Raw genomic sequence first — 143,763 nt, forward strand, 5'->3', positions numbered from 1 at the left:
CCTCCATCTCCTCCTCTTCTCCACCAGCCCTGGTTTATTCTGTGCTGGGACCTCAGGGCTTTGCATGCACTAGGCAAGCTCACTACTGATGATTCCAGCCTCAGCAGATCTTTATGTTAATGAGAACCAGGCCGGCTAAAGCCTCCGAGTGGCTGTGAGAATGTTTCCATTCTTCTGGTTTTTTTTTCAGAACACGCGACCGTGTCATTTGAGAGTCCTGAGAGGTGCATCCTCCCTGCCGTGTGTGGCTCTGCCTCTCTAACCATTGGTCCTTTCACTCTGGCTGATATCTCTATGATAGATACGGTCTTAAATAGAAACAGTGATGATGAGCACCATTGACCGGCTCTTTAATTAATTAATTAGTTAATTAAGTCATGGCAACACCAGGGGTGGAGTCCAGAGCCCTGAGCTAGGCCAGTGCTGCGTCCCTGAGCTGTTCCCTCAGCCCTTGTTCTTGATTTTGTCATGAAATTCTCTTTTCTAAGAAAGCAGGAAAATTCTCTCTCTCTCCCTCCCTCCCTCCCTCTCTCTCTCTCTCTCTCTCTCTCTCTCTCTCTCTCTCTCTCCCCCTCCCTCTCTCCTCCCTCCCTCTCTCCCTCCCTCCCTCCGTCCTTCATCATGAATGGTGTCCTAGTCTGTTTTCTGCTGCTATAACAAAATACCTGGAGTTCAGTAATTTGTAAAGAAAACAGGTTTTGTTAACAGTTTTGGAGTCTGACGGTCCACAGCTGGATAGCTTTATAGACTGAGGTTCTGATAGGTTGTAGAAGATGGTATCACGGTTGTGGGGACATGTGCAGAGGGAGAGATCTCACGGGAGACAGAAAACTGGACACCAAGAAGGAAGAAGCTGTTCTTTCGTGTGTGTGTGTGTGTGTGTGTGTGTGTGTGTGTGTGTGTGTGTGTGTGTGCATGTGCATGTTTGTTTGTGCAGATCTATGCGTATGTGTGGTTTGAAAACATGTGCATACATGTGGAGGGTAAGGAGATCTCAGGTATCTGTCACCCTGTTTGTAGAGACAAGGTCTCTTACTGACCTGGACCTATCCCTAGGCAGTGAGCCTCAGGGATCTACTGTTTGTCTCCTCCATGCTGAGCTTACAAGTGTACACACCATGCTTGACTTTAAAAAAAAAATGTGTACGTATGTGATAGGGGAGTGGCTTCTGGTTAACGAAACTCAGGCCCTCATGTTTGTCTTTTTTTTTTTTTTTTTTAGTATTTCCTTTTTTTTTTTTTTCATCTTTATTAACTTGGGTATTTCTTATTTACATTTCAATTGTTACTCCTTTCCGGTTTCTGGGCCAACATCCCCCTAACCCCTACCCGTCCCCTTCTATATGGGTGTTCCCCTCCCCATCCTCCCCCCATTACCACCCTCCCCCCAGTAATCACGTTCACTGGGGGTTCAATCTTGGCAGGACCCAGGGCTTCCCCTTCCATTGGTGCTCTTACTAGGATATTCATTGCTACCTATGAGGTTGGAGTCCAGGGTCAGTCCATGTATAGTCTTTGGGTAGTGGCTTAGTCCCTGGAAGCTCTGGTTGCTTGGCATTGTTGTACATATGGGGTCTCAAGCCCCTTCAAGTTCTTCCAGTCCTTTCTCTGATTCCTTCAACGGGGGTCCCGTTCTCAGCTCAGTGGTTTGCTGCTGGCATTCACCTATGTATTTGCTGTATTCTGGTTGGGTCTCTCAGGAGAGATCTACATCCAACAGGAGTTGGCCTGTACTTCTTTGCTTCATCCATCTTATCTAATTGGGTGGCTGTATATGTATGGGCCACATGTGGGGCAGGCTCTGAATGGGTGTTCCTTCTGCCTCTGTTCTAAACTTTGCCTCCCTATTTCCTCCCAAGGGTATTCTGGTTCCTCTTTTAAAGAAGGAGTGAAACATTCTTATTATGGTCATCCTTCTTGAGTTTCATGTGTTCTGTGCATCTAGGGTAATTCGAGCAATTGAGGCCCTCATGTTTGTAAGGTGAGGGCTTTACCACTGTGCTGGGTAGTTTTGTGTCAACTTGACATAAGCTGGAGTCATCTGAGAGAATGAACCTCAACTGAGATACTGCCTCGGTATGATCAGGCTGTAGGCAAGCCTGCGTTTTCTTAATTAGTGATTGATGGGGGAGGGCCCAGCCCATTGTGGGTGGGGCCACCCCTAGGCTGGTGGTCCTAGGGTCTATAAGAAAGCAGGTTGAGCAAGCCATGGGGAGCATGCCAGTAAGCAGTATCCTTTCATGGCTTCTGCATCAGCTCCTGCCTGGTTTGGGTTTCTGTCTTGGCATCCCTCAGAGGACCGTGATCCAGGATATATACGCCAAATAAACCCTTTCCTCCTCAAGTTGCTTTTGGTCATGGCCTTTTTTTTGCAGCAATAGTAACCCTAACTAAGACACCAACAGAGCTGCCTCCTGGCCCTGGTGAGTTTTTGTTGGTTAGTTTTTATTTTCTGTCAACCAAATCTTGCAGGCTACTTATGTCTCTTGGGTCCTATCCCCGCCCGACCCCAACCCCTCGTAAGGGCAATGCTCAGTGATGACCTAGCCCCTTCCCCAACAGGCCTCACTCCTAAAGGGTCCCATCGCCTCTTAATAATGGCACATAGCAGACAGATTTCCAATGCATGACCTTGAAGAGACACATTTACACGACACCCAAACCATAGCAAATGGAGGATAAAGTTCATCATTTTCCTTTTTCTTGCTATAAAGATGTTCAAAAAAAAAAAAAGTTCCATGTGATGACTGTGGTTAGTGGTATTTATGGAATCTACATTAAGATGCGTTTGAATTCCTAGAATAAGCCAAAGGTAATCACATGGAAGGCCTTGGTAGTTTTAGGAGTGGAGTGCAATGTTCTTTCTTCATATATTGTCTTTTATTGTCCCCCAGAGTCTCTTAAAGTAAGTTGAGAATAGTTTGGTTTTTTAAAAACAAAAAATCTTTTTAGGAGTCTGGTGAGATGGCTCTGTGGTTACAAGCACCAGCTGCTCAGGACTGTCCGTAAGTCCCATTCCTGTGGAGCCAGAGTTCTCTTCTGGATTCTCCAAGCACACGTGGTTATAGCCTCATTCATTCTATCAGAATGGTGTTGGGTCCTCTGGAGCTGCAGTTGCAGGTGGCTGTGAGCCGCCTGACATATTTGCTGGGAACTGAACTCAGGACCTCTGGTAGAACAGTAGGTGCTCTTAACCACTGAGCCATCTCTCCAGACCTCGCATGTAATTGTTTATGGTTTCTTAAAAATTCTGTTTCATCTGTACTGTTGTCTCCTCTTAAATTTTCAATGGTTTATTTGAATTTTTGTCTTTCTAGTCATGATCAGCCTTATCAAAGATTCTTTTATTTGATTAGTCTAATTGAAAAAACGATTCTCAGGGTTGCTGCTTCCTTTACTGAGGTGTTTCTTGCTTCATGAATTCTGTTTATCCTTCAGTGTACTGTGGATTTTAAATTTTTCTTTATTATTTTACTTTTTTTGTGGTTTGGTTGTGGTTCCTGTCAAGAGTATTGATTTGCTTCTAATTAGTACTTTTGCTGCATCCTGAACTCTTTGGTAGAGGTATTTAATAATAATCCAATTAAAATTTTTTGAAAAGTTTCTATTACAGTTTTCTCTTTGATAAATGACCTAATTAGAAGTGAATATTTTAAATTTCAAATGTTTGGACATTTAAAATACCACATTGTTCTTGAATTCTAATGGTTTCTTTTTTTCATTGAATTTAGAGAATGTATTCTACATACTTATTTTTCTCTACTTGTTAAAATTTGCTTTATGGCCTATTCTTGGGAATAGAACTGTGACATTGAGTTCTATTGTTAAGCACGCAGATAATGTTGGATTTAGTACAGTGATGGCCTCGCTCTCCCTCCCTCGACCTTCCTGCCTCCTGGCTAACCTCGCTGGTTGCAGCCATTAACTTAACACAAGACAGAATCATCTTGGAAGAGGGGATCTCAATGAGCGATTGCCTTCCTCAGCTTGCCACAAGCAACTCTGTGCCTACGAAAGGGAGTGCCGTCTCTGGGCTACATAGGAAAGGAGCTGAGCAAGCCACGGGGAGCAAGCCAGTAAGCAGCACTCCTCCATGGCTCCTGCTTCAGTTCCTGCCTCCGGGTTCCTTCCTTGACTCCCTTCATAATGTGAGATGTAAGAAGGAATAAGCCCTCTTTTTTCTTCTTCTAGCTGCTTTTGGTCTTGGTATTTATCACAGAAATAGAAAAAGCAAGCTAAGATATATATATATATATATGTATATACATATATACATATATATATATAATCATTATATTATGCAGATGTGTCTATGTGAGTCCGTGTGTGTGAGTGCAGGCATCTGGGGAGGCTGGCAGGGGGCATTGTTGGAAACCCCTGGAGTGGATGTGAGTTGCCCAAAGTGTGTCCTCTGCAAGATCAGCGAGTGTTCCTAACCACTGAAAAGTCTTCCCAACCCCTCTTCATGTATTTTGGGGCAACATTATTTAATGAGTTCAATTATAAATATTTAAATATTTTAGCATTACATAATGACCCTCTCTACCCCAAATAATGCCTTCTGTCATAAAGTATACTTTAATGACAATCTAGCCACCCCTGTCTTAATGTTTCTTTCTTCCTGACACATTTTTTTCTACCATTACCTTTGGTCTTTAGGTATGCAGCTGTATACATGATTAATTCTATGCATAACTATATTAATAAAATCCAATCAGACAGACTCCATCCTTTTTGAAATAATAAAAATTTCTATTTTGTAGGAAAGTTTACTTAGTTTGAGAATTACCTTAAATTTCTTTCCTTTTAGAAAGCTTAATCTTCATATTGTATACTTTTCTTTGTTGCAAATATTTGATGTGTTTATTATTTGCTATTATTATTTTATGATATTATTATATCATTTTAATTAATTAAATTAATTGATTTAATTTCCCTCACCACTCTCCATCTTTTAAAACAGATTTTTGTTTATTCTTTCAGAATAAAGACTCCATTTTGTGTTTATTTATTTCATGCATGCGGATGATGTGTTTTGATCGAATTGGTCTCCGTTCCTTCCCCTTCGACTGCTCCAGGCCTGCCCTGTCATGTCTTCCTCACAACTTCACGATGTCTTTTGTTTAACCCACTGAGTCTAATTAGTGTTGTGAGCATCGCCTGGGTACAGGGTCACCCACTGGAGCAGGGCCCTGTGCCTAAAGAAAACTGACTCCCCCCCTGCACCAGCCACTGCCTGCCAACAGCAGCCGGGGAGTGGTCTCACAGCTACCCTCACAGCTCCTTGTCTCTTGAATGAAGAGCACAGTCTATCTGTGCTCATTGTGGTGATTGGCCATCCAGCCTTGGCTAATGTCAGAGGTCAACCTCAGGTGTCAGCCCCTATTTTCCATCTCATTTTGAGACCACCTTTTGTTTACTGCTGTGTACCCCAGGTTAGCTGGCTCTTGGACTTCCGGGAAGTCTCCTGTGTTTCTTCCCATCCCCTTTTGGCAGCCCCAGGATTACAGTCACCACATATCCTGCTTTTTATGTGAGTTCTGGGGATTCAAATTCAGGTCCTCCCACTGAAGGGTTGCTTTGGGCAGCCCCCTTTGCTATAAAACCTACAGTGGACACCTCCTGAGCTCCCCAGCTACAGTGGGGAGAGGGCCTAGGGAGGCTGGTTTAGTGTCCTGGCAGCACGGCTGTGCTGGAGAACAGGCTCTCAGATGCCAGGCCCCTGCTCCTTCTGTGAACAGAGAAGCTGTGCTCCTTTCTCTGCCTCAGGAGACACTGGTGTCTAGGCACGGGTTACTGCGTGTTAGAAAGACCCTGTCAGACTTGGAGACTCAGGGGAGTTAGAGATCTTAGTGGACACTGGTGAGTTTGCCTCAGTGCACATTGGCTTCCAGGGGTCCTGGGGATCGAACTTGGGTCTTCAGGCTTGGCAGCAAGCCCCTTTACTCACTGAGCCCCCTCATTGCTTGGAATTTCTTTGTTTCCTATTTCTTCTTCTTCAGCCACTCCTCTGGGCTCCTTGGCCTTTTCACCAAGCCTGTTTTTAGGGAAGGACTGTTGGGAGCCTCTTAACTTTCGTTTCCTGAAAATGCTCATGTCCCCTCATTTCTTTTCGACAAGGTCACATGCGTCCCAGGTTGGTTTTGGACTTGCGTGATCTGGAACTTCTGATTCTCCCCCTAAGCTCTGGGCTTGAAGGATCACACCCCCATGTCTGGTTTAAGCGATACTGGGGATCAAACCCCAGGCTTCATTCATGTCCTCCAAATCCTCGCTTGATCTGGACCAGGTGCATGCACTTTTAATCCCTACACTTGGGAAGCAGAGGCCGGTGGTTCTCTGTTCGTTCATGGCTAGCCTGGCCTATGTAGTTACAGGTTGGCCAAGACTACATGAGAAGAGCCTGTCTCACAACTTAGTAAATAAATAGTGTCTATGTAAATAAAGATGATCACCCTGTCTGTTAAGAGCTGTAGCCACTATTTTCTGATTCCCGCCGACACGTTAGGAACTCTCTTACCATCTACAATGGAAGTGACTTGTCTTTTTGTCTTGAGCACGACTTTCTTTTGCTTCTCTGCCTGCTGGTGAACCCTGTGCTTTCTGCTTCGGTTAGATCCCAGTCTTACTGGCTTTAGAAGACCTTGGTTTCCACCTCCTCACCATTTGCTTTCTCACAGTTCTTTCCTTGTGCAACTCCAATGAATGGTGTCATGAGAGTCTCTTTTTCTTTCTTACGCTTTTGTTTATTCTCTTTATGTGTATGAGTATTTGGCTGTATGCATGTATGTGCACTGCATGCACACCTGTTGGTCCCCTAGAGTGGGGGTTACAGAGGTTTGTGAGCCACTGTGTGGGTGCTGGGAATCAAACTGGGTTCGTACAAGAGTAACTACTATTAACCACTGAGCCATCTCTCCGGCCACTCCCCCTTTTTAAAGATGTTTTATTTGGAACATGTGAATATGTGTGTGTGTGTGTGTGTGTGTGTCTGTGTTTCTCTGTGTGTGTGTCTCTCTCTATATCTCTCTCTGTGTGTCTGTCTCTCTCTCTGCGTGTATCTGTCTCTCTGTCTCTGTGTGTGTGTGTCTGTGTTTCTCTGTGTGTATCTCTCTCTCTGTGTCTGTGTGTCTGTGTTTCTCTGTATCTCTTTCTCTCTGTGTCTCTGTGTATGTCTCTCTCTGTGTGTGTCTGTGTCTCTCTGTATCTCTTTCTCTCTGTGTCTTTGTGTATGTCTCTCTTTCTGTGTGTGTGTGTGTCTGTGTTTCTCTGTGTGTATCTCTTTCTGTGTCTCTGTGTATCTCTCTGTGTGTGTGTCTGTGTCTCTGTGTGTATCTGTCTCTCTGTCTCTGTGTGTGTATCTCTCTCTATCTCTCTCTGTGTCTGTGTCTCTCTGTATGTATGTCTCTCCATCTCTGTGTATGTCTCTGTGTGTGTGTGTGTCTGTGTTTCTGTGTATGTCTCTCTCTCTCTGTGTGTGTGTGTGTGTGTGTGTGTGTGTGTGTGTGTGTGTGTTTGATCCACATGTGGAGGTGCCTACTGAGGCCATATCCCTGGAAGTTGGATTTACAGGTACTGATGAGTCATCGGATTCAGACACTGAGAACTGAACTCTTGTCCTCTTCGAGAGCAGCAAATGCTCTTTACCTGATCCACAACTCCTGCCCCAGGGTCACTATTAGTCTTTTTAGTTTTAATTCCTTTTGCTTTGGAAAATAATAACTTTTATCCTGAGCTATCATATAGATGCCGGAAACTAAACTGAGTCCTAGCCTTCTGGAAGAGCAAGTGCTCTTAATTGAAAAGTCATCTCTAGAGAGAGACCTCTTTTAAAAATATGTTTACTTCTTGAGAATTTCATATTGCACGCAACGTATTTTGATCATATTTACCTCCATCTGCTTCCTCCAATGTCTCCCAATCATCTCCTACTTCCTGCTAACTTCGTGGTTTGGATGGTTGGTTGGTTGGTTGGTTGGTTGGTTGGATGGTTGGATGGTTGGTTGGTTGGTTGGATGGTTGGATGGTTGGTTGGTTGGTTGGTTGGTTGGATGGTTGGATGGTTGGTTGGTTGGTTGGTTGGTTGGTTGGTTGGTTGGTTGGTTGGTTGGTGCTCCTCATTCTTTTATTAACCCACCGAGTTCAATTGATGCTCTCTGTGTACTCATGGGACTGGGGCCATCCACTGGTACATGCTCAGCCTACCAGTGCCCACACCCTTAAAGAAAACTGACTCTCCATACTCCAAAAGCTACCAACTGTCCATAGCTGCTCAGCTAAAGGTGGAATGCACTCCATGCTGGAACACTGAGTGGCTCCATCTTGGTTCAGGCAGCCATAGCTGCTGTGGGTTCATGAGGGCGAGGGTTCTGTCATGTCTAGAAGACACCAGTTCTGCTCTTTAAGATCTTTGGGGATGGCCCTGTGCTGCCTGGCCTGTGCGTTGCTGATGGTGAATGCCTTGATACTAGTGAGCTGGTGTGAACAAGGTTGATTTCCACTAGGAAGCAGCCAGCAGCCAGGCAGCCCTTTGCACATCTGTAGGCCCCTGTGCCTTTTCAGCCCCACTAACTGCCTTGCTTCCTGAGAGGTCAGTGGAGCCTTAGAAGAATGTCTCAGGCTGAGATGGCTCAGTAAAGGCACTTGTTTCTAAGACCTGAGTTCTATCCATGGAGCCTACATGGAGGAAGCAAAACTTGACTCCTTCAAATTGTCCTCTCTCTCTCTCTCTCTCTCTCTCTCTCACACACACACACACACACACACACACACACACACACACACACACACACACCTTGCCCACACATAATGCAATAACAAAAATCAAACAAATAAAAAGTATATTTTCAGCACAGAGACTGGATTTAGCAGGACAGATTCCCCGGAGGTGGAAAGCCCGATGGGTGAGGACATATTTCACGATTGACTAAGTGTTTTGAAAATCAGGCTCTGCCCGCAATGGGAACTTGCAGAAACAAGCCAGGTTTCTGGTCCTGTAAAGGAACCCAGCGCTCGGTGAGCAGGACCTCATTATTCACCTCATGGGAGGGGAGGGGAGGTTCACATAGCCAGTGTGTCCAAGGGGAGGGTTGGAATGAAACGTCCAAGTCCCACTGTGTATGAAGCAGAAGCACGTGTGAACTGTTGGAGATCTAGTTCAGCAGAGATAAACTATCTGAACTTGTAGAAATCTGTGAGACCACCGCTGACAAACACCACTTTATAGGCTTTCCAGGAAATATGCAGTTTTGTGTGGATGTGTGTGCAGGGTGGCAGACAGCCTTGACTGTCACCCCTCAGGCGCCTTGTTTTTTACAACCTAGACCCTGTTGTGGGGACCTCTCCTGCTCCATCACTCCTCTGCACACCCGCCGTTCCTCAGTGGCACAGATTAATGTGTATGGCCGAGTGAGGACAGACTCCGGCCACCAAGGAACCATTGCCTATGTGATCCTGTTGCCGGAAAGCCTGGAGCTCACACGGTGGCTCTGGGCGGTCACTTCTGAGATGAAACAGGAACCGTGTCCACTGTAGAAAGACTTTGTGTGTCCACCCCAGCCTGTGGCATTTCATCCCTAGAGCACTGGGCTGAGGTACTCTGGGAGTTAGAGAGTGACCCGTCTCCTGGAAGCTGCTGACTGCCCGGGGAGATGGGAAGAATCAGGGACAGAAGAAAGATCAGGGATAAGAGCATGGCCCACCTGCCACCCATGAGCTGATTGACAGGAACCCACTTCCCATCCGGTAAGCAGCTGTGGCAGCAATAGGGCGAGGAAAGAAGTTATGCTATACCGCTGTGGGCACCTCTGTCACCGTGGGCACCTCTGCTACAAGGAGCCACCTCCCTCCAGAGAGAGATGGAGAAGGCAGTAGATCGCCACCAGCTGGGAACACTTGTGACATTCAGTGTTCTTCCTCCTCGCAGTCAGCAGGGAAGTCTTTGGCCCGTTATGCTGGAATTCTCTGCTTTGCCTCCAGTGGTCCTCTGAGGGTCATGGCTGGCGCCAGTTCAGGTCGTAGGTCCTGTTCCTAGAATGGAGTATTGGCTGCCCATACCTGCAAGCAGCAGCCAGACTCCCCAGCATGGCACCTCTGCTCAGTGTGGGCCCGACAAAAGGATTTTTGCACTGGGCTCTGCCCCCTTTTCACTTAGTGATGCCTGCCCGGTGGGAAGAGGGACATCTCGTCCTGTGTACTTTGGCTGATCCTTCTTCCTTCCCTGTGTCAAAAGATGCTTCCTGGCCCAGGGGAGCCACAGAATCTCTCTTACGTAATGATAGCTCTCTCAAGCTCCATGGGATTTGGAGGCCTGGCTGAGTAACTCTTTCCTCACAGATGGATGTCACAGGGCTGGGAGGATAGATGTGCTATGCCCTGGCTGTGGTCTGACCCTCCGTGTTTGGGGCGGTAAAGTTTGACACTTACAGCGTTGGCAGAAAAGCCCCTCCCAGTTGCTCTGAATTATACAGGAGTTTCTTCAGGATTCCTGAGACAGCAGATACCGAAACACATGTGCACACTTGCCTGAATGTTTACTCATGTGCGCACGCACACACACTCACACTCACACACACACACACACACACACACACACACACACACGAACATATGTTACATTTCTCCTATACACGCCCGTGGTTAGGTCTAACTAATAAACCAGGCACAGGAAAGCTTGGTAATAACAAAGGATGCGGTCTCTTTAAGAATTCAAAAAACAATATTTGCAGACTTTTATGGTTGATGGTAACTGGGAGGGAGGGAGGCAAAAGCATGGGAAAGGGGGCCGTGGGACCCCCCTGAAGGGCATGGGGCCACTGTGTTTCCTGGGTGCTCAGAAGGTAGGTTCTCTGCCTACAGGCAACAGGGATCCCTGTCATTCTCATTAGGGACCAATTTAATGAAGGCAGGCCTGGGAACGATGGTTATTCTCCCAATCTCTAATGCTTCCCTCCCCCCTGAATTGCCCCGACAAGAGTCCACTCCATGGAGATGTCCAAATTAGTGATGGGAAAGGCGAGAAGGCACAGTGGTTTAAAGAGGGTCACCACCAACTTAATGGAGGGGAAACAATTATACTTCTTCTGAAGATCAGGTTCGTTAATGGCTCTGGTGAGGTGGTGACTTCACACCTTCGCAGAAGGAGCAATTTGCAGGCTCCACGGTGACTCTGGACTTTCAGGGAGTGGGGAACAATCTCGGCTCAGCTAGGATCAGATGGGGCCACTTCAGACCGCTCCCGGAAGAAAGGACAGACCTGCGAAAGCTCCTGCACAGATTGCGGGGGATCCCGCTGAGCCTCCCCACGAGAGCCCAGGGAAGCGGGAGCAGGAGGGTCCAGACCTGGTCCCTCTGTTCATCAGAGGCTTGTTTCCTAGCCCTGGGATGGGGGAGGCTGCACCAGAGCCAGCTCTTGCCTCAGCTCTGCACCAACGTTAGGATGTGGCTAACAGGGAATGTAGAGAACAGGGATTAAAGGTAGAATCCAACAAAATACAGTCTCTCTCATACCAGAAGTGTCTGTCTGTCTCTGCAGATACCACAAGGGTGGGATCTGCTGTTTAATGTGTGGCATTTGCTCTGAAATGCTCAAGTTGAAATATAGGGACCCTGCATAAGTTGAAATATAAGGACCCACTATTTTTTTTAACTAAGTAAGAATAATAGTAAATCCTATTATATGAAATATATGTGAGTACTTATCGCATGTGTGGTACGCCATTCTGAGTATCTCGGCATACACCTGCATCCCAGAAATTCAGACCTCGGCCACCCACGCATATACCATCACAGAAAAGAGACCCGAACCCAGCCCAGGGCCCCCACAAGCTGTGCCTGTCTCCATTTCCAGGGCCTCACACGTGGCTTGTTTTCTCCCCCTGTGTGTGGCCAGCAGGCAGCATGAACTTGACAGCACCATCCCTCTCCCAGCCCCTGCGGATCTTGGCGAGTCTGTGGCTGAGGCAGGGCAGGAGGAAGAGACCCTTGGCCAGGATGATGACACAGGGCAGGAGCAGCGTGAGCGTGAATGTGGGCGGCAGGTAGAACTTGTAGTGGTTTTCCTCAAAGGCACGGGTCCAGCCATAGGTGAGGGTGTGCATTGTGCTCAGCATCAGGGCCACGAAGCCCAGCGTGGACTGTGGGAAGAGAGAAGGCAGGAATGAGAGGATGGCCACTGAGGCCAGGACACTGCCGGTTCAAATCCCAGCCAGTGCCAAGCTGAAGTCCCACGGATGAACTTGCCAGGTTTGACAGCGAGTTAGCTGGCCCTGGCCACCATCCCCTCCCCCACTTCTTTCTGACAGGGCTTCTTTCCTTCTGGTCTACTCTCAAACTCTGTATGTAGCTAAGGGTGACCTTGACCTCCTGATCTTCCCACCTCTAGCTCACAAATGCTCTGCTGGGGAGAGAATCCAGGGCTTCATGCACACAAGGCAAACCCTCTGCTCCTGAGCTGCAACCCCAGAGCCCTCCGCTCTTCTTCTGTACGATGCCGCTATTGCTTCCTAAACTATCTGTGCCTGCATCCCTGGCCAGAAACAGGAGCTGCACCCAGCTAAAGGCATATAAAGATTGACCTAGGGGTTGGGGATTTAGCTCAGTGGTAGAGCGCTTGCCTAGGGAAGCACAAGGCCCTGGTTCGGTCCCAGCTCCAAAAAAAGAAAAAAAAAAAAAAAAAAAAAAAGATTGACCTGGGCAGATCTGACAGACAACTGCACTTTCTGTCCTTTCTTTCACTTCTCCTTTTCTTTCAGCTATGTTGTTTGGTATTCCGAGGACTCCCAGCAAACTTTTAAATGGAATTACAGCAAGGGAGCTTAAGAAAAAAAAAAAAACACTCCACTGATTTTATTTACATTTTCATTTATATTAGAATAGAAGCAAAGGTCTGCTGGCTTAGCCAAACCAGATTTTTGCAGATAATACCAAGCTGATGTAAGGCTGGATTATAAAGGGAATTCATTATACAGTCTTAAGGAGAAGCACAAGGTAGCTAGGTACAGTGTCGAGCTCCAGACAGAGGGAGGGCATCATTCAGAAGGTCGTTCCTTGTGATGTTCCAGCTTAGCATTACGACAAGCATTTTCCAAGGGCTACACCCTGTCTTCACCTCCCCTCCGTGTGTGTGTGTGTGTGTGTGTGTGTGTGTGTGTGTGTGTGTACACATGCATGTGTGTGTATGTGTGTGTGTATATGTGTGTGCGAGTGCACGCGTGCGCACGGGCGCAGAGACTGACGTTGATGTCAGGAATCATCCTTGCTCACTCTTCCACCTTATTCATTGAGGCAGGGTCTCTCAGGCAAACCAGAGCTTGCCGATGAGCCTGGTCTCTCTAGACAGCTTGCTTAGGGAGCAAATCTCCACTTTCTGAGGTTGGAATTGCAGATAGGCCCCAGGCCTACTCAGCATTTATGTGGGCTCTGGAAACCAAAACTTATGTGGCAAGCATTTTAACCGATGGGCCATCTTCCAAGCTCTGCTCCCACTACGTTTTTTTAAAGTCCAAACAAAATACCCAAATGCAGCCAGTGGTGGTGCACACCTTTAATCCCAGGACTCAGGTGGCCGGCCTAGTCTACCTTTTGAGTTCCAGGACGGACGGCCAAGGCTACACAGAGAAGACAGGTCTAGAAAAGCCCCTCCCCCTCCAAAACTAAATGCAATGAGACCCCCTGTCTCTCTCCATCTGATTTTATTTTTGAAAATCGGTCAATCAGAGGCTGGTTTCGAACCAATGCTGCACATTAATATCAGCTGAGAGGCTTGGGGGAAACGAGAGTGTGTTAGCCCCATCCTCAGAAATTCAGATTCAACTGGTTTAGGGCGGAGCTCAGTCAGCTGTTGTTTTTCAGAGTTCAGCAGATGATACAAATGTGCCACCGGGACAAAGCTACTAATTTTGGAAACCCTCACACCCACATCCTTCTAGCTGGAGGTTGAGGGACCCACGCAGGGCCCCAGTGCCCAGGCTGCTTTATGGATGAGGGCAGAGCTCTCGTTCCTCTTCAAATAAAAAACCACTGGCCACATGTCAGGGTGGTGGTTCCTGCATAGACCGATGAAGCAGCCCTAAGGACCCACTCAGGCCTAGGACGTGACCTCCTGGGACACACCCTGAACCGCCAGTGTTGGATCCACGTGGGCCAGTGTCTTAAGCACTCCATGTGAAGACTGAGGGACGGACGAGCATGTTGGCCCAGCCTGGAGACCAGCCCAGGGTCCCGCTGCCACAGCCAGCCCCTCATGTATCCCTTCTTTGTTTTCTGAGTTCTGTGATACACGTGGCAGGAATCCTAACTTTGGGCTAGTAATTTCTAGCCAGGGCCGACAGCCAGAAAGCCTTTAGATTTTCCAATCCTGCTTGGAAGTCTGGATGTTTTCAGAGAATTTGCTTTCCCTAAAATTCTCTCTGTCCTTGGGAACAGTTTTTGAAATTTCTAGAGGACCAAAGGAAATTAGAAGGAAAAGAGTTGTCAAGGAGCCATTAATAACCCCAACCCCAGACACACACACACCAAGCTGGGGCCATTTTTATCACACAGAAGCTTGTTAGCGTGGCTCCTGCTGGCCCTCAATTACTACAGCATGAAGGGGCCTTGGTCATCGCTCACCAAGTGGGGGTCAGGCGGGTCCTTGTCCTTATTTCAGGCAGCGGCTGCGAGCAAGGTCAGAGGAAGAGCCTGTAACTCAGGGACAGAACTTGGGGTTTCAGGGCTGCACCCCGATTTCTTTGCAGATATGTTATGTCCTCCTGGGCACTACATTGTTAACAGGGAGTCTAACTGAACAGGACAAGCCTAATGCGGCTGACGCCAAATAAAAACAAAGAAAGAAAAGAAAGAAAGAAAGAAAGAAAGAAAGAAGGAAGGAAGGAAGGAAAGAGGGAGGGAGGGAGGGAAGAAGGTAGGAAGGAAGGAAGGAAGGAAGGAAGGAAGGAAGGAAGGAAGGAAGGAAGGAAGGAAACCCAAACCCAAACGGAAAACTTTGAAAACTGCTGTGGAGGGCTGGGGATGTAACTCAGGAGTAGAGTGCTTGCCTGGCATGTACGAGTTCCTGGGGTCCGTCCCCAGCACCTCATAAACAGGGCACCGTGTTGCACACCTGTGCTCTCAGCATTTGAGAGGCAACAGCAGGAGGGTCAGAAGTTCAAGGCCATCCTCAGCTATGTAGACAGTTTAAGGCTAGCCTGGGCTACATGGGATCCTGTCTCAAAGAGGAAATAAGCAAAGAAAAGAGCTGCAGGTATAACTCGGCTAGTCAAAGGCTTGCCTAGTGTGCATGGAGGCCCAGATTCCATCACAGTACCACAGAAATGTGTATGGTGGTCTATGCCACCCAGTCCCCCAAACTGAACTGAACCAAAGCAAACTAAAGTAAACCAAACCAAACCAAACCAAACAGCCACACCCAAATCACCTTGGGATCTTTTAATGGGATCAGTATTTCAGTGGCTCTTGGACCAGCTAAACAAAGCATGCCAGGCGCAGAGGTTGGTCCAGGGTCTTTGGAACACCAATCGGTTTTTAAACCAACAGCCCCTCACTGCATGTGAACTTGACAGGAGTCAAGAAGGCCAGACCTTCCCTTGAACCCCGACTCCCACCCCCGCAGGTGTCACTGGGCACAGAAAGCCCACCTTTTACATGTGTCCACTCATCGCCCGGGTGGGGACAGGGACAGGCGATGAGACAGAAGCTCCAAAGCACAGAGATGAGTGTCTGGTGGACAGGGTGGGGTGGGGGCTGAGTGTGTGGGGCACGGGTGCTTTGGAACTGATCCTGTGTTCCTGCCACTGGAGGGCAGCATGCGTGTCACCGGGTCACCTAGACTTCCAGGCTGTCCCGGAGCATCTGAGCAGGGAGGCCTGACATCTGTATCTCTCAGGAGGTGCTTTGTGGCATTAGAACCTTCCAGCAACTCCCGTTGTAAACATTGTTGATGGCAGCTGACAATAAGAAATGTATTATGTATTCCACACAGCCAGGCATAACAGAGAGAGAGAGAGAGAGAGAGAGAGAGAGAGAGAGAGAGAGACAGACAGAGAGACAGACAGAGAGAGACAGAGAGAGAGAGAGAGAGACAGAGAGAGAGAGAGAGAGAGAGAGACAGAGACAGAGACAGAGAGAGACAGAGAGACAGAGACAGAGAGAGAGAGACAGAGAGACAGAGAGAGAGAGAGACAGAGAGAGAGACAGAGAGAGAGACAGAGAGACAGAGAGAGACAGAGAGAGAGAGAGAGAGACAGAGAGAGAGACAGAGAAACACTGAGAGAGAGACAGAGAGAGAGACAGAGACAGAGACAGAGACAGAGAGAGAGACAGAGAAACAGAGAGAGAGAGAGAGAGTAGCGGTTGGGAGTCAGGTCTGCCGCATGCATCTGTGGTCCCAGTGAGGAGGATCTCGAGCCCAGGAGTTTGAGGCCAGCCTGTGTAACACAGTGAGACCCTGTTCCCAGTCAAGACAGAAACAGATGGCTGATGCTTTTCAGAGACAGTGGGTGTGTGACCAGATATCCCAAGAAGAGCAGCGAGGCGCTTTCCACTTCCTTCTTACCTGCCTCACAAACAATGTCTCACATTAATTTCGTTTTTCAGGAGTGTACATTGGGGGTTGGGGGACAGAGGCGTGGTCTGCCCACACCCACAGAGCAGGTGATGCCAGAACTGGTGTCTGGGGGCCCTGGCAGACCCTCCTCCATACTAGGTCCTCAGGAGAGGGAGCTGAGGTTTCTGAGGCTAGAGCACAGGCGTCAGACACCCCCAAATGAAACCTTGCCGCTTCAGTACGTAAAGCATGACTTCTGGAGCCCTAGCCAGCTTTTGCTAACAAAATCAAATCCATAGGCTTCCTCCAGCAGCCAGAGCCGGAGCATGTAATCTATAGCTGCTTAAGGAAAGAACTTTCTGGAAAGGGAAGCGACCCACAGCCTGTTTTAATTGTAGCCAAACCACATACCCAGAATACTTGAGGCGGGAAGAGAAAAATCCGAGATTTGGGTATGGGATTAGTCCCAGATCAAGAAAAGTCCTTTCCTCCCCACCCTCTTAGGCCAGCGTGCGTCAGCCCTGAGCCCTCCTCCAGGGGCCTTCTGGGAGAAGCAGAGCCCTTGAGATTCACAGCCATGGTTTAAAAACCAACCGCAACTGTTTGGTTCTAAGGTACGCTAAGGGTCCCTAGTCACAAAGAATTAATTTGGGTTACATAAGAGCAGCATTCTGTCACTGTCCCTCTGAGTCCTTGCTGAACAGAGAAACTACGACAGATTTTGGTTGACAGTTGGGGTGGATATGAGGCTGTTCTCTGCCCTGATACAACCGGCAGGAGCCATGCTGAGACAGCCTCATCCACCGGAGGGACGGGTTGGTCTGCAGGGGCTGACCCTTGTGTGCTTTATGAAGAATAGCGGAAGGTGCCCAGGGAATTCGAGACAAGTCCCCCAGGTGAGCGGTGTGTCCCTTACAAGGAGTGCATCCCAACTGCATCCCTGGCCTGGAGTGCGGCCTGGTGTGCGGTGTATGCTCAGAGTGGCCGCTGCCTTGAAGGATGCCGAGGAGACCCTTTCCCAGCAGCACTGGCTCCCTGAATGTCGACAGCTGTCATCTGAGAGACAGAGTCAACGTGGCAGTGTTCACAGATACCTGCCTATCAGAAGTCTGTGTGTATGAAGCACACTAGAATCTCCAGTGTGTCAATGTACACCGTGACTCTCTTTGGGGGAGTAAATCCATAATCTATTGGAGTACTATCATGTCTGTGTGTCCATCTGTCTGTCTGCCCATCACCATCAATTCACACATGCACTCATTCGTCTATCACCCATTCATACACGTATACCAACGTGAGTCCACTTACTGTCTATCTCATCTATCTCTGTCTATCTGCCTAGTTATCTATCATCTGTCTGTCTGTGTACGTACGTACCTACCTACCTATCTCCCCATCTATCTATCTATCTATCTATCTATCTATCTATCTATCTATCTATCTATCTATCTATCTACCATTGAGATTGAAGTATGAGCCTTTCACACGCTTGGCAGGTACTCTACTGGTAAGCACCATTTAGGAAACCCTGTTTGATCCCATCACACAGCAGGTCTCACACTTAGCTCCCACCTTCCCCACAGGAGGACAGAGCACAAATTGAGCTGAGGGTGTGAGCTGGCAGAGTTTCCAAGCCACGTCCCAGCTCACTGCTTCCTATGTACACCAGGATTCTGCAATGACTGTATGGGAGCACCGTGTCCCCTGAGTAGGTTCAGCCCAGGTTCGCGATCTGTCCTCCACTCTTGTCAGAGCCTCTACGTGACAGAGTCAGAAAGATTAACTTGTCCTGAGCAAGATGGAGCAAGACAGGAGGCTGGGGGACCCTGCAAGGTGGGAAGTTCTCAGCTCATGACCCAGTGCTCTGCTAATGACCAGGGCCAAGCTGCAGCTGGCTCTCAAGGGGAATCTGCTTTACCTGCACAAAGCTGAACTCCTTCCAGTTGAGTGAGTTTGCAATGGAAGGGAGCGAGGTGACCGCCAGCAGTGACAGCATGCCCAGAGCCAGCACACCCAGGGACAGGTATATCTCCATCCGCCAGACTTCTTCCTCAACCCAGAGGCGGCTCTTGTTGGCCAGGACCTGACAAGAGGAAAACCATGACTGCTGTAGCCAAGGCTGGCACCCTAGAACACGTGTGACTAAGCACCAAAGGACAGGAGAGCCACAGTTAGGTTCACGCTCTGCTGGATGGCTAACGTGTGCGAGGCACATGAAAGCCGTTCACCGTGGCCGCAGAGAAGGCTCAGCGGTTACAAGCATTCGCTGCTCTTGGGGAGGAGCCAGGTTTGGTTCTCAGCACCCAAGTCAGGCAGCTCGCTACCACCTACAACTTCCACTCCAGGGGCTCTGACCCGCCGCCCCCTTTGTTCTTCACGTGCACTTGCACTCATGTGCACATACTCATATACACACATACACAAGTAAATAAAAATAAATCTAAGCAGGGCGGTGGCAGTGCAGGTCTTCAGTCCCAGCTCTTGGAAGGCAGAGGCAGGCGGAGCTCTGTGACTTCGAGGCCAATCTGGTCTACAGAGTGAGTCTCAAGGCAGCCAGGACAGAGAGACAATAAACAAACAAACAAGCAAATAACCAATCTTTTAAAAGTTAGTAATCTCTGGAATACTCCTTAAGATAGAGAGCAATGTGTGCCCATTGTAGGGATCAAAGAAACAAGACAAAGGCCGTGTTGCTTTCTCAAGTCATGGCTCCCTTCCTGGCTGCTGGCCAACCATAAGGGTCACCCCGGGTAGGAGATCAGAGAGATTGACAGGATATACGGACCCTCAGCTGGGCCTGGTGGTCCGTGCCTATAATCCCAGCACTTGATATGCTGAATCGGGAGGATCATCAGTTCAAACCTAGCCTGGCCTACACATTGAGACTTTGACTCATATTTCAAACCCCACCAACCAAAGACATATTTGCTCCCTAAGTGCAGCCGTACCCCATTGTCTGCCAGCACCCATGGTTCAGGACAGTGGAAAGGTACTGTTTCCAGGCTGCATCCCTCTCCTTGGACCCACAGCTCTGCCTGCTGCCTCTCCTCCCAGCCTGTTTTAACCTGCTTCATTACTGGCTTGTGCTCAGGGCACAGTGACACTCAACGACATCCCCTCCCTGCCGCTGTCTCCAAACTCAAAACCCTCAGACCTCCTCCTTCCCACGTGTCCTTCTCTCTGAGGCACATAGTCAACCGTTGCCAGGTAACGGACTGACATCCCTTCGCCAGTTAGTTCAGCAAGCACTCAGGAAGTCCCTACTGTGTGCTAAGCATTAATGTTCAGCAAGCACTCAGGAAGTCCCTACTGTGTGCTGAGCCCCAGCTGCAAAGAACGGGAATGAACACCTTCTAAGTGGTGTCTCCCCTGAGCTGCAGCAACTCAGGTACTTCAGGAATGTCCTGCCAACCCTGAGGTCTCCCTCCTCAGCCCCTGGCACTCCCTGACCCAGCGCCCGATGGGGAAGAACTTAGATCAAGGTCCTTCCATTAGGACTGTCGCCATGGCTCACCTCAAACTGAATACTGGTGCTTTAATCTGCCATCGGAAAAGCAATAAAGCCTTTCCCCGAGAACAGAGCACTGAGCAGGCTGCCTCTCCTAACAGAGTGAGTCAGGTGTGTGTGTGTGTGTGTGACTACTTCAGTAGGGGAAAAAAAAACAAAACTCACATAAGCCCGTTACTGGCATAAAATATTAAAAACGAATCCAGGGGCTAAGCAAAAATGGCTGCAAAGCTTAGAAGCTAAATAAACCAAGAGAATGCCATCCCTGGCCTCTCTGCCTGGAGAGTGTAACCTGATGATGGCCTGGTTTCTTTGTTTTTTTTTTTTTTTTTTTTTTTTTTTGAGACAGGGTCTCATGTAGCTCAGGCTGGCCTCCAACTCACAGTGTAGCCAAGGATGACCTGGAACTCTGACCTCCTGCCTCCACTTTCCAAGCAAGTGCCATGGCCTGAAGCTCGCACCACACTGCCAGGTTGTAAGTGGTGCTGGGTGGAACCCGGGGCTTTGAGCGCAGTAAGCAAGCACTCCGCCCACTGAGCCGCACCACCAGTTCCCCCACTCCTCCACCCCCACTCCCCACTCTGTGTTATTTTGGGGTAGGCTTCTTCATATTGTTATCTGAAAACCACCAAAGGACCAGCTGGGAGACCTGCTTCTCTCCTGGCCGCTAGCCGTATGGGGCTTTGAAACACCATCTCTGGACCTGATTTTCTTGAGCCGACAGAGCCAAACAAGCCGGAATTTTGCCGGTAATCTCGATGTGGTAAAATCAGCCGGAGCAGCATTTGCTAGTGGGGAGAGACTGACCTGACCTTGCAGAGGGCACAGGTTCATGCTGTAGCAGCCCCCAGACAAGACTGACTCATGGCTGGTGGTGGCTAAGTGAGTCATCGCCACGTGGTCTGCTGTTCACTCATTACTCATCCGCTGGCTGAGCTCAGGTGGTTAATATCACAAGTCCGGCTTTGTATAACTGCAGTGTAGTCAACAGTGGCTTGCGAAACTGGCGGCCCCACCCCCTGCTCTGAAGTGATGAGCCGGGAAGTGCAGGGAACACGCCTGAGGGTCTGAGTGTTACTGAACGTGGAACTTGGCAAGTCGGCCAGGCTGCTGGTCAGAGAGCACAGGGATCTGTCTCTGAGGAGTTTCCTGTGCCTGTGTTCAGGCCCTACAGCAGCCAGTGTGAGCAGCGACCACAGGGAGGCCCTGTCTGAGGGAACCAGCAGCAGACAGAGTGACTGCTTCCAGTGGATAAGGCTTCAGGGACTGAATATAACATTCCCCAACAGAGTCCACGCCCGGGACCCAAAGGTGCAGCCGATCAGTGGCTCACCGGCCTAAACACATCCGGGTTGAATCAGCTCCTCACCGCTAGGCTTTGGTATGCGAAACCCCAACCTTGCTATGAGAGTCACCTCAGACAGGCTCCATCAGCCTTGGAGAATTTGGCAAAACAGCTGAAACCCCTTTTTAGGGGGTCAGACCATGTCCTGTAAGGGTGAGACCAATTTACCATCTGGACCGTGAAGTTGGCATGAGGGCAACAGTGGGTTAATACAACATCAAGGAGGATTGGGCCAGGCAGAGAATCGAGAGAATGGCATAAATTAAGAGGGAGGGGAGGAGGCTCAAGTCAATTTCATAAAGACCTGGGTCGGATCACTTGAACCTATGTAAAAAAAAAAAATAAATCTGGACATGACACATGCTTGTCACCCCAGCACTGGGAAAGCAGAGACACGTGGAGCCCTTAGTCTCCCTGGCCAGACAGCTTAATCCACTTAGCAAGTTTCAGGCAAGGGAGAGACCTTGTCTCAAAAAACAAAACGAGCTGGGGATTTAGCTCAGTGATAGAGCGCTTACCTAGGAAGCGCAAGGCCCTGGGTTCGGTCCCCAGCTCCAAAAAAAAAGAACAAAAAAAAAAAAAAAAAAAAAAAAACGAATTTCCCCAAACAGCAAGAACAACACCCAACACGGAGGGGTAGGGCGGGGACAGAACTTTGGTAAGGGGAGAGAGAGGAGAAAAGAGAAGAACCAAGATGGAGGGAAGCAGAGAAGGACAACCCAGATATGTGTGGCCTTAAATGGCCACAGGTAGTTATGAATATTTCTTAAGGGATGGATTTTTTTATAGGTCAATTTATCTTATGTAGGAGGGCGGTTTATATCATTATCAATTGGTTGTGTTTATTGTGCGAATGTTTTGTGGAGTGTAAATTTACTGAGATAAGTCTGATTGCTAAATTACAAACTTACTGAGTCTTGATTTTAACGGGTTGCTGGGAGTTGATACTATAACCATTAGGACGCTGGGAATGTGGGTAGAGTTTGGAGGCAGAGAGCCAGAGCGGCGGCCACCGCTGAGATGAATTTACCCCGCTAATGCCATATGGCTCCACGATGCCGGCTATTGAGGGTTTGTGGATATTTTTAATATTTACTGCAACAGGGTTGCCTAAGGGTTGACAACCGTGGTGGTTTGAATATGCTTGCCTATGGGAGGTGGCACTATCAGGAGGTGTGGCCTTGTTGGATGGGTGTGGCCTTGTTAGAGGAGGTTCATCACTGTGGGGGTGGGCTTTGAAGGCCCCTAGTGCTTGAGCTCTGCCTCCCGTGGACAGTCCTCTCCTGGCTGCCTTCATATCATGATGTAGAACTCTCAGTTTCTCCTCCATTATCATGCCTGCCTGCACCCTGCCATGTTTCTGACCATGATGAACCTGTAAACCAGCCCCAAGTAAATGTTGTCCTTTAAAAAAGTAACCTTGGTCATGGTGTCTCTTCACTGCAATAAAACCCAAACTAAGACAACAGCCTAGGCTCTGTCTCCACGTGCACAGGGACACAGTTATGTGCACACATATGCATGTGCACAGACACACAGTTATGTGCACACATATGCATGTGCATAGGCACACAGTTATGTGCACACATATGCATGTGCACAGACACACAGTTATGTGCACACATATGCATGTGCATAGGCACACAGTTATGTGCACACACATACACAGAGAACAGAAATTAGGCAGTTGGGACTGGGGGCAGTGGTTTCCTTTGTGCACTGGGAGCAGGTTGACTTTTCCTTCTTCCTCTCTAGCTGGACACAAGCTGACCTGGCAGAGAAGGCTGAACACCCAGGGCTTCAGCCCCTGCACCCACCATCTCCAGAGCAGGACACTCCGTCTGAAGCCCATTCAGTATACAGGGTCCCCACACCAGATGGTAGAGGTGTGTAAGCTCAACTACCTTAGGAAGCTGAGGCTGTAGGATTACAACTTCTGGACTTCAGAGTCCAGAGGATTCTGGTATCTTCAAGGATACCCCAAGCAACTTAGTGAGACCCCATCTCAATATTTTAAAAAGAATACCAAAACAAAGCAAAAGGAGGTTGGGATGTAACTCAGTGGTAGAGTACTTGTTTAGCTTATGGGAGATCCTGGATTTTATCCCTAGCATGATAAAACAACCATAAAACAACAACAACAACAACAGCAACAGCAACAACAGCAGGATGAACAACGGCAACGGTACAGAGCCATTAACACTAAGAAAGTTAATGAAAACCATTAACACTAAGAAAGACAAGGACTCACACATCAGGACCCCAGGACAAGAACCCCAGGACAAAAGAGGTTGGTACTTGTATTGATTGCTCTATTTGTATTGATTAGTTACACTATTTCATTATTTTGTTTTTAAGACAGGGTCCCATGTAGCTCAGGCTAGCCTCCAACTCAGTAAGTAGCCAAGGATAGCCTTCAACTTCTGATTCTCCTGCCTCCACCTCCTGAGTGCTGCTCTTACAAGCATTCACCGCCATCTCCAGTTTATGTGGGACTCAAAGCAGGGCTTCACACTCACGCAGGCACTGTCCTGGCTGAGTCACGCACCCCCTCCCAATCCAGTCTAGGTTCTAACCAGCGATGGAGGATGAGTCTGGTGCTCTGGCCTTCAGGTCTCTGTGCCATTGCATAATGACTGAAACCTCTTTCACTCATACCTGTGGCAACAGAGCCTTATAGAGCAAGTGCCTGGTGAATAAATGAATGAATGAATGAATGACTCAAATTCTAAGATCATTTACTCAGCTGTTAATTTGGTTCGTTTTTCTGCGGAAAGTAATATGGGCACCAGCATGGCTCTTGTCTAGAATGGCCAGTTCCGGTTCCCAACACTGCTGTGTGTCTTCAGTCTAATTACATAACCTCTCAGTGCCTTGGTTTTTCTCATCTGTAAAGATCAGTATAGAAGAGCACTTGCCTTAAGGAATGAATGGGGAAGGGGACAGAGGAATCCACCACGGGGTTGTGCAGCTCTTCTAGTGTGGCTGGAGCACAGTGAGCTCCTTTGGAAGAACTCGTGACTATTATTTTTTTCCCTTCTCAGTTACATATGCACACACACGCGCACACACACACACACACACACGCACACACAAACACACACACAAACACACACACATGCACACACAAACACACAAACACAAACACACACACATGCACACACAAATATGCATGCACACACACACACAAACACGCATGCACACGCACACACGCATGCACACACATTCATGTACACGTGTGTGCACTGATCTGGCCTTGCCTTGTTTAAGTCTGTGTGAGCGAGGACAGACACACTGGTTCCCAGCCAGCTCCCAGGGACATCAGGGGGTGGGGGAGTTGTACCTGCTTCACAGCCAGGTTGACCAGATCATAGCGGTTGGAGCGGCGCAGCGGCAGGCAGAAGCTGTAGAGAGCGTGCAGCATGGCGAAGAAGAAGCTGAGTAGCCCGATCTGCTTGCGGTGCTGCAGCCAGTGGTCCAGCCAGTCTGGGAAGCGCTGGTACTTGGTTCCCCTCCTCAGCTGAAGGGCAGCTGCCAGCACACCAGGCAGGTAAACCAGGGACAGCAGCACGTAAGCCACACAGGGTAGCGTGGTGTTGACCACAGACAGGGGCATCTTGTAGAACTTGTTCTCATCTTTCCGGATGTATGGCTGTAGAACGTCCCGGATGAAGTTGTAGGCATAGAAGCACACAAAGAGCCCCAGGGCCAGGAGGGTGGGCACCTTCCAGGATGGAAGGAGGCGCAGGGGTATGGCCTCTACCTCCCTCGCTGAGGCCAGGGATCCCATGTCCAGTGGGGTGAAACCCATGGCACGCGCCATCTCTGAGACGGTGTGCTTGGCTTCCAGCTGGTCACCGCAGATGAGCACCTGTAGGAGAGAAGGGGACAGTTGTCCCGAGTCACAGGTGTGGGCGAGGCTATGGTGACCACCAGGGTCGCACTCCTCAGTGAAGTGAAGAAACTGAGGCACAGAGGGACAGGTACCGGTTCCTGTGAGTGGAAGTTTAAGATGGGTCTGATGTTCCACCCATGGATGTCCCCAGAGTCCCTGTGGCCTCCCCTCGAGACTCACTGCTGGAAGAGACAAAGCTCTCCTGTGAGTGTCCTGCTGGCTCAACGGCATTGCTGTCATGCTAGATGGTCAGGCAGGCAGGCCCTGTCACCTCTGGGCAGCTGCTTCTGAGGGCTAAGTGCTAAGTGACCGCATCTTACATGTGGCCCCTGAATGTGTAGCAGCAGCTGCAGACGCATCCTTCAGTGCAGAGGTGTTCGCTATGAGGCTATCCCTTGGTTCCCCAGAGACCTCAGTCCCCAGCACTGCCTGCAATCTCAGCCGGTAAGTCCACTATGCTTCCTGAGCTCCAGTGGAAGTCACATTGGTGTCCTCAGGTCCCCAAGAACCCTGAGGGCCCTTGGTGACACAGCTGAGGTCCACCTAGTCTCAAATATTACCTGGGCAACTAGTCATCTACGTAGGATTATCAGTCTCCTGAACAGTCTGCAGGTCAGTACTATGACACCCATTTTTCAGATGAACAGACTGAGGTCTCAGAGCCTTGGGGTTTTGTTGTTGTTGTTGTTGGTGGTGGTGGTGGTGGTGTTTGTTTTTTGTTTTTTGTTTTTTTCTTTTTTCAGATTGTCTTCTCTACTTCCTGAGCCTGAGTCTAAGGGCATCTGAGGGTCTTAGATGTTTCAAGCAAATCTTCTTGCCCTGTCCCCTCCAAGCCCTCTGTCCTAGTCAACGTTAACTGTCAACATGGCCATTAAGTCACCTGAGGAGAGCCTCTATTTAGGAAATGTCCAGATCAGATTGTCCTGTGGGTATGTCTAGGGGGGAAATGCCTTGTTAATTGATGCAGGAGGGCGGAGCCCACCATGGGCGGCACCTTTCCTAGGTCCACAGGTCCTGAGCTGTTGTAAGAAAGCATGCTAACCATGAGCCTGAATGAACCAGCAAACAGCATTCCTCTGTGCTTTCTGCTGCCCTTCCTTGGCTGTGAGTGAGTTCTCTGCACAGAGGTGATGCTGGATGGAATGGCAGACAGGCCTGGGTCCTTACCCGACTTACTACGAGGACGGACTGGGACCTGTAAGCTGAAAGAAGCCTTTGCCTGCTAAGTTGCTTTCAGATGGAATGTTTCATCACAGCAACAGAAAGGAAATGAGAATAAGTTCTCTCATTCTATCCCCCTTTCTCTATATCCCACTGAACCTGAATCTCTCTGTTAGACTGATTGGCTACCAAGCTCCAGGGGCCCCTGTCTCTGCCCCCTCCACCCCCACCTCCCTAAGGCTGGAGTTACAGCCACTACATCCAGTTTCTATGTGGATGCTAGGGAGCTAAACTTGGGTTCTACTGGTTGCCTAGCATGTATTTTGCCCACTGTGTCCAGACCCAAAATATCTCCTTGACTTCCAAGTCAATAGTTATCATCTCTCCCTCCTGACTCTGAGGAAACCCAGTTCCCACCTCAAAAAAATTCATGGATCCCATCCTACTTATATAGTAGGGTTCAAATTCCAACTCACCAGCTCTGGGCTAAGATCATTAATGTCTCCAAGCTTCATCTTCCTGCTGCGTAAGAAAGGATTTTTAGGTTGGCGTGAGGGATGCTGGCTGCCATTCCCTGGTACCTACCTGCCTGTTCCCATCCCTTGGGCCAGCCTGTAGGGCCCATGCAGAGATGACGTTGAAGGCCTTGACCACAGTGCAGGCAGGGAAGAGGGAGGCCAGGTACTCAGCATTCGACTGGTGGTGCTGAAGACGCTCCTTCTCAGTGGGGTTGCTTACATCCACTAGGATCTTGCCAGCCAACTGGTCAGCAAGACTGCACAGTGAGGAGTAGTGCTCCCGGAACATGGCCACAAAGATGACCTCTGGAGAGCTCACGGCCTCCTCCTGGAAAGTCACTTGGGCTAAGGAGGGGAAGAGGCCAGCAGTGCGTTTGGGGTTACGGCTTCCCACCACCACACTGAAGCCAGAGCCCACCAGGCGTGTGGCCAGGGACCGGGCAAAATCCCCGCTGCCCAGGATGCCCACTTTGGGAGCCTCCTTGGGGACCTCAGCCAGACTGCCATCACTGTCCACCAGGCGGCGACTGATGAGCGGTTTGTCCATCTCCCCGGACATCACAGTGCCTGTAAGAGAATGCAGAGACTGGGTCACTGGAGGGCTCCCAGGGTAACTGGCCCTCTACTTCCCAACTTGTGTCAAAAAGGCTGATTAGGCCTTCATCCAGCACCCAGCAGTGAGAATTCCACTTACAAACACAGGGACTAGGGGAACAAGAGCAGCCCCTACCCAGATGAGGGCACGTGCACAGTATGTGGGACTCCTACCCGCTGATGAAGGCTGGGAAGACAGAAGACGAAGACTGGGAAAATGGCTTTGGAGGTAAAGCCACTGAGCACACAAGGACCAGAGTTTGGATCCCCAGCACCCACATAAGTGCCTGATGGGTATGAACTCAGGATCAGAGAGAGAGGGGGGATCTCTGGAGTAAGCTGATTAGTTAGACCGACAGTTGTATTGGGGATCTTTGGGTTCACCTTGAGACCCTGCCACATTGAATACGGTGGAGAACAACAGGCTTGTGCATGCGTACCACACACAGACACATGGGGGGATAAGTCAAGATGACTTGAGAGGATATAGGAAAGGAGAAGGAAATCTGGGCGAAGCCCCTCACCAGCTGAGAAGCAGGAATTCCAGCACAATGCACATCCGTCAATGCAAGCACAGACCATACTTGTTTTCTATGGAGAGGATTGTCAAAGCAAGGACCTGGGATGGGCGGCGGCTCAGTAGAGACAGCGCTCGACACACAAATGTATGAGGATCTAGGTTGGGATCTCCAGAATCCATGAACAAAAGCCAGGGGCGGTCGCATGTGCCTGTCTGTGCAGTCAGGCGGGGGGACCGCAGGCCTGCCAGTCTAGCTGAATTGGTTTCAGGTCCCAGTGAGAGATGCTGTCTCAAAAATAAGGTAGAGAGTGGCTGGGAAAGACATGTGATATTGCACTGGCACACACACACACACACACACACACACACACACACACACACACACAGAGAGAGAGAGAGAGAGAGAGAGAGAGAGAGAGAGAGAGAGAGAGAGAGACCTTATGAGCAATAAGTGGAACAGGACAGGAGGAGGGCTGGGCACATCTACACTCGCATGTGTCTTTAGTAAGCACTGGCTGCAGAAGCCCGCTCTCCATCGATGTCAGGCCCTAGGAATTAGAGAATCGGGCCACAGGGGAGTCAGGAGCAAGCTGGCAATGGAGACGCTCTGTCCAGCCGCCTGGAACCGGGGGCATCCTGCCTGCCTCTGCAAGGCTTCCAGACACATTTGCTACCATCTGTGTGGCCCCAGAAGCCTGGATGGACAGAAGTGTCTACTCTCAAACTGCTGAGGCAGGAGAGTGGGGCAGACGATAAGGCTGCAGAAGGTTTGTGCAAAACCTTACGGAATTAGCATATAAAAGCTGGCAAAGAAAGCTTGAGAACCCTGTGCCTCGGCTTTAAGTCAGGGCATTTAGTGTAGGTGCAGGTGTTTGTGTACTGATCACTCAGTGTGTGTGTGTGTGTGTGTGTGTGTGTGTGTGTGTGTGTGTGTGTGTGTGTGTACGAGTCTGGATTTGTTGTTTTCCTTCCCATACACTATGCTAGCTGGCCCACGAGCTTCTGTCTTCCCTTCCCGTCTCCCTGTAGGAATGCTGGGATTACAGATGCTTACTTACCATATCCAGCTTTTTCGTAGGTTCTAAGGATTTGAACTCAGATCCTCATGGTTGCACGGCAATTGCTTTTTACCCACTAAAGCATTTCCCCAGCCCCTGCATTCACACCCAAGGACAAGGCGTATCACTGGTCTAAAGGCCAAGGGGTGCAGAAGTCACCGCTGCCTGTGTGTTTGGTGGAGGTTAAGAGTTTGAGTCTGGCCTCTAGCCCTGCCTGAGATCTATTTATAGACTGAAAGCACAGAGGGAGAGAATATCCAATTGCGGCTGTTGGGCCTAGGTCTGTAGCCTGCCTACTCACCTCCCAGCCAAGCTACAGACAAAAGAGCACTGAGCCTGGGGTGATCCTGTCCCCTCTGGGTACCTATTAGGCTGCTTGTCCCTCTTACTTCCCAGCAGAGCCAAAATACAGGCTGCAATTCTGGCTCTGATGGACAGCCAACCTGCCAGCTCCTGCCAGCTCCTGCCAGCTCCTGCCAGCTCCTGCCAGCTCCAGGCAGCCCCTGGGTACGTAGGAATGAGGATAGTCATGTAGACAATAGCCCTAGCCTTTTCTCAGGAGTTGGGACAGTCCTTCAGATTCTAAGCAATCGGGGATGGCCTCCAGGAATCCTCGGGGTGCAGTTATCCTTCCAAGTTACAATACACACCAGAAGAAAAAGCAGATTCTCACCCAGAACCCAGGATCACGCCCAGCCTCCGGGGATGACCCTGGGTTATCTTTGGGTGTGTGTCCACATTCTAAGTCCAGGGCTTTGCACATCCTAAGGCTCGAATTCATTCAAGCTACATCCTCTGCCCACTTACTTAGGTTTTATCCTTCACGCTGGGGTAAGGGGATGCTGTAGGAGAGTCTTATGCTGTGGGTGGGGTGAGGAGAGGGTGTGTACATCGCCATAGGTCAGAGAACAACCTCGACATTGGTCCTCGCCAGCCGCCTTTTCTGAGGTGTTGCCGTGTGCAGCAGGCTTGGTGGCCTCCGAGCTGTCATTTCAGCCACTCATCTTGCCGTGGGAACACCGGGATTACACACACACACACACACACACACACACACACACACACACACACACACACACACATCTCTGGCTTTTATGTAGGTTCTGGGACTCTGAACTCAGTTCTCCATGCTGACACTCTAAGCTCTCTATCTGCTGAACCATCTCCCATTTTATCTTGTTTTAATTTTAAGAAAGGGTCTTAAGTAGCACAGGCTGTCCTCATTTTGTAGCTGAGGATGACTTATAACTCCTAATCCTCCTGCCTCTAATTCCTAAGTGCTGGGATTACAACTGTGCGCCATCACACTTGGTTTATGCAGTGATGGAGATTGAACCAATGATCCCTCATCCGAGTCAGGCAAGCACTGTATCAGACATCCACGGCCACATCTCCCAGAACCCGTGTTTGATAGGATATTTTTATCCATCCTCGGCCTTTATGGTCAGGACTGTGTCGAAGGTATCTGCCTCTGACAGTCCCTGCCTAGACCCAGGTCCTGCTAACCTGCTGCTCACAAGTCCCTCGTGTCCACCAACACACGAGTAAAATGCTGACCCACAAGAACACGAGAGGACCTTGATCTCGCCAGCCCAGAAATCAGAAGCTGACACACTGCGCAGATATGGAAAATGGTCGGGCCCCTGTGGAAGGAGGTCTGTCAGACGGGTCCTCAGAAAGTAAAGCAGAGAGTTTCTCACTGCCCCAGCCATTCTGCTCCGGGGATAAATGAAAACACGCCCATATGAAAGCACATATTAACGGTACTCATACTAGCGAAACGCGGGAATAACTCAAATGCCTATCTGTTAAACGAACAGAGGCTGTCCCTGGAGTACTGCTCAACTGTAAAGAGGAGCTATGCACTAATACCTGCTCCAACCTGATGGCCACAGAATGCTTGCTGTGGGAGCGCATGCCTACAATCCAAGCACTCGAAAGGCTTAAGCAGAAGAACTTTGAGTTCAAAGCCAGCCTGGGCTACTTGCTAAGACCTGGGTCAAACAAACCATCGAAAGCAATTGCTTTGGAGTCAGGCAGTGAGTGGGAAGAGCCATGCATCCTCTGGCTCCTTCAGTGGGAAGACGCCACAGGTCAGCAGGTCTGCAGATAGAAATCGGATTGGTGGTTGCAGGCAGAGGAGGCCAGTGGGAAGACGCCACAGATCAGCAGATCTGCAGATAGAAATCGGATTGGTGGTTGCAGGCAGAGGAGGCGGGGCTTCGGGGAAAGTGGGGAGTGAGCTCGCCAGCACAGGGTTTCTCTTCATGGTGACACGGATATTACAAAAATTGATTGTGGCGACAGCCACACAATTGAATATAGGCAAAAAAAAAGAAAAAAAAAAGAACATATGCAAATATGCAAATTGGGCATATGCAAAATATTTGCCGGAGTGGTGGCTCCGTGTTTTAGAGCATGCACTGTTTGGAAGGCTATAAGTTTGGTTCCTAGCACCCATAGTCCACGGCTCACAACCTGTAACTTCAGCTCCAAGAGCACCTGATGCCTCAGACCTGTACAGGCGCCGCACTGATATGCATGCACACAAACACAGACACTTAATTAAAAATAAAAATAAAAAAACAAATAGTTTGTTTTGCAAGATATCATGCATGCCTTGTTCAGCATATATGGAGGCCCGGGTTTAATCTAAGCATCACACACACTCGGTTTGTTTTTGTTTTTACAGAAGCTGGGCTTCCAAGGACTATTATTTCTGTAACTGAAGAGTAAACATGCTTCAGGGTTGAGCCTGGATTCTGTGACTCGCTTGACTCTGCACCCCTAGGCTGCTTCCCTGTTTTCTACATAGTGGAGCCCTCCAAGCCCCACGACCTGCAGAGAAGCCAAGCTTATGCAACAGCCACTGTTAACTGTTGGAGGGGAGCCGGGCCCTGGGGCTTGTTTCTACCTCTGCTGGCTCCGTCAATGGATAGATCTGTGTGTGAGTGATGAGGTCTGGGGTTACGTTAGGACAGTCGTGCTCCAGTTGGGAGGGACCACTCGCTCTTCACCGAAAGGTCTGCGGCTTAAATAAGGACATGCAGCTGGATAGGGCACACAGCTGCAAATCTTCCCGGAGGTGTGCTGCCTCTCATTCCTCCCGCTGCTGTGTATCCGGTTTGTCCCCTCTGAAGCTCACACTGAGATGTAGTCAGCTTGCAGAGGAGCGGCATTTAAGGGGGGGGGGGGCTTAGAGAAGTTGCAGGGGATGCTCAGTTAACGAAGGCCCTAAGTCTGATACCCAGCGCTCATGTAGAAAAGCCAGGCATGGTGCTGCTCACTTGTAACCCACAGCTGGGGAGGAGGATCTCTGGACTCCCTGGAGCACCTAACATAGCCACATCAGTAAGTCCCAGGCCAGTGAGACAGATATGGGGACCCGATGAGATGGCTCAGTCGTGTTAGATCTCAGGTAGTCTCTATGTCCAGAAATGACCTCAGGATGGACTCTAGAAGGATTTGTGACACTTAGATAAAAAAGCCAGCATTCCGTAGGAACTTGTAAACAGGTTCATGTTCTCCTAACAGGAGACATTCCCTTGCCTCTGGCAGGAACACGTGGCTCTCCATTGACATATACCTGTGACTGCATATCAAAACCCACGATGGCCTCTAGGTTCCCTCAGTCCCTAACCACAAGTACCCACTATACATTCCAAAGCTCCCATGCTAGCCTCCTGGCCTTTCTCACCTCCTCCCTGCCCTAAACTCTAGGGCCCCACTGCTCACGGGCCTCCTTCCCCGGGCTACTCATCCTCCTTATAAACCAAATGGTTTTCCTGCCCTGTGCTCTCTCGCAGACAGCCCTGGCCATGGCCAATCTGATTCTTTCTCTGCTCTGAACTCCTCCAGATGCCTCTGCATATTATCTCTCTTATTGACAACAAAACCTTCCCCTACAGTCCCAAAGACACCAAACAAGAAGGAAGGCCCACTCGAGGAAGCTTGAATCTCACTTAGAAGGGGGAATAAAATAGTCATAGGTGGCAGATGGAGGGAGGGAGCTGGGAGGAGGGGAGATGGGGAAAGGAATGGGGGGTGGGGGTTCAGGATCAGATGTCGGGAAGGGCAGGAGAGATGGTTATGAAAATTAATGGAAATCTGAAGTGATGGGGGTGGGAGGTGGAGGGCATCTCCAGGATGAGACGACCTGGGATAAAGGAGGCGCCCAAGAATCAATGGGGGTGGCCTTAGCTATGACTCACAACACCGGAGATATGGAACCTGAAGAGGCCACCTCCTGTAGTCAGGCAGGAGCCCCAGTGAAGCGATAGAGGCACCAACCCACCCACAAAGCTTTCAACCCAAAATTTACCCTGTCTACAAGAAATGCAGACATGGAGGATGGAGCAGAGACTGAAGGAACGGCCAACCAATAACCGGCCCAACTTGAGACCCACCCCATGGGCAAGCACCAATCCCGACACTTAATGATACTCAGTTGTGCTTGCAGATAGGAGCATGCTGTCCTCTGAGACGCTCCGCCCAGCAGCTGATTCATACAAATACAGACACCCACAGCCTTGGGGACTTATAGAAGAACAGAGGAAGGATTGCAGGCCGAAGGGGATAGGAACTCCACAGGAAGACCGACAGAGTCAATTAACCTGAACCCTTGGGGCTGTAAGAGACTGAACCACCAACCAAAGAACATACACAGGCTGGACCTAGGTCTCCCCAAAACATGTATAGTAAACGTGCAGCATGGTCTCCATGTGGGTCCTGAACCACTGGAGTGGGGGCTATCCCAAAAGTTGTTGCCTATCTGTGGGAAATCTTCTTCTGGCTGGACTGCCGGTGGGAGAAGAAGGGCCTAGGCTCACAGAGACTTGAAGTGCCAGGGTGAGAGGCCCACAGGAGAAGGGGAAAGGGAATGGGGGAAGGATTATGGAAGCTCACTTCATCTCAACCCAGCCTCTTCCCTTCAAGGGGCCATGGTACTTCACAGTAAAGGCTCAGCTCCGTGTGGTGCTGGCTGGCCATTAAAGAAATGCACTACAACGTCTAGTCTTTAGGATTCTTAAATTTACTATCTTCACCTCACTCCTCTGTGTAGGGCTTAAAAAAAAACAAACAACGACAAAACCCTCCATTTTGCCTCTTGTAAAGCAGAAATAGATTTCCAGATCAATATAGCACACTTTCCAAATATGTTCTCTGAGATAATGGCCTGAAGGTACGCATGCATTTCACCCCAAGCCAGCTTAATGGGGTGAGGAGTAGGGTGGGGCATGGCTGAGTCAGTAGAGAGCTCGCAAGGAGCCCTGGGTTTGACCCTCTGCCCCCTGCATTCGGTAAACTAGAAGTGGCGGTGCACGGGTGCACGCCTGTAATCCCAGAGGCAAGAGGACCAGGACCGTGAGGTCATCCTCACCTACACAGTAAGTGTGAGGTCAGCCTGGGTTACGAGACCCTGTCTAAAAGAAAATGGAGACAACCCAAAGGAAGCAGAGGCTGGGAGGAAGTGGTGCCTGGGGTGATGGCAGTAGGAAGATGGGCAGGACACCAGTTGGTTTAGAAGTGGGGCCTGGGGGGTTGCCAGCAACAGTCCTTAAGCCATGGCAGCCCCAGGCCACCCTTTCTGCCAGGATCCCCAGCTCCCAAATCAAACCCACAGCTGCTACGCCTGTGCCTCCCTGGCCCTGGAGGGCAACCTCGGCTCTGCTGTGCAGTATTTCCCCCACCTCTGCCTGGCTCCTCCCCAGCCGCCAAGCTCCTCCAAGGCAGGAACTCGGGACTGTTTGGTTTGGGGACTCCAGCATTTAGTGCAGTCCAGACACAGGAACTTCAGTGAAGTAACATTGGCATCTGCTGAAGCTGCAGAACCTGCTGCAGAGTTCCTGAAATTCCAGGGGTCACACTCTGTGCCACTGTGGTAGGCAGGGCCACTAGAGCTGGGGAAGGGCTGGGGAGTTCCCACTAAAGTACCGGCTAGGGCACTCAGTTCCTTTTCTGTTGCTGATTACTTTGACTTTACCATTCCACATCACATTCCATTACAGACAGAAGTCTGCACAAGGCAAGAGGAGCCTAAGCATAGGCCATAGAGGAACACTGCTTCCTGTTGCTCCTCCCCTGCTTTCTAGCACCCAGGAGCACCAGCCCAAGGGTGACACTGTCCCCAGTGGGGTGGACTTTTCCAGACCAATCAAGACCGTGGCCCACTCACTTGCCCACAGGCCAACTTGATGGAAGCATCTTCTCAATTGAGGCTTTCTCTTCCAAAAGGACTCTAGCTTGTGCCAAGTTGACCTAAGACTATTGAATAGACCTAGCACCCATGAAAACCACATATACCAGGTAAGATAATCCCAGCACTCTGAAGGTGGAGGCAGGGGGATCTCAGAAGTTCAAGTTCCCTGCCTTGGAGAAGCCTACTCAAATCTCCCTTCAGAGTGTTTGTTTAACTTTACCAAATAAACTTCTGCTTAAGCTGTCTTTTGACTGAATTCTTCCTTTCAAGAACCGGTGCTGTCAGGACTTTTGACAGGATCTAGAATCACTTAGGAGACAGACCTCTGGGTATGTGCAAAGGAGTTTGTAGATTAGACTGAAGGGGGATGACCCACCCTAAATGTGAAGGTCCAGGCACACGGGTTAGGCCCGGAATCAATTAAAAGAAAATGGGGTGTGCACCAGCACTCACATTTCTCTGCTTCCTCACCAGCTGCCTCACGCTCCTGCTACTGTGCCCTTCCTGCTCTGATGGACCGTGCACCCTCAGACTGTGAGCCAACGCAAGCCCTTCTCCCTGAAGTTGCTGTCTTCCCTTAGGTGTTTGTTGAGACAGTGAGCGAGGTCACTAATAACCATCCATATCAGGAGTAAGGAGAGGGAGTGGGGGATGAGGTGGTATTTCAGCCAAATCAAACCCAACGGCAGGTAAGTCACCAGGCCCACAGCAGGCTTGGGGACAAGTGTGAGGAGTGTGATATTGCAAAGTCACAAAATCTGGAAGACCAGGAGGTTAACACACAGCCTGGCTGGGAGGACGTTCTCGAAGGACTGAGCACTTTGGCTGAGGAGCACAGATGCCCACCTTTCATCCTTTCAGTTTCCCTTCTTCAACTGAGCAGTGAAAGTCAGAACGGCTGCTCTTCAGGGCCGCTCAGTTCAACTCACGGCCATTAGACTCAGCACGAGGGTCAGTGCTGGATAGGAGAGAGGAGAGGGAAGCCCTGCTGTCAACACCAAGGTTGAGGCCTGAGACAACCCCTGCATCTTCTAATTTTCCTTACACAGCATCATTAACACAGTAATTCATGTGCAGAGCGCCCCACTCAGTCCTGCCATGCCTCCTCAGAGGAATCCCCTCAGATAGTCTTTGAATCCTCACTGTGTGCGCAGGGGAAGCAAGACACCAGGCCCAAGAGATTTTAGGAGATGGGCTGACTCTACGATACAGCTGGAAGCAGAAACAAAACAAAACGAAAAAAAAACCCAAAACAAAAAACCTCTCTGTATTAGTTTCTTTTCTTGTTTCTGTGATAAAATATCCTGACAAAAGAAACTTACAGGAGGATTTATTATGGCTTACGGTTCAGGGGTACAGTCCACCATAGCATGGTAGGGGTGGTGGTAGCAAGAGAGGAGAGTGGTCACATGGCACCCACAGTCAGGAGAGAGAGGATTGCTGGTGCCCAGTCCACTTTCTCCTTTTTTTAGGACTGGATCTTCCCATCTTAATTAACAGAATCTAGCTCCTCAGAGGTAGGCCCAGAGGCTAAGATAATATCATAGGTATGTCCAGAGTCTTGTCTTGTAGGTGATTCTACACCCTATCAAGTTCATAGTCCGTATTCCACCATCACAGACTTCAATGAGAGCCTAGCCAGGCACCAGGAGAGCCAGGGAGGGCCAGCTTAGCTGTGGACAGAGAACTACAGGAGGTGGGCTGTGAGTCAGCTCTCAGATGGCTGTTCTGGTCAGGTTGGAGGTCATGGAAAAACCACACCTGAGCCTAGATCCTCAGCACCCGAAGTGAGGTAGCCCGTTGTTTCCTGGGAGACTGGAGCTGCAGAGCCTGGAGCCCGTGCATCCTGAAAGCCGAGGCTGCCCTCCTCTTGCCATGGGCAGGGAGTTGAAGAATCAGAAAACAGAACAAAACAAAAAAGTTTGGCCCAGCCTTACTCCTGGGCTGGGAAGTGTGGGGGTACAGAAAAGGCAGAGGTAGCCAAGATACACCAAGACAGCTCCAGGCCTTCCTCCTGGGACTCAAGCTTGATGACATCACTTCCTCCCGCTCTGTCTAGTTAGGAGTTTCTTTTCCAGAAAGCCTTTGGAGGAACCTCTCTCTGCCTGCCACTTCCTCTGGACTCTTAAGGACACTGAACTTGGTCTCCACACCCTCACCAGCTGTTCGGGAGGACCAGATCATAGAGCTGCTCCCCTTGGTCTCTGTGACTTGCTCTGCCCACTTCACCCATTGGCTCACTTGACATTCCCTGAGTGAGGCAGAGGTTACCTTTAACTCATACATGCGTCTCCATCACTCGGCCGAGAGCCTGGCATCCAGTAGGTGCTCAATTACTATTTGTTTGAATAATGTAACTTCTGGTTTCCTGCCAAGGTCAGGGTGTGCTTGTGTGTCTTAGCTGTTCTCCTAGAACCTAGCTGGGGCCCTGCATCCCATTGGCGACGAGATAACATAAGTCTCAATCTCTCTCCTCTCCTTCCCTCCCTCTCACTCTCCCTCTCTCTCCCATCCCCTCCCTCTCCTCCCCTTCTTCTCTCTCAAGGATCATATTTGGTTTTCTGAATTAATTTTTTTTGCCTGCAAATCTTCCTCCCTCCATCTAACAAAACTCAAGGTCTGTTCTAGTTTGTTTTCTCTTGCTGTAAAGCTCATTGGCTTGGTTCCCCTGCGCCATGGCCCAGGAGGAACCTGGGGTCAGCCTTCTGATTCCTGTGAAAGAGCCTGCTCTGGCATGGCAGGACTTGGGGAGCGGCTCTATGATCTGGTCCTCCCAGGACAGCTTGACACACACACACCTTTAATCTGAGCACGCAGGAGGCAGAGGCAGACAGATCTATTTTGAGTTCTAAGGCTAACCGTGTCTTCATAGTGAGGTCCAGGACAGCCAGGGCAACAACAAACAAACACACAAACAAAGGGGGGAAAATACACTGAGTAAAAGCAGCTTGAGGAGGAAAGAAAGGGGTTCTTTGGTAATACTTTCAGATCATAACCCACCACTGAGGGAAGTCAGGGTAGAAACTTGAGCAGGAGGAGCTCAGGGTAGAAGATGAAGCAGTGCAAACATGTTAGCTAAAACTCTACTTACTCATGGGCTCGTGCCCAGCTAGCTTCGAATAGTTTTTAAATATTTACTTATTTACTTTATATGTATGAGTGTTGAGCCTTCATGTGTGTGTGCCCACCACACGTGTAGAGTGACTACAGAGGCCAGAAGAGGGTATTGGAACCCCTGGACCTGGAGTTATATATAGAATGTCATGAACGGCCATGTTGAAGCTGGGACTCTAACCCGGGTCCTCTGCAAGAGGAGCCAGTGCTCTTAACCACTCTCCAGTCCCCTCAGCTAGCTTTTTCACACAGTTTGGGCTCAGCAGCCTAGCGATGATGTCGCCACCATGGCCTGGGGAATTAATAACCTCTTGATGTGGCGTCAAGAACAGTAAAGATATACCACCGGCCTTGCTGGCTAAAAACAAATTGCTCCTGATGGTCCTTCTGAGCAGATGCTGGGGAGAAGGGTAGCAGAAGATGTGTAGTCTGCTCAAGGACGGAAACCACGTATGGGGGAGCAGCTTTCAGGACTCAGCCATCACCAGACAGTCCGTCTGTCTTCTACACCACACTAAATAGGAGAGTCAAAGGGGAATATGGTAGGAACCTCTACCCTTGCATCTCTCAAGTGCATGACAGTGGCGCTAATGTTCGTAATCCTTCTAAGGATAGTTTTGCGACACTGCTTTTCCAGTGTCCAGTTGAACAGTTGAACACCAGCACCTCCAGCGTTAGGTCTGGCCCAAGGGAAAAGGCAACAACGAAGGTCTTCATACATGCTGGTGCTCCTCTCACCATTTAACGTCTCCCAGCATTAGTGAAGGGCATGTGTGCTGGGCCCTTCCGCTGTGGATGATTAGGTTTAACACAGTGGGTCCTCTCTAGCATTCCAGTTTCCCCAAATCCCCAAATCCCTTCATCAACACCAAGCCAAAGGATATCCAGCTTCTCTGGCTCATTCTCAGTAGGCCTCTTTTTTTTTTTAAATAAATACTTCAGGTAACATATCAAAAAAACTCTTCACGGATTGGTTGATTGATTGATTGGTCGATTGATGGAAATGGTCTATGTAGTCCTATCTAGCCTGAAATTCAGAGATCCACTGCTTCTGCCTCCAGAGCACTAAGGACTAAAGGTGTGAGCGGCCATGTTTGGCAGTTTAACTGTATGCAGCTCCATTTTGTACCTAAAATCTCTGTGCAAGGAGCTCATATACATTAACTCTAGCCAATCTGGTTCTTTCAATCCCTCCGCCATTATCCCACACCCCTCAAATCCATCCCCACACATATTCCGCAGACTTCTGCTTGCACAGATTAGCAAACCCATTAAGTTCTTCACTGGTGTGGCCAGCACACCTCTTCGTTTCCCCTCTAGGGGCCTATTGAGCCTTGAGTCCCATTACACACGTACAGACAATGATTCACGGGACTTAGGGATATCAGCGTTGTCTTGCCCAGCATCTCCTACAGAGAAAGTCTCATTCTACAGACACTGCAAGAGTAATTCCCACAGACTACAGTGAAGAGGGCCATACTGCGGGGGTGGGTGGGGGCACATCCTCCTCGGATGAAGAAGTCTGAAGATTCAACACCTTCAACCTCCTTAGGGTTCTCCCCAACACACGTCTCCATCTTAGGCCACAGGATCACTTTTTCCCCCCTAATCAATATCCTCACTTTAACTGTTGGCCTCCCTCAGGTCTGAGACTTGAATTTCTGTTATAAGTTGGCCAACCTTATAGGAGGGGCTTGGGTTTGACTCTTAGCAACTTAAAATTTATGGCTGCCTGGGAGAAGATCCTTCCAGGGCACACCTAGAAAAACCTTTGCCTGCTGATGTGCATCTGGAGCTGGTTAATTTTATCACTAAGTTCGTATGTTTGTCTCTTTACCCAGAGAGCCTGGAAGTCACCAGCCAACATCACTATTTTCCTTATCTTTCTACAGATGGCCAAAAGTTTTATGAACAGAGTCACTAAACATCATCTCCTCACATGAGATGAATCAGGATGACTTTTAGGTCGACTTACAGGATGTTGTCCAGGTAATCCAACAGTGGCGATCTCATACTAGAGGGGCCAGGAATCCAGGAGTTGCTCAGTGTACTAGTTATGTATCTCAGCAGTTTCAAACTGTCTCTATGGGTCTAGAGGCTCCACTGGGCTTTAGTCTTCAATGGAAACCTAAAGAAGCTGGTTCTAGCATCAGTGGGAAGGGGGGAAGGTATGCTGCTTCAGCAGGAAAAAATTAGCTTGACTACAAGACCGAGGGCAGCAGGCAAAAGCAATTGTTTCCTTCTCTATATCCTTTTATCTGCGCTGCCACCAAAAGGTGGGCCACACACATTTAGGGTAGGTCTTCCTGACTCGTAATCTTATCAAAAAAGTCTCTTTCTCAGCCCAGCCTGGTTTAACAGTGCCATAAACATGTGGGAAGGGATGATGGGAGATTATGGGGCTTCCCATAATCTTAAAGATGTTCACACATCTTTAATTCCAGCACTTAAGAGACAGCCAGGCAGATCACTGTGAGACTGAAGGCAACATAGTGAGTTCTCTGCTAACTAGGGGTACAGGGCTGTCTCAAAAACAAAACAAAAAACCCCACAAAACCAAAGTAAAGCCCCTCACAGCAGTGCCTAGCAACTTTCATAACTATCAGATCCAGTCAAGTTTGCAACTAAGATCAGCAATTAAAAGGCCCAACAGAAAGCCCAGCTGCTGGGGCTAAGGAAATGGCTCAGTCAATAAAGTGGTTGCCTAGAAAATATGAAAAACTTGATCCCCTGCACCCACACACAAATCAGAACTTGGTGGCATGCACTGATCCCAGTGCTGGGAAGGCAGATCCCTGAGTCAGTTGGTGAAGGGGACACCTGATGTCACTCTCTGGCTCCACATGCAACCCCCCAACACACATGTGAACATACATGTTAGTGCAAACACACTTGAGCATACAGACATACATACACACATACAGTCTCAGTACATACATGTGAGCACGCTTACATATAAGGGCACACACACATGTAAGTACACACATATGCATTTTTTACACATATGCATTTTGCACATATTTTTTTTTACGATGAGAAAGAAAGAGAAGCCTCCCAGTTCCTCTTTAAGACAAAAGTTGGCACTTTTGTCCTCTGATCCACTGGGCTCTCTGTTGCAGGTTTGGAACAAGTATACAGTGCCTTGCACCTTCCCTTGGAGTCCTGGGAAGCCCCATAATCTCCCATCATCCCTTCCCACATGTTTATGGCAATGTTAAACCTAACAGCCTTTGATATGAATTTACAACCCTCAGGCAGGTGGAGGAATAATAATGTCTATAAAGTCTTTCTGGGCTGCGAAGATGGCTCAGGGGTAAAGAGCATGCCATGAACATACTAAGACCAGAGTTCAGATCCCCAGCACCCATATAAATGCCAGATAGGAGTGGTAGCCTGCCTGTAATCCCAGAGACGAGACGGGGACAGAGGATCCCAGGTAAGACTAGAAAAATTTGGGAGCAGTTGTTTCCAGTGACAGTCTGCCTCAATCTGTAAAAGATCCAAATTCACAATTCGAAGAACAGTTTCCATTGAATGCTGTTGGTGTTGTACCTCCCTAAAGTTGAAAGATCCTATATCAAGCTATCATTAAATTGGGGATTGCCCACATAGCCCGAATGAAAATTACACCCTTGCAAAAAAGAAGAGATTCCCAGGGACAACGCCTTCTCCCCCTTTCTGCCACATGACTTCCCCAAGTAGTAATCCAAGGTTTCCTTGGGGGCATGAGGCTACTGAGGAAAGCAGCAAGAACACCCCAGCACTCTGTAAGTGCCTGGTCCTTATACAACCCAAATCCCCAGGGTCAAATGAGACGAGATTAGAAGACAAGACCAGATGTCACCATGCAGCAATCTATGACCTTGGGTGTGTTGGGAAGATGCTTCTACTTTACACATCACATGAAGGCTCGGACAGGTAAAGGGACTTTCTCCTGGACCCAGAGCTGGCTCTGCCTTCATCTAGTCTCCGCATTCAACTGATGCCTTGGGTGGTAGGGTGGAGGCTATGTGGGTGCTACAGATGTCACCCAGTCAGCATCAGGTTCTATATTCATGTCTGTTTCCTTCCTGTGTCCTTTATCTTCTTTCTGAGCTGCTGGGAACAATTTCCCAGTCATTCTTCCTGCTGCTCCTTTAGAGTGGGGCTGTCCTCCATCCTGGGTCTTGAGTGAGGGTTCACTCAGACCCAGGCCCTTGTTCCTTCCTTGGCTCAGGGACCACAGTCTCTCTCCTTGCCCAATCCCTACATCTAACTCCCAAGATCAGGGGAGAGAAGAGTGGCAGATCTGGAGATGCAGGCCAATTGGTAGAGAGCTTACGGAGCACACAGGAAGCCCTGGGTTTGATCCCCAGAACCATACAAACTAATGGCTTGTAGTGTTTGCTATTTCCACATTTGGGTGGTAGAGGCAGGAGGATGAGAAGTTCCAAATTGTCCTTGGTTACATGATGAGGTTGAGACCAGCTTGGGCTATAGGAGGCTCTGCCCCAAACAAAACAAAAACTAATGACAGTCAAATGTCTTAAGTGGCACACTTTGGTTTCCTCTGTGGCCATCTTTCCTATCAGATGGACTCGTACAAACGTTTTGCTGTTATGTTTCTTGTAATTCTGCCTGGGATTGTTATTTAGACATCATAAAAATCATTATTTTTTTTAAGGAAGGCAGTTTTGTGCCCACTGAAGAGAAAACAAAGGTCATGCACATAAGCCAGGCCACACACACTTGTGCACACAAGCCTGATCTGACAGAAAACAACATTTTCTCCCCACATCACTTTGCAGAATAAAAGCAAATGAATAATTGATGGAGCTTTTACAAACATCTAGCTTTTCAAACCCTTCTAGAAAAATACAGTTCGATTACTCGCAGCCAGCAGTTCTGTGTAAAATTTATAATTCCCAGCAGACCCACATTCCTCAGAAATACATCACGAACATTAATTTTTTTTAAAGCGACACACTCTAAAACCCACAAAGCTGCTGCTTTCTCTGTGTGTGCAAACCGGAGCCGTACACTCTGAAAAGTCTTTGCATCACCGACTGAACGCTCTCCCTGAGGTGGCCCTGTGATATACACAGCAGACAATCAATCCCCCGCTTTATTTTGACAAGATCTTATTCTACTGTTCTCTTTGTTGCCAGGTTGAGGCTGTGCAACCCTCAGGGAAACACTGCTGTCTCTGGGCTTGGTAAATCTGCAGACCAGAACAGCACCCTCAAGTGGGCCAGAGGATGGTGTACTAGTCAGTGAACCAGGTCTTAGGCCATGATCAGACTTACCGGCAACAGGTGACTGCGCCATCTGTCTTCAGGGGAGGTCTGAAGTTTCAGAGTGCTCAGACAATCCCACTGCAAGCCTCCTCTTCTGACTAAAGCATCCACCTCTGGCAGTCTGCTTGTGGTTTTTCAGAAGCAGGGTGGCCGCAGGCCCTTCTAGGGCGTGAGTAACCGGGACACCTCCCCTCTCAGTTTGCCCGCCTACAGCTGGCCACGGGGACTGGCCCTGGAGAGGTGGCTGATGTTTGGTTAGAGAGTGCCCTGAGAGAGCAATTCTGCAGGAGACTTCCTGTTTGGGGAGGAAACCTCACTGTAGTAATTAGTGGCTCAGACGGCAGAACCTTTGGTACAGGAATTGAGGCAGGATGGCAAGCTGAAGCCAGGATGCATAAAATGAATAAATGTCATGGAGCATAAAGGAGAGGGCAGGCTGAGACACTGAGACCCTTCGAGGTACAAAGCAAGCATAATGGTAACAAAGTAGCAACTGATCAATTTCCCGGAGGGTAATTCATTGCAATCACCATGGCTGTTCCCCCTTCTGGAGAATTCTCTCAGCATTTTGTGCTGATAGGAGAGGCTTCTTTGTCACTACATGCCAGACAGTGTCCGTAGCAGAAGATGAGGGACCGAGACCTCTAGAAACATCTCACTGGAAATGGTAGATAAAGGCACACGCCCACTCGCCGGGCTGCTTACCACTGAGTTCCAAGGCTTTGAAGGCAGCCCAGAGTTCACGAAACTTCTATACTGTTGATGGGAACCAAGATGCCTTGTGCATGGGCGTATCTTACTGTCTTCAGCCTGTCAGAGAACTAGCAAACTTGCAGTCCAGTGAAGTCTGCTGGACACATCCCAGTCTGTGGCTTTATAAGGACCAACAACCAGAGCAGAGCCATATTGCTCTGACAGGTGGTCCTCTATGCCTGTCCCTAACAGTAAAACCTTTTGGGGGCAGGGCTAGATTCTGGAATCTCATGGGGTCCAGCACAGGTCAATACAGAGACTGGTTTTGTTTTCTCTTGCTTCATGCCCTGACTTGTGACCCTCTTGCACTGGGCTGCCTTCCATCTGAGTTTGAACATACTCCTGACCCACCCAAACCCACTTTCTTGGAAATCCAACCCCCTGCTGTTGGATGCTTTAGACATCTATCAGCTCCCATAGCCCTAGATAACATTTACCCACTCTGAGTCAACAAGTAAGGCTGGGTTGCTGTACTCAGACAGCCCTGAATATGAACTTGAGCTTAACTACCTGCTAACAGTGTGACCTTGAGAAGACTTCTTTCCTACTCGGAGGGTCTCATGGAGACCAGGTTAGTCTTAGACTTCATGCGTTGTAAAGAATGACTTTGAACCCTTGATCCTTCAGCCTCTACCTCCCCAGGTCTAGGATTACAGGGATAGTCGACTATGTCCAGTTTATGTGAGCCTTTGGTTGGAGACCTGGACTTCATCCATGCTCAGCAAACACTCTGCCAGCTGAGCTATGTTCCCAGTGTTCCCTCTGTTTTGACCATTAAGTAAAACAGTGACTAAGGAAGCCCTGAAAAACACAAGTTACTCAGTGTTTGTCTGTAGTCTGAATCTGCTCTCTGTTACTGGGGTCCCACATGATCCCTGCACAGTACAGATGAGGACAGAAACCTGTGCGTCTCCTGCAGTCCCTCACTCTGAGCTGGAAGATGACTGCGGAGCCAGTGGGGTCCAAGGAAAGCTCTCCATCACCAGTGAACTCCAGAATCACCCAGAGACCTGGGCAGCAGGATTTGAGACAAAATTCCTGACTCGGTACAGGAGTCTTAGCATACTGTGTCCCAGCCAAGGTTGCTGGGAGATCTCCAGGTCCCCTTCGAGTAGCTGCTCTGAGAGGAAGGACACTTCCCCAGGAAATAAAACACCTGCTGGGTGGAGCGGAAAGGAGTTAAGGACTCTCTCTCTGTGTAGTTCCTTAGTGTCCCACCTGCTCCCTTGGGGCTTTTGCTCTGGGAGACCCTGAAAACAGAGGTGCATTAAGGTCTCCAGTCACAGAGCCTGGTTCCTTAGGAGCAAGGCTTTCCAGAATACCACCTCCGGCCCAATCAAAATCCTTCATGACTAGGCTCTGGCTGCTTCCCCCACTTCCGGCTCTGGCCAGTCTGGAGCCACCTCTCTAGGGACTGCCAGAGGGACTTACTTCATCTTTTACAGTGGCTCAGTCTTTACTGGGGCCATCTGTTTGCTGGGTACAACCACTGCTTCCTGTATGCTTCTGAGCCTTGCACAGGCATGGCTGGTCACCCAAACAACCGAGCAGTGGCTCCATCTCACATCCCACACTGCCCAGGTCAGCTTCACCAGGATCACAGCCACCTAGAACATGCTTGCCCTCAGAGACACCCAACCTCATTGTTGGGGTCCTGCTACCTCCATAAGACTACGGGGAAGAATGGCAGACCTACTCCCCCACACAGCCAGACAGCCGCCCCACAAATATCCAGTGCCTGTAGTATTGGTGGTTGGGGTTTGCTGTTGAAGGTCTGCTCACCAGCCCCAGGAGGGCCTTGCTGTCTTCAAATGTCCTGGGACAGCCCACTCCACCCTTCACTGATCCTTATATCCCTACACATTCGTGCCACTGGCTAGTGTGATGCTCTTGGCACCGTCTCCTCGTTTGTATAGATGAATCCCCTAACCCGATAGCTAAAGAGGCTTAAATCAAGCCACTGGAGCCGGGGAGCAGCCCGGTGCAAGAGCACTTGCCCAGAGTGCTCTAGTCCTGTGTTTAGTTCCCAGTATGGAAATAATGTCTAAACACCAGGCCGCTGGCACGGAGCGTAAGACATACACCTGTCTGACTCGGGACAGTGAGTGGAATTCACAGTTGCTCCTGTGGGTGACCGAGGTGACAGGTAAGGATGTGTTGTCTGTGAGTGCTAACTCTCCTGATGGAGGACTTTTACACTGCAGGGGCAACCGGGCAGAGATCTACTCAAAACAGTGCTCTGGAGGGCTAGGCACATGGAAGGGAGAGAGGCCTTTTCCTTACTTGCACTCAGAGATACAGAGGGTTCAGGTGAGTGTAACAGTTCGGTGGTGTTCCCTGCCGTGCTGGTCTGAGTGCCTGGCTCCTAGTCAGTGCTTTATAAGTATTAGTTGAATGATGAAGCAGGATTTGGACAGACCTAGGGGTGAGTGGCAAGGAGTCTCCGGTATGGGGTTAAAAGAAGAGACTGAAGGCTAGTCCGCCCTTGGAAAAGTCACGTGGTTGGAAGGATAACACCATTGCTTGGGCCAGGCTCAGTTAGTGGGGAAGCTAACGGCTCAGGAATGAGAACTGTCATTTCAGATGGGATGGCATTACTGCATGGCAGGCCAAGGACAGGAAGGGGGGTGAACTGCAGTACACTATTGGGACTGGGACAGATTATAGGCCCAGTTTTGGGGGTCAACCAGAAGACGTGATTTCCTGACTGGATACTTGTGTATCATGTGATGAGCCCACCCCCATAACCTTTATAACCTCACAGATTAGAATGAGGTTTCACGGGAGGGGCAGGAGAAGGAGACAAGCACTGGTCAGATGGCTCATTGGTTAAAGTACGTTCTGCACAAGCCCTGCTGACCTGCTGACCTCCTGACCTGCTGACCTGGTAACCATGTAAAGAGGAGAACCACAAGGTCTCCCGAGTTGTCCTCTGACCTCCACCCATGTACCATGGCACGCACATGTCTTCACACATCACAAAACAGAGGCACACACCCATCCCTTCACAAAGGAGGAAAGGAGCCCATGTAGGTTATAGATCGGCAAACTCCTTTAAATCCAGAGGCCCATTCCTGGTCTAGACACTATATAGACATTTCATAGAGTACTTAAAGTACCCACCTCCTGCCTGCCCAACCCAGTAAGTCCCAACCGCTCTGCAGGGTAGGGAAGGCAGCAAGAGGCAGATCCTGTTTCATTTGGAAGGCAGAGAACCGGAGTCCCGGAAGGCCTTCCTCCCCTGCCTCAGCCTATTAAGGTTTCAGTTTGCAGAGCAGGGAGCACAGAGAGACTCGTTCCTCTCCTGGAGATAGGCACCCAAATTCTCAGCAAGGGTTCCTGGGGCCTGGAGCTGGGACCAGCCCTGTCACAGAAAGGGGGAATCTCACACTCTACTGTGGGCTCCGACAGTCTTCTCTATATGAACCTGGAAGGTCCAATCAGATTAATATTCAAACCTGACATGGGGAAATAACTCAGTTGATAAAACTACTTGCCTCGAAAGTGTGAGGACCTGAGTCCAATCCCCAGAATCCATATTTTTTTTTTTTAAAGCTTGCATTGTGGTGCATACTTGTAATCACAGCGCTGAGGGAAGCAGACATGCACGTCCCCGGGGCTCACAGGCCAGCCAGCCAGGCTGAATTGGCAAGTGCCAGAGCAGTGAGCAAGCAAAAGCAAGAGTGACAGCTGAGGTTGGCCTCTGGCCTTCACGCTCATGTGAGCACACACACGTGCACACCTGCACACACATGTATTCACACACCCCAACACAGACATAAACCCAAACACATAGTATTGATATTCAAACCCTTGGGAGTAGAGTGAGGAATCTCATATTTAACAAACAACTTGGAGTTCTATGTAGTTAATGCCCGTGGGCAGCACTCTCTGTTTCATGAGGATATAGTGCCCAAGGGCCCAGGCAAAGCTTATCAATCGAAGAACTAGGTTCAGAGAGCCAGAAGACACATACAGCATTGGCTGAGAGTCAGACTTAGCTGTTTGCAGATTACAAAGCCAGACTCTCTTACAGCCAGCCGCTGTGAAGGTGTGTGGCTTTGGACTTTGATCAACAACTTTCACTTTTTAACACCCTGAAACCCTGCCCAATAGTCTGTCTCCGAAGAGGCTAAGGAAAGAAGAACCATGAAACAAGGACAGAAGCCAGGCCGGGTCAGGACTGCAGCTCTCTGGTGTCTTCGGGCTGGAGAGACACAAGCTTAACCAGATCAGACATGGAGGACCCTCAGCAGGCTTCAGGCAATCTGATCAAACTCTAGACGAGCAGTTGGGCCATCCTGAGCTCCCAGCTGGCTCTGAGGCCACTAGCCTCCCACGCCAAGGCCTCCCTTGCAAAGCCTTCCCATCCCCAGCCCTTTCCCATGGCATTGCTTTTCCCATTTCATCTCCTCATCCCTTGAACACTGGTTAAGCATTTGCTTCCTGCCAACCCCTTTGCAGACCACTGGTGACAGAGATGAGTAAGACAGACACACAGCTGGGCCCTCCAGTGCTCCCGACGGATTCGCTGGTTGCCCAGGAGGGCTGGACACCTGTGTTTTAAACAGCCTTTGCAAGGCTGAATAGATATTCAGTCAGTGAAGTGTCTAGAACTCAGATAAAGAGCTAGCCCACCCATGCATACTTGTAATGGCAGCGTTGGGGAGGCGGAGACAGGAGGATTCCCAGGGACTGCTGGCCAGACAGCTTAGCCAATTGGTGAGCTCCAGGTTCAGTGAGTGAGTCCATCTTTCAAAATGTGCAAATCAATAAAGGAAGACACCCAACATTCGCTTTCTGGCCTCTGCATGGACACAGGCTACACACACCAGCCCTGTGGTGAGTTAAGAGAGCACACCCTTTCCTCATGTGGGCATTGCTCTCACCCAGCACTGCATTCACGGGGCTGTCCAGACATTCTGAGGATCTGGCTTCCTAGAAGCCCTCTTTGTTGGGAAAGTCTTAACAACTTCTATGATTTGCTACCTGTGTCCTTGCAAAACACGGAGGATCTGGAAGGTTCAGCATCCCCCTGAGTAACAGAAGAACAGGGTCTCCAGGCTGCCAGGATTAGTTGGACTGAAGTCCCAGAGCCCCTACACGCACCCTGGCGCATATAAGAGAAACGTTGGCTGCTAATGGTATCATAAGCAGCACTCTGGAGCACAGACCTACCTCCCTAGGGTATTGCACAAACCTCGACTTCTGGAGCCTGTTTTAGAAGTGGCTCTGAACACCTGTTAGACTTCTTGGTATCCACTCCCCCCGCCCCCCATCTCCGATACCCACCAGCACAAATTGCTTCTTGATCCAAACAGCCTAAGACACAACTTCCGCTTTATCTAACTAGAGTGACCAAAGTTACCGCTACACTCCTGCCGGCAGCCTACTCCCAGATTTCAGTAGGCAGGAAGAACTTTTCAGGCTAAGGTTCCACGGGCAGAGGCGGGCACTAGGCATGTCTGCCTATTGGGTACTAGGCACTCCCTCCCCTAAAACCCGCTAAGGAAAAAAAAAAGCAACCCGAAGAGCACGTGGGACCCGTGGTAGTTCAGGGCTGCCCGGAGGGCGGCTAACAAGTGCAACCCGGGCTCCAGATGCCCGCTTTCCTCTGGTCTGTAGGCACCCCGCTGGGATCTTCTGCCACCAGGCTCACGTGGCTTGGTCCTAGGGGACGAGGTTTCCCGACCTGTAGTGACCGCTCAGGGTGCATCAGGGCAAGAACGCTACAGGGGTCCCGGGGACTGTGCACAGCCTAACGCACGCGAGCCGGGACAGGGTCACTCACCTCGGCAGCTGGCCGCTTGGAGGAGCCTTGGCAGCTGCAGGTCGCGGGAGGAGGCGGTGGCTCGGTCTTAGGCTCCTCCTCTCCTTGCGCCCCGCCCGCCTGTGGGGCCGGACCTGGCAGGGTAGTGGCCACCCGCCAGCCCTCTGCCGCCGTTTATCCAGCAGTGCCACCCCTTCTGGCCTCAATCGCGGTCCCCGCCCTACACTACAAGTGGAGGAAGCCACCAGCCACCACCCGACGCGGTTCCCCTAGGGAGTCTCAGAGCCTGTCTTGTCATTTCCTGGTCTGCTCACTGGCAGGGAGCAGAACCGACCACCAGAACGACGAGGAGGAACAGGGAGTGGGGAGATGTGGTGACCTCTGCCCGCCCTCCCCCACTCGAAGAACGCTTAAAATCCAAGGACAGTTTATGATCAAGGTCAAAGTGGTCATTTAGGCAGCAGGCTAGGGCTGCACATGTGGGTGACTGGTGGGGGTGGGTTTCTTCCCTCTTCTGCAGGGAAATCAGGAACAGCAAACCCCTCCGTCTCCAGCAAGGGTGTACAGGTTCGCAACCGGAACGGGGTGACTGTAGTTGGATCACATTTGCATCCTCTGACCCCTTAGAAATGACTTTTGGCCTGCTCTCAGAAGTCTCAGGTTTCAAGGCCCCGTTGGTTTTGTGGCGGTCATTCAGGACTCTCTGGGACTACTCAGAACCCTACACTCACCTCTGAGATCTAAGGTACTATGCTGCCCTGGGACACTGCCAATGCTGCCCTCCCCCTCAGTGCACCCTGCTTTGTCACACAGCAACACACTAGGGCACAGCATAAAGATGTCGTTTCAGACTTATGCTATGGCATTTCCTACCCGATACTGATAGCCCCAGAGGCGTTAACCTCATATTGAGTTTATGGGAAACGGGAGCGGGGTTTTCCCGGTTCATGGGACATGAGATTAGAAAATCTTCCTAGAGGTCAGAAGAAGGATAGTCCATTAACTCCTACTAAGGGGCTTTGATATTTACACAGTTCAGGAGGGTGAGGAACCTTTAAAAGTGTTTATTATGTGTACGTGTGCTGGGGGACGGGCGCGTGCACGAATGAGCATGTGTACATCAGTGCTAAGGTCTTCTCTTTACTTGGATACCCACTATATATTTTTGAAACCCTGTCCCTAGCAGACCCTGGAGCTCACTGGTTCAGCTAGGCTAGGCTGGCTGGTGAGCCCTGGGGCAGTCCTATCTCCTTTGCCCTCTGCTGGGATCACAAGCCTGGTGTGCTGGCTTTTAACATGGGAATTTAGATCCTCCAGCCTGCTGGGCAATGCTTTACCAATTGAGCATCTCCCAGGTCCCTTGTTAGTTTTGCTTTGTTTTTGGAATCTGTGCCTCCCTAAGAGGTCCAGATTAGCCTTGAACTTTTAGCAATTTTCAGCCACAGCTCCTGCCCGGGCAGGGTTTACAGGTGTGAAGCTTCACAGCTCAGTTGGAAGTCACTTTGAGGAATTCTAAGAATCCTGTTTTCCAGGAAGCCTCAGGGTATCTGGAGATAAGATTTAGGGAGGCCCGGAGAAGTCTGGGCCTTGGGATGGCCTGAAAATATCCAGGGAAAACCGACAAAATGGCTTGGGAGTAAAGGCAGTTCCCATTAATCCTGAGTTCAGTCCCCCATCCCCCAGGACCACTAAGTGAAAAGAGAGAAACACCTTCTAAAAGTTGTCCTCTGACCTCCATATGTGTACTGTTCAAGCTTGGTACACACACAATAAATGATTTTTTTTCCCCCTTAAAGGTACAGTGGGATGAAGAAGCAGAGTTCTGTGCTCTCTGTAGAAGAAAATGCTGCTCTTAGGGGTTTCCCTGCTCTCCCAGTAACCCAGAGGTCCCAGAAGCATCCTGAACTCTCTCTTAGCTAGGGGCTTCCTTCACCGTTCCACAATGTCCATGCCCCACTACCCCTACCCCTCCCCAACCTACTGCCATCTCTCTAATCTGTCTACTCCACTGACTAGAGCCTTTCTAGCCTCCTTCAAGGGTCCCACTGTCCAAACATGCACCAGCAAACACTGCTCTGTTCCTGTGGCCAGAGGTTCAAGCTATACTACCCCAAGGTGCCACACAGGGTTTCAAAGGCTGGGAAAAATTCGAGGGCCGGCCCCTGCCTTGGGCAGACAAGAACAGTGTCTGGAGCAGTATGATGCCTTGGCCTGTTGCCCACACAAGTGCTGGGTCTTGAAAAACTGTCTGAAGAGAAGGCTCAGTCAGTAAAATGCTTGCCTTCCAAACATGAGGATCTGGGTTGATCCATATAAAGGCCAGGCATGATGGCACAGACTTGTAATCCCAGTGCTAGAAAGGCAGGGATGAGCAAAGCACTAGCCAGCCCACTTCATGAGCACTAGGCCAGTGAGAGACCCGCCTCAACAACAGCAAGGTAGATGGTATCCTGTGGGACTACACCCAAGGTCTGGCCCTACATCTAAGTACAATGTACAAACCATACACACACACACACAAACACATCACACACACACACACACACACACACACAGACATGCACACACACACATGCATGAACACATATACAAAGATTCTGTCAGAGAGGGGTCCTGGCTACTCCGCTCTCCTGTGCACCCACCCAGCTGCACTGGAATGTGGCAGATACAGCAGGGGCCATACACAGTGTCTGCCCATTCAGTTGCTGGATGGTCTATTTCCAGAGTCCTTGAGGTAGCTCTTTTGCTTAAACATAAGGCTAGCCCTTTGGCTATGAGGACAAGAGCATCTAGGAGGAAAACCTAAATTCATCTTCTACTTGGCCCAGCAAGGAGTAGGATATTGTTTGCTTTCCTGTTCTTGAATTGACCCCCCACTTACAGATGAGGACAGAACACATCTGACTCTGTGTACAAAATAAATATTCTACTAGCCTATTAATGCTAGATGGCCACAGGAAGCCGCCATGTTTTCTGGCTGCCTTGGTCAAGAGCCAGGCCATTTGAATCTGTTCTTCCCTGGCTGAGGCCCCAGGAACATCCTATCGTCTAGCTGTGCTCTGTTCCAACTAAGTCAGGCACCAAGAGAGCCCCCCTACCCATGCATGGGTGGGTGAGGGGTTCCCTTGTATATGTGAGATAAAGGGCACTTGAGTGAAAGATCATGAGGGTGGCCCAGAAAAGTGAGGAATCTTTTGCTATTAACATAACCCAGTGGGTAAAGGCCATCTCAGACCCACCCAGAGAACCGAGACAGATAGGTGAAGGGGGTGGCTCTGGAAGCTAGCTGATCTTGGAACCAAAAGTATATTGTCACTATTGTGACCTAGTATGGTGTATCACTGGTTACTGTAAGGTGTGGCTTATGGGGACAGTGGGAACCACCTTGAGTATTTCCCCAATCCCTTGCACCTGGATTGCTGCCCCACTATAGCAATGTTATAGTTTTATCTTTCTATTCCTCTACTTAAGTGAACTTTAAGATAAGGTCTCATGTATCTCAGGCTGGCCTTGATACTCCCAAGTGTTTGGTTTCTGACTCAAAGACTGAGGTGCATATTTTACATATCAAAGCAGACCTGCCCCCCAGGTTTTTCCCAGGATCCCTCAGTCCCTACCAGACATATCCAGCCCCCAGCCATGAATATTTCAGCTCAGGGGCTGGACCGCCCTTCCCCAGAGGCTCTTCCCTATGCAATCCAGACATTTTTGGTCTCTTGCTCTCCTTCTCTCTGTGTTCTCCCTTCCCCTGACCCCCACCGCCCCCTGCGGAGACTCCCATGGCCTCAATCCTTGGGGCCAGTGAACTGGCCCAAGAGCAGCTTCCCAGTAAACCTTTCTTTAATCTAATCTATCTAATCTGACTTGAATTGGCTCATTTCACCACCGGCGGTGGAGAAATAACCTATCACCTGGTACCAAAGTTTTTATGTGCAATCAATAGTCCTTGCTTGTGGCCAAACATGGAGATGGGGGCCAAATATGGAGGCCAGGGAGGCCAGGCTCAGCAGGTAAGCTGCCAAACTTGCTAACTGAGTCAGCCCCAGAACCCACGACTCCTGTAAATTGTCCTCTGACCTAGACACACACACACACACACACACACACACACACACACACACACACACACACACACACACCCGTAGGCATGAATCCACACATGTGCAAGAAGAGAGCGTGCACTTGCTTGCAGGAAACATGCCTCCCTGGACTTCTGGGGTTTCTGAGAAAGGAACCCTAGCACCTGGAATCAGTTCATGCTCAGGAGAGTTGCATATGGTACTCACTGTGTGTTCCATTCCCTGCTTCCTCCCTGCCACACAGACCCCAGCTCACCAGGTCTAGAGAAGGCTGCACTGTCTTTCTTCCCGGGTGACTTTCCACAGCTCTCTGAGGGGATGGAGGGCCAAGAGTCCTGCTGCCCGGGGGCCTCTGCAGCCATTTCCTCTGAAGCTGGGCGGTTGGAGCTCACTGCAATGATTGAGCAGTGGTAAACAGTGTGAGCCAAGCTCCAGACAAGCAGGTCACGGCCCCGCCCAGGACCTGGTGGGATGTGGAGGGTGCTGGTCAATGACCTCAGGTCAGCGGCAAGCACACCGGGGTCAAAGGTGGACACAAAGCCTCTAGTGGGAAGGTTGGGATTCCCCCTGCCCTCTTGTGCTCTACTTCCTGGGACTGGGTCACATTTGCCAAACTGGTAACAGTGCCACTTTGAGAACTCAGCAAAAGGACTAGATCAAAGATGGATGTAAAGTCACACGCCTTTACCCCTAGCCCTCAGAGGTGGAGGCGGAAGCAGGCAGCTCTCAGTGAGTTCAAGGCCAGTCACTGCCACACAGTGAGACCTCGTCTGTCAAAACAAAAAGGCCAAGGAGGAAACTCAGAAGGTGACTGCTGTGAAGTCAAAACCTGACGACCAGAGTTCCATCTCTGGGGAAAACTCCTTTAAGTCGTCCTCTGACCTCCACATGTGCACACCCACATATATACACAATAAGTAAATAAAGGTAATAAAATATTAATGTAATAAAACTTTAAGAACAAAAGAACAGATCAGGCCAATCTTTCAGATAACAGAGTGACTCACCATCATAAGTTGAGATGTGGCATACCAGAGATTTGAACCAGTTTCCCCTGAACCATGGGTCACCTATAACCACTCCTTCCTAGGTGGAGGGCTCCAGTAGGCAGGGGCCTCTTCACCTTGGGAGAATCCTTTAGCTCAAGGTCTGAGATAATGAGTGTGAGGCCTCTCAGGGGTGGTGCATGCTGAATGACTGGAGGGAGATAATGCTCTCCCACAGGCACCAGACCATGAACCCCACCCTGCTTAGGGAGAGCTCAGCAGCTGTCCCCGGCCTTTTAACAAGGCAGCAGCTTTATGCTTCAACTCCCCACAATCACCCAGCTATTAAGTAAGTACATGGAATATCAGATAAGTCACCAAGAGTTGTCTGCCTGGTGTCACTGACTCCATATACACCCATACGGGCTGAGCATGCTTCAGAACTTGGTGTCCACACACAGGAGAAACCCAGGCCTGGAAAGATAAAGACAGCGATGGCCTAAGACCTGCTGTGTGTCCGGGGCTCTGTGCTCTAACCAGTCAGATTAGGGCCTCTAGGGTAAAGGAGAAACAAGAGGCACCTCAGTCTGCAGAGTCACTGGAGAGTATAGAACACGCATGGCTTCTGCCCCTTGGGGCCGAGGTCCCAGGTGTCCTCTGTCATGCCTGACTTTGGCAGGATACTGCAGTTGCCCGTCAGGACCTCGTGCTTATAAGGCCATTTTCCCAGCCCCTCTCAGGCTCTTCACCAGCCAACTAGAGGTACCTTAGGTCCTCGAATTAGAGACACCCCACTACAGCAAAAGCTACTGGGAAAGACTCCATCCTGTGACAGGCTGGGGGACCTTAGAGGTTCTCCAGCCCTCCAGGCAGGAATGAAGATACTCTCTTTATCGCTAAGACAATTGAAGGAATAGACAAGAAATTGGAATTTCCCCAGGAACCTTGTGCTGGGAGAAGAAAAAGCCTGAAGTCTGGAGGCCTTTGGGGAAACTAGTTTCCTGGAAAGAGATGTCCCACAGCTCTGACATCACATCACACCACCTTGGGAGGAGGGACTGAAGCCCAACAACCACCATGAGCAGGCCCGCACGTGACCAGGGCTTCCTAGCCAGGCATGCCTCTCGCCCCCCTTTTAAACTTAAACTGCATGTCAGAACCTGAAAGATGGAGCACTGGACTTCTTGTTTGTTCCTCCTTCCAACACTACTACATTGAATAAAGCTTCTTCCTCTGCTTTATTGTGTGACATATTTGTCCTGAGAAGATACAACATGAGCACACCAGATCAGGAGCCCACAAAGACCAAAGTGTGTGTGTGGGTGTGTGTGTGTATACACACACTGTTTGAATGAGTCAGGGATCTATAAAGTAAAAGACCTTATAGAATGAATATCTCTCTATACACACAGAGACAGACAGACAGACAGACAGACACACACACACACACACACACGATTTATTAGAATGACTTACAGAATGCAGTCTAGCTGGATATGAAGCAAAAACCCAGTAGTTGCTCAGTCCACAAGGCTGGATAATTCGGCTGGTCTTCAGTAAATGCTGTAATCCCAAAGAAGTAGGCCCCAATGCCAGTGAAGGAAGGAATGGGCTAGCAAGGTGAGGGCGACCAAGCAAAGGGCATGTCTGTGTCCTTATACCTTCCAGCAGAAGGTGTGGCCCAGATTAAAGGTGTGTCTTCCCATCTCAAGATCTGGATTAAAGGCGTATTTGTCTTCTCACATCAAAGGTATGGACTAGAAGTGGATTCACCTACTTCAAACCAAGCAAAAATAATCTCTCACTGGTGTGCCCTCCATTGTTTTGATTGTAGTTCATTCCAGATATATTCACTTTGCAGCCAAGGATAGCCATAACACCACCCAAGTTCAACTTGATGGACCAATGAGTTTTATTGGGGTTGTGTCTTAGACACTATTCTATTGCTGTGAAGAGACACCATGACCAAGATAATTTTTATTTAAAAAGGCATTTAATTGGGGACTTGCTTACAGTTTCAGAGGTTTAGTCCATTATTATCATGGCAAGGAACATGGTGGCAGGCAGGTGCTGGAGCAGTACCTGAGAATTTTATATCCTGACCTGCAGGCAGATAGAGGAAGAGGAAGAGGGGGAGAGTGAGGGAGAAGGGAGAAGGAGAGGAAGGTGGAGAGGAGGAGGGAGGAGGAGGAGGAGGAAGAAGAAGAGGAGGAGGAGAGAGAGGGAGATGTCCCTGCCAGCGGGGACCCAGTTATTCAGGGTCCTGAAGGGGTGCTACCCTTGGACCAAATGGGGGGCGAGAGAAGAAGGAGACTAAGCAAAATTCTGTTGTCAAGGTCTTTCCCAGGACAGTTCAGGATTGGTCATTCTTCTCTGGAACAACCAGCAGGCAATGGAACCATGTCTGAGATCTGCAGAACCAGGGCAGAGTTCCCCAGTCCACAGCAGCTTCACGCAGATGGCATTCCTGTGAAGCTACAGACTGCAAGATGACAACACCAGTTAAGGCAGCAAGAGTCACCAGGGGAATGAGGGGGGCAGGGGTAACAGCTGGAGTCCAGTCTTCTCCAGCAAGCAGCAGTGCACAGAGGGTCGGAGCGCAGGCTGTGGTGGGACGGGACACAATGACTGCAGCAACGCCAAAATCTCTGTGATGACAAAAGATGAGGAGGAATCCTCCATCTTCCTCCAAGGGCACAGGAATGACTCCAGGGACCCGAACCACGAGAGCTGAATCTTCATGCTCCCAGGATCAGCAAGTCTCACCAGCCACTCAGGCAGCTGGCACACTCCTGTAGCATCCTGTAGAAAAAACACAAAGATTCCCTCTTCCCCATAAAAATACCTGGACAGGATCATGCCAATATGTGGATCTTTCTATTTCACCTAGGCAGAAGTATGCCTAGTTGTAGGGTGCCATAAACACTCAGAGTGTTCCTTGGCATCCAAATTTTAAAATTGGAAATAAAAGGAGTATTATTAAATAATTGTATAGTATACAGGGATATAACTCCCCCTTTTTATTTATTTAGATATTGTTAAGATATTATTTATTAAGATAAGTCCTTGAGAATTAAATTGAGGACACTGAGCACTTGTATTTATAAATTGACTTTTATACTAAATTATTATCTCCAGCATTATTGTTTTGCTGATATAAAGAATGAGATTTTTTGACTAATTGTTCCTATGTAAGACCTATAATCTGCCTGGTATCATTGTCCTCCCTTGCTAAGGGGTCCAGGCAATCCAGTTTGTGTTCTTAAATGGCCTATAAAGGAACAGTACTTAGTGCTCTTAACCACTAAGCCATCTCTCCAGCCCCTCACCAGCTTTATTTACCTAAACAAAAGCATTAATTAGAAATGCCAAATCCTGTAAATATTGTCCAGATTCAGTTGTACTAGAAATCCCTGAGCTGGCAGGGTGAGGCTGGGAGTTGAAAGTAAGCAAAATGGGGTGAGGGGATTTCAGCTCCATGGTACCATTTGCAAAGAGGAAGGTCTATGGTTTTGTTTGGGTTGTCTGAGCTCCCAAAAAAAAAAAAAAAAAAAAAAAAAAAAAAAAGGAAAAAAACTCCTTTCCTCTTTTACAAATAAATTTTTATTTTTTTTTTTGTTTTTTTTTTTTTTTTTAAAGTTTTTTTTTTTTTTTTTTTTTTTTTTTTTTTTTTTTTTTTTTTTTTGTTTTTTTGGACTGGGGACTGATTTCAAGAAAACCTGCCTCTAATAAAGCAAGTAATTGTAAAATTTCCCTAACCCCAAAAAAAGAAAACTTTTTAATCAACTGTAAACCATAAGCCACACATTGGCTATCAGTATATGAATTGAAAGCCTGATTTTTTTTTTTAATTTTAAAAACAGTGACTACAGCACGTAATTTAATAATCTGTGCTGAAGCAGGGGAAACTCAAGAGAATAAACAAGTGATCCAATCATACATGTACCCTTTCATTAGATGAGCCACCTATAAATACAGTAAGCACATTTTCTATGGGTTGCATGCACAAATTTACAGTAAATACAAAAGCATGCAAAGAATAAAATTATCAACTTTGCCTGAAAAATTTGTATATGTGATAGGCCAAATATCAGTATTTTGTAATAACCAATTTAATTGCTGTTTGGAATAAGATATGTTTTACCAGGTTTCTTTTTTAAAATACGTTTAAAATACGTTCAAGACTCTAGCCTACAATTCTGTATTAACACAATTGAAGCTTTATCTCCAATGAGGATAACAAACAAAGGCCTAAGTCCTCTGGTAAGGTGAGGCACTTAGCCAATTAACATATCCTTAGAAGCTTTAAATTAGTTTCAAATATTCTTTTCTGGAGTAGTGTAACAGCTACTCCCCAAATATTAAAGCTCATTTAGAGAGCAAAGGTTTGTAGTAAAAATTTCCATATACACTGAAAGATTTAAAGTTTTAACTTCTTACATTGAAGAAGTGACAAAATTACATAATATAAGGCTATTAGCCATTTTTTGTAAAATTTTTAATGATATCACTTTATGGGCTCTCTAAAATTATAAGCAAGCTCATGAAATGAAAACTCACAATTGCCAGGACATAAACAAATTGTATAAAATCAGCCCTCTAAATCTATCTTGAAATGGCAGTTGGAGTAAGCAAACAAACTGTAATGCTCTCACAAGTTCCAAAACCTCATCAATCCTTTGTAAATCTTGTAACAATCTCTATCTGTTTGATTTTTTCTTAATTATAAATAAGTTTGAGTTAGTCAATGTAACACTGGCAATCTTTAATCACTATCTTTAAGTTCTCCTTGTAACACCAGAGCACAGCCACAACTTTGGAATGTCACCTGAGTTCTGAGTATGTGACTAGGCAGCTGTCCTTCGGGCAGTGGAATTAGCATCAAAATACAGGTAACTTCAGGGCAAACCACAACTTTGGAAAGCAAAACTCAACCTCCAACAACCTAGTCTCTAAAATCTAGTCTCCAAAACACCAAGTCTATCCTTCATGCTACAAGGTTTGACTGCCACTTCCTACATATGAACGCACCATGGTGCGGTCTCCAATACCTCAACAAAGAGACATTGCCCTAAATTCTTTTAGAAGCCTGGTTTCTAGAATAAGAATTCCATAAAAATATTATCTCAATTTAGACCTATTTCCCTAGGTTGGCTCATGCCACATGTTGTCTAGAATGACTTCATCCAAATTACAGTTTTAGGCCAACTTTCTGTTACCAATGTTACACCTTTTTAACCATATCCAATAACTTAAAAGCCAATAATCCATGACCAAGGCATGTAGAGCATATTTATACATTTAGAACCAGTCAGAAACAAAGTTGAAGTGGCTACACATATCTTTAATATTTAGACCAAGCACCATTTTTACTTTTCTAGCTGTGATTTTAAGAGAAGCACCTTGTCACCTGCTAAGTCTAATAATAAGTCAGGGATTTTTCTAAGAGAAACAGCCATCAGCTCCCATACCATAGAAGCTGAGGAGCTAGCTGTTGGCGCCTTTAAGATCAGCTCCTGCAGACGCTCAGCCCCCGGGCAGCTTCTCCAGCTGACCTAGGCTCCTAGCTACAGGTACAGGGCTCCAAAGGCCGATTGAAACTGCTTTTTATTCATTTGTTCCCTTTTTTTGAAACGAGTTAAAACCAAGTCAAGGTGTGAACAACTGGCAGATAAAGTTTTTACCATTTTTTCTTTTGAACATGAAACATAAAACATTTAAACAATGAGAAACAAAAACCACAGACATAAACTGACAGACATGGACAGCTTGGTGCACCAAGGAGAGACAATAGACATAGAGGGGAAAAACTAGATGGTGTCCCACTGAAGGGACACAGATATCCTACCTATGGAACCCAGAACCAGAAATAAGCATTTCTCCAATAGGAGCCAGCAGAGAGGCAGGACATCTCCTGCCTTTCTTCTGTTCCCAGGAGAGCTCTGAAAGTTTTTCTCTTTCTCCAAAGCATCCATGGAGAGTTGAGGAGGATTGTTTTTCCCAAACCCATTCTCTCTCATGTCTAGGGTGTAAACTATCTCTAGTCGGGGTCCAAAGACTAAAACATAACTCTAAAAGAATGCATACACAAAAACACTTTACCATTACCTTGTCCCTTTTTTTATTACAAGTTTTACTTATGCTAGCCCAAATCATCAAGGCCTTTTCTAGCCCATCTTCCCCAATAACTGAAAAATGCCGCGGACACTGGGTCACCGGCTTTCAAGAGTTTATTAATGTCTTGACCCACCTTATTCCAAGTAAGGGGGTGTATATCGGGGCCGCTTAAAACTAGCCAAGGACACTTTTCAACAACAAAACAAAAAATTTGATTAACTCCTTTTTCTTAACTCTTTCCTCTCTCCCTGAGTGAGCGCTTGATCTCTCCTATGAATCAAGCCTCCTTAGACAATACCTTCCCCATGGCGATGGGACGACACTTATTTGACCGGTCTTACTTCCCTCTCCAGCGATGCACGAGCGATGCAGCCTGAAGAGTCCTCAATCTCTCGGTGGAGATCTCCTGTCTCCGCCGCCTGGTAGTTGACCATATCGGGGTCCCTGTTCAGGCGCTTGTCCCGCCAGCGGGGACCCTAGTTAGGGTCCCAAAGGGGCACTACCCTTAGGGCCTAAAATGGGGGCAGAGAAGAAGGAGACCTTGACAGACAACAGAACTTTTGCTCCTTCTTCTCGCCCCCATTTAGGCCTAAGGGTCGACTGATTAACTGGCCTTTGGGACAGAGAGAGAGAGAGACTGAATAAGAGAGAGGAGAGAGAGAGAGAGAGAGAGAGAGAGAGAGAGAGAGAGAGAGAGAGAGACTAGGCCTGTATGAGCTTTTGAAACCTCAGAGCCCAATCCTCAGTGACACACTTTTTCCAAGGAGACCACACTATTTAAACCTTCTAATCCTTTCAACGAGTTCCACTCTCTTATGACCACTACCCTATTTCTTCTACAGGAGAAGAAATTACTCAAATTCAACTGCATTTTCAATGCCTACCATAAAAGGTGGAAACCTGGAGCACACAGTACAGCCCCCAAGCAGCTCAACAGGTTGGAGAGTGTCCTTTCCAGGTATTGTTGTTGGGCTAAGCCCCTTACAGGCATCAGATATGGTGTTAGTCTTCATTGAAGCTTGTCAGAGTGTGACTCTCAGCAACCTTTATTGTTTACTCTTAGGAAGGAAGACCCTAGTGAATCCTGTCAGTTTCAGGGACTTCCTGAAGTTATTTTGAGTTGCTATTCTCTGACTTAAGGAACTTCCCTGAAGGATGGAATGTTTCAGTCTCAGAGAAAACTATGTTTTTTTCCTTTTCTTTTCTTTTTTTTGGAGCTGGGGACCGAACCCAGGGCCTTGCTCTACCACTGAGCTAAATCCCCAACCCCAAGAAAACTATTAAACAACAACTTTTCACTACTATTTATGTGTTTGATTGACCTTTTGAGGACTGGTGACACAGCTGACCTGTTAGGAATACCAAGGCCACCATAACTTTGTAAGAAGGGGCTGGGGAGCAAAGGTACAGGTGAGGTAAAGTCTGGCTTGCCTTTGCTACCTCCTGCTGGCAGAAGGGTCCAGGGAACACTGAAGAGGGCAGAGTCTGTGGCAGATAGGTGACATGCTTTGTGTGCTTGCTACACAGCAGAGACTGCATTTTGCATTAAGTGTTATAGCTATGGTCTCTCTTTTAATCTTTCTAGTCACTAGAATCGAGTGCACTTTTCTCATTTTCAAACAAGGACCCTGAGGCAAGAGAAGGCTAAGACAGCTGTGTGGAATGGCACAGTTGGCAGTTAAATGCATGGGACTGTCAGCCCATGCCTTGCCCTTCATTTTGTTCTAGTTGTCTTTGTTAACTCCAGAAGTGACTCTGTTCCTCCCAGCTGTGAGACTGTGGACCCAAAAAGGATGGTTGGGGATGTAGCTTAGATGCCTCAGTACTTTCCTAGCATGCTTCTGCCTTCCTAGCCCTGCTTCCATCCCCAGCACAAACCAAGCAAGGTGGCATCCAGAACTTTGGAAATTGAGGCAGGAATTTCAGGAGTTCAAGGTCATCCTTGCCAACCTAGCAAGTTCAAGGACAGGCTAGGACTACATGACACTCTGTCACAAAACCAAACCAAAACAAAATGGAAGAAATTTTGGGATAATGCCACCAGGTAGGTGAGTCCTTGTATCTTAAAGCTTCTCAGAAGACACAATAGATTTTATGGGTTGATAACTTGTCCCCAAGGCTTATCATGACATTCAGAGTTCAAAATAGTTGCCTGCAGCTGCCCCTTGGTTCAGACTGAACAAGAAGTTTAACCAAGATCACATCTCTCTAGTGTCTGCAGGAGGAAGAGTTGACTGCTACCCATCAGCCAGCTTCTTGCATAGAAAGCATGGCTTCCAGCTCTTGCTTTTCTTTTCGGTAATCAGGGGAGAGGATTACAGAGGAAGTTGCTCCCCATGAGCAACCCAAGGAGCCAAAACAAGATCCCACAGAAGCATATCAAAAAAACAACAACAACAACAACAAAAAAAAACAAAAACAAAAACAGAATTTGAGGTTCCAGATTCTATATTACATGCATGTATGAGTGAGCATGTGTGTGCATGCAAGTGTGCATGTATGTGTGTGCATGAGAGTGTGTGTGCATGTGAGTGTGTGTACGTATGTGCATGTGAGTGTGCATGTATGTGTGCGCACACACAAGTGCCTGTGTACATTGGTAAGTGTGTGTGTAACGGCCAGAAGACACCATAAGGTGTCATTCCTTAGGTGCTTACAGCCTTTAGTCTGTCTCTCATTAACTGGACTTAGTCATTACATACCCTTCAAGCTTCCAGGGAGCACCCGTTTCCATCTTCCATCTGGCCACTTTTGGTATCTCAAATGTGCCCAGTTGTGCCTGGCTTTTTATGTAGGTTATGGAAATCCAAGCTCCGATCCTCACACTTACTAAGCAAGTGTTTTACTAACTCAGTCCTCTCCCAGTCCCATGATGCTCCTTTACGGAAGGCAGAGCGGGCCTGAATGAAGTGATAGGCAACAAGACCCACGGGAATAGAGCGCTTGTGCGGTTATGCAAATGGAATGCAAATGAAGTGCCCTTAGGGTGGGTACCCAGGGACAGTGGCAGCTGGTTGGGGATGGTGTGCCCCCTCTCTCTTCCTGCTGACTTTGCCTTAAGCTTCTGAGGACGTTACAGGGACAACCTCACTGGATTCCAACTGCACAATCTCTCTTCTCAATGGACTCCAGCAGGAGACAAAAAGCAACTGTATAGCATATACCATGAATAGGCTCCACAGAGCATGGACTCTGAGAGACAGCAGAGGGGCAACCTCAAGTACATCTTAGCCTCAGCGTAGTCTGATTCAGGAGTGACCTCATTTATTAGGGAACGCTGTGGTGCTCAGAAAGGCGGCTGTGAGGTTTCTTATCCCATAGCTGGAAGCAGGAGGGGTTTTGCAATCCCACGCACACCCACCTGCCTGGCGGCTTGCTACCATTTTAACATCATTGTTTAAGGTACAGACGTGCTTTGGTCATGGGCATGATGTGTGTGTGTGTGTGTGTGTGTGTGTGTGTGTGTGTGTGTTAGTGCTAGAGTGATTATCTAGCATGTATTGAAAGAATAAAGACTTTAAACTATCCCCCACTGACCCTGCTGTGAGGACAAGTGCACCTCACAGCAAAGAAAACATAACATGTTTTGGGGATGTAGCCTGGCTATAGCCACCACAAACCATCTGGCCTTGATAAGGCCTGACTCAACAGTCCTGAGAAAAACAAGAACTAGGGTCAGCTTACCTAGAGTTGGGTGGCCTAGAGTTGAACTGAGCCCAAGTTAGATCATGTGTGCCAATGTAAACAAACAAATGAAATTGCTTTGTGTGACTGTTGCCAACTGCCTATGTAATTTTCCCTATAAACACCTTCCCCTATTTGGGATCAGGGTCAACTCCTCTGTCTCCTGTGTGAGATAAGTGTCGTCCCCAGAGCTCTGGTTCCTCAAATACACCTCTTGTTTATTACATCAAGACCGGTTTCTTGTGAGCTCTTGGGGGTTGCGTCGTCTTGAGAGATTTGAGTAGGGTCTCCCCCCACCCCCCCGTGGTCTTTCAATATGAGACCCTGGATTCCATCCCTAATACCAGGGAAAGAGGGAGAGAGGCACTGAATGGAAAGAAGAAAAGGAAGCAATTTGTGACAGTTTGTATCTGCTACGCCCAGGGAGTGGGGCTCTTTGGAGGTGTGGCCCATTTGGAGTAGGTGTGGGCTTGGGCTGTAAGACCCTCATCCTAGCTGCCTGGAAGCCAGTCTTCTGCTAGCAGCCTTCAGATGAAGATGCAGAACTCTCAGCTCCTCCTGCACCATGACTACTACTTGGATGCTGCCATGTTCCTGCCTTAATGATACTGACTGAGCCTCTGAACCTCTAAGCCAGTCCCAATTAAATGCTATCCTTATAAGAGTTGCCTTGGTCATGGTGTCTGTTCACAGCAGTAAAACCTAACTAAGACAGAATTAAATGTTGGAAACAGCTGGTGTGCTTGCGTGTATATGTGCATGTAGTTATGGGGTCACCTTAGATCTGTCTGATAGTCTTTCCTACCCTATGGGAGGCCTTGGCCTCCTGAACGCAGCAGTCTTGTGGCTGGCTCAGGGAATGTTTCTCATAACATGAAAACTTGCCATTGGAGACTTTACGTCTTTTTTATTTAGTTTGCTTTGTTCTGTTCCTTGATGGAAGGAAGTATGCCAGGTCTTGTGTGAGCTAAGTTTTATACACAAAAACATATATATGTGTGTATGTGTGCACATGTGTGTGGGGTGTATGTGTATGTGTATATGGTAGGTTTCCAGGAACTTATTTGTAGACCAGGTAGGCCTTGAACTCACAGAGATCTACCTGTTCCTGCCTGCATGGATTAAAGGCATGTACCACCACATCCAGCCAGTTTTAAATATTTTTATTATTACGTATTTATATGTGTATGTGTGTGACTGTGTATGTGCATGTGCCTAGAGTTGGAGTCACAGGTAGTTGTGAGGTGCCTGATATGGGTGCTGGAAAAGGAACTCTGGTCTCAGCAAGAACATTATATGTTCTTTTTTTTTTTTTACTGAATCCAGGGCCTGGGCTAGGTCTCCAGCTAAATCCCCACCCACATTATATGTTCTTAGCCACTGGGCTAGGTCTCCAGCACCCACAAATCTGTTTAAATAAACATTTAAAAACCCAGGTGGGGCTGGAGAGATGGCTCAGTGGTTAAGAGCACTGACTGCTCTTCCAGAGGTCCTGAGTTCAAATCCCAGCAACCACATGGTGGCTCACAACCATCTGTAATGGGATCTGATGCCCTCTTCTGGTGCGTCTGAAGACAGCTGCAGTGTACTTATATATAATAAATAACTCTTAAAAAAAAAAAGTATACAGGTGTTTTCCCTGCATTTGTCTGTGCACTCCATGTATATAGTGCCTGCAGGGGCCAGAAGTGGGTGTCAGACCCTAGAACTGGAGTTCTAGACGGCTGTGAGCTGCCAGGTAGGTGCTGCTGGAACTGGAACCTGGGTCTTCTGAAAAAGCATCCAGTGCTTCTAGCTGCTGAGACATCCTTCCCCACTCAGCCCTGGTTGAACTGTAACCGGATGGTCTTGAACTCACAGAGATCTGTCTACTGCCTTTCAAATGCTGGGATTTAAGGTGTGTGCTACCATGCCTGACTTTATTGTTTGTTAAGATGTATTATTATTATTATCATTATTATTGAAATTATAGATATGCTGTCTTTGGGCGGGATCTCTTTGAGCATAGTGCAGGTGCCCTCAGGGGCCAGGGGCTTGTACCACGTGGAGATGGAGCTATGATCAGTTCAGAGCTGTCTGATCTGAGTGCAGAGATCCAGACTGGGGCATCTTCTGCAAAGGCAGTGCATACTCTTAACCCCTGAGCCACCTCACAAACCCTGAAACACCAGTTTTGGGAACAAACTATCTCAGTGGTTTGGAGCGTGTTAAGGGCACTAGGTTGGTTGTCCACAAGCCCTAGGGATCCACCCGTCTGCCTCCACAACACAGAATTACTATGCCTGGGTTTTTTTTAAATGTGGGTTCTGGGGATCACACTAAGGTCCTTACACTTACATGGCAAGCATTTTACCAATGGAGGCATTTCCCTGTGTCCCAAAGTCTTCCTTAAGGCAGAAGCCTAGTCTTAAAGTCCCCAGGCAGAGGACAGGGGAGATGGCTCAGCCGATAAGAATATTTGATAATCTGGTAGAGGACCAGGGTTCGGTTCCCAGTTCCCACATAGTGGCTCACAACCAGCTGGCCTCTGCAAACACTGCACACGTGTGGTACTCTTGCATACAAGCAGGCGAAACAACTCATACATGTAAAATAAAATTAAATATGTCTTAAAAAATAAAACATAAAGCAAAAAACAAAAATCTTCTTCTGGCCAGCAGTGGGCTCCTCTCTGGTGAAACAGTGCTCCTGCATGGTGAGTGTTCCATATACATCATGGCTGGCGTCATAGTTGTGTAGCTGAATCATCTAAACAGAAAACTTCCCTCCGGGGAGGAAGACATGTATGACTCAGGAAGTAAACAAAATTTGCAAGGTTTGAAAGCTCCAAAAGGCACAAGATTTTCAAAGCCCCTGTGGTGGTTTGAATAGTTTTGCCCCCACAGACTCATGTGTTTGAACACTTGACCCGGGAGTGGCACTATTAGGAGGTACGGCATTATTGGAGGAGGTGTGGCCTTGTGTGTGGACGTGTATCACTGTGGGGGTGAGCTTTGAGGCTCCTATGTTCTCCCTGACTGCCTTCTGATCAGGATGTAGAACTCTCAGCTCCTTCTCCAGCACCATGCCTGTCTCCACGCTGCCATGCTCCCTGCTACAATGATAATGGACTGAACCTCTGAAATGTAGCCAGCCCCAATTAAATGTTGTCCTTTATAAGACTTGCCTTGGTCATGGTGTCTGTTCACAGCAGTAAAACCCTAACTAAGACAGCCCCTTGTTAAGGTTATGGAAGCAGTGGTGGTTGCTGTGGAGAGGGGAGGGTACTGTGGACCTGCCTCCAGTCCTGCAGGGGACTCAGACTTGCTTCTTTTGAGTCACTACCCATGCTGTCACCCATGGCCCTGATTGATCAAGGAACTCTTGTAAGTAACCCTTCGCCCATGCTCCCATATGTCATCCCCAATAAACCATTCGTTTACCATGCCAGACCTGGATGCAACTGTATCTTTGGCCTGTCCTGGCACTTCGTCCAGGGTGAACAGACAGTCATTCTTGTCTCCCCAGGAAAGGTTACATGATTGTTAGAAGAACTCCCAAATGTCTATTTCTCAGTTGAAAATATTTATATTGGGTTGGGGATTTAAGTGGTAGAGCGCTTGCCTAGGGAAGCGCAAGGCCCTGGGTTCGGTCCCCAGCTCCGAAAAAAAAAAAAAAAAAAAAAGAAAAAAAAAAAAGGAAAATATTTATATTACAGTGGGTTTTTTTCCTTTATAGCCAAGTAGCAGAGTGTAAGTTGGTATTTTCTTTGATGTAAACATTCATTCTTGTCGTTCATTCAGTTAGTTCCTTAGGCGGTGTTGGGAATGGAAACTCAAGACCTGTGTGTGCTAGACAAGCAATACGCCACCAAGCCCTAGTGTTTGTGTGTTAAATGTTTCCCACGATACCTGTTAAAGAAAAATATGTACAAACAGCGCTTCAGGGCCTGGAGAGATGGCTCGGGGCTTAAAGCACTTGCTGTTCTTACTGAGGTGGGAGTGCAGGTCTCAGCCCCACAGTGGCTGTGGACCCAGGAGATAAGAAGCCTTCCACTGACTCCAGAGCGTCTTCCATGCACACACAGACACATACGACCCTAACCGTAACCCCTGGCCCTTGTACATGCTTCTATGACATCACCACTCCCCTCTTCATTGGGATTTCCGACTGCTGTTACAGTTTTAAACAGATTTTCTTGTTTAAGCAGTACATCTAGAAAAATCTTTAAAAAAGTATGTTAAAATATGCATATAAATAATTGCATAGCCAGACACACTAACTGAAAACAGTAAAGAAATGAAAGTCAGAAATAACATGAGATACACAAAAGTTCAAAGTGAAATATACAAATATACAAAGAATGAATCCTTTACACAGTATTCTAAAAACATCTTTTGTATGAAATCTCCCTTGCTAATTGTTGGGCTATTTCCTGAGCAAGTGGAATCCTGCTGGGAAAGTGCTTGCTTAGGCCAACTGTGACAGGGGTCTCTAGAGGAGAAGAACTTAGAATGAATGCACACACACATGCACACATGCACACACACATGCACACAAATACACACATGTGCACACACATGCACATGCACACATGCACATACATGCACACACATACATGCACACAAGCACATACACACATACATGTACACACATGCACATGCACATAGTAACTTATATGTGCACACATATGCACACACATGCACATACATATATGTACATGCACATATGCACGCACACACACATGTACACGTACATACTCACACAAGGAGGTTTATTAGTGTGGTTTACAGGCTGTGTGGTTCAGCTAGCCCAACAATGGTTGGCTCCCGGTTGGAAAGCTAAGAATCCAGTAGTTGTTCAGTCCACGAGGCTGGTTATCTCAGCTGGTCTTCAATCAATGTTAGGATCCCCATAAGTAGGTTCTAACATCAGTGGAGGAATGCCTTAGCAACAGCATAGACAGGACAGGTGAACTTGGCAGGCAGGGTGAGGGCAAGCAGGCAAAAGTCAAAGCTCTCTTCTTCCACATGGGCTGCCACCAGGAGTGGTTCAGATTTAGGGTTGGTTTCCAATGCAAATGGTTTAATCCCTTCCCCCCAGTAAAACCTTAGTTTACACATTCTGCATTCTCAGAGTTTAAGTGAATTAAATAGTGACCCCCTTCTCTTTTCCTTCACTCTCTTCTGTGTGCCAGTTCTTTTAAAACTGAAATGAAAGACTGTGAGGCCAGACCTCGGCCAATGGGAAAAAGACACGGTCACCCCTTGGCTTAGAACAAAAACAAAGTGCATTTTCTGTCCCCACGTGCTTGCCCTTTGGGCACACCTTCTTGATCAAGAATGAAATTTTAGCTTGTTGAGACACTTCAGTTGGAGCGAGGGTCTCTATCTTCGTCATCCTAAACTTATTTCTGAGCATGGCCACCTCGCCTAGTTTGGAAGGAATTTCAAGGACCCTTTTATTGGACTCATTCCAGTCAGAGCCTGGTCCCTGTTGGCCCTAGCAATTGAGACTTGGCTACCAGTCCTCAGCAGATGAATTAAATAGAAAACTAATAGTTAAGAGCAGGGAAAAGCAATTTGCTCAATGTGGCCACCCAGGGAAGAAGAATAAATAAAGAGACCTGATGATCCTTGCCACCAACCTTGTCTTCAGAGTGCTGGCACAGGGTATAGGCTAGAGAGCAAAAGTTATTTATGCCCAAGCTGTTCTGCCCATGGTGTGATCTTGCCCAGCACTGACCCACCCTCACCTTAGCTCCAGTTTCTCCTGCAAGGGAGGAACTCTGACCTGTTTTGTCAGAACTGTGTGAAGTCTCTTTCTGGGAGACATGCTCTCCCCCTGGCTAAAAGCAGTCTTCAAAGCTTCCTGCCTCTGAGCATGAGACTCCAAGCTGGGGGGAAATTCCAGTTTCTGGAAGTCCTTGTCTCAATAGTCTGACAGCCAAGGGGAGGGGCACAAGAGTCTCTTTAGACTTTGGTTGCAACCTGCTTGTTATTTCTACCCAACCTTTCCCCTTAAGAGATGAAAGAATTAAGTTTGTTTATTCATGGGCTTAATGACCACATCCATTTTATGCCACTGGAAAGTGAGAGGTTAAGTCAATTGGGAAGGTGGCCCAGGTAGTGAGTGCCACCAGGTCCTAGAAAGGTTTGCTGGATGGGGGAGGGGTGAGAGTGGGCAAGACAGGCTTCTAACAAGTATTTGGTAGACCTTGACTATTACAGGGGTGAGTCCTCATCATTGGTGATGAATCTAGGAAGATCTAGGGCCTTTTCTAGTCTCCAATCCTCCTTCCCCTCTTCCTCTTCCACTCCCTCCTCCTCCCCATTACCACCACCACCACCACCACCACCACCATCATTATCAGTATTCTGAAACAAGATCACTTTTAGCCCAGTGTCTTAGTTAGGGTTTTACTGCTGTGAACGGACACCATGACCAGGACAACATTTAATTGTGGCTGGTTTACAGGTTCAGAGATTCAGTCCATATCATCAAGGCGGGAACAAGGCAGCATCCAGGCAGGCATGGTGCAGGAGGAGCTGAGAGTTCTACATCTTCATCTGAAGGCTGCTAGCAGAGTGCTCACTTCCAGGAAGCTGAGGCTAAGAGGGTCTTAAAGTCACACCGACAGTGACATACCTACTCCAACAGGGCCACACCTTCTAAGAGTGCCACTCCCTGGGCCAAACATATACAAAGCATCTCACCCAGTCTGGCTTTGGATTTGTTATGTAGCCAATGATGACCTTGAACTTCTGTTTTGTTTTTGTTTGTTTGTTTGTTTTAAACTTATTTTATGTATATGAGTACACTGTTGCTATCTTCAGACACACCAGAAGAAGGCATTGGATCCCATTATAGATGGTTGTGAGCCACCATGTGGTTGCTGGGAATTGAACTCAGGACCTGTGGAAGAGCAGTCAGTGCTCTTAACCACTGAGCCATCTCTCCAGCCCCCGACCTTGAACTTCTGATCCTCTTCCCTCAACCTCTTTTACTGGTATTTTGCATGTGTACCTCATACAGTTTTATGTGGTGCTACAGAGGGAACCTAGGGCTTCTGACATGCACTCTACCAACTGAACCACAAACCACTATGACCACCATGACCATCCCTATCACGACGACCACCACCACCGCCGCCATCATCATCATTATCATCATCACCACCACAGATATTATTAGTGCATATATATATATGCATAAAAATGCAGAAGGTAAGCGCTCCATAGGAGAGTCTCCCAACAACAGGATGTGTCCTTCCTCTCCTTACATGTACTTCCAGTTTTCTTTTTAAATTGTTTTTCTTTCTTTCTTTCCTTCCTTTCTTTTCCTTTTAAATATAATTTTCCCTTCCTTCCTTCTTGTTTGTCTGTCTTTCCTCCTTCCTTCTTTCCTTCCTTCCTTCCTTTCTTCCTTCCTTTCTTGCTTTCTCTCTCTGACAGGGACTTGCTATGTAACCCAGTTTTACCTCAAACTCACTCTATAACCCATGCTGGCATTGATGTTAGCAATCCTCCTGCCTCATCTTCCCACATGTTGCAGGGATTACCCCCATGCCCAGCTCCAGTTCTATGTCATCGACCTTGGCTATCTCATCATTCCTCTCTCTGAGCCTGCTTCCCCATGTGTGTAACCCCACTGAGCCTTGCTCAGAGATTGGTGGTGGAATGCCTAGACTTAGTATATGGGCTGCAGAATCATTAGTACACAGCCTGTGGTAAGGAAGACAGAGTGACTTCCTTTAGAAAATGGCCTTCCTTAAGAAAGCAAGGATCAGCCAAGCCTGATGGTGCATGCCTTTAATCCCTGCAATGAGGAGACAAAGGCAGGCAGAGCTTGGTGAATTTGAGGCCATCATGGTCTACATAGCCAGTTCCAGGACAGCCAGATCTATGTAGAAAGCTCCTGTCTCAAAGAGGGGGTGAAGGGATTGCCTCACAACCATAAGGGCCACGGGACCTTGAGGTAGGGGGACATCATAAGGCACAGTACATCATAGCAGAGACAGCATGGCACAGATGTGAGGCGGGTTAACATTATAGACATTATAAAAACATCAAGAACCTTCACTTACTGTGAAAGAGCACAGTGTGGTTTGGGTGTGTGTGTGGATACAAATTAAAGGTCTATGCCACTGTGCCTGGCTCTAGCTTTCTCTCTTAAAGATGAAAGGGTTAAGAAACACAGATCTCTCCCTAATACAAGTAAATGAAAGAGGAAGACATTAAGCAAATGTCGGGAGACTAACATCAGAGCAGAGGTGTGGTCCTTTAGGTCAGAATCTGTGCTTTCTTCCTCTGATTCTCAGGGTGCAGCAGAGGTGTGTGTGTGTGTGTGTGTGTGTGTGTGTGTGTGTGTGTGTTGTGCACTTGTGCAAGTGTGCATGTGTATTTAAGTAATCTGAAATTGCAGCTTTCCCTCACAACAGTCTGTTTCCACTCAAAGATCATCAGGGTTCCATTCACACAGATGGGGACTCTGATGAGCTGTCATGAGACACAGGCTTCTCACTGAATATAGGTAAGCTGAAGGGGAGACAGGCAGGAGTCACAGACAGCCAGATCATGGGTTGGAGACTGCCTAGCAGGACACTGTGACCACTTATGTAGACAACAAATGCCACCTCTCCTTTTCACCTCTGTCCCTGGCTGGAGCATCTGCCTGTCTGATCATGGGACACTGCCTGCTGCCCAGATGCTCTGCTCAGACAAAGCAGAGCCTTCTCAAATCTCCCCTACACTCCCCAAGGCCCATTCTGAAATCCAAGAGCATCCTCTTGTGTTTTCTGCATCCTCTGGCCTTCCTACATCTGCCCTGAGCCCTTCGTTCCATGTAGGGTTATTTGTCATGGCGGCAGTGGGGTAGGAGAAATGCCCTGAGTGTGCCCACATTCCTCAGAGTCCAATGAGAGGGCACTGCCCAGTGGCGGTGAAGCTTTTTTCATAGTTCTTTAATTGTGCTAGAAATGCTAATTTCCTGAATATAAAATATTATGCAGGGACCTTTCCTTTCTGATGGCAGAATTGGCCTCAAAGGCCTGTTAGCCTTCAGGATGACAACTGTCAGGGTGAAGAGGGGACATGGGAGCTTTCCTCCAGCCATGTACTCTCTTGAATTTGGAGCTGATAGGCCCTGTGGTGTTTTCATTGCTCAGCCAACAGGAAATGGCAGTGGCCCCAAAAGATCACTCTGAGGTACACTTGCTATTAACTGTATGTGTCCATCATTAACCTGTCCATCTATTCATCTATCCACCCTCCTTCCAAGTAACCATATACTTGCCCATGAATCCAACCATCCATGCATGCGTGAACACATCCATCCATCCAACCTTCCCTCTATATGTCCATTCCACATACATCCTCCCTTCATCCAACCAACCATCTACCTGTTTAGATACTCATCCATCCATCCATCCATCCATCCCTCCATCTACCTGTTTAGATACTCATGCCTACATCCATCCATCCATCCATCCATCCATCCATCCATCCATCCATCCATCCATCTACCTGTTTAGATACTCATGCCTCCATCCATCCATCCATCCATCCATCCATCCATCCATCCATCCATCCATCCATCTACCTGTTTAGATACTCATGCCTCCATCCATCCATCCATCCATCCATCCATCCATCCATCCATCTATGCTCATGCCTACATCCATCCATCCATCCATCCATCCATCCATCCATCCATCCATCTACCTGTTTAGATACTCATGCCTGCATCCATACAATTGTCTAGTCACCTGTCCATTTATCTGTCTGTCCATATATCTATCTCTCTACTAGTAGAGAAAAGAGCCAGGGGGTCATCAAGTATGAGACAAGGCATGGAGAGCTTTATAGGGGTCAAATCTTACTCGAGGAAGGTAAGGCCCTCAAGAGCTTTTGTCTTGGATTTGGGACAGTTCTGGTGGCTATGGTGGCTAGCTAAGGTAATGGTTGTGAGCAATGGCTTCAAGATTTGAGTTTCTTTCTCTGATGCCTTTGTGGCTTTCGAGGAATCTCTTGGCTTCTTTGGTCTCCATGGTTGTTGTAAGGACTGGTCTGAGTAGGAATGATCCTCATAGACTCATGTATTTGGATGCTTGGTTATCAGGAAGTGATGCTAATTGATAGGGATTAGGAGGTGTGGCCTTGTTGGAGTAGGTGTGGCTTTGTTGGAGGAAGTCTGTCACTGGGGGTTGGCTTTGAGGTTTTAAGTGTTCAAGTAAAGCTCAGTGTTTCTCAGTTCCTATTGCCTAAGAATCCAGATGTAGAACCCTCAGCTCCTTCTCCAGCACCATGTTGGCCTGCATGCTGCCCTGCTCCCCACTGTGAGAATAATGAAACTTCTGAAACTGTAGGCAACTCCTAATTAGATGCTTTCTTTTTAAAAAGAGTTTCCATGGTCTCAGAGTCTCTTCACAGCAATAGATAAGTGACTAAGACAGATATAGTACTTAGGAAAGTGCTTGGCACAGTACCTTTTACCTTATCATGGAAAGTGCCACTTAACAGGCAATTTGTGTCCTTGCAGTAGATCAGGGCAGGAAGTATAACTGGAAAGGCAAGTCTGGAGAGACAGAGATAACCATGTCCTTTCCTTTGGTTAGGAGACCATTACCAAAATGGACCCTAAGACACAGGAATTCCTCCAGGATTCTCTGTGCTGTGAGAAGAGAAAGTCTGGACTGGCCAGAGGCAGAACACTTCTCTGGAAAGAGATTTTGTCAGAGAGAGAGAGAGAGAGAGAGAGAGAGAGAGAGAGAGAGAGAGAGAGAGAGAGAGAGAGAGAGGAGGCATTAGTGGGTCAATAGTTGTGGGACCACATCTTACCCTGGGACTGCAGAGTTATGCAGAACTCTGACTTTGCCTTATACCTAAACTTCATCTCAGAACATTTAAAGATGGGCTTGGGGGTAGGGGTGTCATTAGATCTATTTGTCCTTTCAAATGTGTGAACACTACAGTCTCTCTTCTCTCTCTCTCTCTCTCTCTCTCTCTCTCTCTCTCTCTCTCTCTCTCTCTCTCTCCCCCTCCCTCCCTCTCTCTCTCTCCATTTGGCTATTTCAATTAAGCCACAAACTTAAGATAACAGTGCTACAGATGGAAGGAGCCGGAGTTTCCATAACTTGGAGGCAGAACACTGGTTGGCTCCTTTCTCAAGGTCAGGATTGATGGATCCTACTCCTATTACCTTTCTTCCTGGCAAACGATCCAGATTGCAAGGCTCCTGACAGCCACTCTGTTGTTTGCTCTGTCATACTCCTCTCTCACCTCATGACTTTTCCTGCACCAGGTTACCTCTCTCTGACTCCTGAGTGGACGTGACATAACCAGCGGCTTCAAGCTATTGCTGTTAGCCTTGCCTCCCCTTCACAATGGACTGTACCCTCCACCTGCGCACCAAAACAAACCCCTCCTTCTCCAAATAAGATTGGCTTTCTGAGGGTAGGTAACTACACTTGGCTTGTTAGGGGCACTGTCTGTGATCTTAAGCCCAGTAACAGAAAACCTTGTGAAGGGTGCCCATTGCACAGGTTTCTCTGAGGAGAGGGCCCAGGAGTGAACAGAGGGGAAGATTTGGTCATGGGAAGAGAAAGTAGGTCCTAGAGGCGGCGGCAGGTGCACAGGCTCAGATAGAGGAGTCTGGCCGTTTCCGGGTCCCTGCATGCTCGGAGGAATATTGTCCCTCTTGGGTAAGGGTCTGAACTCTTTCCTATCATCATTATGAGTCTGCTCATGGCCATAAAATATGGGACGACACTAGATTTGCTCATTAAGTAAATGGGATAACAAAATGATTGAAAAATGGATCCTTGTCCGGAAGGGGAGGAATTGTTCCCTGGGCTATTGTCTGTGTCCTGCTCTCTGAGTAATCTGCCAGAGACAGGCAGACAGTGTCAGGATCAGGAGTGATGAGAAACTGTTAAAAAGAGCCGGAAATTACCAGTGGCTGTAACAAGAGCCTCTGCTTCCTGAGGAGAAGGAGCTAAAAGGGCCCTTAGTGTTTCCTTGGGGTGGCGTTGCGGTTTGGGGGTTGGGCGCAGAGGGAAGGAGGATGGTCACAGAGAGGCAGAATCTCAGTGCTTTGCCCAGTGGGAAGGAGTGATCATGGGAGCATCTGACCCTGCTGGGTGGCTACAGAGGCCCTGTATGCTGAGAAAGCCTGCTGGTAAATTCATCTGCCTGTCTTCTAGGCTCTGAGATTTAAGCCTGTCTTCCAATTCAAGCCTCAGCACACCCACCAAACCACAGCTTCTCTTGGTACCAAGCGAAAGAACGTTGGGTGATTGTCTTGTGGGGAAGCCTGGTTTTCTGGATGAGGGGGTCATGAACAGGATAGGTTATGTGATGGGTGTCTTTGTGAGCTTGGCACTGATCAGTTAGTTTTCCACTGGTGAAACGAGTCAATTCAAGCCAAATTGGAATATATTAAAGGCAGGCTTATTGGGAAGCTGCTGTCAGGTGGTCGAGTTCACTGGCCCCAAGGATTGAGGCCAGGGAGTTGCTAGGGGAAGAGGGCTAGGGGAGGGAGAAGAGAAAGAAAGAAAGGATGTGCACCCAGAGAGAGAAGGAGAAGGAAGAGGAGGAAGAGAGAGAAAAAGGGAGAGAGAAAGAGAGAGAGAAAAGGAGGGTGGCTCTGGACTATTAGGGAAGAGCCTCTGAGGGTAGGGCAGCCCAGCCAATGGGCTAGAAAGCTCAAGGTTGGGGGCAGGGTAGGTCAGGTAGGGACTGAGGGATGCTGGGAGAACCTGGAGCCAGGTTTGCTTTGATATGTAAAATATGCACTCAGTCCCTTGTGAGAGAGAGAGAGAGAGAGAGAGAGAGAGAGAATTTTTTATGTTGGGTTGGCCTATGAGCATGTCTGCAGAGCATTATTTTAATTACATTAACTGATGTGGGAAGACGCTCAATGTGGGCAACACCATTCCCTAGTTAAGGGAGCCTGAACTGTTTTTGAGTGGAGAAATTGAACTGAGCACAGCAAGCAAGCAATCAGGCAAGCAGTCAGGTGAACACGCACGCAATCGTTTTTTCTCTGCTTTTGACTGTGGATGTCATGTGACCAGCTGTTTCAAGCTTCTGTCTCTGTGACACCGCTTACTCAAGTGACAAATTATAACACGGAATCATGGGCCAAAATAAACCCTTTACTCCCTGAATTGAGTTTTGTAAGGGTATTTTATCACAGCAACAGAAATGCAGCTAGAACACATGGAAACTACTCCCACCCTTTTCTTCATGAAGAACCCACTGTGCTGTGTCAAACTGTGAAAGGCACAGGTGCAAGCCTGGAGAGCTCCTACCGAGATGCCCGAGTCTTTAATGATGAATTGGATCAGGGTCAGGTAGCCAATGAGCTCTGATCATTGCTTATCCTTCATCTACTCCTGTGTTCCTGAATCCTGGGCTTTCCTGGGGTTTTTAGATTGTTTGTTTGTTTTGTTTTTCCTTTTATTTCCTGTAGCCCAGGCAGGGAAGGGGTTCTGTTTCTCTGCTGATGTCCCTCTATACCATTAATTTTCTGCTACAAGATGTCAACCTGAATTGGCTCTCAGGGGGGTACCCCTGTTATGTGAGCTTTTAGGCTCAGAGCCTGGACTTTGGTAGCCCCAGTAAGCAAGGCTCACTCACCCATCCCAGTCTGCCAATTAAAGAGACAAGCAGGAGTGAAAAACAGAGAGAGGGGCTTGCTCTGTTGCTAAAACTCTTTCCCTGTGGATCATGCAAACAATGCCTACCTCCTCTTCTTCCAGTCCCAGTGCCAGTCAAACCAAGGTACTGGTTCTCTCTGAGGAACCAACAGGTTTATTAGGCTAATACAGAGTTGTGGGCAAGGGGTTATGGACAGGAACATGGATGAGCTTATAGAGCCACACTGGAAGGTCTGCACCCAGCACAGATGATGACTCCCCGTGGATACATAGATGGAGCCCCCAGCCCTATCTTAGCTTACAGGCGATTCTGCTAGGCTCCTAGCAACGGTTTATGTCATCATCATCTTCCACCATTATCTGCCGCCTCCAGGTACAGGTGTATAAAATGACTGCTCGTCACCCAAGTCCCAGCTCGCTCTCTCTCTCTCTCTCTCTCTCTCTCTCTCTCTCTCTCTCTCTCCTCTCTCTCTCCTCCTCCCTCCTCCTCCTCTCTCTCCTGTCTGTCACTTTCTGTCCCCTCATTGTCTTTATGATGTTGCTCTCATATGTCTACCTCTACCCCTTCTCCAGGCCTTCACTCCCCTCCTTTCCCCCAAATAAACCTCCTTTATACTGGATCTGTTGCATGGCATCATTTCTCAGTGGGGTTCCCTTGGCATGGGCCTGCCAGGTACCCCTCATTGCACCATATTTCATAACACCCTCATCTTTCCCCACCTATGTTCTTTAGCCCTTCCCTGAGACCCTGAGGCTACATATGCCTGGTTGTAGAGGATGCCTGAGTACTGAATATCTGAAGGGGATCTCATGACCCTCGTCCTTCTGTAGGGGACCATCAACAGTCAGCAAGCCCATCATTGGTCCAACATTGTCTGGGTTCCAGTGTCTCAAGACGGTCTGATAAGCTGTCAGAACTCTGTGAAACCCCTTCCTGGGATACAAGCCTATACCCTCTAGCGGGCGCCAGGGTGTCAGCCTTTTCCTCTCCTCAGATTTCTCAGGGAGCACTAATCTTTTGGAGTCCATTGTTTCAAGCATCTGAAAGCATAAATATCCCTTTAAAATGCATCCTCTCCTGTCAGGATGACTACACAGCATGAACTCCAAACACACATCCTGTCCAGTCCTGTAGAAGTGTTTTTCTATTGGGATCCTAGCACTTCAAAGCAGCAAGCTGGTAGCAGTGTTTACAGCGATGCCTTTCCCTTTAAAAAGTCAGAATGGGATAATGGTATCAGAATAAAATACAAGCCACAGATTCGTGTGTTGGAAAAGTGGCTCCCGCCTGGCGATGGTGTTTCAGGAGGTTGTAGAAACTTTAGGAGGGGAGCCTTGCTGGAGGAAGTGGGTTTCTGGGAACTTGAGGGTTACAGTGCTCATCTCTCTCTGCGCGCTGGTCTACAGAGATGTGAACAAGCAGCCCTCTGTTCCTGTTGCCACAGCAGGGAGCCATCCTTAGCGATCTCTAAGCACAGTAGGACACAATACAATGACACAGAAAAAGGTACAAAATTGTCATTGTGTTTCCCAAAGTGGAAACATTGTAGTTCTTCAGCAGGAGCTGCGAGGATTTCTTTGGTTTGTGTGAAACACAGAGCAAAGTAAGCAAAAAAGAGAGCATGTAAGTAAGAAAGGAGAAGAGAGAGAGACTAAGAGAGAGAGAGAGAGAGAGAGAGAGGAGATTTGAATAAGGAAAAGCCATTGACTGGGGAGGAGGGAGGGGGAGGGGAGAGGGGAAGAGGAGGAAGGAGGAGGAGGGAGGGGAGAGGAGCGGGAGAGGGGCTTCTTTACATCCTGCTTTTCCTCATTCTATCTCCATCTGATGTCTATCAAAACAGAAAGAAAAATGCTGGTGCAGTCACTTTAGTGGCTTCAATAACGCAAGGGTTAGAATTGTCATGTTCGAAGGACCTAGACTCATCCTTGGCTGTGTCTTTGAGGGAGTTTCTAGATTGGGCTGCTGGAGGCAGGAGACTTACCCTGAATGTGGGCTGCACGTTCCATGGGCTGAGGAGGGACAAAGGAGAAGGTGAGTCCTCAAGGAGAGACCATATTCCAGCCTCCTGAGCACGGCGTATGCTTTGCAGACAGGTTTTCTCTTGTATGCCTTGCTGTGTGTGTTTCTTTGTCCCTAATAAAAGCCTTTTGTTATGAGGGGGGTGGGGGACAGAGATCTGGTCAGCAGTAATCATCTCTCTCTGCTTCCTGTGGATGCTACGTGAGCAGCTGCTTCACGCTTCTGCCATGATGGATGGCTTATATTCTCAAACTGTGAGTCAAAATACACTTTTTTTTTCAAGACATGGTTTCTTGGTGTAGCCTTGGATGTCTTGGAACTCTCTCTGTAGATCAGACTGGCTTCGAACTTAGAGATCTGCTGTTTGGGTCTCCACCACCTGGCTAAACTCTATTATTATTATTATTATTATTATTATTATTATAGATTTATTTATTTCATGTATGTGAGTACACTGTTGCTGTCTTCAGACACACCAGAAAAGGGCATCGGATCCCATTACAGATGGTTGTGAGCCACCATGTGGTTGCTGGGAATTGAACTCAGGACTTCTGGAAGAGTAATCAGTGCTCCTAACTGCTGAGCCATCTCTCGAGCCCGGCTAAACTCTTTCTGAAGTTCCATTTTGTTAGTGATTTTGTTGGAGTCGTGAAGAAACTGACACAATTGTCTTAGTTATGATTTTATTGCTGTGAAGAGATACTGTGATCAAGGCAACTCTTATAAAACATTTACCTGGGACTGGCTTACAGTTTCAGAGGCTTACTCTATTATCATGGTGGGAAACATGGCAGCATGCAGGCAGACATGGTGCTAGAGGAGCCAAGAGCTCCACATCTGGATCTGAAGGCAGCCGGGAGGAGACTAGAATTCCAAACTGGGTGGAGCTTGAGCATAGGAGACCTCAAAGCCCATCCTCATAGGGACACACCTCCCTCACAAGGCCACGCCCAGTCCAGGAAGGTCACACCTCCTAATAGGGACACTGCCTGTGGGCCAAGCATTCAAACACATGAGTCTAAGGGGGTGGGGGAGCAGCAAACCTACCCCAGCAGCATACAATAAGGGGCAGCCAATGACATCATAGTGGGACTTCCTGTTGCTGCTAAAACACAGAAATCACCTGACCATCGTTTGCATATGACTGTAAAACCCTGACTCTTTTGTGGAGCTTCCCAACCTGTCAGAAGATCTTGCTCAGGTCAGCAAGAAGGCTCAGTGGATAAGGGCTCTTGCTGCCAAGCCTGAAGTTCGAATCCTGGATGCATCAAGGTAGAAGGAGAGAACGGATTCCCACAAGGTGTCCCGTGAGTACCACATGCTTGCAGTGGCGTTCATACTCCTACAAGATGTCTTTGTCCACCATTGGTTTAGCGGAGGACCACTTGCTTCTTACCTGATAACCTATCTATCAGACTGGTAGGGAATTTCTCACGTTCTTGGCTGATCACAGGCTATAGCAATATTAGTGTCTCCTCCACTGCCTTAAATTCAAGCTTCCATTTCAGACTGCAGTGCTTAGGAGCAGGCCCGGGAGGAGGTCTACTTCGTCTCTCACAGTCCAGCCTCCCCAGCTGAGACCCTGGTTGGGTTATTTGATTTTCCACTCTTCCATGCCACTCTGACCTTTCTCTTCTGGCAGCTTCCATGTGTTTGAGGCTACAGAATCTCAACAGCCACCCCCACCAGAAGAGGAGAAAACAAGCAATGAGAAGGTTAGACTGACTCCATGACAGGCCTCAAGTAGGCCATTCAGGATACTCGGCCTAAATCTCTGTTTCCAAGAACTGTGCAAGTCCAGGCAAGTCCAGGCCTTAGAGGCTGCCCTGCTGCCTGGCTTAAGGTAAGGACAATGGGTCAACAGCAGATTCCAGACTTCCTCAGCAACAGTTTCCAGACTTCTTCAGCAACAGTTTCCAGACTTCCCCCAACAACAGTTTCCAGTCCCCCCAGGACCCAGCATTGGTTCTAGAATGTCCCTAGTAATAGATCCAAGATTAATATAGAGGTCACCCACCCCTCCCCAATAATTCCCCTAATGTGCTTTAAATCGAGCCTGTGAGCTCACTTCCAGGTCTCTCCATCTTTGAGGGTGGTAGACCCCAGCTTGCTGGACTTCTGCAGAATAGAACACTCTTTGCATTTACATACCACTTGAGTTCAGCGTATCACTCTTTGGCAAACATGGTCCTTTACAGCAGGTGACCACCCAGTCCTTCCCGTTCCTCACATACACAGAGACAACACTATGAAGGTTAATGTCACACATCACCTTAATCTCATGCCATCACCACAGAGAGGACCAAGCCACACGAGCCTTAGGGAGCAAACCACGTGCGTTGTAGTTGAACATGAAATGTTCCTTATGTGTCTGAATACTTGGTCCCAGGCTGGTCGTGCTGTTTAGGAAGCTACCAGACCTTTAGGAGGCGGAGGAAGTATGTCACTGGGGGTGGGCTTTGAAGGTTTGCAGCTTGGCCTCACTTCCTGTTTTCCTGCTCTCTGCTTCCTGACTGCTAACCTCATGCTCCTGCAGTTGACTTGCTTGCCCTGCTGTAGTAGACTATATTTCCCCTGAAAGTGGGGAAAAGCAAAAACCTTATTCCCCAAGTTGCTTTGTGTCCAATATGCTATTGTCATTGTGACGGAAAAGTAACTAAGGCAACACTCAAGCCAGGCAGTCTCCATAGGGTGGACTGTGTCAGTGACAGCTTCTTCTGTTGTTCTGTTTTGCTCTGCTTCTCTTTAAGTCCTCCCTCCCTCCCTCCTTCCCTCCCTCCCTCTCCCTCTCCCCCTCCTTCCTTTCCCCCTCTTTCCTTCTGTCCTCCCTCCCTCCCTCCCTCTCCTTCCCTCCCTCCCTCTCCCTCCCTTCCTTTCCTCCTTCCTTCCCTCTTTCCCTTCCTCACTCCCCCTCCTCCCTCACCCCTTCCCTTTATGACCAGGCTGACCTTTCTGGTCCACCAACATCTACCTCCCTAGTCCTGGGACTAAAGTGTCTGCCACCACACAGGGCTTCCTTGTATTTCTTAAGCTTTATTTTATTTTTAATTTATGGGTATGTCTGCATGTTTTTCATTGGTGAGGTCCTGAAGGGCAGATAGGTGACTCATTCAAGGTGGCACACAGCTGTATGTCTGCCTCTGGAGAGTGTGAGCATTCTGCTCAGACAGTCAGTATCCCTGGATCACTGTCCTGACAGAGCTTAGGAAGTGGGTGCAACCTTGCTTAAAACAGGACAAAAACAGGAAAGAACTTTTTTTTTTTTTTTTTTTTTTTTTGAGGCTGGCCAAGGATGACTTTGAACTTCCCAAGTGCTGGAGTTACAGTGGTGTGTCACCATGTCTGATTTTATGGGATGCCGGTGACCAGTCCAGGGCTATATACGTGGTAGGCACATGTCGTGATGATTGGGATACATCTCCAGCCCCTCCTTGCTTCTTTTTGTTTTAACCTAAAACAGCTTTTGCTTTGTGGGGGAAAATATAAAATATGAATCAACTTCACTGGCAACAGCTGTAGCTTGACCTTTTTATTTTCCAGTTAACAACCACTTTTTAAAATGTTAGTTTTTTAAAATTAATTAATTATTTTATGTCTATTGCCTACCTATCACCTTGTCTGTCTGTATGTCTGTCTGTCTGCACCTTTGTATGTGTGAGGGCACAGGGCATACACACATCATGCCTTGCACATGGAGATCAGAGGAGAGCTCTCTTCTCCACCAGGTGGGTCCTAGGAATTGAACTCAGATTCTCAGGCTTGGCGGCAAACCCGTTTATTCACTGAGCCAGTCCCTAATTACTTCTTGGTGTCACTCTAAAAAGCAGAATCTTTTCTGCTGGGGGTGTAGTTCACTGGGCGGGCACTTGACCAGCATGGGGTTGGGGGAGCAGAAGCTTGTTCCCTTTGTTTCCTCTCATGCTTTGCCCGTCCTTGTATTCCTCGGAGAGCAGTAGCTGTCTCGGTCTTCCACCTGTGAACCTGCCTCCTCCCTGGCATCATTAAGGCAGGATGGATGGCTCAGACGAACGTCCCCACGCCTCTGCAGCCACTTGATGCAGCGGAGAGCTTTGCCCTTGAAAGACAATAGTTTCAGGATGATAGAACAGTACAGGCTGATGTCTTCCTTTCGGAGCCCTAAAGAAGGGGAGAAAAATATAAGAATGAACACAAGACTAGACTTGAAGAGAAACCAGGGTGACCTCTCTGCTCATGTGTATTCAGGATCTCCAATGTGGGAGTGGAGGAGGAGCCTAGAGGTCAATTGGGTGATGTAACCTTTTCTACTTTTTAGGTATACATGTGAAAAGGAGTTCACTTTCTTATCACACATATATGGCTACTTATAACAAGTCCATTAAGCTCCAAATCCTTAATTATACAAGACATACTTAGAACCCCTAACACTGACAACATTAAAACAGTATTTTTTTTGTTGTTGTTCTTTTGAGATTTCTTCCCTGGAAGACATAAATAGCACTTGTCTCTCTCCATAAATTTCCAAGAACAAACCAAACTGTGTTTCCACTCAAGGGTTCACCCCGGAAAAAAAGGGAAATTATTAGGCTTATTTACAAGATGTTGCTTACTGAAGTACGGGTGACCCCAAAGCAGTGTGCTGGGTCTTCCCCAGAGTGCCTGATGTTTTCTCTAGGGCTGCATAACCTCACGCAGCATGCACGCTACAGAGACACTCAGGATCCTGAGGCACATGCAATTAGGCAGACTTACATACGAACGCTCCTCATGACCCTCTTCTGTCAGAGACTGTCAACAGCCCATCATGACGAGCTCTTGCGAGCAGGTATAGCTGATAAGTCTGCTGCTGATGGAAGCTGCTTTGCTCAGAGAATTGTTCTATAAGAACCAATCGTAAACAAAGGAGAAACTAGAAAGTCACCTCCAGGTTTCGTGACCCTCTCACATTTCCACATACTCATAACTCTACCTTACCTAGAAAAATATATGAATAAATGGGAAAAACATAATTTTGAAGTTGAAGAGAAATGTAAACACAATACAGAAAAACATGTGGGTGTTTCCTGGAGGAATATTTTTAGTCTGGAACACATTTATTAGAAAAATTGAACACTGTACTCAGATGCAGAATTTCACTGACTGCAGGCCACTAGCCAGCTGTAGCTATAAAACTTGCTAAAAGTGAATGGAATTATAAACTCAATTCTTTGGTCACACTGAACACACTTTAAGGGCTCAACAGCCACAAGTGGCAGATGGGGGACGTGAATATTTCCATGAGGAATGAGAGGCCTATTGGAACATATTCTGACATGTAGCAGACAAAGCAGTAAGAATCACACACACACACACACACACACACACACACACACACACACACACACACACACACACACACACACACACATGCCATAGTGCTTCAATAAGCCAAAAGCTTAGGCCCTCAGCAGACCACTGAACAGAAAAGTCTTCAACAGCAAATGCTGTCAAGGAGGGAATGCAAGTCAGCTGGAGGGATGGCTCAGCAGGTGGAGGTGCTGCCGTTGAGCCTAGTGACTGGAGTTCCATCCCCCTGACCCACATAGTAGAATGAGAGAACCGACTGCTGCAGGTAGTCCTCCATTGTTTACACATGATAGCATGGTGTAGATGTGAATGAATGAATGAATGAATGAATGAATGTAAAATAATTTTGCAAAAAGAATAGGTACAGTAGACACGGAAGGCTACAACCTGGAACACAGAAGCGTTTCTAATAATATTAGACAGGGCTCAGGAGGTGGCCTAGTGGAGTAGAGGACGAGATTAGGTTACCAGCACCCATGTCTAGCAGTTTACAACCACATGTACCTCCCACTCCAGAGGATGAGCGTCCTCTGCTGGACTCTACAGATATTGCACACATGTCTTTCATACAAATAAAAATTAAAAAGTAGTATTATACTGTAAGTGACTTCTTCCTGATAGCATCGGGAACCTAGATAAAATGTTTTTTATCTAGGAATAAAAAGTACCTAGTGCAATACTCCCCACCCTCAAAGAAGGGGGAAAAATCCAAAAATACCACAATGGCAATAGAGAGAAACTAGGTGAGAGTCAGCTCTACCCCGCTGAAGATAATAGGTTGATAGCACTTACAGGCAGATTCTATTCCACGTTCAGGGAAGAGCTAATGGTACTCTCCTACATTGCAGCTGGACTACACAGAAAGTGTGCAGAGCTGTTGAGCTCAGGTTAGCCCACTTGACTGGTTGAGCTAGCCTCATTCCAGTGCCTCTCCTGTAAAGAATGCATTGGATTTTTGTATGTGATGCTCCCACTTGAAAACACTGTGTACTTGTGTGAGGATAAGAGGTCAACAGCCTCTTGGTATGTTAGCAGGGATGGTTTTGACCCCTGTGAATGCTCAGAAACCTTCTCTTAGACAGAGTTCCTCGGGCACACGCCAAAGACAGTGCAAGTGGGATCAGTATTGGTCAACAAGGATTTGCGTTTTTAACAGTATTCTGAACTTGGTGCTTTGGTCTGGACTTGATCAAGAACATGGCATAAGAGATTGCTTTCAGGTAACTTACCTTGGGAAATGATTCTAGGAGTGACAAGTCAGGATACTGGGAGAAACGTGTGGGGAAATCTGAAGAGTCAGTTATCACTGTGGGGACTCTCAGCAAGATCAAGTGGAGTTTGCCTTAGGATTATCTGACAAAGACCTGGTGATGTACAGTGTTTAGTCCCTGTCCTATCGTCTATTGGGCAAGGACTTTCCGAGGGAGAGTCACTTCCCTGAAACTTCTGGATGTGCTAGTGTAGCAGAAGGTTGGGTTGAAAAAGAAAATAGATATGCTTGGTGTTGCTAAGGGGAAGCCAGCAGTCACACCTGGAAAGAGCTGGTTGCCACAGTAATTGCTGTGCACAAATAGGCCAAGAGAATATGAGACCAGGCTGAAAAGAAGTCAGATAACTGTGGGAAAGTTTCAGATAATACATGAAGAAAGATGACATCTTTGTAAATAACAAAATAACCAAATAGCATGTGTCTTAGTCAGGGTTCTCTGGGGTCACAGAACTTATAGATAGTCTCTATACAATAAGGGAATTTGTTGATGACTTACAGTCTATAGTTCAACTCCCCAACAATGATCAGCAGCAACTGTGAATGGAAGTCCAAGGATCTAGCAGTTGCTCAGTCCCACAAGGCAAGCAGGCAAAGAAGAAAGGATCTTCCTTCTTGCAATGTCCTTATGTAGGTCTCCAGCAGATGGTGTGGCCCAGATTAAAGGTGTGTACCACCACGCCTGAATTTGGGACTTACTTTGTCCCAGATGACCTTGAACTCAGAGATCTCCTTGTCTGGGATTCATAGCCACTATACCTCAAGATCTCCATGCCACGATCCAGGTCAGAAACTTGGATCTCCCGGACTTAAGATCTGGATTACAAGTGAGTCTTCCAATTCTGGATTTTAGTTCATTCCAGATATAGTCAAGTTGACAACCAGGAATAGCCACTACAGCATGTATTTTCTCTATGTGTAGTCATGCATTGCCTAATGACATTTGGTGAATAAGGGATGCATATAGACAGTGGTCCCATAATGTCTTATCCATAAGTGGCATTGTAGCTGCCTCAGTTTCTGTAAACACATGCTGATGTTTACATGAAGATAAAATAATCCAACAAGGGCAGGGAATGTGTCTGAGTTTGTAGATTGCTCCCTTAGCAATCCTATCCTGTGACACTACTCAGCAGATGTGAACAGAAGTCTTTTCACCCTAGATAGGAAACCAAAGACAGACCAAAGTATGAGACTGTCAAAGTCAAACCTGGTGAATGCAAATTGGGAGTGATAGAGACAGGGGACAGCCTGATCCACCCTCTTCTAGGTCACAGTGTAAGTCTCAACCAGAAAGAAGAATGCAAAGGTGAACATTGGTTTAGACAGGGCTGTGCTCTCACGCTTGAGAAGACTCTCAGGATTAAGTGCTGCAAAGTGGTTGTGAAGCTACCATCCAGGCCTGTAAATCAGAGCCTGGATAAGGAGACCTGATAGTGCAGAGCTGAAACAGACAAGAGCAGAGTTGAAGACATTTCTTGACTGTGCCCATAGAGTTTTGTCATTCTGTGAAGCCAGCCAATCAATTTTACTTGCATTCAATTTTATATAGCCAGGCTATGGCTGTGGCTAGGGTGGCAGAGTACTTATGTTGGGTTTTAAATGTGAAATGTCTCTTATAGGTGCACATGTTTGAACACTTGCTCCCCAGCAGGTGACATTGTGAGGAAAGGTTGTTGATCCTTTAGGAGTTGAACCTTACTGGAGGAAGTTTATCGCTTGGGTGGCTCCTCCAGGTTTTATAGCCTACTCCAGCCAATGCAATGTAAGGAACCCAGCTTCACCAGGCAGTGTGGCAAGTAGGGTGCTTATTATGTCTAGCAGAGACCAGGCCCTGTGTTCAGTCCCCAGTACTTCCTAAACTAGACTTGGTAGCTCATGCCCAGGACTAAGGATATGGAGACAGAGGGGTTTGAAACTGCAGGGCATCATTGACTACAAAAAGTCAAAGGCATTCTGGAGGTATATGAGACTCTATTGCCCTACCTCACCCTACCTATCCACCCCTGCTGCCAAAAACAATTACATATAGCCGGGACATTATAGGTCGATGTTGATATGCAGGTGAGGGCTGGCACCAGTTAGGTCAAGGCCTTGATTGGACAAAGTTTTTTGTAAGGTGGGAGAGAGGGAGAAAGAAGGAGAATCAAGATGGAGATGGAGAAAGATGACCCAGATCCAGGTGGTCTTGAATTGCCTAGGTAACTGGGATGGATTTCTGTAGGTAACTTTATTTTATCTAGGTGGGCAGTTTATATCCTTAACAACTGGTTATAAGTTTATTGTGTGGATGTATTGTGGATTGAGAATTTAACATATAAATCTGATTGTTGAGTTATAGTTTGTTGAGTCTTGATTTTACTGGGTAGATGGGACCAGAAAGTTCCTGGCTATCCAGGTGACTAGCAATGGGAGGGGAGAGACTGCTGGGGCTAGAAGATAGCTAGGCTAATGTGGAGTGGTGCCACAGTGGAACCAGCTGCTGCTGAGATAAATTAATGTTAATTCTATATGGCGCTCCAGTTCTGGAACTAATGCCAGGGAGTGACTACCGGGGTCCAAGAGTAATAGGGGCCTTGCATGGAGTGGTGACTCATGGGAACTGGTCATGTCTAATTTTTATTTTTACCACAACAGAACCTTTGCTTAATACTTACTGATATTTGAGAGGCTAAGCCAGAAGAGGTAAACTCCTGCAGTTTGAGATCAGTTCTAGCAATATATAGAAAAAAAAGAATAAACAAACAAACAAACAAACACAGGAGAAGCCAGTGAAGATATTCTTTATTTGTTCCATTTTAAATCAATTGTCTTACTTGGGCCTGTGTAAGCCCTGTACATGCTGCCAGTCTCTGTGAGTTCGTATGTGTGTCAGTCCTGTAGTATTTGGAAGACACTGTTTCCTTGGTGTCTTCCATCTCCTCTAGCCCTTACACTCTTTCTACCTCTTCTGCAATTATCCCTGAACCCTGAGGTGAGAGGAAACCCAGTTTTAATCTGGTGTCCAGGCAGCTTTGTTTAGTTACATGGACAGGGAGAAGCTGCTTGGTGAAACAGCAGATCTCAAAGAGTGTATTCTTTGACATTTGGGGAGCATCTTAGGGTTTCTATTGCTGTGATAAAATATCATGACCACACACAACTTTTAGCTTACAACACTCAGGACACACTCCGTCATAGAGGGAGGAACTCAAGGTAGGAACTTGGTGGCAGGAACTGAAGCAGAGGCCATGCTACTTACTGGCTTGCTCCTCATGGCTTGCTCAGTCCACTTTATTATTCAATACAAGGCCATCAGCCCAGGCATGGCACTGCCAGCGGTGAGCTTGGTCTCTATTAATTTACAATCAGAAAAACATGCCATAGAATGTGGTTGTGTGTGTGTGTGTGTGTGTGTGTGTGTGTGTGTGTGTGTGTGTACATGTCTGTGGGGGATAGAATTCAATCTCAGATGTCATTCTTCATGATTTGTGTACCTTATTTTTTGAGATGGAATCTTTCCTTGGAACTTCTCTCTGTTTCCGTGTTAGGCTAACTGCTCATTGAGCCCTGGGGAATCTTTTTGTCTCCCCCTCTCCAGCACCAGGACAATAAGTACACATGAGGCTTGGCTTCTTACATGGGTGCTGGGAAAGCACTCAGGTCTTCATGTTTGTGGAGCAGGCACTTTACCAACTAGCCATCTCCCCACTCCACGGATGGGCTTTACACTGAAAGAACCCTGATATCCCGTGCTACTTTCTGAGGCCCCATGAGACTTTCATACGGGGTGAAAGCCTTTTAAAACCTCAAATGTCATTCTGTGTGATATTTAAGCTCAGAGTAGCCTTCTGCATGGTTTTAATACCTATATTCGACTAGGAACATAGCCAATGTGTCAACCAAGGGACAATTGTACTGTGTATTGTTCAAAGCTTCGTCTGGAGCTGTTTCCCACCTTAAAGCATCTCTTTGTAAATGGCAGTGGCCTTGTGCTTGCTGCGTCATCCCTGCATCCCGTGTGTGTTAACACTGGCTCAGCCTTGGCATTTCCAATACATCTGCAAGCACCTGGCTCTCTTGGAGCATCTTGCAGGGCCCCGAGCAGCTGCTTGGTGAAAAAGCTATTCTTTTGCTCTAAGCTGTTATTCTTTGCAGAACCAGGGATCAAATACTGGGCTTTGCTTGTACCAGGCAAGCACCGTTCCACCTAGCTACACCCCCAGGTCATAAATTGCTTTTAATTCCCTTTTTATTACAATGAGGATTCATTCTGATTGTTTTTTTGAAATGTGTCTTTGTAGGTGGATTGTGTTACCTATGAGTTTTGATTTGGGGATTGAAGGAGAACAGTAGTTATAAGAATAGTCATTTTCTGAATGAGAAGGGTTATAAGAATATTGTTTTCAAGAGGGGCAGCTGCTTGGATGAGCTGCTGACGCCAAGAAGTTCAAAGTAGTTTCTTTTCTTTCCCAGAAGTGGTTTTGATTATGGCTATATGGTGTACTTTGTCCAGTGACGTAAGTTTTGTGTGTGTGTGTTGTGTGTGTGTGTGTGTGTGTGTGTGTGTGTGTGTGCGTGTGCGTGTGTGTGTGTGGTAGCTATGGGGGCCTCTTCTGTTTTCTTTTCCTCTTTCTCTCTTCAATAGTTTTTATTTTACCCCCAAATATTGTGGGTTGAACTTGGGGACACATGCTTGACTCTTGACCTATAACCACAGTGCTTCTTAATTTAAAAAAAAAAAATTTGTTTGGACACAGTCTTGCAAACTTACCCAGGCTGGCCCTGAAATCACTATGTAACCCAGGCTAGCCTTGTGATCCTCTTGCCCTGGCTCAGACCTCCCACACAGCTGTGATCATAGGCCTGGACCACCTGGCTCAGCTTTCCTTTGTTCTTGGACAAGATCTTTGTATGTAGTCCAGGCTGGCCCACAAACTGGAGATCCTTCTGCCTTCACCTCCTCAGTGCTAAGTTACAGGTGTGGACCTTTCTGTCTGGATTTGAGGGTTTTCTTTCCTCCTAGAAATGGAAGGGAAGACATCTCTTCTCCTCTGGCCACATGCTTGATTCTAGGCCACGATGCTAAGAATTGAGGGACAGGGTCTGGAAGCAGAGGTGGCAGAGCTCAAACAAGCAGAGGCCACATCACCTGTCACTTTGCTGAGCTGCTACACAGCCAGCCCCATGGGACAACTGCTCATTGGTATTTAATCTGCTTGTAAATCAGAAGTTATGAGAGACTCTGAGAGGGTACAAGGACTGGATGTCACTACCATTTAGCTTTGTTATTGTTAAAAGTTTGCCTCCCCAGACAAAACAAAACTAACAAAACCCAAATCCCCTCCAACAGCAAAAAGTAATAACACACCTGATTAAAGCAAAACATAATGAAAGTTGCTTCTGTTCTAGCAGACGCCAATCAGACCTCCAGAGAACAAATGCCACCAACTCTTGCACATTCTTCTAGAAATAGCCTATGCATATACACGCATGCACAGCTATGTCTACCCATACAAGTGCATCTGCTGGGGTTATGTCACACTTAATCCACCATCAATCAAAAGCTATGAGTAAAGTATGGGTAGTGCACACCTTTATCGTAGTGCACTCGGGAGGCAGAGGCAGGTGGGTCTTTGTGAGTTTAAGGCCAGCCTAGTCTGTATAGTAAGTTTCATGGCAGCCAGATGTACACTGTGAGAGCCTATCTCAACAACAACAGCAACAACAACAACAACAACAACAACAACAACAACAACAACAACAACAAGAGTAAGTGTAGCTGGGGAGGTGGCTCAGTGAGTAAGAGCACTTACTATGCAAACCTGAGGACCTGAGTTTTGATCCTCAGCAGAGACTAAAAGCCAGATGTGCCTGTAACCCAGAGGAGACAGAAATGGGGCTTGTTGGCTGCCAGCCTACATGAACTCCTTGTCTCAAGGGAAGAAGGGGAGAGAGAGGGTCAGGGGAGGGAGGGGGGAAGGGGGAGGGGGGGAGGGAGGAGGGGAGGGAGGGGGGGGAGGAGGGGAGAAGGAGAGGAGAGGGAAGGAAAGGTACCAGCATCCTCCTGGGGCCTCTGTGCCCTCTCAACCCCCTCACCCCATCTATACAAGAAAATATCAATAGAAAATTCACCGAACAAGTCTGGCCCGCCACAGAGTGAAGCCTGCTTCTATTGTGCCCAGGACGCTACACAATAAAGCTCTCTCTTTAGCTGACAGCCTAGCAACTCAGCCAATACACACTCTGGGTTTTTCTTTTTCTTTATTCTGCCCTTTTAGAGACAGAGTCTCCTGTATCTCAGGATAGCTTCAAACTTGCAGTGTAGCCAAGAATGACCCTGAACTTCTGACACTCGCCTCCCTACCTCCAGGGTGATGGAATTCCAGGTGCGCGCCACCAAGCCTGGTCCTGTGGTGCTGGGTATGGACCACAGTGGCTTTGTGCATGCCAGGAGAGCGCTCTACCCACCGAGATCCATTTCCAACCCACAAAGCCTGCTTTATGTCTGGTGCTCAAGAGCTCACTCCTGGGATTTGCTGACCCTTGGGAATCCAAGGTATCCAAACCTTGGTATGCAGCAGGAGAGAGAAAAGACTAACACTCAAAAATCAAAGCTCCAGCTAGGTATGGAGTCTATACATTTAAAACTCTTGCATTTGGCAGATGGAGACAGTAACATTAGAAGTTCGAGGTAATCTATTACATGGCAAGTTCAAGGTGGGCCAGCCTGGGCTACACAAAACCCCATCTCAAGAGAGTCAAAATACTGCTTCTTCTGGGTGTTTATAGATGTGTACAACGTTTTTACCCAACAGTGAATGTGTGTTTAAAAGTGTTATTTGGGGACTGGAGAGATGCTTAGCAGTTAAGAGCACTGGCTATTCTAGAAGAGGATTCAGGTTCGACTTCTAGCTCCTCGCAGTGGCTCACAAGCATCTGTAACTACAGTTCCAGGGCATCTAACTCCCTCTCCTGGCCTCCAAGGCTACAAGGCACACACATGGTAGACAGACATACATGCAGGCAAAACACCCATACATATAACATACAATGAAAATTAAAGGTTTTAAAAGTGTTATTCAAACCATTGTAACTCCAGTTCATTAATATATATATATATATATATCCACTTTTTAAAAACCTGCTTATTCACTTATCTCTTGGTGTCTGTGTAAGCACGTGTGTGCTATGGTGTGTGTAGAGCTCAGGGAGAGTCAGTGGAGCTGAGGAAACAGGAGTTGATTCTCTCCCACCAGTTTGTGGGGCTTGGGGATTGAACTTGGGTCATTCAGCTTGTCCGCAAGCCCCTTTACCCACGGAGCCTCCTTGACACTCCTTTATTGCTGTATTTATTTTGGCAGTACCGGACATTAAGGCAGGCCCTTGCTGGTGAGTGCTCTATCTGCCTCTCTAAGTGGATTCCCTCTTACTTCTCTTTCTTCCCTGCTGAATGATGTCATCACACTGACGGGACCGGCCTCTGGGGTAATATCCCACTTGGAGGACACCAGGAGTGGCTCTTTTCTCTGTAAATGAAAAACCCTTTATGTCAGTGTTTTCCGCCCATTTCACCCTTCATTTGCTAAGGTTTTGATTTTACTTTCAAAATTTAAATGGAGAATGTTCATTATATGAATTAAGTTTGGCTGGGTGTGGTGCTAAATGCCTTTAATCCCAACCTGCAGGCAGGCGGCAGAGGGAGGGGGATCTCTATGAATGGGAATCGGAACCCAGCTCTTCATGTCTGCATAATAAACAGTTCCCCTACTGGACTATCGACAGTTTATTTGAGCTGATGTAAACCTTTGGGGTAAGAGGGTTTCCTTCCCTGGTCTTGTGAGTGAGCTGTGTCAGAGTGTAGATGGACAAATCTGTGTCGTACAATGTCACATTTATAATCGGCAAACAACTGGTTCACAACACATGCCAACCTCACTGGCTGTAATTCACTGACTACTGTGACTTCATTTGCTAGATGTAGCCATTGGCAGTCATAGGTTCTTTTAGTCCAACCCCAATGACTAATATTTATGTCAGTTGATGCATTAAATAACCTCAGAGGGGCATCACAAGCATTGTGTCATGGTGTTAAGGACCGGAGATAGGCACCTCCTCTTGGAGTAGTTTTGCCCAGAAGGTGCTGAATTTGATGTCTCCACTTCTCTCCTGTTGGTAGTCTGTAGTTACTGGCCTGTCTTTGGTCATCTGTTGAGTATGTCTGGTCTGTCCCTGTTGCCTGAGTCTGTTGAGTCACTGTCTGAATGTCTGTGCCACATTGTCTGTCTCTAACAAAGCTTTGATCTGTATATATTGAACTGCACAGGAAGCATGGTGTGGGAAAGGAACAAGGTATCTTGTCTTGAAAAATAGAAATCTTTAACAGAGCCTTGCAAAGGAGAAAGCTGCTTTCCTGACCCACACAGCATTCAAAATTACCCAGATGTTATCCAGTGTTGATTGGAGAGGTATTGTTTAAGGCTGTTTTCAGCAAACGCTTACCACAACACACGCAGGCACAAACACACACACACAGACACACACACACACACACACACACACACGTACACTCACAGACACACACACACAGACACATGCACACACACACACACGCACATGCACAGACACACAGACACACAGACATACACACACACACACACACACAATTCTGGGTATGAGTGGTTGTGGAAGAATACTATGTATTAGTTTAGGTTATAAAATACAAGGCATAGTAAGGCTAGTTACATTGTTCTCTTTAAGTCAAGTTAATGAGTTGAGTACACAGTAAGACAGCTGGCTAAGCACATGGTCTTAAATACTCTTACAGCATATTATTAACTTGACTACAAGGTCTGGAAAAAGTTCATTCTCTTCAAAGGTAAGAGATATTTTAAGAAAAAAGTATCAATATTTATACAGTATTATGTACAGTAATATCTACAACAATAGCACAAATATTATTCTCTGGTCACATGCTTCAATGTAATACAGATGTACACCTGCAGACACACATGGTGAGGGACAGCTTAGAAGGGTTAAAGAGACTGCAGAGTTAGGCAGACTGAAGCAGCATGTAGGGGCAGGCATGAGAAAAAGCCTCTGTGGGGACCCAGATATAGAGCATTATAAAGTATTATAAGTCTCCGGCAAGGTGCAGGCAGGCAGGCAGGCGAGCCCAAGAGTCAATTTGAAGTGGCTAAGTGTTTCAGGCCGGGGACAGTGTTTGAGCTGGGGCTTCAGGACTGAGACAGCAGTTTCACGCTATGGTAGTTTTCTTGGGGGTAAGGCTTGCAACAAGTGAGCATGCTCGCCATGTCTGAGTCTTGAGGTGTTCCTTCGTTAGAGTCCAGGTGAGCTGCTTATAGCTGATGTGATTGATAAGTCTATGTGTCCAGTGTCTCTGATGCATTTTGATGTAGTCCCAGGCATCACTATTTATTGGCGCGAGTATGTTCTGTATCAGTCTGTGTTTCCTGGTGAGCTCATTTCAAATAGAGTAGCTCAGTACAGCATTGTCGCTTCGTAGCATGGAGTGATTCCAGGCTAGGCTCAGTCTGACAGCTGCCATTCTATACAAGTCAGAGAATCCTGGATCCCAGGCTGTTCCCCTCAGCTCCACAGAAAACTCTGAAACACCGATGAGTGACAAAATAGAACACTCAGATTCTCTCCAAGCACCGAGAAATGAAAAGGACAACCGTGAGCGAAACGAGGGCGGGGCAGCCATGAGAGGGGCGGAGCGCTGGGCAGCCATGGGAGGGGCGGGGCGCTGGGCAGCCATGGGAGGGGCGGGGCGCTGGGCAGCCATGGGAGGGGCAGAGTGCTGGGCAACAATGTCTTGGGACATGGGTTGCACTCTTGAGCTCTCTGCGTTCATGCTTACCTACATGGAACCTACACAAGGCTGGGCTTGCCAACACTCATTCAGCCTGACCCCTCCCTGAGGACTTCTAGACAGTTAATGATTGTTAGGAAAGGGCGGAACATTTTCTTCAATGGTGTAACCAACAGATTTGGTAGTCACAGGAATATTAGGTCTCTTAGCTCTCAAGTTAGGTCAAAAAACAAGTGTTTATGCAAAAAACACAGTTCCTAACTCAAAGGGGATGAGAGATCGTTTATTCTGGGCCCAAATATGAGTGAGCATAGTCCAGGAACACAGATGTAGGATACCTCAAATTCCAAATCCCAGTGAGGTAACAGTTCCGTGGAGTTTTTATAGCAATAGAACGTAGAAAGCCAAAAATTAAGGTACTCTTCAAACTCTGAGGTTTACTGAGAAATAGATGGGAGCATCAGGTATGTACTTGGGGGTGGGTGGGAAGGGCTTACAGAAAGATGGTGGGTGGGACTTTGTTATAGGCTTGGGTGCTATCAAGCAACGCTCTCAGCTCTTGGAAAGCTAGTCTTCTGTCAGGTTAATGCACTCTAAAAGGTATTTATCTATTTGTTGGGATGTTAGATGTGACTTCATCTGTAGAGAAGATATCTTGTGTCTGTATGGATGTGGCACCTGTCAATAATAAATCTGATGGCCTATAGCTTAGGCAGGAAACGGGAGGTGGAACATCCCATAAGCAGGAAGGATGCTGGGATCGTACCAGGTGTGGGAGAGGATGCTGGGATAGAACCAGGCATGGGAGAGTCACCCGGAAAGATGTAATGAGGCTATATGGCCACAGTGTTTGTAAATATATTTTGAGCTTAAGTCTTATTTCTGGGAGTATGGGACTGGGAGGAAGACTGACCTAACATCCACATACACTGCCAGCCACACAGGTCTGACACAGAGGCAGGCAGGGAATGGTGGATTTGGAGGCTAAAGGTAAGTCGTAGCTGTAGTTAGACTGTGGACATCCCAACCTCGCCACATTGAGGTTTACATCAGTCAACCAGCTTTGGCAGATGCAGCTTCTTTCCTGGAATTCTAGTTCACACAAGCATGGTCAGTGAATAGCTATTAAAGGAGATAAGGATAGCCCAATATCATTTGGCTCTGGATTTGCAACACCCCAACTCTCCAATCATCTATGTGCCATTCAGTCAACCAGCCTTGAAGAATCAATCTATGACATAGATGTGGCTTTTTCCCTCGTGGGAGCACCAATTCAGACTTCCATGTCAGAATCTCAGAGCAGCATAGATGTGAGAGACTTTTTCCGAGGAACCATGTTTCACACATACGCTCATCCCAGGCAGGGCACTAATGACAGACCAAAGTCCACAGTCCAGCATGGAGAAGCAACGAGCTTGCTGTTTTGTCATTGTTATTGTTTGTTTGTTTGATCGTTTTTACAGGAACATAAGTCACTCAAAGGCAGAGCATCACTACAAAGGACTCTCTACTGTGGGTGACAACTTAAGGGAGCTGAGGCTGGGAGCCTTCCAGGAGCTGGACAGGGGGACCTCCTCCAGGCAGTTGGCCTCCTCTCTGTTTCTCTAACTCTGGGATGGGACCTCATGAGCCTCGTTAGTCTCAGCTCCAGAGCATTGGTATTTACCTCACTAGTTGTTGGCTTCTCTCCAGACCAGAACATCTCTACTCAGGAAGCTGCTGGACAACATTGGGCCACCACATGGACCCCAGCAACCAAAATTCCTAGCTCCCTACTGAAAGGTTTGGGGTTTGAGGTTCAAGGGTGACACTGAGGTGGACTGTCCTTTTGGATAAGAGAATTATTAGGAAATTTACTGGCACCAAACAGGCAGCAGCATGGAGGGGCTTCTGGGGAGATTTGAAACCCAACACTTTAGTGAGGGAAGACTGGAGATGGGAAGCAGAGCACGGTCCCTTCCTGTTGGTCTCAGGAGAAGCAGAAGGTTTCCTGTCGTGTGGTTTATGAGCAGTGCACAGCATATTGTTCTCAATCCCTGGGTGACAGCGGAGGGGGAGGGGATTCTAAGGAGGGAATGTGTGACTCTAAGGGTGTGTGGAGAGGCATATTTGTTAAGGTGTACCCATTATACAGGTGAGGGATGTACTAATGTGAGCTCAGTGAGCCTCCTTAGGGCATGAAAGTAACACATACCCCTCTTCCGGAATGCAGGCATCTGGGACTCTGCGGTTCACTGTCAGGCTTCCCATGGGGGCAATGCTTACTACGTAGGCTGTGACTATAAGACTGTACTGATGTTTGTGGTATGTGCTACCACTAAGGGTCATGTTGAGGGTCTGTGGTCCTGCTGCACCTGGAGGCTGTGTTGATACCACTGGCCTGTGCTACCACCGAAGACTGTGTGGATGTCCATGTCTGTGCCACCGCCTGAAGCCATGGTGATGTCTGTGATGTGTGTCGTTGTCAAGGGCCATGTTGGGTTCCATGCTCCCATTGAAGCCCATGGCCGTGTTGATGTCCCTGGTCTGTACTGTCATCAGAGATCTTGTTAAGGTCCAGGGCACATGCTGATACTGGAGGCCAGGTATGTGCTGTCACCAGAAACCATGTGCAAGTCCTTGATCCATGCCTGCGATGACCGCAAGGAAGCTACTTCTGAAGTGCTTTTGATGACTGCAGATCACAGTTGTGAAAGAGAGGCAGAGAAGACTTCTGTGACTGCCACCCTCTCCCCCAACTCACCTACCAAAAAAAGTAGAAGCCTAGATAGGAAGCCATTAGAGAGAACTCTTAAAACTTGTGAGAGGGGGCTGGAGAGATGGCTCAGTGGTTAAGAGCACCAACTGCTCTTCCAAAGGTCCTGAGTTCAAATCCCAGCAACCACATGGTGGCTCACAACCATCTGTAATGGTATTTGATGCCCCCTCTTCTGGTGTGTCTGAAGACAGCGACAGTGTATCCTATACCTAAAATAAATAAATGATTCTTAAAAAAAAAAAAGAAGAAGAAAAAAGGGTACAGGCAGGTGGGCGTGGCCTATTTGCCGACCGTTGAACATGCCACCAGCCTCCTAACCTTCTGCCATTAAGAGCTCCAAGATCCAGGTCCAGGCCAGCGAATTGCACCTCCCTAACACGACAGAGAGGAAAAGCAGCTTTGCTGCCCCAACTCACTACAATACGCCCACGGTCTAATTCCCTCACCCATCACAGTCGCTTACCATCTACTTCCCCCACCTATCACAATCGCCCACCGTCTACTTCCCCGGCCCATTACAATACGCCCACTGTCTACTTCCCCCGCCCATTACAATACGCCCCCTGTCTACTTCCCCCACCTATCACAATCGCCCACCATCTACTTCCCTCTCACATTACAATACGCCCACCGTCTACTTCCCCCACCTATCACAATCGCCCACGGTCTACTTCCCTCGCACATTACAATACGCCCACCGTCTACTTCCCCCACCTATCACAATCGCCCACCGTCTACTTCCCAGCCTTCTGTCCAGTTCTTTACAGGCAAAACCTGGCTATCCTCAGATTCAGTTTAATTGACACCACTTGGATTTAGCGTGGGCCCGGGGGTTAAGGGCTCAGTTTTGCAAGACTGCCTCCACTTCAGATGCCAAGCACAAGTCACGACGTTGCTCTTGACATCCTCCCACTTGGTTCAGAGTTCCCACGACCCCCTTTGGGGGTTTGCACATTTGGCGAAGCGGCTCCCAGAACCCATGAAAACAGCTCACTAACTACTGCAGACTTATTACAAAGGATATTATAAATATTTAATGAGAGCATTTAACAAAGGATATTTTAAATATTTAATGATATATTTTATTTCATTGCAGATGAACACTGGATGGAGAAATCCACAGGGCGGGGGTTCGGAAGGTCCCTAAGTGCAGGTACTTCTGTCTTCTCAGAGTCGGGGTGAACTAACTCCATCATTTTAGGCTTTTATTATAAGGTGTGATAGTTTAAATAATTATTATATCAAAAATTATTCTCTCTCAAATGCATGTGTGTTTACAAGCATGCATGTGTCATGGCATGCATGTGGAGGTGAGAGGGCAGCTTTTAGGAGTCAGTTCTCTCCTTTCCCCATGGATCCCAGGGATCAGCACAGGTCAAACTTGCCTTTTACCTGCCGAGCCACCTGACTGGCCAGATCAAATGTTTCCTTTATTTTTCTTTTCTTTGAGATAGGGTCTCACTGGCTAGTTCTGACTGCCTTCGAACTCACTAAACTGGCCTTGAACTTAGAGACCTGCCTTCCTCTGCCTCTCCAGTGCTGGGATTAAAGGTACAGATTAGACGTTTTGACCTTGGTGACCAATCCAACCTTCGGCCACTCTCCCCTCCCTGGTGGAAGGTGGGGAGTAGTGAACTGGAAGTCCTAACCTTCCAATGTAGAATCGGTTTTCCTGGCAGCCAGCTCTCAGCCTGTGGTCAATGAGCCCTCAGCCACCCTAGCATGTAAAAAGACCCTTGGCAGGTGGAGCTGGAGTTCTCTGAAGAAGCCACACATAGAGCAAAGGTTCAGAACATTATTGGACCTTGGCTGCAGCACCATCGATGTGGAGAAATGAAACTTTACAGATCTAGACAGGGAATTCACCTGGGCTGTCTTAAACCCTTTTCAAAATAGCCATTTAGGAGCTGGGGAGATATTGAGGATTTATCAGAGTCCTATGCTGATCCCACGAGGCGAGAATAAGACCACTACCATAATTTTTGAGCCAAATTTGAAACAGGCTTTATTAAATACTGGGCAAGAAGATGGGCACTGGACAGGTCCATACTGGATTCCCAGAGAACAGCCATGTTAGTCTGGTACCCATAAAGGCAAACCCATGGGGTTGTTTACTTCCCACCTTTGTCCAGACGGGGCAAGCATACATCCTGATGTACTTCCTGCCTGTGTAACGCCCACCCTCATGTGGTCAAGCACATCCTGCTCAGCTGGGGCAACCAACCTTGGTTACGGAAGTGAAAACATACGGCTGGTATTTTACATAAATGACAGCCACCCCATCCCCCGAATTCCTGGAAGTTACCTGCTCTTGGGCAAGTGGGGCTTACAGGCTAGAGGCACTGTTGCTTTCTAGACCCCGCAAGCACAGTCATTTAAACTCTCAACACAGCGTTAGCCTTCACAGCTGCTCTTGCAGAGGCCCGGACTTCAGTTTTCAGCACCTACATCATTCAGGCAGCTCATGGTGGCCTATGATTCCGCTCCAGGCGAACTGGTGCCCCCCTTTAGAAAAAGGGCACTGCACTCAGTGCACAAGCAGACACGCGTACACATAATTAAAAATAAATCTTTTGTCTCTTTTCCTCTGATGAGCCACTGCCTATCCTATTGTCATCATGGGCCGCTGCCCCACCCGGTGTTACAGGTATTGTAAGGACAGGCCACACCCAAAGTCTTGTTTTTGCCTGATGCTAAGATCTGCGTCTTTGACCTGGGACTGGAGAAAGTGAAAGTCGATGAATCCTCACTCTGTGGCCACATAGCGTCAGATGAATATGAACAGCTCTCTTTCTGGAACACTGGAGGCTGCCCGTATTTTGCCAACAGATACACGGTAAAGAGTTGTGGCAAGGATGTTTTTCATATCCGGTGAGGCTCCTCCCTTTCCATGCCATCCCGTGCTGGGGCTGACAGGCTCCTGACAGGTATGCATGGTGCCTTTGGGAAGCCCCAGGGCACAGTGGCCAGGGATCACTTTGGCAGGCCATCATGTCTCTCCGCACCAAGCAGCAGGATAAAGAACATGTGACAGAGGCTCTGCGCAGAGCGAATTGAAGTTCCCTGGCCACCAGAAGACCCACATCTCAGAGAAGTGGGGCTTCGCCAAGTTTAACGCAGATGAACTTGAAGGCATGGTTGCTGAGAAGTGGCTCATTCCTGATGGCTGTGGTGTCAAGTGTATCACCAATCGTGGTCCCGTGGACAAGTGGAGAGCCCTGAATCCCTGAAGGCTTCCACAGTGCTCTCCTGTACCCTACCAAATCATGTTCAATAGTACACCTCGAATCAGGTCTGTAAAAAACAATCTTTTAATAAAACAGCCATTCACTTTAAATCTCCATCTCATGTAACAGTCTTAGGACTATTGTGCAAATGTCTCACACCGTGTGGTTCAGCTTAACAGACCGCGGGTGTCTACAAACCCTACAACCGGGATGTTATAGAAGAAGATCTGATAGGGAGGATTTCCCTGGGACTGGAGATGGCTCAGTCAGTAAAGTGCTTGTCGTGCAAGCACGAGGACCTGAGTTGGATCCTTTGAATCGTGTTTTTTAAAATGGGAGGATCAGCGTGTGTTTCTAATCCCAGCACTGGGAAGACAGAGATAGGCAGACCCCAGGGGACTGAAGAGCATCCCCGAGATTGACCTCTGACTTGCACAGGGAAGGGACAGGGGTAGAGGTTCCCAACTCTGCTATAAGTGGTCCACTTGACATCCTTCCACATTGTTAGCTATCCTGATTAGTGACTTTGGTTTTTAACTGTAAAATCTCATTCTCTTTAATAGAGAACAAATTATTTGGAGTAACTTGAACCTTGTTTTAGAGCCGGGACCCTTCTTATTTGGCGAAGAATGAACTGTGCTGTATTTCATTTAAAGTAGACTTAGTTCACACTGACAAACGCTGTGACAGTCCTGACCTGGACACATCATGGCATGACGTCCAGATGTCAGCTGGGCTGCTGTCCTACAAGGGCTTGATGGGGCTCAAGGGTTTGGTTTTACTGTAAATGTCTCTGCTTACTTTTCTGTAGCTGTGATAGCATATTCTGACAAAAGCCACTCAAGGGAGAAAGGGTGTGTTTTAGCTCACTGCTCAAGGTGCAGTCCATCATGGTGGGGAAACCAAGGTAGCAGAGCTGATGTGGCTGCTCACATAGGTCTGCAGTCAGGGGAGAGGGCAGAAGGCACGCACGCTAGCGCTCAGCCCAGTTTCTCTCTGCCAAAGAGTCTCGGGCCCAGCTGTAAGAGTAGACGATGATCTACTTTCAATATGAGAGGCACTTAGAATTAATCAAAGTTACAGAGAGCAGGGCACTCTGGGTCTCTTTCTTCACTAGGTGTCATTCAGTGTCTGCTTGTTTTACAAATCAGAGATTGGAAGATTACCGACACTCTGCTATGGAACTGAGCCCACCTCAGGAAAGGGGGAAGTCTCAAGTCCGAAGTCAATGAGATGGGAATAAGCCCCAGTCTATGGGAGAAGAAAGTAAGCACTGAACTTTAAAACCATGGCCTTGACCACATACACAGCCCAGCCACTCTTTCTTGCCTTGTCTCTGTGCAGAACTCAGTGCAGAACTATACCTTAAAATCTGACTCTATCATCGTATTTCTAACACAGCCACAATCAAGATGGGTCTTCCTATTTCGATACCTCAATCAAGATATGCCCCACCCAATTCCCACCATGCAAGCCCAGAGGCTCCTCTCCCAGGTGATTCTAGATTCTGTCCAGGTGACTATTGCCACCACCAATCAGGTGGCTCTGTGTCATGAAGGTGGCGTGTCAGGAACATAGTCCTCGCTTGGTCATTTTACAGTACACGGAGGCACTTGTCCTACTAGAAACACTTATGGAGACCTCAGTCCAGGCCTATCCATGCAAAGCTCAGCTCTCATAGAGAACACAGGTCTGAAAAGGTATGTGTAGGGTCACCAGTGACCAACAGTGATGCTAAGGGGTGCATACATGGACCTAACAGACTGTCAGAGCTAACGTTTGCTCCTGGGGGATCTTTGTCAGACCCGAGAAGGGACAAGAGAAGGGACTGGTGCATTTAACCTGGTTGGCATTCATTGTCATGATTAGCAATGCCATCTTTTTATCTTTGCATGTATGTGAGTGGGGTGTGTGGTATATGCATGTGATGCACGTGTGGGGTGTATGGTTGCATGCGGCCATAGATGCACACATGGAAGTCAGAGCAGGACATCGGGTGTCTTCCTCTGCCTTATTACATTAAGGGAGAGTCTCTCACTGAACTTGAAGCCAGCTGCTAGTAAGTTTTTTGACCCACCTGTCTCTAGCCTCCAATGCTGGGATAGTGCACAGCCATGAGCAGCTTTTCACATGGGTGCTAGGGATTTAAACTCAGGGTCTTGTGCTTGCAAAGCAAGTACTCATATCCGCTGAGCCATCACCCTATTCCTTACTAGCAATACTTTTTAAAAAACTTCAAAATATTTTTAAATGCCTTAAGCACATTTTATTTTTAATTGCGTGTCTGTGTGCGTATGAGTGTGGGTTGGTGCACATGAGTGCATTGTCCATGGAGGCCACAGAGATGCCCTGGGGCTGCAGTTCCAGAAAGATGTGAGCTGCCCAATTTAGGTGCTGGAACTTGGATGCTGAGAACTGCACTTGGGTCCTCTGCAAGAGCAGCACACGTTCTCAACCACTGACCCCTCTCTAGCCCCCACCATCAATATCTTTTAGTGAAACGGCGCAAAGACTTTGCTGAGCAACAAGTTCAATGGAAACATTACCTTGACGGTTTAGGGTTGAAGGTAAATGCTTGCAAATCAGGTATAAGCCACTGGTTCCAAACAAAACATTAAAAATACTCACCGTTAGAGCTTCCTGCTATTTTCTGTAATAGCTGCTGTACTGGCCCTTACACCCAGCTCCTGCAAGTGCCCTACCACTGAGCTGTACCCTTGGCCCTTGGCTGTGCATTACTTACAGTGCTCCAGTTCCTAGGAAAGACATGTAAATATGCATATTGTGAAGAGCCTGCCATGGGCTTAGAATCATGAAAGGCTGGGCTTCCTGCCCTGCAGCTACCACACGGACTCCTAGTTGAGAGGCAAAGAAGCTCAGGGTGCCACAGCCTGGACAGCCCTTCAAGGAGGTGGAGGTGGACACTGGAGAAGGCGTGGGGTGGGGGGCGGGCAGAATTTCCCAACAGATATCTCAGAGCTTCTGGTAAGTTTTCTAAAGCAGAGGTGGAGTGAGCACAGTTTCTGGGCGGGTTATCTTCTTTTGGCGCTGGGAAGCCACCATACGCAGAGGGTTGGTGCTGCTATAATTCAGATTTTACGTATGTATGTGATTACGTGGGCGTGCGCATGCACATGCACACGCAAGTGAGTATGCATGTTTGTATGTGTGCCGTGACCTGTACACCTTTGGGCTTGTTCTGACCAGGGTAAAGGGGATGAGGAAATGACAGACACAAGTCATAAACATAAAACTGGGGTCAGGTGGGTCTTGTGCTTGGATGGGGAACGCCAGCAGCCTGCCTCAGAAAGCTCATTACATACTGCTGGCCACGGAGGTGGGTTAGTTAACCTTGGTAGTGGGGTCGTTAGGTGTCTCCACCTTATTTTCTGAAGCAGGCTCTCCCAGTTATTTTGGGGTTCACCAATGTGGATAGACTCATTAGCCAGAGATCCCCAGGGATCCCCCTGCCTCTACCTCCCGGATGCTGGGATTGCAGGAGTGAACTCTCACATTTAACTTTTTACCTGGGTTCTGGGGATTGAAGCTGGGTCCTCACGCTTGAGTAGCAAGCCCTTTACTGAGGCTGAGCCATCTCCTCAGGCCCTATAGGTTGGATTTTAAAAGTCTCCTCAAGGCCAATGTAGAAGGCTTGGTCCCTTGGTTCTGGTACTGGTGGGAAATGGTAAAGGAAAAAAAAAATTAGCAAGTGGAGCTTCATGGAAGGAAGTTAGATTGTTGAAGGACTCCACTTTCTTCCTGTTTCATTAATTTCCCAGACCTCATGAGGTGAAATGTTTTGCTTGGCTATCGGCAGCCCACCATGCTTCACCACAGACCCAAATCAATCCACAACACTATAGCTCCTTGCTCTGAATGGAAACATCTCTTTCTAGAGGGAGGGGGCTCTACAGAAAATAAACACAACTGGCAAGTCTTAGAAAGCTGAAACTTACAAGATTCAAAAACAATACCCCTCCTCCAACACCCAGCTGAGAGTTCTAGGGTTACAGCTTTTGTCAGCTGTCAATAAAGCCAGGGTGGGCTTGGCTTTCTGGTGATGTACTTGGCTTTGAGTCACCCTGCTCTGTAAGTAGCCCCCTGTAAACTTACTGGTTCACAAGGCTTGGACAGAATATTGCCAGTCACCTCTCTAGGGTGAGTAGATTTTTGTCACATCTCCCCAGGAAAAGTCACACAACAATCCAGTGGCCTCTGGTTGGGACCAAGAGAGGAAATAAAACTTTCCTTTCTTTAATTTTTGTGGGAATTTTGCCATAGCAACAGACAAGTTTGATTCACTTAGAGGTGTCAAAGTCACTGACATAAGGTAAGGAGCCAACAATGAGCTACGGCAAGAAGTAGGAATCGGAGACAGGAGATCCGCCACCCTTTAGGACCCTAAAGAGGAGCATCAGGCCAGAGAGAAAGCAGCCTGCACCCCCACTCCTTGGTGGAGTTCATCATTCTGTACATGCCTCCGTACATGCTTGTACATTCCGTACAAGCTGCTTGGGCAAACATAACCTCAAGGAGTCTCTCATTCTTTTAGTAGTTACCTCTCCTGGTTACCTGTGATGGGGAATCTTCATTGTCCAGCTGACTGAGTTTATTGTTACCATGGGAACATACCTCTGTGCACATCTGTAAGGTGTTTCTAGGTTGGTTTAATTAATGAGGGATGACCCATTAATTCATCCTGAATCAAAAGGAGAAATTTAGTAAGCACCAGCATTCGCCTCTCTTCTTCCTGACCGTGGCTGCAGTGTGACCAGCTCCTCCTTCTCTGCCTGCCATGATCTCCCGCCCGCCATGATGGACTGTATCCTTCAGCTGTTTTTGTTGGGCGTTTGTCTCAGCAATGAGAAAAGTAACCAACTCACTACCCTGCCCTCATTTTCTTTGCCCTTCATTTCTTCAGGATCCCCCTTCCCCTTCAGCCGTTTTTCTCCTCTCTAGTCTTGCTGCTTTTCCCAACTTGTCTCCTGTCTCTCTTTTCCATAGATGCTCCCTCTCCCTTCTTGCCACTTTCCACCTGTCTTGGATTCTTTCCTGTCACGGTGATAGAATAATCTGACAGAAGCAGCTGGCAGACAGGGCAGTTTGTCCTGGCTCCCAGTTCAAAGGCAGAGAAGGGATGGTGGCAGCCAGAGGTTGAAGCAGCCGGTCACATCTAACCCACAGTGAGAAAACAGTGAGACTGAACATTTCTCCTTACTCAGCCTATGGAATGGTGCCGCCAACAGTGGACAGGTCTTCCGATCTCAGCAAACTTCATCTCAACATTCCCTCACTGACGCCTTGTCTCCTAAGTGAATCTAGATTCCAATCAGTTTGCTAATCAACACTGATGCCCCATATGTCTGATCCTGAGCATCACCTCTGTCCCGGCTCCATCGCTGGAGACTGGAGATGGGATCCGCCTGTGTGGTTCTTCTCTTATGCAAGTGATTTGATGATCTTTCTAGATCGAGTTTGCATTTCTTTAATTGTATGTGTATGTGCCGCTTTGGATACGTGCATGGGACTGTAGTGCCTGGATGCCCTGGAACTGTAAATACAGATTTTGGTGAGCCTCCTGATATGGATCTGGAAAAGGAGTCGTCCAAAAATAGCAATGCTCTTAGCCACCGACCCATCTCTCTAGCCCTACCGGGTTCTGCTATAATGCCAGCTTTAACTGTTTCCCAGCACGTGGGTGATGGTGCTGCAGAAGCAAGAAGAGGACATGGAATCCCCTGGAGCTTGAGTCACAGGTGGTCATGGCTGTGGGTTTTGGGAACTGAACTCAGGTAGGTCCTCTTCAAGGGGTGAGTGTGAGGCTAGGTATACTGCTGCACACCTTTAATCCTAGCCCTTGGGAGGCAGAGAGGCAGGGGCAGAGGTGGTGTGTGTGTGTGTGTGTGTGTGTGTGTGTGTGTGTGTGTGGTGTGTGTGTGTGGCCTGTGTGGTGTGGTGGTGTCTGGTATGGTGGTGTGTGTGGTGTGTGTGGTGTGTTGGTGTGGTGTGATGTGTGTGTGGTGTGTGAGGTGTGTGAGGTGTGGAGGTGTGTGAGGTGAGCTGTGGTGGTGTGTGTGGTCTGTGTGGCATGTATGTTGTGTGTGGCATGTATGTTGTGTGTGGCATGTGTGGTGTGTGTGGTATGTGTGGTGTGTGTGTGGTATGTGTGTGGTGTGTAGTGTGGTGTAGTGGGTGTGAGTGGTGTGTGTGTGTGGTGTGGGGTGTGTGTGGTTTGTGAGGTGTGGTGGTGTGTGTGGTATGTGGTGTGTGTGTGTGTGTGTGTGTGTGTGGTGTGTGTGGGGTGTGTGGCATGTGTGGTGTGTGTGGTGTGTGAGGTGTGGTGGTGTGTGTGGCATGTGGTGGTGTGTGTGGTGTGTGTGGTGTGTGAGGTGTGTGAGGTGTGGTGGTGTGTGTGGTGTGGTGCTGTGTGTGTGCAGATCTAAAGCCAAGGAGGTAGAACAGGAAGAGGATGTTTGGAGCTTACCGGCCAGGCAGCCTAGCCAGATTGGTGAGGACTAAATCAAAGAAAGACCCTGTCTCAAAAAAAGAGTAAGGTGAATAGGTGAATGACTCACGAGGAACAATGCTGGAGGTTGACCTTGGACCTCCACATGCATACATGCATGTGCACATATGTGTATCAGCACATACATGAGCATGCACATTCTCTCTCTCTCTCTCGCACACACACACACACACACACACACACACACACACACACACACACACAACAATGAGTCCGTATCCTGTGCCAAATGCAGAAAGCTGAGCATGTCTGGAGCCAGGGGACTGTGAGTAACCGAGAAGTTGCCAGCAGTGTGAACATTACAATGTCACTTGATAATTATGCCACCAAGTATTGGTGTCCTTTAAATACCAGTTTTTAAGACGTATTATTTATCCTGTGCATGTGTGTCCATAGCGTCATGGGAATGTGTTGAGCGAGTACATGCTGTTGGATACATGTGGATGTCAGAGGCCAACTTGATTAAATTAATCTCCTTCCATCTTCAGGGGGTTCCAGGGATCGAACTCAGGTCACCAGGCTTGCTTGGCACGTACCTTTACCCTCTGAGCCATCTTGCCAGCCCCACACCAGTTACTAATGTCACCCTGGGGATTGAGAGTAACAGAGAGAACTATGTAGGCGTGCCTCTGGCTTTGTATTCTTGTGTCTTATTCAACTGTTATTAAGACAGATGTATTCATTTTGTTATATAAATAATTTCAGAGAAGGGAAGAAAAACCATTCACTAGTCCTGCTCCCAGCCAGATGAATGGCAAGTGACGGAATAGCAGCGGAAGCTTGGCGCTGGGAAGGAGCGAGGTGGGGGAAGAGCGGGATTGTCGATTCTATTCTGACATGTCACTGGTTCCTTTTGCCCTGGGCTCTGTTCTCCCAGGCATCTTGCTCTCTGGTTTTCTTTCCCGTTCTCTGCCTTTTTCTTCCCGTGTATAGCTTGTGACAGAGATGACAGGGTCGGCCGTAGAAGCATTCCAGTGCGCTAGCTGGAGGCACACATGCAAATGTCTGTGGCTGCCCTGACCGCCCTGGCCCTCTCCCAGAGCCGAATTCCCTGGCTGCTCTGCTGTCTTCTCTGGCTCCTGACCCATGACTCATGGCCTGGAGAGCCCAGGCTTCCTCCCCCAAATCAGGGCAGGGGCAGTGCTAGGTGCAGCCTACATAACCAGCAAGGCCCCCAGGATTTGCTACAGCGGTGTTGAACTAAGAACTGACAGATGGAATCATAGGGGAAAACTAATTATTTTTTTTCAGTGTTTTTCCCCTGGGTATTTGTGAGTCTGCAGGAGCTTAATTTATGTATTAATTACACCTCAGAGCTAAACGAGGGGGCTGGGGCACCTCGTGCTGGGGCACCTCATACAGCCTCTGTGTTGTATTAGGAAACATGGCACCCGTTGTCAGGTTTGGAGGGAGAGAGCTTCCTGAAGTTTCCTTCCGAGGAGCCCGTGGGTCTCCAAGAAGCAGAAACCTCCGGATGGCTCAGGAGGGGCTACGGTGTGCCAGGCTTCCACTCTGCCGGTGGCTGCTTTGACCCACTCAGTTCCTCTGGGCACCTTACCCCGCCCCCCCCCCAGCCACTTCACCCTGGCGCCTCCCACTGAGTAAGACTCTTCTCTGATTGGCTGTGGATGGTTGTATCTGACTGTGCTTTGGCCTCCCTATCACAGAGCCAGGAAGGCTTTAGATTGGTCTTTGGAAAGCTGTGATTCTCAGTGGGACATCTCCATAGACAGCCCCATGTGGAAGGTTAGGCCTCACTGAGACAGGGGACGTCCCTGGACTGGATCTCTTTGTCCCTTTTCCCAATGTTAGTAATCTTCCCTTTTCTGCTTTCCATTGTAAATTTGACTTATTGAAGACAGGTGGCTGCGCCTGTCTTGGGGTACAGACAGTGACTCCCCCAAGCTGGTGACAGAAGCACTAACAGGACTCAGGGAAGGTCTATAGGTACCTAGATGGTAGCAAGCCTTCAGGGCTGAGCTGAGACACCGAACCAACCCATCTGCTCCTGGCTCACAATACGACAACATGTAGAGCCCTCAGATGACCCTGCCTATGGCTCTGCCTCTTTCAAGGGCTGGCAGAAACCCCACAGGACAGAGCCATTTCATGGTAACTAAGTGTCACACAGACACAGACACATAACTACACAGTGAGCTCATGACAGAATTGGACATTCATGAGTGTCTAGTGATGAGGAAGGAACATGTTGGGAACACATTCGCTCACTGGGCTCCCCCTGTGGGCAATTTGCTGCCTTCTGGAGCTCAGGGGGAGAGAGAGAACCTGCCTAGGATCCCGCAGTAAGATACTGATAGCATGACTCAGTGGTGGACCAGTTACCTAGTGACGTACACCACTACTGGTGATGAGCTGGGGGCGTGGCTCAGTGGTAGGGCACGTGTCTAGAACCGCCCAGTGATGAGCTGGGGGCATGGCTCAGACCTCCCCAGTATGTGTGAGGCTTTGGGTTTCAGCCCAGAGTCAAAGGAAAAGGAAAACAGGAAGTTTCAGTTCAGTTGCAAACATGCTTAAATCTGAGGTCTTGAACATGCTAGGCAAGCATGTTATCATGGTGCTATCTCTCAGCCATGCCAATATGGCTTGGATTAAATCTTTATTTAAGAACCAAGAACGTAGGAAAATGTAACACATAGGAAAGGAGATCTTTGGATGAACATGAAGGAGGACTGTTATGAGAACTCTCTAAAGACACTGCCCAATCATCTTTTGGGCAGAACTAGTGAACAGTGAGTACCGGAGAGCTTCTCGCTTTGGCCTGACAGCTAACTAAAGGCTGGGCTTGGCTGAAAAGTCTTGGCCAGGACTCTTGGGCCGATCTTCATTCTTTTACATACGTATGTCACAGAGAATCTTTGCCTGTGGCATTCATGGCTGTAGCTTCCAACCGGTTGAACTAATTAAGTAACCTGCTTGGCCAGACGCCGTGGGAGATGTTCAGGTGATTTTTCTCTCGAGATACCTCAGAGGCAAGGCATCTTTGTGAGTGAGGTTCCACACCCCCTCCATGGGGGTGTTGCCTCTATAGCAATGGAGCAGAAGCTGGGGGGGTGTAGGGATGAAGGAGTGGGTGCTGGCAGGTGAAGGGTGGTAAGGGGTTCCAAGCTGGTGGGCTTCATTCCTGGTGTCCCATCTGTACTCTGCTAACAGCTGCACCACCAGCTTGTCTGTGGGGGTGGTGGGGGTGTGGCAGCCGAGCCTGGGGAAACAAGAGGCGCTGTGTGTTTACCTAGCTTTCCCCTCACTCACTAGGCAGCATGGTGAAAGTTCCGGCTGGAAACTGGAGAGATGGCTATCAAGAAAGCGCTTTGTATATCAGCGGGAGGACCTGAGCTCCATCCCCAGAACTCACAAGAAAACCCCAGCAATGGTGTCCTGTGCTGGTGTCCCCAGCACTGGAGAGGCAGAGACAGGAGGACCCCATTTGCTGACCACATAGCCTAGTCCAGTGAGCTTTCAGATGGGTGGTTCCTGTGGAACAACACCTGAGGTTGATTTCTGGCCTACACACACACACACACACACACACACACACACACAGAGAGAGAGAGAGAGAGAGAGAGAGAGAGAGAGAGAGAGAGAGAGAGAGGCACACACACCTTCACACAGTGTGCTCACCCATGTGAGCCCATATAAACACACATGGACTCACTCAAAGAAAGCCTGGCTCAAGGCTCTCGCATGCCGGATGAGCCATGTACTAGCATTCTCCCGGGGTCAGAAGTCAGGCGTATGGTCCCACTTCATGTAAGGTAGGAGAGGATGCTGGTTTCGGCCTCTGTAAGGGCTTCTAGCTTGTCCTGACACCTTGTCCTGAGGGTCCTGAGCTTGTGGGCTCCTGGCTTCTCCAGTGTCCTCCTTGGAGCCTCAGGCCTGAACTCCTCAGCCTATTTATTTGTTTAATTTTCTAAGCAGTATCTCGTGTAGCCCAGGCAGGCATCCAATTTTTGTGTAGCCAAAGATAACCTTGCACTTCAGTTCCTCTTGCCTCCACCTCCCACATGCTGAGATTACAGGCTTGCAGAACTGCCCTGCCCCGTTTATGGGCACTAATTTGGAACCTCGGGCATTCTAGGCAAGCTGTCTACCAAATGAGCTACAATCCCAGCCCACATCCTTCTTAAGATGGGACTGGAAGAACCTGCAAGATCTTCTAGGAGAGGTGGCCATGTCTGACCGCAGTGCTCCGGATCGAGGCTGTCCAAATACATTTGTCTTGTCCCCTCGCAGGCTGCCAGCCCGGAGACAAGACTAACCCTTCCTGACAGAATCAGTTCAGCCCTGTCCTCTGAGCAGAGCCCAAGGTGGGCAGAGTCTGGCTGGGGCCGGCTGGGTGCTCTGCCCCTGATGTCTGGGGTAGTGATATGACTTGATAGGGCAGACGATCAGGACCCAGTCTAGAGGAGTGAGAAGGAACCAGGAGAGGCTGAGACGGGCTCTGCATCCATCTTGCAAACTCTAGACAACAGTCAAAAGAACCGGGTGACAGGCTCCCCTTAGTGCACAAACTGAGTGTGTGTGAATGTGTGTGTAAGTGTCTGTGTGTCTGTGTGTGAATGTGTGTACATATGCATGTGTGTGTAAGTGTCTTTGTGTGTGTCTGAGTGTCTGTGTTTGATTGTGTGTATATGTGTGTATGAGTCTCTGTGTATGAATGAATGCGTGTGCATGTGTATGTGTGTGAATGTGTATAAGTGTCTCTGTGTGTACATGAGTGTGTGCATCTGTGTGTGTGTGAGTGTGTATCTATATGTGAGTATGTTGACACTGGAACAAATCAGTCTACTCTTTTGCAGATGTTACCAAGTTTAGCATAGCCAGCTGTGTAGAAAACAGTAACTAACTAATGACTACACTGCTGCTCTGTGTATTTGTGCATTACATATTTATTAGTTTTGAGTCCACACCTACTTATATTAAAACTTTAGTCCAGTAAGATGGCTTAGCAGGTAAAGATGCTTGCTGCCAAGCCTGGTGGCCAGAGGTTGACCTCTGTGACAAAAGTTAGGGAGCTGAACTGTGTGGGAGTGAACTTGGGGTGAAGCGGTTGTGTTTGTGTGTGTGTGTGTGTGTGTGTGTGTGTGTGTGAATTAGGTGAAGCAACTGTGTAGGTGTGTGTGTGTGTGTGTGAATCAGGTGAAGCAACTGTGTAGGTGTGTGTGTGTATGTGTATGCGTATCAGGTAAAGTAATGGTGTAGGTGTGTGTGGTGTGTGTATGCGTGTGTGTGTGTATGTGTGTGTCAGGTGAAGTAGCTGGGTGGGTGGGTGTGGCAGAGAGCTGTCCTTTCTGTTGTGTAGCAGCACAAAGGTCCAGGTGCTGGCTTGCAGAGTGGCCTGTATTCACAGAGATGGGCAGGCCTGTGTAGCTGCTGCAATCTTGTGAGTCCCATTACCAGGGTAAAACTGATTCTGGTCAAGGTTTCCTGCCCAAGCCCCAGTTGTGACTGCCATGCAAGGTTTTGCTACCTAAGTCCTTGAACTCTATCTATCTATCTATCTATCTATCTATCTATCTATCTATCTATCTATCTACCTACCTACCTACCTACCTACCTATCATTCATTGAGACAGAGTCTCAAATAGCACAGGCTAGTATGGAAATAAGTTTGTAGTCCAGGATAACCTGGAATTTCTGATCCTCTTGCCCCCACCTCCCAAGTCCTGAGATTACAGGTGTGCACTGCCCCTTTCAACCTAGTAGGTCCAGGCATCTGTTGCTAAGCCTCATTACCTGAGTGTGATTCCAGGAACCCACATGGTGGGAGGAGGGAACCGACTTCTACAAGACGCCTTCTGCCACCAGCATGCTGTGGCACAGGTCCTCCCACTAGATAGATGATAGACGTAAGTTATTTGAAAAGCCAGGCATGCTGCCACATACGTGTGAGCCCAGCGCTGTGAGGCGGAGACGCATTCATCCCTGGGGATTGCTGGCCAGATAGCCAAGCTACTTGATGAGTTCCAGGTCTATGAGAGACCGTGTCTCAAAGGACACTCACTTATGCACACAAGCCACTTAATAGCTGCACGACTTTGGAGAGGATGCTCAACCTTTCCGAGCACTGGTCTTCGCATCTGTAAAATGGGGACAGCTGTATTTATCTGGAGGTGTTGTTTCGGGATTCTGAAAAAAAAAAAAAACAAAAACCTGGTGACATGGCCCACAGGGCCACAGAGATGCCACTGCCACCCTTGTTCCGTCAAGCCCGTTATGATTTTGAACAGAGGTCTGAGATTTAAATTCCCTGGCTGGTTCTGCCCTGGGTGGGGCCTCCCTTATATCTGGTGCCCACTGTGGGCTGGTGCTTGGTGTGGGTGGCAGGCCCCCTGCCTGGCTCCCTTCTGGTCTCACAGCTCATTGGTGCAGGCTTTTTCTTTTCGACTGAAGGTCCCTTTATGAATCATATAACCAGAGGCCTGGCAGGGAGCCTCTGGAATCTCACCAAAGTTACTTTTCCCACTAACGTGGGCCCTGTGTGGTGCAGGAGCCTCCAAAAAGCAGCTTCTGATTCCCATGGTATCTGCGGTCCCTTTCCCCCTTTGTCTGTTTGGAAACATCTCTGGTCCTGAGGCTGTCTCATTTTAAGTAGTTTTACCCTTGTTTCTATAGGTGGGAAGGGGAGCATGCATGACATGCGGTGCACACGTCGGAGTCAGATGACGACCTTCTATGGTCACATTTCCACCATGTGGGTTCCTGGGAGCAAGTCAAGTGTCAGGCTTGGTGGCACGGGCCCTCTTGCTGGCCCCTGCGTCTCATATTTTACCAGCCTGCAGGATTCCTGTGCCTTTACAGGTGTTCTCCGAGTCTCAAAAGCCTCTTTCTTTTATACAATCTCTTTGTTTCTCTGTTTTTGGTTTGGTTTGGTTTTGGTTTTTTGGAACAGGGTTTCTTTCTGTGTGGCCCTGGCTGTCCTGAAACTCAGTCTGTAGACCAGGCTGGCTACAATTCAAAGACCCACTTGCCTTCAGAGTGCTAGGACTTTTTTAATCTCCTGGTTTATAAAACTGAGATCAGATGGTGCTTCTGTCCCAGAACCTTTGTGAGCCTTGGAGGCTCACAAAGAATCCCTAACTACCCAGATAGTTTTAGTCTACTTAACCCAGACAGAAAAACAGTGTACGGCAATAAGTCCATCTGCCACTAGGGGGCGCGCCGCACAGACGCGTTCAAGGCGCACCTCCAAGGGAGAGTTTCCTGGTTTGAAGCCCAAGGCAAAGGGACACTGGATCCAGGTTGAGTGCTGCTGGGCAGCTGGATGCAGGGAGAAGTCAAGGGATGGGCCAGCAGAGAGCCCGGCTGAGGGATCAATGGCATCTCTTTGATTTTGCAGAGCCTGAGACCATGTCAGAAAGAAGTTGGAAAGAGAGAGCTGACTCTCAAAGTTGTCCTTTGACATTTGCCTTAGTGCTGTGGTGCACCTACACACACTCACACACACACACACACACACACACACACACACACACATGCATACACGCATGCACTCGTGCACACACTCATACACATGTACACAGGCACACTCATACACAAAAAAATTTAAAAGCAGATGTGTAAGACTTCCTTTGCACTTGAGACAGCCCCACCAGTTCCCATAGACCTCTGAGCCAATTACTGGTGACAAATCTCTTCACTCTCATCCACCTCAAGCTGGTTTTGTCTGTCTGGTGGAGTACATTCCGGGGGGCGTATAGGTGTGCTCCTGTTGCCTGGAGCTGAAGCAGGAGGCAGGCTGGAATAGGGCTTGTGAGGGGCACTCACCAAGTGCAGAGGGGTGCTGAGACAGCCGTCACATGGAGACCCCCTTGGTACCAAATGCCAGAGGAAATATTACCTCTGTTTAAAGCATTCTGAAAAGTATTCCATTATTTTGTGTGCATGGTTGTTTTGGCTGATTATATGTGTGTGTTTTCCGTGTATGCCTGGTTCATAACGGGGGCAGATGTCAAATTCCCTGCAACGGGAGCTAAGGACAGCTATGAGCCACCATGTAGGTATTAAAAAACAAACCTTGGTCCTCTGGAAGAGTGTCTTAGCCACTGAGCCATGTCTCCAGACCCCAGTTATGCACATTTTATAATGGAGGATATTGAGCATTGTGCATACAGCAAACACTGGCCCAGAGGCTCCTGGGCATAAATCCTTACCCTTGTGTGTGCAAGCAATCTGCTTTGCACCCTGATAAAGAATTGCATTTTCCCTCTGAATAAATCTTTTTCATATGTGTGGAGTAAAATGCATAACGTTATAATGGAAATGGTTTTAAAGATGGTTATCGACACACACATTATTTAGACAGAATCTCAGGCATCTCTGTTGACCTCAACTGGTTATGGATCAGAGGGTGGCCTCAACTTCCCATTCCCCTCCCTCCACCTCCAGAGTGCTGGGGGAGGATGGCCCAACTTCCCATTCCCCTCCCCCCACCTCCAGAGTGCTGGGGGAGGGTGGCCCCAACTTCCCATTCTCCTCCCCCCACCTCCAGAGTGCTGGGGGAGGGTGGCCCCAACTTCCCATTCTCCTCCCCCCACCTCCAGAGTGCTGGGGCGGCTGGCCCCGACTTCCCATCCTCCTCCTTCACCTCCAGAGTGCTGGGGAGGGTGGCCCCCCATTCTCCTCCCCCACCTCCAGAGGCTGGGGAGGGTGGCCCCCATTCTCCTCCCCTGAACCTCCAGAGTTCTGGGGAGGATGGCCCCAACTCTCATTCTCCTGCCCCCACCTCCCATGCTCCAGAGTGCCCCCTCCCATTCCTCCCCCCACCCAGGTGCTGGGGTTGCAGTGTGCCATTGGACGGTTTATGTGCTGATAGGGAAGGAAGGCAGAACTTAGTGCATGGTAGACAGGCACTGCACTAAGGGAGCCGCTCCTCCTGCCCCCACATGACTTTAAAAAGTCAGTACAGCTGCCTGACAGTGGCGGCACAGGCCTTTAATCTTAGCACCTGGGCGGCAGAGGCAGGCGGATCTTTATGAGTTCGAGGCCAGCCTGGTCTACAGTTCCAGAACAGTCAGGGCTCTGTTAAACAGAGAAACCCTGCCTTGAAAAACCAAACCAAGCCAAACCAAACCAAACCAAACCAAACCAAACCAAACCAAACCAAACCAAACCACACCACTCCACACCAAACCAAATCAAACCAAACCAAACCACACTGCACCACACCAAACCAAACCATACCACTCCATACCAAATCACACCACACCACTCCACACCACTCCACTTCCAAACCAAACCAAACCAAACCAAACCAAACCAAACCAAACCAAACCAAACCAAACCAATACACTTCATTAACCCAACCATGGATAGCCTACATCTCATAAGATGCTCTGCTGAGTATTCGCAGTGACCGAGAGACCATGAGAACATCTATGATTCTTGGTAGCCAAGTCCTGTCTACTGCTAATACCAGTCCCTTGCTTTTTACTCCCATGTATTAAATTACATTATATTTGTGTGTGTACACTAGTGTGTGTTTGTGTGTGTGTGTGTGTGTGTGTGTGCGCGTGCGCACATGTGCACACATGACAATGAACATGTGGAGGACAGAGGAATCTGTTCTCTTCTGGACCATGTGGGTCCCAGAGATGAAGGTCATCAGGCTTGGTGACAAGGACCTTTAACCACTGAGACATCTTGCTGGTCCTCTTGCTTTTCTTTGTAATGGGAAGAAATGCAAAGGAAGCTTTGGAGACAAAGTCACAACAATTCAAACAAAGGTAATTTTCTCCTGTTTAACGTCACACAATCCTGGTGACCCTTGATTAACAACATACTTCCCACTCTGTTGCAGCCTGCTTGACGGATGGATTAAGACCTCAACATCCCAGCACATGGCACGTATAATTTCCCCTCCCAACCTGGGGCTCGGTTGGCCTCACAGACGCAATCCCTGGGGAGCACACAGCCAGCAGAAAGAACCCTGCACCGGTGGCCCTTACATCCTCGCAATGACACTGGGCCACTTTCATCCACATTCCCTGATGTCACTTGGTGATTGAGAATTAGGCAGTGCCTCTCAATGGAGGTTTCTGGAAGGGCATATGGGACAATGGAGTCTACTGCTCTGCCTATCCTAGATGCCTACTGTTGGCTTCTGGGGAGGCCCTCTGAACCACATATATCCCTCTTGTTGGTGAAACAGACTAGACCTCGCTGTAAAGAAATGAAAGAGAGAGAGAGAGAGAGAGAGAGAGAGAGAGAGAGAGAGAGAGAGAGAGAGAGAGCTTATTCTGGAATCAAATATGAGTGCCTAAGTCCGAAGTACACCTATGAAGGCCTTCCCAAATACCATGTTCCAATGAAGTGGCCCTTGCATTAACGTTTTATAGTTACAGAACAAAGGAAACCATGAAACGACACACGTTTCAAATGCATTGCTGGGAATATTGGGAAGCAGGTCATAGCAAAACAGGGAAAACCCTGCTCCGGGCTCTCGATGCTACCTGGCAGCACTCTTAGCTCTTGGATTGGTAGAAGCTAGATGTCTGTGATGGTTAATTTTATGTCAACTTGACACAAACTCAGGCCACCTAGGACAAGGAAACCTCAACTGAGAAAGTGTCTCTATCACATTTGGCCTGTGGGCATGCCTGTAGGTACATTTCCCCGGTTAATGATTGATGTGGGAGGGTCTAGTTCACTGTGGGCAGTGCCATCCCTGAGCGGGGTGCTCACAGATTGTATAAGAAAGCAGGCTGAGCAAGCCATGGGGAGCAAACCAGGACACAGTGTTCCTCCATGGCCTCTGCTTCGGTTCCTACCACCTTTAGTTCCTGCCCTGACTTTCCTCCATGATGGACTATAATTAGACACTTAGGCAGAATAAACTTTTTCCTTCCCAGGTTGCTTCTGGTTATGGCGTTTGTCACAGCATTAAAAGCAAAGTCACAAAACAATGTAAGGTCACTATTGCTGAAGAGAATAAAGGGTTATTAAGAAGGCTAAACGCATACAGGCAGGCAAAACACCAGCACACAAAAAAATAAAAAGAATAATAATTATTTTTATTTTTTTTTTTTTCTTTTTTAGGAGCTGGGGACCGAACCCAGGGCCTTGTGCTTCCTAGGCAAGCGCTCTACCACTGAGCTAAATCCCCAATCCCAATAAATTATTTTTTAAAAAGCCGCCTCAAAGTAATTTTCCTCTGGATCTGTAACATTCTAACCTCTCCACACTGCTGAAGCTCCACTTGGTCAGTAAGCTTTTGTCTATGGCTTCAAACCATCTCTTGTTTTCTGAGACTGTCTCCCTGTGGTTTGGAAGCCAGTTAGTCCCAGGGACCAGGTCATCTGCCTCCCTAGCTAAGGATTGCAAGCTCGTACTGTCGTCTGCAGTTCCCCCTTTCATTTTAAACGTGGGTTCTGGGGATCAAACTCGGTCCTCATCCTTTGCACGGCAAGCCCCTCCCAACTGTGTTGCCTCTCCATCCATGGGAGCTTAGACCTTTGCTGGAGGCAGAAGAGGTTTTCTGGTTGCCAGAGAAACCCTGAAATGAGGTCATCTGCGTGACCATCTCATGGAGCCCTTCTTCCTCAACGGGACTGCCAAGATCCTTAGTCGTTGCAAATACTTTGCAAATTGAGAAAGCACGACTTCAGGTGGGGGGGGTTGCTGATGCCCTTCTGATCTTAATTCAGAGCCGTCCATCTTGTGGGCACAGAAAGCCAGGGGGCAAGGAGAAAGCTCTGTGTCCCACCCTTGGACCAGTCTGCTCTGTGGGAGAAGACCTGGAAGGAGAGACATATACAAAATGTCTGACATTTTCACAAAGCTCCGGACTCGCCTCCGAGTCACAACAAGAGATAATTCTTGGATCTGAGAAACTGGATTCCCTCCTACAGAAGGAAGACTGGCTGCCTGCAGCTCTTAGCACCACGGACAGCGGCAGGACGGCAGGCGCCCCTCGGGGAAAGAAGAGCCTGTGCTTAGGTGGTTCACAGAAGAGACAATCAGAGGGCGTCCTGTGTATGGTATGGTGTGGAGATGCTCGCCTGGACTCACTGCCACTCGCCTGTGGTCCCTGTGGGTGGAGGCAAGACGAGGAAGGGTTTATATCTGTGCCCTCCGGGAGGGTACAGACTCGACTGAGGTTCGTTAACATGGTGGCACCGCGTTGCTTGAACCCATGCCCTGCCCACACTGTGTCTCCAGTGTCTTCTTCTCAATAAATGCTCCAGGTCATTTGATTCGATGAGAAGATGCGACTTCTGATATCGATTGTCAGCTTGCCGGGGCCTAGACTCTAGAATCACCTGAGAGACAAGCGTCTGACCGGGTCTGCAAGAGACTTTCTAGATTAGGTTAGCTGAAGAGGGAGGACCACTGTAGATGGGTGCACCCCGTTCTATGAACTGGGGTCCATGCATATAAAGGAGAAAGGGAGGTGAGCTCCAGCCTCTGTTTCCGGCTGCTTCCTGATCGTGGACGCACCGTGACCAGCTGCTTCACATTCCTGCCGCCATAGCTTCCTGCCATCATAGATGGCACCCTCAAACCATGAGCTAAAATAAGCCCATCCTTCTGTAGGTTGCTTTAGTCAGGTGTTTTGATTTAGCAATGGGGAAAGTATCTAACGTAGGAAATGAGCCTGACGCAATTGCCAAGTTCTGTGTCTGCGTCAACATGGGGCTAAAACTTCTTCTAAGGGAAGCCCATATGGTCTCTATTAGCTTTTGGTCAGAGTCAACCTATAGGTGTTTGGTGAAAATACAAAGGCTTACGATTAATGGGGCTGCTGAGAACACACAGCCAGACGTTTGGATGGCCTCTGGGGCTGTGCGCAGCTTACTGTTATGCCCAGGGGAAAACACCCCCAACTCTTCAAATACCGCTCTACTGGGGAACCAAGACACTCAAAGAAAGGCTTTCTCCCTAGAGAATACCTCATCATAGAGGAGGAATTCCCTCATGGGAGGCAGGATGATGCAAATGTCACCTGAAGACTGCCATTGGTCACATGTGTCATGTAGCCCTGGGACATAGGTGGCTTGGCAGAGGCAAGGTGTGCATGAAGCGACAGTTACCAGGAAGGCAGAGGAGGAGGTGGACAGGTCACCTGCTCACTGGCTTGGCTGGGGAGGGACAGACATTTCTGACTGGAGTCCTTTCTGTCTTGTAAATGGTGGACACCGAACTGTCATTCTCTGCTGGGGTAAATTCGAGACAGAAGACGATGCAAAGGTCCAACAGGCAGTGAGCTGAGAGGCCTGACTGGTTCTCCATCCAGCACGGATAGGCATGGGACTGGCCCAGTGCAGAGCACCTGCATAAATCACCTTGGCTTCCGACCGCTGGTTTGCAGTGAAAGGATTATGGGGCACTTGGCCCCAGTGGGGAGATCCTCTGCTCTATGGATTCCCAGCAGGAGAGATAATTAGGGCTGGAGTCACTGCCTGTGAGAGGCCAGACGAGGGCTTTCTGGGGCTGGCTGACCCTCTTGACTCAAATGTGTTACTGTGATCTGGCATCTCCTCACTGGACTCGGAGTAAGACTGTGACTGTCTTCAAGGGATGAGGCTGGAGACTGGGGCACCGCAGTCCTCCTTCATTTTGGTTTCCGGAGCTAGGTCTGGAAAATAGATGCTTTCCTGGCCGTCCACTGTGGAGCATAAGCTCCTGCCTGAACAAAACTGAACAAGCCACGATTTCCAGATGCCCTGCATCCTAGACAAGTGCTCCTCACCCTGAAGATTGTGCCATCGCCTTCCTCGGTATGGTTCCAGGAAGGGAAGGGGCTGGGAAGGCTGAGGGAGCACCAGCCATGCTTGCTTCTGTGGTGCCTTCACATACTCTCAAGTGATGAGCAGCAGGCGGAGACCAGGAAGAATCTGGGAGCGACGTTGAGGTAATGGTACAGTGGATAAAGTGCTTGCCCTCAAGTGTGAGGACCAGTTCAAGTCCCCAGTGTTTGGGAGACAGAGACATGTGACTTGGAGGAAGCTGACTGGCTAGACTGACTGAACCGTCAAGCTCCAGGTCCAGTGAGAGAGCCTGCTGGAGTAAAAGGAATGGAGAATGACTGAGGAGACACCCAGCACCACCCCTGGACCTCCACACACACGCATGCACATACTATTGCACCCTAAGAACGCTCGAATACATTTGAACATACATACATACACCATGCATATACACACAACACACACACACACACATACACAAACACACACACACACATGAAAAGAGTTGATATGCATGAGTTCAGGTAGACCAGGAACACACCGTATGACATTCACACCAGTTCTGCATGCGATCCCTCTCCCGCACAGCACATACCTTCTGTTCTGTGTAGACCTCTTCTTTCCTGGGCCCTACATGCCACTTGCTCAGACAGACCTTTCCCATCTTCGAAGTCAACCTCTCCTAGCTTTACCCGGTCTCTGTGTACCCTGAGACATGCTTCTTCAAGTGCTGTGGCCACAGCTCGTTAGCTGTGGGCAGTCTCTTTCCGTGTGCACCATTTATATCTGGGTGACAGGCCTGTCCAGATGCTCTGTATCAAGCTTGCACCTCCAAACAGAGTAGAAGCTATTCAGCAAGAGCGGTGGATAGGTGTGAGTGATGTTTGCACATGTGAAGGCACGTGTGCGTGTGTGTGTGTGTGTGTGTGTGTGTGTGTGCATGTGCGTGCACAAGAGGACAACCTCAGGTGTCACCTTCAGGAACACCATTCACTTTCTTTGAGTCAGGGCTCTCATTGGCTTGGAGCTAGGGTGGCTGGCCAGTGAACCACAAGGAATCCTGTCATCCCCACTTCCTTAGAACTAGGGTTGCCAGCACAATCCACCACACTGAGCATGTTTGCATAGCTCTTGGGGGTTGAAGTCAGGCAATCAGGCCTATGAAGCAAGTGCCTTACTACCTGAACCATTTCCCCCTGCCCACATGCATATCACACACACATGCACATGCACACACACACACACAAACACACAGACACACACACACACAAAAACACACAGACACACACACATGCACACACACACACACACACATTAGAGAGACACAGAGAGAGAGACAGACAGAAACAGACAGACACAGACACACACAGAGAGAAAGAGAAAGAGAGACAGACAGAGAGGACAAAACACAAAACGAAACCTTAAAACCTTAAAGACCAAGGCATGCTGTCTTCGCCACACTCAGTAAAGGCTCTTTGTCACCCTCTTGCCTCTGAACAATTTTATGACCAGTCCTGGCTTTCATCTACCCACCCTTGCCCTCTCCTTCCCTCCCCCTTTCTGCTTCATTTTTCTTCTCATCCTTGTCTTCTCCTTTTCCCTCTTCCCTTACTCCTCTTCCTCTTTCCTTCCTGTCTTCCCTCTTTCCTCTTTCCTTCTTTCCATTTCTCTCCCTCCCTCCCCCTCCTTTACTCCTTTCCTCCCTTCTCCCCTCTTGCCTTCATTTCCTTCCTCCTCATTGCTCTCTCTTCTTTCTCCTTCCCAACCATTCTCCCTCCTTGCTACCCCTCCCCAGGTACATTTTAGGTCCCTTTGTAGAAGTTCCCTCCCCTTCCCTGCCTGTCTTCTGGTTGGCTGGGGGTAAGGATTGTTCCTCTCAAGTCCAGACTTCCTCTTTTCTTTCTTTCCTCCTCTCCTCTTTCTTTCCTTCCCCTCCACTCTCCACTCCCAAGGCTAAACATGACCTGCATCCTGAAGACACTGCTGTCCATCTGCATCTCTGGGTCATCTCTGAAACTGATTCCTGTCTGATTCCTGTCCTCGTCTGGCTAGTGTGAGGTTCACTATCCCACGGTTATCCTGGGCCATGCAAGAGGCTCTTGAAGGTGATTCTTCTCCAAATGAGTCCTTCCTTGTGTTTATTCAGCCAGGCACTCTGTGAAAAGGTCGGAGTTCACCTTCACTCAGCTCTTCCACCGCCTTCTTCGGCTTCTGTCTGGATTCCATCAGCAAGGCCCAGCCTTCTGTGAGCAGATGCACCTGAACGTCCACCTCTGCTCTGCTGTTGCACACCGAACCCCGTCGCCTCTTAACAGATTACGAGATAGTTTCTTTACTTTTTATTCCTTCCACTATCCATCCAATAACATCGTGAGGTGACTCGAGGAATGCAGGTGGCCTCTTGTTATACTCGGGATAAAACCAGTGCTTTCCAAGGCGTGCAGTACGTGCTGTGTGTGAGTAAGTGTGTGTGTGTGTGTGTGTGTGTGTATGTATGTGTGTGTGCACGAGTGTGAGTGTGTGTGAGTGTGTGTATGTATGTGTGTGTGTGAGTGTGATGTGTGATGTGTGTGAGTGTGTGTATGTATGTGTGTATGTATGTATGTGAATGTGTGTGTGTGGTGTGTGTATGCATGTGTGTGGGTGTGGAATGTCTGTGTGTGGGAGTGTGAGTGGGCGTGGTGTGGAGTGTCTGTGTGGAGGGAGTGTGGAGGCGTGGGTGTGAGTGCGTGAGTGTCTGTGTGTGTGAGTGTGAGTGAGTGCGTGAGTGTGGAGTGTGTGTATGTATGTGGGTGTGTGGTGTGTATGTATGTGTGTGGTGTGTGTATGTGTGTGTGTGTGTGTGTGTGTGTGTGGTGTGTGTGTGTGTGTGTGTGTGTGTGGTGTGTGTGTGGTGTATGTGTGTGTGTGATGTGTGTGTATGTGTGTGTGTGTGTGTGTGTGTATGTGTGTGTATGTGTGTGTGAGTGTGTATGGTGTGTGTGTGTGTGTGTGTGTGTGCATGTGTATGTATGTGTAGACGTGGAACTATCATCCTTGCATATCATTCCTCAGGAACTACAACCTTGTTTTATGAGACAGAATCTCTCACTGGCCTGGAAGGCTAGAGTAATAGCAATTACTCGCCTACAGCGGAGATCAGAGGAGAGAGAGAAGCCTCAGGTACCCCAGTTCCCTTCAAGGGCACATTCCCAATGACTTACAACTTCATCTAGCCTCACCTTTCAAACCTTTCCCTCAATAGCCCCAAATGCTGGCAGTAGTTTTCCAAACCTTCCTCCTCTCCTCCCTTTCTCTGCCCCACCCCACCACATTCTCCTTCATTTTTTCTTTCTTCTCTCCCTCTTTTTCTTCTTCCCCCTCTCTCCTTTCTTTCCCTCCCTTTCCTCCCTCTCTTCCTTCCTCCTTTTCCTCCCTCTTTTTCCTTCCTTCCTTCCTTCCTTGCTTCCTTCCTTCTCTCTTACTACAACACCATCTTCACCTCCATCCCTAAGACACTTCAATGACTATCTCAGAGGTGTGGGGTCATTCACCTGTGCTGGGATGGATGGCACCAGAGCTTCCAACACACCAGGATCTGGGGCTCTTCCCCTCTCAGACAGGGGTCTTCCCAGGACAGGGGAGGGGGATTCTGTTTTCTCTCTTATCCATCTTGTTGCAGTAGAGAGGAAAATAGACAATTCTCCTCATTCTGCCTCATCTTCTGCCTCCACTTTGACTTGTGGAATTGCACGTGGGTTATTATGATTCTGAGGATGAGACCCAGGCCTTTCTTTTCCTCCTTGACGCCACTAACTGACTTATGATACCAGACTCTAGATCTGAGTTCAAACTAGGCCTTGCAATTTAAAATTGTGGTTAAACATTTTAATGAAGCTTTTAATTGATATCCATGGGAAGACAGTGCCGAGCACGACACAGACCCCTTAGAAGACGCAGAGTCACTGCCGGGGAGGAGCTGGCCAGACACTAACTACTGTACCACAATGCCCTGCCCTGCGAGGTGGGAGTGGAGGATGGCAGGTCCCCTTCTTTGCCAGCCAGCTCTGCTGCTGCTCAACTCGCCACCTAGTGGACACTCAGGTGAAGGAAGCCTGCACCCCCTGCAGACCTAAGGGGTTTCCAGTAGAACCAAATCTCTGAAAATCTACTTTGTGTCTGTTCTGTGGCTGGGACAGATGGGGTGGGCGGGGCAGCAAGCCCACATTCTCTGCTTTGGAAGAGGTAACAGTGTGATTATGATGTTCGGGTCTTTCTCATTAACCACAAGCCCATCTACACCACCATACTTGGTGCCCCAAAATAGCACAGTTGCCACACCCACAACAGCAGAGAGCTGTCTGTAGGTGGTGATATTAGCTAGCCCTTCCGCTACCCTTTCCGAGAACGTGCTCATTTAATTCTGCTGAGGCAGGTTCGTGTCCCATCCTACTCTGTGGATATGAGACAGAGGCTCCGAGAAGTGAAGCACTGTTCAAGGTCACATGGGTTGCAGGAACAGTACAAGAACCCAGCACTGGGCTTCCTACAATTATCCATTCTATGGTCTCTCTGGGCAGATAGGGGAGATCTGAAAGCTCAGAAAGCCAGGGTAGACCCTGGGCAAGCTCCTCTAACCTTCAAAGTCTTTGCATTCCTGTCTGTCTTAGAGGAGAAAAAGCACGAATGCACAGGACTGTGTTTGCAAATGAAGTAGAGGCCTGAGAGGCGGCTCCGGCCCCGGTGAGGCTGGTTCGGGCTAAGCACAGATATTCTTTTTTTTTTTTTTTTTTTTTTTTTTTTTGGTTATCTTTTATTAACTTGAGTATTTCTTATTTACATTTGATTGTTATTCCTTTCCCGGTTTCCGGGCCAACATCCCCCTAACCCCCCCCTCCCCTTCTGTATGGGTGTTTCCCTCCCCACCTTCCCCCCATTACCGCCCTCCCCCAAAATCCCGTTCACTGGGGGTTCAGTCTTAGCAGGACCAAGGGCTTCCCCTTCCACTGGTGCTCTTACTAGGATATTCATTGCTACCTATGGGGTTGGAGCCCAGGGTCAGTCCATGTATAGTCTTTGGGTAGTGGCTTAGTCCCTGGAAGCTCTGGTTGGTTGGCATTGTTGTTCATATGGGGTCTCGAGCCCCTTCAAGCTCTTTCAGTCCTTTCTCTGATTCCTTCGACGGGGGTCCCGTTCTCAGTTCAGTGGTTTGCAAGCACAGATATTCTTAGCAGCAATGTTGCTGTTGCCTAGACCTATGCTGTGACAACCTGCAAGTGGCCAGAGGTGGGAGCAGAAGTGACCACGGTGACAAAATGGGTTAGCTGAGTCTCAACTGAGCTTGGCATCTCATAAATAATCACCTTCTTTAGAGCACAAGCCCCTAGAATGTGGCCCAGAAAATAGAGGTGTGGGGTCATTCAACCGTGTTGGGGATGGATGGCACCAAGATTAGGGGCTCTTCCCCTCTGATATAGGCATTTTTCCAACCCCTTGAGGAGCGGGTATGTGTGGCTCTGTTTTCTTTTTTGCAGCAGTAGAGGGACATAGATAATTCTCCTCTAATGTGTACCCCAGCTGGCTAAAGACTAAAGCTCAGAGGAGGAGTACAAGTGCATCTGGGTGCAGGGAGAGGGAGCTGGGGACTCACACACTAGCCTGGAGTGGGGCTCTCCATGCCCTCAATGTGCATGGTGAGGGTAAGGGAGGGGAATTTACTAAAACACACATTGTTTAAAAATGCTATAATACTATATTGCTAAAATGCTATAATACACTTAATTCTTTGGGTGATGTTTTACGAAAGAAACCAAGTTTAAAGAAGAAAACGAGTAACAACAAGGAGGAGGAAGAGGTGGAGACCACGTGGGGGAGGAGGAGTCTGCCTTTAAGAAACTAGAGTTTAGGGCTGGGCAGAGGGCTCAGTGCTTAAGAGCACTGGGTGCTCTTTCTAGAGGACCCAGGCTCAATTCTCAGCACCACATAGCAGCTTACAACTGCCTGCAACTCCAGTTCTAGGGAATCTGAACCATCACACATGCTGGCAAAATACCAATGTAGATAAAAAATTAAAAATTAATAAAAAACCCCAACCTTTAAAAGAAACCAGGGTTTAGCACCACAACTGACATCCTGTTTCCCCAAACACCGTACTTTAATTATTATTTCTATCCACACTTAATTTCTCAATTAAGTAATTTAGAGTTTTTCTTTTTCTTCCTGGTTTTCTCTTTTTTCTTTTTTTCTTTTCTTTTCTTTTCTTTCTTTCTTTCCTTTTCTTTCTTTCTTTCTTTTTCTTTTTTTTCTTTTCCCTTTTTTTTTCTTTTTTTTTTTTTTGAGACAGGGTTTCACTGTGTAGCCTTGGATGTCCTGGAACTCATTCTGCACACCAGGCCGGTCTTGAACTCAGAGATCCTCAGAGATCTCCCTGCTTCCACCTCCTGAGTGCTGGGATTAAAGGCATGCGCCACCACTGCCCTGCATTCCTCGTTTTATTTTGAAAATTGTTCATCAACAGTTACTACGCGTGTTCGAATTTCACTTTCGAGAGCTGACCAGACATATAAGAAGATTTGGCTTTCTGAATGAAATCTAGGTGTGCCCCGCAACTCCTTACTCCTTCCTCTACTTGGAAGTTGGTTACTTTCTGTAGTATGTGAATCCCCCTCTGCAGCCCTGCCCCTTTTCAAAAAAGAAAGTGGGAAAACAAAAGACTGCAACATACAGGTATAAGCGCTTCTGTTTTTGAATGGATCTTATACGGGAGACAAAGAATAGCCAATGATCTGTGGGGAAATGACTGCAGCTAATATCCAGCTGAGGGTGGATGGGTGGAGCATATACAGGCAAGATGACTCAGAGGGTAAAAGCGCTTGCTGTCAAACCTGAGAACCTGAGTTTGATACCTGGATCAACCCTCATAGTGGAGAGAGAGAACCTAATCCTTTGACCTCCACACAATAAATATCTAAATGTAATTTATTTTTAGAGAGTCCTTCCAAAAGTTGACGGAGGTTTGCTGGAGTCGCCTGTTTCACAATTTGGTGTCCTAAACTTATGAAATATCACCCAGAAGCAAGATTTGATTTGATTCTGGACCTTCTAGAAGGTCCTTCCTACAGAGCTGGAGGCTGAGGCTGTCCTGGACTTGGGTTGAGACCTGGGCTTATCTAGATAGAGGATGGATTTGGTGACCCCGCTAGGACCTTTCAGGCAACACATCGTGACCGTGTGTGGGCTGCTGTGCGCAACCACTGACTGTGCGCGTGGGTGCCAGAGCTTGGTGGTCTGCGGGAGGCGCGTGTGGGCAAGGGTGGGTGTGTCTGTGGAGCCCCAGCTGGGGGCTGCGGCCGGCTGCTCCCACTTGTAGCTCCTGGGCGCCGCCAGCAGGCACATCTCCGGAGGACGCCGCGGGATGGGAGCTGATGACAGGAGGGCGCCGTCTCCCGAGTGATGGCAGCGCATGCTGCTGCCTTGCCGCCTCCGCCACTCAGTCCTGATCTTACGTCAGGGTAGCTGGGTACCCCCTCCGCCCGGGAGCCAGCGAGTAGCGGGAGAGCAGAGCAGAGCGTGCGGCAGAGCCGATCCCGCGTCCCGCCGAACCCTGCCAAGCCCCGTCAATCCCAGAAGAACAGGAGCCAGAGCCGCTGAGCCAACACCGGACCCTGCACCGGGACCCAGAATTCACCAGCCTACACTACCCGGTACCCGCCGGGGCGCCGGGCTCGTCCTGTGAGCCCCTCGCCATGCGTGTGGGGCTCTTCGACTCTCCAGATCAGTTCCAGAGCGGTGGCCTCGGGAGCTTGGGTCCGGATACCTCTGGTTGAAATAGTTGGGTGGCTAAGTCAGGGGTCTCCACGTCGGGGACGCGGCGGGGACCTGCGGAGTTGGCGTCCGAACGCATAGAGCGGGGCCACCCGCGCCGCTCCACCATTACCTCCCCAGGCGGCAAGGAGGAGCTGGTGGCGGTCGCCTCCCGGCTGTGGCAGCGGCGGCGGCGCGCCTGCTTGGCGGCCGTCGGCGTGCTCCTGGCCATGGCACTGGGGCTGCTAATCGCGGTGCCTCTGCTACTGCAGGCGGCGCCCCCCGGAGCGGCTCACTACGAGATGCTGGGCACCTGCCGCATGATCTGTGACCCGTACAGCGTCTCTCCCGCAGGGGGACCCGCGGGCGCCAAGGCTCCACCGCCCGGGCCCAGTACCGCTGCCCTGGAAGTTATGCAGGACCTCAGCGCCAACCCCCCGCCTCCGTTTATCCAGGGACCAAAGGGTGATCCGGGCCGACCAGGCAAGCCCGGGCCTCGGGGTCCTCCTGGAGAGCCAGGGCCTCCTGGACCCAGGGGTCCCCCGGGAGAGAAGGGAGACTCGGGGAGGCCAGGGCTACCCGGACTGCAGTTGACAACTAGCGCAGCCGGTGGCGTTGGTGTGGTGGGTGGCGGAACCGGGGGCGGTGGTGACACAGAGGGAGAAGTGACCAGTGCGCTGAGTGCTGCCTTCAGCGGTCCCAAGATCGCCTTCTACGTGGGACTCAAGAGCCCCCACGAAGGTTACGAGGTGCTCAAGTTCGACGACGTGGTCACCAATCTTGGCAATCACTACGACCCCACTACCGGCAAGTTCAGCTGCCAGGTGCGGGGCATCTACTTCTTCACGTACCACATCCTCATGCGTGGCGGCGACGGAACCAGCATGTGGGCGGATCTCTGCAAGAACGGGCAGGTCAGTGACTTTCTCCCACACACCTTTCCCTAACTTTTCCGCCCCCAACAGAGTCCGCAGACCATTACAGGAGGCCGGAAACCCGGGAACTATATACCGTTTCCTGCCACCCTCCAGCTCCCCAGAAAACTCTGGGATGGGGTGGAGGCTGGACCACATACATCATCTCGCTTCCCTGCGCGCTATGCTGTCCTTGCCCAAATACTGAGCGTCTGAGACGGGTGCACAATGACTCTGACACCTGAACTAGGTTCCCAGTCCCCAGTCCTGACCTGAAGTGGCTGGGCTCCTAGAAAAACGCAGTTTTCCTTTTCACTGTGATTGCACGTGGGCCACCCCTTTCCCCCCAGTTTATCCATCTTGGTCTTGACCCCTGGGACCTTTACATATGGGGCAAGTTTCCCTCGTAGGGCCCTACCCCCTTTCCTTGACTCTATTACAAAGAGAACTTGGAGCCCAGGAGGAGGGAGTGTTTACACTGAAGTAGCAGGCAGGGGGCCTGCAAGGGGATGGGGTGAGGGAGGCCAGGCTTGGACTCAGGAAGAGGTACAAGGGCCCACCAACTCCTCTGGTTCGCCCCGCAGGTGCGTGCCAGCGCCATAGCCCAGGACGCGGACCAGAATTATGACTACGCCAGCAACAGCGTGGTTCTGCACCTGGATTCGGGCGATGAGGTCTATGTGAAGTTGGACGGCGGGAAGGCGCACGGGGGCAACAACAACAAGTACAGCACGTTCTCGGGCTTTCTCCTGTACCCGGATTAGAGGCCCAGAGGGCGCGAGGCCAGGTGGCTTCAGGCCACCCCACCCCCATTGGGCGCGTGGCTCTTTGGTGAATGCCACTCTGCGGCTTCATGATACTTCCTGACATCTCCGTTGGAAAAGACACACCCCTGCTCTCCTACTTGTCCTGCCTCAGGCCTCAGTGATTCACTATGCTGTGGGGAGGCTGTGTCCCTGGTCCCAGTGGCCATCCTGGGGAGGAAAAGGGAACACTCAAGTGGGGAGCTGGGCAAATCCCAGCTCTGGCGGGGTTAGCGGTGGGGCAGCCCAGACTTGAGAAAGCTGATTGAACTGGACAGGCGGCCTTAGAGAGCCTGAGGTCTCCCAGCTTGCCTCTTCCTTCCAGAGTCCCCGGGTTAAGGGCTGCAAGACCCACCAGGAAGAAAGACCCAGGTGAACGCTACTCTCTGGGACCTCCCTTTTTGTGACCCGAAATGCCTGTGCAGTTTTTCCTGTCCATCAGCCAAAAATCCACCCCTAGCAGAGATCCAACAAACAGAAAGTTCACCTTGCCACGCACTCTGTCCTCTCCTCTGCCATGCATTAAATTATGTTTTTAGACCACAGGCTCCTGTTCTTTTGTTAATAGAGCCCCTTTACCAGGACTCCAGACATTCCTTCCTGGTCACGCAAGACAACCAGTGTCCTCTCTCCAGCCAGTGCACCTCGCCTCTCAGCCTCTCACCCGGGATTGCCTGAAAGGTGTTGGAGGGGTGCGGGGGGGTGGGGTGGGGAGGTCAAAGCAGCATCCTTTGCACCGCAGCTCTGATTTGAGGGGGTAGGAGGGAAGAGACTGAGTTAAAGGAAGGTAAGAGGGAGGTGATGGGACACCTGGGAGAGGACTTCAGAAGGCAGAGTCTCTGAGAAGCGAGAGACAATTATGAGATACTTCCCTGTGAGTTTGGGGGCTCTAAGAGATAAGGGCAGAAAGAAGTTCTGTCCTGGGCAGAAACTTTCCATTCCCAAAAAGGCCAACAGCATACTCAGGGCAACCCAGCTAGGACCTAGGCTCGCTAAGGAGATGGTAAACTGAGGGAGTTCTGTGCATCCCTCATCTTTCCTAGTTCAGCTGGAACACTGTGGAAAGGAAGATGGTACTACCCCCCCAGAAAGGATAGATGCTTTGTGCATGCGTGTGTGTGTGTGTGTGTGTATGCATGTGTGTGTGTGCGTGTGTGTGCATGTGTGCATGCGTGTGTGTGTGTGCATGTGTGTGTCTTGTACACAAGGTGTGTGTGTGTTTGTGTGTGCATGTGTGTGTGTGCGTGTGTGTGTGTGTGTGTGTGCGTGTGCATGTGGTGGCCATGGGGGAGGTCCGTCTGTCTGTCGTTGAGAGAAGTGATAGGGTAGTGTGGAACCTGTTTGTCTTGTCTCCCTTGCCTTCAGTGTTCTGTACACCTAAGTCAGGAAAACATTCTGTATGGCTTTGGGATCTGTTTTTCTTCTTACCTTTCTGCCTGTTTTATTTTTAAGGACATCCGGTTTTCTAACACATAGTTATCTATAAAACAGCCAGCAGTGACCAGAGCTCTTTAATTTTTCAGCTTTAAATTAAGTGAAAAAAAATTTTTGAGACAGATTCTCCCTGTGTAGCTCAGGCTGGTCTAGAATTAGCCATTCTCCTGTCTCAGCTTGCTGAGTACCGGGGTGATATAGGTCCGTATCATCTCATTGCCTGGCTGTACTGAGTCCACTTTGATTGTTCGAAAGGGATTGTGTTTGTGAGGCTACGAGGAGATGGCTCAGCGGGTTAAGGCATTTCCCACCCAGCCTAAGGACCCAAGTTCAATGCCCATAGCCCACAAGGTGGACAAGGAGCCCTCTGACCTCCACATATTCACTGTGGCACACACACACACACACACACACACACACACACACTCACACACACACACTCACACACACACTCACACTCACACTCACACACACGCTCAAACACACACACACTCACACATACACACACACACAGAGAGAGAGAGAGAGAGTGAGAGAGAGAATAATTTTTTAAAACATTTATTTACTTTGTGTGTCTATGCGCACATGTGTGTGTATAGCCGGAGTGTATCTAGGTAAAACTGTATGCTTGAAAATCATTAGTGTACATGTATATGTTCTCACTCATGACTTTGCGCTCATACCAATGTAGTGTGTGAAATATTCTTGGCTGCAGCCTACCCTCAAATCACATTGTGGGGGAGGTTGGTGAAAGCTGGTCTTCCCTTTTAGAAGAAAATGATGCCCCCCTCCCCGCTGCCTTGAGTCCTGTCTGCCACCATCCCTCTGCGCTCTCATTTTTATTTGAATAATGTTTTCTAGTCATTCGTTTGAATATAAGCAACGATTATGCTTGCATTGAGTCCAAGAATAAAGTGCACAAAGAGAGGTAGAAAAGAAAAAATACTATCAAACTATCATTTCCCAGTTACATACACAAACAAAACCCTAATTTTCTACCCCATGCTACCCCTTCTGTGGTGCAGCCCACACCTGGCTGAGCCCTCCTGCACCCAGGAACAGTCTACGGTTACAGGACGGGTATCACTTTCGGATGCTTTGTTGATTGTATCATCCTGAAATGCGATTAAAACCCAATGCCTGCAACCCAAATGAAGTCTAATTGCTATGGATCTGCAATCCCCATCGGGCCCCTAATCCTTTTTGACTTATTCCTCCCCTTCCTCTGATGAGATGGAGCTTAGACACAAAGCCCTCGGTTTAAATTTCAAAAATTAAAATTGACATGCAGCGGTGGCCTTCCTGAGAGCCTGCAGGAATTGCTAAGGAGGTGCCACAACCTAGCTTTAGTCTCTGCATTAAGAAGCAATTTGTACTTCTAACAAAACCCCCGCCCCTTCTCCTTTGTCAGAAGGGCAGGGGAGCTGCCTGGCCCAGGTCTGACCGGTTACAGTACTTAGACGAATTTGAAGCTGGTTTGTCCATCTGTATTCCCCCTTGTAACTGGGCTTCTTGTGATTCTAATACTGGGGCTGCTGAGAGCCCTCTGCCAGAGGTGTCAACTGCTAAGAGGATGATGGATTGATGAGGGAGCCCTGAGAGGCTCACCCAGCAGAAGCTGGCCGAAGTCTCTGTGTCTGCCAGCTCCCAGGCCCCAGGCTGGCTTCTCCTGGCCAGCTAAGGGTCATATTTGTGGGAACTCTCTGAGAAGAGAACAGGTCTGGATGGGAGGCCATGGTTTCACTATAGCCTCCTTTATGAAAGCCATCAGATTTGGAGTGTTTGTGGGCTACAAGAAGACCTCCACCCCAAACATCCATCCTTGTAATCTATTAAGAATTGGCCTACATTCTTTCCTAGTTGAATTCCTGGGCTAGGAGTATCATACGGTCATAGCCAGTAAATGTGCAAGAAACTGTTTTGTCTGTTTAAAAGCTGGGAAAATTAGACTTAGGGAAATTGTTGACCTGTCCCAAGTCTGCACACTTTTGGGAGTTTGCCCTGGGAACTGAGGGAATAGCTCGTTTGGCAAACTGCTTGCCCTACAAGTGAGAGGATCTGAGAACTTGTGTAGAATAAATCCAGGCATAGTGGAGCACTTTAATAATCCCCGAGCTGGGGAGAGGAGGACAGGAGCATTCTGGGACTGACTCACTGGCCGGCCAGCCCAGCCTCTGTGATGAGCTCCAGGCCAATGAGAGATTTTATCCAGTGAAACACCTGAGAAATGGCATCTGAGGCTCATCTCTGGTCTCTACACACACACATGTACAATGTGCAAGTGCGCCCATGCACCCACATAGCCAAGCGAGAGAGTGTATGTGCACACATACATGCGCGCACAAAGAAGTGAAGTTGAGACTTGAACTCAGACCTCCAGGCTACTGCCCTGTGTCTACAGAGGGGGGAATGTCTACCTTTCATTCCCGAAGCCTCTAATGTAGGAAGTGTCAGACAAGAAGACCCTTGTGTGCCTTCTCCTCCAGGGACCTTGCAGATCCAAAGTCCTCCGAGCTTCAGACCTTGGGATTGGCCCAAGCATTCCAGCCTTGGGGCCAAGCTGATGACTTGGGGCCTAGCAGCGGTCTCAGCCATAGTTCCAAAGGCTCGGTTTGGAACCATGTGTCTCTACAAGGGACTGACCACAACAGCTGTCCTTTCGCCCTTGGTAGCAAGGAGGGAGTGTCCTGCAGGTGCCCGAGCTTAGCTGAAGTGGGCGCTGGTTGTCTCTGCTCTGCAGGCAAGCAGGTTCTTCTGTGTTCTGAGTGGCGTTGCCAGTGGGAGTGTTCATCTTCAGGATTGCCCGAGTTCAGGAGAGACGCACCTGGCCTGCAAAACTTGGGTAGAGCCTTCTGCTTCATTTTTCTCCTATCTTTGAGCAGGTAACTCTTTTCAGTCTCCCGACACCTACTGACGATAACACTGTACAGACCACATTGCAAGGACCGGCTCCTTTAAATGCCCCTAATCATGTATTCCTATTGGTTCAACATTTTTTTTGAGCATGCACATCAACGTATGTATTTGATGTATGAATAATTTATGTAGACCATCATCAGCCTATACTTTAAAATAGTTCCAGCTTTTGTATTCATCTGGGGAACTCACATTCCGAGTCGGTATCTATAACCTAGTGGGCTAACCATGTTTGGAAGCAGGCCTCCTTTTCATCGGAACAAATATAAAGGAGGGCTAATTTGTTATTTTCTCTTGTTCGGTATGGTAGTGAGTCACAGATGAGCCTGTGCCCTTTAATTCTTGGCAGGTAGAGCTCTGGTCCTGTTTTAGGTATATTAGTAACTCTTAATTTGTTTCTCTCTTTTCATTCAGTGAATAATTAATTTCATTAATTTATTTAGGATACAAGGTAATGTGTCTCATTATGACATTTTCATAAACACATGTCATTCATTGTATTTCCCTCAGGGTTTTGCTATATAGCCCAGATAGACATCAAACTTGAGATGCCCCTGCCTCAGCATCCTTTCAGCTGGGATAATAGACACATGCCACCTCAGACAGTGCCTCTCCTTCTCTTTCATAGTTGCTTGCTTGCTTTAAGACAAGCTCTCTGATGCCCTGACTGACCTTGAACTCCCAAAGTTGCTGAGGATGCTCTTGAACTCCTGATGTTCCTGAAGTCCCGAGGGCTTGGGATTACAGCTGCCAATGCCTTATTTATCCTCTCTCTTTTAATATTTGAAATAAATAAAACTAAAGGTTCTCCAGGCAAATGCGTGTAACCTTAACACTTTGGGGGAGGGGTTAAGGCAGAAGGATCATGCGTTAGAGGCCAGTTGGGTTAAGACTGTCTTAGTTTCTCTTCCTGTTGCTGTGATAAAAATACTCTGACAAAAGCACCTCAAGGGAGAAAGGTTCAATTGGGCTCACAGTTTAAGGAAGAGCAACAGGGGGGAAGTCTACTAGGAGACTGAAGCAACTGGTCGTGCCACATCTATAGCCAAGAAGCAGAGCCCAGTGAATGTGTGCAGGCTAGTGCCCACTTCCCCCTTTCCTTTACACGCATACAGTTCAGGAACCGCCGCCCTGGGAACAGTTCCACAAAATTAAGATGGGTCCTTCTGTATCAGTTAACCTGATCAAGATAACTCCTAAAGCCATTCTCAGAAGCCCATCTCGCAGGTGATTCTGTTGACATCAGTCCCACTGCACAGCTGTGGAGATGGATTGGAGGCTCAGGGAGATAAGGGCGAGGGGTTTTAGCGAAGCTCATGCACTGTCAGAGCCTAAGGAGCGTGCTCGGGGGGTGGGGGTGGGGACGACAAAGTGCTTCCTCTGCACGCCTGAGGACTTGAGTTCAATTCCCCCAACCCATGTTTAAAAAACAAAACAAAACAAAACAAAAACAAAAAAAACAAGAGCTGGGCATGGCGGTGTGTGCTTGTAATCCCAGCACTGGTTGGCAGAGACGGGCATAACCATGAGATTTGGTGGAGAGCCTGCAAGTTCTAGGCCAGAGAGTGTGTCTGATTCACAAACAAGACAAGGTGGGTGGCTCACAAGGAAGGGCAAAACCAAAGGCTGGCCTCTGGTCTCCATAGGCACATGCATACACGTGCATGGGCACACACACGGTCACAGGTAAAACGCACCCGAGAAAGCAAGCCATTATGAGGGTGTATTCCTATAACTGCACTGTGCAGATGGAGCCAATGTCAACAGTCTCACGGGGTCCAGAGGGTGGGTGCCAGCTCCTCATCCTGGTCATCAGTCTGTTCTCAGCACTCTGGCCCTTTACGCTGTCCCACATAGCAGGTATACGGCCCACTCCATGAAGGCTCAGCTTGTACGATACTTCTGGGTTCTGCCTCCCAGTGCCACACAGGGATTCTTACCCTTGGGCCCAGAGAACTCTGAACTTTGTGGCTCAAATGCTTGTTACAGTGCTGTGATCTCTTGTTGGGCTATCCGAGTTCTTTGTGGACCATACGCTTCACAAGGTAAGACCCCGTGTCCCTAAAAATGGAACGACCATGGGGATGACCTCTGTCTCTCCCACTTAAAATGGTGCCTGGTACTAGTGGGTGCTCCATCAACACTGGTGGAGTGGATGGATGGATGGACGGGGGTTTGTGTGAATAGATGGGTGGACAGATAGGTGGGTGGATTGTTAGATGGATGGGGGGGTGGACGAATGAGTGTAAGTATGTATAGATGGGATATGAATTGGGGGTGGATGGCTAAACGAAGGCATCAAGGGAGACCCCAAAAAGGTAAATCTTAGAAGGATTTCTATGTGGGTGTGTGGTATGTATGTATGTATGTATGTATGTATGTATGTATGTATGTATGTATGCATGTATGTATGTATGTATGTATGCATGTATAGACAGAGTCTCAGATGGCCCAGGCTGCACTGAAATTTGTTTTGTAGAGAAGGATGACCTAGAACTCATGAATCCCCCAAGCTCTGTGATTGCAGGTATGTACCACCACACCCAGCTTATTTGATTTTATTTTGAGGACAGGGTCTCGTTCTGTAGTGTAGGCTGTCACGAGACTCGGGCCCGTCGTACCCCAGCCTCCTGAGTCCTGGCATGACAGGGTGCCTCACCATGCCTGGTTCTGGAGTGTGATTTTCCAGTGGGGGCAGAGGGGAGATGAGTCCATGTTCGGAAAAGACAGGCTGCTGCCTACCTTGAGCCTAGCGTGTGGAAGGTTGGGTGAGCTACAACACCAATACAAAGAACCATTTTAACAGTTCATAAGGCCCTGGCTGTCTCTAGCAACTGCCAGGACTTTCCAGTCCAAACAAAAGTGTGGCCATTGTCACACTGAGCCCCCACCCCTGGGCAGTTCAGCCCCTCCTCCCCACCATCTGTATTCCGAGGCTTCATTTCTAGTGTGGCTCCCTCACTTGATGCTTCGCTGTCACGGTGCTTTTATTCTCTCCAAATGGAAAACATCTTTTGAAAACCGTTGGCATAATACACACTTTTAAAAAGATGTAAACCATATAGATGAATATAAACGGAAAGTAAAAAATTCCCCTTCCTTTCCTTTGATTCCTCTCCCAGAGATAATTTCAGTAATAGCACAGTGGTTTGCATTCTTCTAGAACTTTCTAAAACACATCGACGTGGATTTGCACACAACTTATCAGCTTCGCTTGGCCTGTTTATCCCCAACGAGTAGCTAGAACACCTCTGCTTTTGAAATCCGTGTGCCTGCACATGTTCGTGATCTTGTGTGCCTGTGTGTATGCATGCACGTATGTAGGTGGTGCATATGTCCAGTTAATCCCTCAATCACTCTCTGCCTTTGTTTTTTAATTGCACTTTATTTACATTTTAAATGTTATCCCATTTCCTGGTTTCCCCTCTAGAAACCCGCTATCCCACCCCCCTGCTTCTATGAAGGTGCTCCCTCACCCACCCACCCACTCTCCCGCCTTCCCGCCCTGACATTCCCCTACACTGGGACATCAAGCCGTCACAGGACCAAGGGCCTCTCCTCCCATTGATGCCTGACAAGCCCATCATCTGCTATACATGTGGATGGAGCCATATGTCCATTCTTGTCTTCTCTTGGGACGATGGTTTAGTCCCTGGGAGCTCTGGGGGTACTGGTTGGTTGATACTGTGTTCTGCTTATGGGGTTGCAAACCCCTTCAGCTATTTCAGTCCTTTCTCTAACTCCTCCATTGGGGACCCCGCTCTGAGTTCAGTGGTTGGCTGCGAGTATCCACCTCTGTATTTGTCAGACTCTGGCAGAGCCTCTCAGCAGACAGCTATATCAGGCTCCTGTCAGCATGCACTTCTTGGCATCCACAATATGGTCTGGGTTGGTGTCTGTATGTATATGGGATGCATCCCCATGTGGGGCAGTCTATTGATGGCCTTTCCTTCAGTCTCTGCTCCACACTTTGTTTCCGTATTTCCTCCTGTGAGTATTTTTGTTCTCCCTTCTAAGAAGGTCTGAAGCATCACATTTTGGTCTTCCTTCTTCTTGAGCTTCATGTGGTTTGTGAATTGTGTCTTGGATATTCCAAACTTTTGGGCTAATATCCCCTTATTTGTAAGTGTATACCGTGTGTGTTCTTTTGTGATTGGGTTACCTCACTCAGGGTATTTTCTAGTTCTATCCATTTGCCTATGAATTTCATGAAGTCATTGTTTTTAATAGCTGAGTAGTACTCCATTGTGTAGATGTACCATATTTTCTGTATCCATTCCTCTGTTAAAGGACATCTGGGTTCTTTCCACCTGGCTATTATAAATAAGGCTGCTATGAACATAGTGGAGCATGCCTCCTTGTTATATGTTGGAGCATCTTTTGGGTATATGCCCAAGAGAGGCATAGCTGGGTCCTCAGGTAGTACTATGTCCAATTTTCTGAGGAACCTCCAGACTGATTTCCAGAGTGGTTATATCAGCTTGCAATCCCACCAAGTGGGAGAAGTGTTCCTCTTTCTCTACATCCTCACCAGCATCTGCTGTCACCTGAGTTTTTGATCATAGCCATTCTGACTGGTGTAAGGTGGAATCTCAGAGTTATTTTGATTTACATTTCCCTTATGACTAAGGATGTTGAACATTTCTTTAGGTGCTTCTCAGCCATTCAATATTCCTCAGTTGAGAATTCTTTGTTTAGTTCTGTAGCCCATTTTTTAATTGGGTTATTTGACTCTCTGTTTTCTAACTTCTTGAGTTCTTTGTATATTTTGGATATTAGCTCTCTATCAGATGTAGGATTGGTAAAGATCTCTTCCCAATCTGTTGGTTGCCATTTTGTCCTATTGACAGTGTCCTTTGCCTTACAGAAGATTTGCAATTTTATGAGGTCCCATTTATCAATTCTTGATCTAAGAGCATAAGCCATTGGTGTTTTGTTCAGGAAAATTTCCCCTGTGCCTATGTGTTCGAGGCTGTTCCCCACTTTCTCTTCTATTAGTTTCAGTGTATCTGGTTTTATGTGGAGCTCCAAGATCCACTTGGACTTGAGTTTTGTATAGGGAGGTAAGAATGGATCCATTTGCATCCTTCTACACGCTGATTGCCAGTTGAACCAACACCATTTGTTGAAAAATGCTGTCTTTTTTCCCACTGGACGGTTTCAGCTCCTTTGTCAAAGATCAAGTGACCATCTTTTAAAGAGCGTGTTGTGGTATGCGGTTAAGCCCACAGGTGCCATGATGCACACTTGGAGATAAGAAGACAACCTTGGGTGTCAGACCTCATCTTCCACCTTGTTTTCGACAGGGTCCCTTGTTATTCACTGCAGTGTTCACCATGCTGGTTGGCCTATGAGCTTCCAGAGATTCCCCTGTCTCTTCCTCCGAGCTCAGCACCAGACCACTGGGATTATAGGGACACGTTACCACACTGGGCCTTTACATGGCCTTAGGGGATCCTGATTCAGGTTTACATTGCTGTACCCACTGAGCCATTTCCCAAGATCTCAACCCTCTCCTCTCCTCTCCTCTCCTCTCCTCTCCTCTCCTCTCCTCTCCTCTCCTCTCCCCACCTGTCTGTGCAGCCATGGTCATCCTGGAACTTGATCTGTAGACTATGCTGGCCGGAACTCACAGAGATCCACCTGCCTCTGCCTCCCAAATGCTCTGATTAAAGGCATGCATCATCATCAGCCTGCTCACTCTTACTTCTGAAGACAAGGCCTTCTACTGAATTTGAAGCTTATGAATTGGTGTGGGCTGGTTGGTCAGTGAGCCCCAGGAATCTGCCTCTCTGCACTGGGATTACAAACACATACAGGTAGGTTTGGAAGCCTAACATTGATACCAGTTGTCTTCTCTGGTCTCTCCCTCTTTAATTATTGAGGCAGTGCCTCTTGCTGAGTTTGGAACTTGCCAATTCCAGTTTAACTGTGCAGCTTGCTCTGGGGATGCCTGTCTGTCTACCAATGGGCTATATTTTCTCTTTATTCCACTCTTGAGACAAGGTCTCTCTGTATATCCCAGGCAGCCTTTGAACCTACAGTTCTGCCCAACTTCTGCTGCAGTCCCTTACAGGATACACCACCACACCCAACCAGAGCTGTCTTTTTGTTTTGCATGGGTATGCATATGTGTGCACGCACGTCGAATGTGCCCCAGTGATTGGGATTACAAGCATGCACTACAGCACTTGGCTTCCTCTAATGTGGGTTCTGCACATTAAACTCAAATCCAGAAGCTTGCAAGGTAAGCTCTTTATCTCCCTGAGCCATCTCTCCAGCCCAAGTTTCCCTTCTTAGTGTCTGCTTGTTCAAGTGGGACTTCATTGGGCTTAGCAACATAAGTCCTTTCCTCCAGGAGGAGGTGATGCTTGCGAGGCCACTGTTTCATTGATGTGAAGAAGGCAGAACTCAGTCAGCTCCTACCTAACTCCTTGATGACTCGCCCAGGTCCCCAGGCCTGAGGTCTAGAGAATGGTCCTTTTCCTCCCTCTTTTCTTAGCCTGCGGTTG

At 48.3% G+C, this 143,763-nt stretch overlaps 2 protein-coding genes and 1 pseudogene across 5 annotated transcripts; 2 read left to right on the forward strand and 1 right to left on the reverse strand.

Annotated features, from left to right (window-relative positions):
- Window positions 1–10,672: 10,672 nt before the first annotated feature.
- Steap3 (STEAP3 metalloreductase) lies at window positions 10,673–50,376 on the reverse strand. Of its 4 annotated transcripts, none has more exons than XM_032915301.1 (5): window positions 50,276–50,376; window positions 27,038–27,537; window positions 24,740–25,267; window positions 18,462–18,626; window positions 10,673–12,134 (listed from the first exon to the last, which is right to left on the reverse strand). In XM_032915301.1, exons 2-5 carry the CDS (start codon window positions 27,527–27,529, stop codon window positions 11,853–11,855), a joined length of 1,467 nt encoding a protein of 488 aa, XP_032771192.1. In that variant the 5' UTR covers window positions 27,530–27,537; window positions 50,276–50,376; the 3' UTR covers window positions 10,673–11,852. The 4 variants fall into 4 exon arrangements, with proteins under 4 accessions (XP_032771192.1, XP_032771193.1, XP_032771191.1 ...); XM_032915302.1 differs by lacking the exon at window positions 50,276–50,376 and adding an exon at window positions 49,777–49,843; XM_032915300.1 differs by lacking the exon at window positions 50,276–50,376 and adding an exon at window positions 43,741–43,870.
- A 52,185-nt stretch (window positions 50,377–102,561) lies between these two features.
- On the forward strand, window positions 102,562–103,173 carry LOC116911573 (annotated as a pseudogene).
- A 27,653-nt stretch (window positions 103,174–130,826) lies between these two features.
- On the forward strand, window positions 130,827–133,441 carry C1ql2 (complement C1q like 2). The gene is made up of 2 exons (XM_032914936.1): window positions 130,827–132,098; window positions 132,683–133,441. The coding sequence occupies exons 1-2, from the start codon at window positions 131,415–131,417 to the stop codon at window positions 132,860–132,862; spliced, it is 864 nt and encodes a 287-aa protein (XP_032770827.1). The 5' UTR covers window positions 130,827–131,414; the 3' UTR covers window positions 132,863–133,441.
- The last annotated feature ends 10,322 nt before the right edge of the window (window positions 133,442–143,763 follow it).

Source organism: Rattus rattus, chromosome 10, assembly GCF_011064425.1.
Source record: "Rattus rattus isolate New Zealand chromosome 10, Rrattus_CSIRO_v1, whole genome shotgun sequence".
NCBI lineage: Eukaryota > Metazoa > Chordata > Mammalia > Rodentia > Muridae > Rattus > Rattus rattus.

Excerpts from the sequence above, each read along its gene's own strand:
- Steap3 (XM_032915300.1), bottom strand. The coding sequence starts at position 43,762 with ATGGCGCAGTCACCTGTTGCCG. Across the intron at positions 27,538-43,740 it reads GGCGCAGTCACCTGTTGCCG|GCACTGTGATGTCCGGGGAG; the intron begins GTAAGTCTGATC and ends ATTCTCTTACAG. Across the intron at positions 25,268-27,037 it reads CAAGGGATGGGAACAGGCAG|GTGCTCATCTGCGGTGACCA; the intron begins GTAGGTACCAGG and ends TCTCTCCTACAG.
- C1ql2 (XM_032914936.1), top strand. The coding sequence starts at position 131,415 with ATGGCACTGGGGCTGCTAATCGCGGTGCCTCTGCTACTGCAGGCGGCG. Across the intron at positions 132,099-132,682 it reads ATCTCTGCAAGAACGGGCAG|GTGCGTGCCAGCGCCATAGC; the intron begins GTCAGTGACTTT and ends TTCGCCCCGCAG.